Source organism: Onthophagus taurus, unplaced genomic scaffold, assembly GCF_036711975.1.
Source record: "Onthophagus taurus isolate NC unplaced genomic scaffold, IU_Otau_3.0 ScKx7SY_15, whole genome shotgun sequence".
In the NCBI taxonomy this organism is placed as follows: domain Eukaryota; kingdom Metazoa; phylum Arthropoda; class Insecta; order Coleoptera; family Scarabaeidae; genus Onthophagus; species Onthophagus taurus.
In genome coordinates, this window is record NW_027248940.1 from 2,411,426 (window position 1) to 2,555,604 (window position 144,179).

Below are 144,179 nucleotides of genomic sequence, written 5' to 3' on the forward strand. Positions count from 1 at the left end.
AATTGTTCTCTTTAAAATGATGTATGATAAAGTATTTCGAAATGATAAAGTTTATTAGAAAAGAATTTTTTAAAATTATGTTGTACAAAAATTTTGGATTAACGATATTAATTTAATGTAAAGTTTAAAAAATCACTTCCGGTTTATTCTTAGGAATAGAGAAATGATTTATATCTTAAATTATAGCTTAAAATGTCTTCTTTACGATGATGTATCTTGAGGTATATGTTAATGATGGAAATAAGGAGGAAAAATGATCTATAAGTAATTATAAATTTTAACATATATTGATTAAAGTCAATTTTTAAAAAATCGCTTCTTCTGTATTTTTGGGAGTTAAGAGATGAGTTATATCGCAAATGAAAGCTTAAATTATTCTCTTTAAACTGATGTACGATAAAATATTTCGAAATGTTAAAGTTTGTTAGAAAAGAATTTTTAGAAATCATGTTGTAAACAAATTTTGGATTCATTTAATGTAAAGTTTAAAAAATCACTTCCGGTTTATTCTTAGGAATGAGGAAATGGTTAATATCTTAAATTATAGCTTAATATGTCTTCTTTAAGATGATGTATCTTGAGGTATATGTTAATGATGGAAATAAGGAGGAAACATGATCTATAAGAAATTATAAATTTTAACAAATATTAATTCAAGTCAATTTTTAAAAAATCGTTTGTTCTGTATTTTTGGGAGTTAAGGGATGAGTTATATCACAAATGAAAGCTTAAATTGTTCTCTTTAAAATGATGTATGATAAAGTATTTCGAAATGATAAAGTTTATTAGAAAAGAATTTTTTAAAATTATGTTGTACAAAAATTTTGGATTAACGATATTAATTTAATGTAAAGTTTAAAAAATCACTTCCGGTTTATTCTTAGGAATAGAGAAATGATTTATATCTTAAATTATAGCTTAAAATGTCTTCTTTAAGATGATGTATCATGAGGTATATGTTAATGATGGAAATAAGGAGGAAAAATGATCTATAAGAAATTATAAATTTTAATAAATATTGATTAAAGTCAATTTTAAAAAAATCGCTTCTCCTGCATTTTCGGGATTTAAGAGATGAGTTATATCACAAATGAAAGCTTAAATTGTTCTCTTTAAAATGATGTATGATAAAGTATTTCGAAATGATAAAGTTTATTAGAAAAGATTTTTTTTTAAATTATGTTGTACAAACATTTTGGATTAACGATATTAATTTAATGTAAAGTTTAAAAAATCACTTCCGGTTTATTCTTAGGAATAGAGAAATGATTTATATCTTAAATTATAGCTTAAAATGTCTTCTTTAAGATGATGTATCATGAGGTATATGTTAATGATGGAAATAAGGAGGAAAAATGATCTATAAGAAATTATAAATTTTAATAAATATTAATTAAAGTCAATTTTTAAAAAATCGCTTCTCCTGCATTTTCGGGATTTAAGAGATGAGTTATATCACAAATGAAAGCTTAAATTGTTCTCTTTAAAATGATGTATGATAAAGTATTTCGAAATGATAAAGTTTATTAGAAAAGAATTTTTTTTAAATTATGTTGTACAAACATTTTGGATTAACGATATTAATTTAATGTAAAGTTTAAAAAATCACTTCCGGTTTATTCTTAGGAATAGAGAAATGATTTATATCTTAAATTATAGCTTAAAATATCTTCTTTAAGATGATGTATCATGAGGTATATGTTAATGATGGAAATAAGGAGGAAAAATGATCTATAAGAAATTATAAATTTTAATAAATATTAATTAAAGTCAATTTTTAAAAAATCGCTTCTCCTGCATTTTCGGGATTTAAGAGATGAGTTATATCACAAATGAAAGCTTAAATTGTTCTCTTTAAAATGATGTATGATAAAGTATTTCGAAATGATAAAGTTTATTAGAAAAGAATTTTTAAAAATTATGTTGTACAAAAATTTTGGATTAACGATATTAATTTAATGTAAAGTTTAAAAAATCATGTCCGGTTTATTCTTAGGAATAGAGAAATGATTTATATCTTAAATTATAGCTTAAAATGTCTTCTTTAAGATGATGTATCATGAGGTATATGTTAATGATGGAAATAAGGAGGAAAAATGATCTATAAGAAATTATAAATTTTAATAAATATTGATTAAAGTCAATTTTAAAAAAATCGCTTCTCCTGCATTTTCGGGATTTCAGAGATGAGTTATATCACAAATGAAAGCTTAATTTGTTCTCTTTAAAATGATGTATGATAAAGTATGTCGAAATGATAAAGTTTATTAGAAAAGACTTTTTAAAAATTATGTTGTACAAAAATTTTGGATTAACGATATTAATTTAATGTAAAGTTTAAAAAATCATGTCCGGTTTATTCTTAGGACTAGAGAAATGATTTATATCTTAAATTATAGCTTAAAATGTCTTCTTTAAGATGATGTATCATGAGGTATATGTTAATGATGGAAATAAGGAGGAAAAATGATCTATAAGAAATTATAAATTTTAATAAATATTGATTAAAGTCAATTTTAAAAAAATCGCTTCTCCTGCATTTTCGGGATTTAAGAGATGAGTTATATCACAAATGAAAGCTTAAATTGTTCTCTTTAAAATGATGTATGATAAAGTATGTCGAAATGATAAAGTTTATTAGAAAAGACTTTTTAAAAATTATGTTGTACAAAAATTTTGGATTAACGATATTAATTTAATGTAAAGTTTAAAAAATCATGTCCGGTTTATTCTTAGGAATAGAGAAATGATTTATATCTTAAATTATAGCTTAAAATGTCTTCTTTAAGATGATGTATCACGAGGTATATGTTAATGATGGAAATAAGGAGGAAAAATGGTCTATAAGAAATTATAAATTTTAATAAATATTCATTAAAGTCCATTTTTAAAAAATCGCTTCTCCTATATTTTTCCGAGTTAAGAGATGAGTTATATTGCAAATAAAAACTTACATTTTTCTCTTTAAAATGATGTATGATATGATATTTGGAAATGATAAAATTTTTTGGAAAAGAATTTTTGAAAATCATGTAAAAAAATGATATAATTGAATGTAATGCTTAAAAAATCACTTCCGGTTTATTTTTAGGAATGAAGAAATGAGTTATATCTTAAATTATAACTTAAAATGTCTTCCTTAAGATGACGTATCATGAAGTATATGTTAATGATGGAAATAAGGAGAAAAAATGATCTATAAGAAATTATAAATTTTAATAAATATTGATTAAAGTCAATTTAAAAAATCGCTTCTCCTGTATTTTCGGGAGTTAAGAGATGAGTTATATCGCAAATGAAAGCTTAAATTGTTCTCTTTAAAATGATGTATGATAAAATATTTCAAAATGACAAAGTTTGTTGGAAAAGTAATTTTAAAAATCATGTTATAAAAAAATGATGGATTAACGATATTAATTTAATATAAAGTTTAAAAAATCACTTCCGGTTTATTTTTGGGAATGAAGAAATGATTAATGTCTCAAATTATTGCTTACAATGTCTTCTTTAAGACGACGTATCATGGGGTGTATGTTAATGATGGAAATAAGGAGGAAAAATGATCTATAAAAAAAAATCGCTTCTCCTGTATTTTTGAGAGTTAAGAGATGAGTTATATCGTAAATGAAAGATTAAATTATTCCCTGTAAAATGATTTATAATAAGATATTTCGAAATGTTAATGATTATTAGAAGAGAATTTTTAAAATTGCCCATTATAGTACCCATTATAGTGCCATTATACAGGTACTTTAGAAGGGTAGGTTGAAAGTACAAATAGGGTCAAAATCTGCCCTATTATGAGTTAAACATATTCCCCAAATTTCATTTGCCTAGCGTTTCCTTAGGGGAGCCGTAGTCACCCATGGTTCATATATCAAAGTACAGTTTGTTGCAGTCATTCAGATACATCCTGTATATGGAATATAGTATGCAGGGTGAATAGAAAGTCTGGAACACCTGAAATATTTTCAAAACGAGTTTCTTTTTGAAAGAATCTTTTCAGGTGTCAAAGACTATAATAAATTTGTCGTCTTTTCCTATGTTTAAATTTTTTTTACAGTGGCGTACATTTTCGGGGTCAAAGGGGGCAACATTTTTTCAAATGGCAACCCCAATTTTTTATTCGATAATCTGAAAGAACACATTTGTTTGAGTATCTTAGACCAAATTTTGAATTAGGTTGCATAAGAAAAATTTTTTTTATTAATATACAGGCTGATTCAAAAACCGCTGACAGACTTCTAGGGCAGGTAATACAACAAAAAATAAGATGAAAAGTCTTGATATACATGGGGTCGCAAACGCTTCCTTAACGAGATACAGCGGCTCAAAGTTTCTTTAAAATTAAACATTATCTGCAATAAAAAGCTTTTTTTTTTAATATTTTCAACGTCACTGCTAATTTTGTCAAATGGGCAGTATTTTCGTGTAAAGTGATCAATTGTCTATCAATTGGTTTGTTACAAAACTTTGATTAAAGGAACAGTTTTTGATTGAATTAACAAATTTTCTACAAACGAGTTTTTTCTTCACTATGTAACTAGGACCACCATTTAATAAACTAGCGATACAAAATCATGCAAACTTACGTTTGCAAACGTATCTATCAATTGTTTCCATAGCATACTACCTGAACAGTTTGCAAATTAAAAGAATAAATGGCTATAATTTATTTATTAATAAAAATATCCATGTTAAGTGGTATATCATTAGAATCGTTGAGAAAAGGCCTTTTTTATAAAGTCATGGCCAACTATGGTTTCCATTAGAAAAATTACAAGTTTGTGTCATAACTCAAAAATTATTGCTTAAATAAAAAAATCAGTTAGACTGCTTTATTAAAGATGTAATACCCTACACATTTTTCCCTTACACATTTTTCATGAAATCAATAATAGCGTTTTTTTTTTAGATATCTAGTTGGCCATGCATTTCATCCAAAAAATAAAAAGTTCATTCATGAAACTGCAATTCTTTCCCTATTTAATCGTTTCTCTATCTCCGCTAGTTTTCGAGATCTCCAATGTTTTTATTTATACAGGGTGTTGCAAAAATATGAAGCATTCCATTTAAAAAAAATGAGATATAGCTATTTCAAGTTTCTGGTATTGAGTACAATATTACGAACACGCTGTAGAAGTTTACCAGATTTGTATAGGGACATGAAGTTACTGTAACTATGCATTAATAATCTACAAAAGATTTACTTTGTAGGGTCTTAAATAAATTGGGTATGCTTTCCTTTATAGACACGTGCAGACGGAGATTTTTTCACAATATGTTGAATATTTCAAAAACGGTAAAATTTTGGTATAGGTAATGCTTAACAAAAAGTATGTCGAATTTTAAGCGTAATTCAAAAATGTAATAAAATATGGGGTGTTCCATTTAAATTTACGAAGTTGTACCTTGTACTTTGTTTTTGCAACACCCTCTATAAACAAAAATATTTTTAGGTTATGCACCTTCGAGTACCAAACAACTTTATATATAAACATTTTCTTCTAGCGACACCCTGTAAGGAGTTATCGTCCGATATCGCACTAATTGGACACCTGTATATGACAAACTTTAAAATAAATTAATAATTATTTGAAATATTCACAATTATCTATCTTCCATTCTCTTGTATACTCAATTTTGAGAACAACTGTATATTATGGAGTTGGATAACCTTAAACAGTATATTTACTCAACTGAGACCACGATGAGCCATCACGCCCCCTATTTTTGGGATAAGTTATATCGCAAATTAAAGCTTAAATTATTCTCTTTAAAATGATGTATGATAAAATATTTCGCAATGTTAAAATTTGTTAGAAAAGAATTTTTAGAAATCATGTTGTAAACAAATTTTGGATTAATTTAATGTAAAGTTTAAAAAGTCACTTCCGGTTTATTCTTAGAAATGAGGAAATGATTAATATCTTAAATAATAGTTTAAAATGTCTTCTTTAAGACGATGTATTATGGAGTATATATTATGTTAATGATGGAAATAAGGAGGAAAAATGATCTATAACAAATTGTAAATTTTGATAAATATTGATAAAAGTCAATTTTTAAAAAATCGCTTCTCCTGTATTTTTGGGAGTTAAGTGATGAGTTATATCGCAAATGAAAGCTTAAATTATTCTCTTTAAAGTGATGTATGATAAAATATTTCGAAATGTTAAAGTTTGTTAGAAAAGAATTTTTAGAAATCATGTTGTAAACAAATTTTGAATTAAATTAATGTAAAGTTTAAAAAATCACTTCCGGTTTATTTTTAGGAATAAAGAAATAAGTTATATCTCAAATTATAGCTTAAAGTGTCTTCTTTAAAATGATGTATTATGAGGTATATGTTAATGATAGAAATAAGGAGGGAAAATGATCTATACGGAATTATAAATTTTGATAAATATTGATTAACGTCAATTTTTAAAAAATCGCTTCTCCTGTATTTTTGGGAGTTAAGTGATGGGTTATATCGCAAATGAAAGCTTAAATTATTCTCTTTAAAGTGATGTATGATAAAATATTTCGAAATGTTAAAGTTTGTTAGAAAAGAATTTTTAGAAATCATGTTGTAAACAAATTTTGGATTCATTTAATGTAAAGTTTAAAAAATCACTTCCGGTTTATTTTTAGGAATAAAGAAATAAGTTATATCTCAAATTATAGCTTAAAATGTCTTCTTTAAAATGATGTATTATGAGGTATATGTTAATGATAGAAATAAGGAGGGGAAATGATCTATACGGAATTATAAATTTTGATAAATATTGATTAAAGTCAATTTTTAAAAAATCGCTTCTCCTGTATTTTTGGTAGTTAAGAGATGAGTTATATCGCAAATGAAAGCTTAAATTATTCTCTTTAAAGTGATGTATGATAAAATATTTCGAAATGTTAATGACTGTTAGAAAAAAATTTTTAAATATCATCTTGTAAAAAAATGTTGAATTAACGATATTAATTTAATGTAAAGTTTAAAAAGTCACTTCCGGTTTATTCTTAGAAATGAGGAAATGATTAATATCTTAAATAATAGTTTAAAATGTCTTCTTTAAGACGTTGTATTATGGAGTACATGTTAATGATGGAAATAAGGAGGAAAAATGATCTATAAGAAATTGTAAATTTTGATAAATATTGATAAAAGTCAATTTTTAAAAAATCGCTTCTCCTGTATTTTTGGGAGTTAAGTGATGAGTTATATCGCAAATGAAAGCTTAAATTATTCTCTTTAAAGTGATGTATGATAAAATATTTCGAAATGTTAAAGTTTGTTAGAAAAGAATTTTTAGAAATCATGTTGTAAACAAATTTTGAATTAATTTAATGTAAAGTTTAAAAAATCACTTCCGGTTTATTTTTAGGAATAAAGAAATAAGTTGTATCTCAAATTATAGCTTAAAGTGTCTTCTTTAAAATGATGTATTATGAGGTATATGTTAATGATAGAAATAAGGAGGGAAAATGATCTATACGGAATTATAAATTTTGATAAATATTGATTAAAGTCAATTTTTAAAAAATCGCTTCTCCTGTATTTTTGGGAGTTAAGTGATGAGTTATATCGCAAATGAACGCTTAAATTATTCTCTTTAAAGTGATGTATGATAAAATATTTCGAAATGTTAAAGTTTGTTAGAAAAGAATTTTTAGAAATCTTGTTGTAAACAAATTTTGGATTAATTTAATGTAAAGTTTAAAAAATCACTTCAGGTTTATTCTTAGGAATAGAGAAATGATTTATATTTTAAATTATAGCTTAAAATGTCTTCTTTAAGATGATGTATCATGAGGTATATGTTAATGATGGAAATAAGGAGGAAAAATGATCTATAAGAAATTATAAATTTTAATAAATATTGATTAAAGTCAATTTTAAAAAAATCGCTTCTCCTGCATTTTCGGGACTTAAGAGATGAGTTATATCACAAATGAAAGCTTAAATTGTTCTCTTTAAAATGATGTATGATAAAGTATTTCGAAATGATAAAGTTTATTAGAAAAGAATTTTTTAAAATTATGTTGTACAAAAATTTTGGATTAACGATATTAATTTAATGTAAAGTTTAAAAAATCACTTCCGGTTTATTCTTAGGAATAGAGAAATGATTTATATCTTAAATTATAGCTTAAAATGTCTTCTTTAAAATGATGTATTATGAGGTATGTGTTAATGATAGAAATAAGGAGGGAAAATGATCTATACGGAATTATAAATTTTGATAAATTTTGCTTAAAGTCAATTTTTTAAAAATCGCTTCTCCTGTATTTTTAGGAGTTAAGTGATGAGTTATATCGCAAATGAAAGCTTAAATTGCTCTCTTTACAATGATGTATGATAAAGTATTTCGAAATGATAAAGTTTATTAGAAAAGAATTTTTAAAAATTATGTTGTACAAAAATTTTGGATTAACGATATTAATTTAATATAAAGTTTAAAAAATCACTTCCCGTTTATTCTTAGGAATGAGGAAATGATTAATATCTTAAATTATAGCTTAATATGTCTTCTTTAAGATGATGTATCTTGAGGTATATGTTAATGATGGAAATAAGGAGGAAAAATGATTTATAAGAAATTATAAATTTTAATAAATATTGATTAAAGTCAATTTTAAAAAAATCGGTTCTCCTGCATTTTCGGGAGTTAAGAGATGAGTTATATCGCAAATGCAAGCTTAAATTGTTCTCTTTAAAATGATGTATGATAGAGTATTTCGAAATGATAAAGTTTATTAGAAAAGAATTTTTTAAAATTATGTTGTACAAAAATTTTGGATTAACGATATTAATTTAATGTAAAGTTTAAAAAATCACTTCCGGTTTATTCTTAGGAATAGAGATATGATTTATATCTTAAATTATAGCTTAAAATGTCTTCTTTAAGATAATGTATTATGAGATATATGTTAATGATAGAAATAAGGAGGGAAAATGATCTATACGAAATTATAAATTTTGATAAATATTGATTAAAGTCAATTTTTTTAAAATCGCTTCTCCTGTATTTTTAGGAGTTAAGTGATGAGTTATATCGCAAATGAAAGCTTAAATTGTTCTCTTTACAATGATGTATGATAAAGTATTTCGAAATGATAAAGTTTATTAGAAAAGAATTTTTTAAAATTATGTTGTACAAAAATTTTGGATTAACGATATTAATTTAATGTAAAGTTTAAAAAATCACTTCCCGTTTATTTTTAGGAATAGAGAAATGATTTATATCTTAAATTATAGCTTAAAATGTCTTCTTTAAGATGATGTATCATGAGGTATATGTTAATGATGGAAATAAGGAGGAAAAATGATTTATAAGAAATTATAAATTTTAATAAATATTGATTAAAGTCAATTTTAAAAAAATCGCTTCTCCTGCATTTTCGGGAGTTAAGAGATGAGTTATATCGCAAATGCAAGCTTAAATTGTTCTCTTTAAAATGATGTATGATAGAGTATTTCGAAATGATAAAGTTTATTAGAAAAGAATTTTTTAAAATTATGTTGTACAAAAATTTTGGATTAACGATATTAATTTAATGTAAAGTTTAAAAAATCACTTCCGGTTTATTCTTAGGAATAGAGATATGATTTATATCTTAAATTATAGCTTAAAATGTCTTCTTTAAGATAATGTATTATGAGATATATGTTAATGATAGAAATAAGGAGGGAAAATGATCTATACGAAATTATAAATTTTGATAAATATTGATTAAAGTCAATTTTTTTAAAATCGCTTCTCCTGTATTTTTAGGAGTTAAGTGATGAGTTATATCGCAAATGAAAGCTTAAATTGTTCTCTTTACAATGATGTATGATAAAGTATTTCGAAATGATAAAGTTTATTAGAAAAGAATTTTTTAAAATTATGTTGTACAAAAATTTTGGATTAACGATATTAATTTAATGTAAAGTTTAAAAAATCACTTCCCGTTTATTTTTAGGAATAGAGAAATGATTTATATCTTAAATTATAGCTTAAAATGTCTTCTTTACGATGATGTATCTTGAGGTATATGTTAATGATGGAAATAAGGAGGAAAAATGATCTACACGGAATTATAAATTTTGATAAATATTGATTAAAGACAATTTTTAAAAAATCGCTTCTCCTGTATTTTTGGGAGTTAAGTGATGAGTTATATCGCAAATGAAAGCTTAAATTGTTCTCTTTACAATGATGTATGATAAAGTATTTCGAAATGATAAAGTTTATTAGAAAAGAATTTTTTAAAATTATGTTGTACAAAAATTTTGGATTAACGATATTAATTTAATGTAAAGTTTAAAAAATCACTTCCGGTTTATTTTTAGGAATAAAGAAATATGTTATATCTCAAATTATAGCTTAAAATGTCTTCTTTAAAATGATGTATTATGAGGTATATGTTAATGATAGAAATAAGGAGGAAAAATGATCTATACGAAATTATAAATTTTGATAAATATTGATTAAAGTCAATTTTTAAAAAATCGCTTCTCCTGTATTTTTGGGAGTTAAGTGATGAGTTATATCGCAAATTAAAGCTTAAATTATTCTCTTTAAAATGATGTATGATAAAATATTTCGCAATGTTAAATTTTGTTGTAAAAGAATTTTTAAAAATCACATTACAAAACATCGTATCCTTATCTAACCGTTCATAACTCACTTTTAAAAACTTTCAAAACGGTATCACGTGAAAAATGTAAATTCCCCTCCCAAGTTCACCTAACCCGTTTTAAATTTACCCCCCATAAAAGGGAACAAACATTTATTTTTCCTTTAATTCTAATTTTTTCTTCTTTCTTTCGCCCACCTTTTCCCCCTTTTTCTTTCTTTTTTTCTTTCCCATTTTTCATCGGGGAAAATTCTAAAAGTAAACGTGGCAAAAAAGCTCCGCAAAAAGCGCAGTCAGCTTTTTTAAAGTAAACCACTCGAAACCCACGTAGTAGGTACGTTTGGTGTTTTAAAGCAAGAAAAATGTTAACCTTTTACAAAAAAAAAATAAAAAATTGGAATATAGGGGGTAAAAAATTGGTTGGGTTCGTTTTTGGTTCTTCTTTTATGGTTCGTCTTTTGCGTCGTCAACGTTGCGACGTCGACATCGGCGTCGACATCCTCGTCGGTTTTAGTTCTGCGCGAGCTGCCGGGTTGAACGGGCGCCTCTGGGGGTGTTGTTGTTGTTGTTGGTTTCGCGTAGTCTATAAAGACACTAAGACCACGTGGTTAGGTACCAAGGATGTTATCAACTTAAAAATTAATCAAAAATCATGGAAGGATTTAACTTAATCTCAGTGACTCTTCTTTTAACCCTACTTAACTCGGAGGATTGCTTTGGAATTTTAACCAAAGGTATCTTTATTAATTATTATATGGGTAAATAAACAATTATTGAAATTAGGGATTTTGTGATTTTGGTTTGTATATGTCAGATTGTTGGTTTTGCGAAGGGAATGGGGAGAGTACTAATTAATCTCCACTGTTTACCTGTCGTGCTAAACAAATCCCATTAAATGTTCGATTAAAACATCCCCTTTCGGGGACCGTTTTCAACTTTTTAAAAAACGTACTTTGTAGCGTGACCAAATAATTCCAAATCAACGATTTAAATCTAATTTCACCTCCCCAAGTAGCACGCAGCGTTTAGCATGTACACTAAACGTTATTAGCTTCTTAACGTTCCTTAAACACGCGATGCTGTCTCTTCATTCCATTTCATCATAACAAGCTCACGAAGGGCAAAAATACACGTTGATATTAAATAAATAAAAGGAAAATCTGATAAATGGAAATGGGAAAAGTGAATAGAAAGCTTTATCTGTATAGAAAGTTGTTTAAAAAAGTTTTTATTTTTATGTGGGTACAATTTTTTTTTTGATTAGATTAAAGTTTTGTATTCGAAAAGTTTTTATTTTTGTGTAGGAAAATCGTCGGCGTTTAACTCCGATATCACCATCCAGCCACGTTTCGTTTCGAGAGGGAACACCTTCAAGGTGGTAACCGGAGATATGGTTACTTTGCCGTGTGAGGTACAAAATTTAGGTATGTTTATTTAAGTTATAATTTAAGATATAAATCATTTCTTCAATATTAAGAATAAACCTCAAATGATTTTTTAAACTTTACCTCAAATAAACATCATTAATATAACCTCCTTTTTACAACGTAATCTTTAAAAATTCTTTTCTAACCTACATTATCATTTCGAAATATTTAATCATACGTCATTGTAAAGAAGACATTTTAGCCTAAAATTTAAGATATGACTCATTTCTTCATTCCTAAAAATAAACCGGAAGTGATTTTTTAAACTTTACATTAAATTAATATCGTTAATCCAAAATTTTTGTACAACATAATTTTTATAAATTCTTTTCTAATAAACTTTATCATTTCGAAATACTTTATCATACATCATTTTAAAGAGAACAATTTAAGCTTTCATTTGTGATATAACTCATCTCTTAACTCCCAAAAATACAGGAGAAGCGATTTTTTAAAAATTGACTTTTAACAATATTTATCAAAATTTACAATTTCTTATAGATCATTTTTCCTCCTTATTTCTATCATTAACATATACCTCATGATACATCATCTTAAAGAAGACATTTTAAGCTATAATTTAAGATATAAATCATTTCTCTATTCCTAAGAATAAACCGGAAGTGATTTTTTAAACTTTACATTAAATTAATATCGTTAATCCAAAATTTGTGTACAACATAATTTTTAAAAATTCTTTTCTAATAAACTTTATCATTTCGAAATACTTTATCATACATCATTTTAAAGAGAACAATTTAAGCTTTCATTTGTGATATAACTCATCTCTTAACTCCCAAAAATACAGGAGAAGCGATTTTTTTAAAATTGACTTTAATCAATATTTATTAAAATTTATAATTTCTTATAGATCATTTTTCCTCCTTATTTCCATCATTAACATATACCTCATGATACATCATCTTAAAGAAGACATTTTAAGCTATAATTTAAGATATAAATCATTTCTCTATTCCTAAGAATAAACCGGAAGTGATTTTTTAAACTTTACATTAAATTAATATCGTTAATCAAAAATTTTTGTACAACATAATTTTAAAAAATTCTTTTCTAATAAACTTTATCATTTCGAAATACTTTATCATACATCATTTTAAAGAGAACAATTTAAGCTTTCATTTGTGATATAACTCATCTCTTAACTCCCAAAAATACAGGAGAAGCGATTTTTTTAAAATTGACTTTAATCAATATTTATTAAAATTTATAATTTCTTATAGATCATTTTTCCTCCTTATTTCCATCATTAACATATACCTCATGATACATCATCTTAAAGAAGACATTTTAAGCTATAATTTAAGATATAAATCATTTCTCCATTCCTAAGTATAAACCGGAAGTGATTTTTTAAACTTTACATTAAATTAATATCGTTAATCCAAAATTTTTGTACAACATAATTTTTAAAAATTCTTTTCTAATAAACTTTATCATTTCGAAATACTTTACCATACATCATTTTAAAGAGAACAATTTAAGCTTTCATCTGTGATATAACTCATCTCTTAACTCCCAAAAATGCAGGAGAAGCGATTTTTTAAAAATTGACTTTAATCAATATTTATTAAAATTTATAATTTCTTATAGATCATTTTTCGTCCTTATTTCCATCATTAACATATACCTCATGATACATCATCTTAAAGAAGACATTTTAAGCTATAATTTAAGATATAAATCATTTCTCTATTCCTAAGAATAAACCGGAAGTGATTTTTTAAACTTTATATTAAATTAATATCGTTAATCCAAAATTTTTGTACAACATAATTTTAAAACATTCTTTTCTAATAAACTTTATCATTTCGAAATACTTTATCATACATCATTTTAAAGAGAACAATTTAAGCTTTCATTTGCGATATAACTCATCTCTTAACTCCTGAAAATGCAGGAGAAGCGATTTTTTTAAAATTGACTTTAATCAATATTTATTAAAATTTATAATTTCTTATAGATCATTTTTCCTCCTTATTTCCATCATTAATATATACCTCATGATACATCATCTTAAAGAAGACATTTTAAGCTATAATTTAAGATATAAATCATTTCTCTATTCCTAAGAATAAACCGGAAGTGATTTTTTAAACTTTATATTAAATTAATATCGTTAATCCAAAATTTTTGTACAACATAATTTTAAAAAATTCTTTTCTAATAAACTTTATCATTTCGAAATACTTTATCATACATCATTTTAAAGAGAACAATTTAAGCTTTCATTTGCGATATAACTCATCTCTTAACTCCCAATATTACAGGAGAAGCGATTTTTTAAAAATTGACTTTAATCAATATTTATCAAAATTTATAATTTCGTATAGATCATTTTCCCTCCTTATTTCTATCATTAACATATACCTCATAATACATCATCTTAAAGAAGACATTTTAAGCTATAATTTGAGATATAACTTATTTCTTTATTCCTAAAAATAAACCGGAAGTGATTTTTTAAACTTTACATTAAATTAATCCAAAATTTGTTTACAACATGATTTCTAAAAATTCTTTTCTAACAAGCTTTATCATTTCGAAATACTTTATCATACATCATTTTAAAGAGAACAATTTAAGCTTTCATTTGCGATATAACTCATCTCTTAACTCCCGCAAATGCAGGAGAAGCGATTTTTTAAAAATTGAATTTAATCAATATTTGTTAAAATTTATAATTACTTATAGATCATTTTTCCTCCTTATTTCCATCATTAACATATACCTCATGATACATCATCTTAAAGAAGACATTTTAAGCTATAATTTAAGATATAAATCATTTCTCTATTCCTAAGAATAAACCGGAAGTGATTTTTTAAACTTTACATTAAATTAATATCGTTAATCCAAAATTTTTGTACAACATAATTTTAAAAAATTCTTTTCTAATAAACATTATCATTTCGAAATACTTTATCATACATCATTTTAAAAAGAATAATTTAAGCTTTCATTTGACATATAACTCATCTCTTAACTCTCAAATATACAGAAGAAACGATTTTTTAAAAATTGAATTTAATCAATATTTGTTAAAATTTATAATTACTTATAGATCATTTTTCCTCCTTATTTCTATCATTAACATATACCTCATGATACATCATCTTAAAGAAAACATTTTAAGCTATAATTTAAGATATAAATCATTTCTCTATTCCTAAAAATAAACCGGAAGTGATTTTTTAAACTTTACATTAAATGAATCCAAAATTTGTTTACAACAAGATTTCTAAAAATTCTTTTCTAACAAACTTTAACATTTCGGAATATTTTATCATACATCATTTTAAAGACAACAATTTAAGCTTTCATTTGTGATATAACTCATCTCTTAACTCCCGAAAATGCAGGAGAAGCGATTTTTTTAAAATTGACTTTAATCAATATTTATTAAAATTTATAATTTCTTATAGATCATTTTTCCTCCTTATTTCCATCATTAACATATACCTCATGATACATCATCTTAAAGAAGACATTTTAAGCTATAATTTAAGATATAAATTATTTCTCTATTCCTAAAAATAAACCGGAAGTGATTTTTTAAACTTTACATTAAATTAATATCGTTAATCCAAAATTTTTGTACAACATAATTTTTAAAAATTCTTTTCTAACAAACTTTATCATTTCGAAATAGTTTATCATACATCATTTTAAAGAGAACAATTTAAGCTTTCATTTGTGATATAACTCATCTCTTAACTCCCAAAAATACAGGAGAAGCGATTTTTTAAAAATTGACTTTAATCAATATTTATTAAAATTTATAATTTCTTATAGATCATTTTTCTTCCTTATTTCCATCATTAACATATACCCCAAGATACGTCGTCTTAAAGAAGACATTTTAAGCTATAATTTAAGATATAAATCATTTCTCTATTCCTAAAAATAAACCGGAAGTGATTTTTTAAACTTTACATTAAATTAATATCGTTAATCCAAAATTTTTGTACAACATAATTTTTATAAATTCTTTTCTAATAAACTTTATCATTTCGAAATACTTTATCATACATCATTTTGAAGAGAACAATTTAAGCCTTCATTTGCGATATAACTCATCACTTAACTCCTAAAAATACAGGAGAAGCGATTTTTTTAAAATTGACTTTAATCAATATTATTAAAATTTATAATTTCTTATAGATCATTTTTCCTCCTTATTTCCATCATTAACATATACCTCATGATACATCATCTTAAAGAAGACATTTTAAGCTATAATTTAAGATATAAATCATTTCTCTATTCCTAAGAATAAACCGGAAGTGATTTTTTAAACTTTACATTAAATTAATATCATTAATCCAAAATTTTTGTACAACATAATTTTAAAAAATTCTTTTCTAATAAACTTTATCATTTCGAAATACTTTATCATACATCATTTTGAAGAGAACAATTTAAGCTTTCATTTGTGATATAACTCATCTCTTAACTCCCGCAAATGCAGGAGAAGCGATTTTTTTAAAATTGACTTTAATCAATATTTATTAAAATTTATAATTTCTTATAGATCATTTTTCCTCCTTATTTCCATCATTAACGTATACCTCATGATACATCATCTTAAAAAAGACATTTTAAGCTATAATTTAAGATATTAATCATTTCTGTATTCCTAAGAATAAACCGGAAGTGATTTTTTAAACTTTACATTAAATTAATATCGTTAATCCAAAATTTTTGTACAACATAATTTTTAAAAATTCTTTTCTAATAAACTTTATCATTTCGAAATACTTTATCATACATCAGTTTAAAGAAAACAATTTAAGGTTTCATTTGCGATATAACTCATCACTTAACTCCCAAAAATACAGGAGAAGCGATTTTTTTAAAATTGACTTTTATCAATATTTATCAAAATTTATAATTTCTTATAGATCATTTTTCCTCCCTAATTCCATCATTAACATATACCTCATGATACATCATCTTAAAGAAGACATTTTAAGCTACAATTTAAGATATAAATCATTTCTCTTTTCCTAAGAATAAACCGGAAGTGATTTTTTAAACTTTACATTAAATTAATATCGTTAATCCAAAATTTTTGTACAACCTAATTTTAAAAAATTCTTTTCTAATAAACTTCATCATTTCGAAATACTTTATCATACATCATTTTAAAGAGAACAATTTAAGCTGTCATTTGCGATATAATTCATCTCTTAACTCCCGAAAATGCAGGAGAAGCGATTTTTTAAAAATTGACTTTAATCAATATTTATTAATATTTATAATTCCGTATAGATCATTTTCCCTCCTTATTTCTATCATTAACATATACCTCATGATACATCATCTCAAAGAAGACATTTTAAGCTATAATTTAAGATATAAATTATTTCTCTATTCCTAAGAATAAACCGGAAGTGATTTTTTAAACTTTACATTAAATTAATATCGTTAATCCAAAATTTTTGTACAACATAATTTTTAAAAATTCTTTTCTAATAAACTTTATCATTTCGAAATACTTTATCATACATAATTTTAAAGAGAACAATTTAAGCTTTCATTTGTGATATAACTCATCTCTTAACTCCCGAAAATGCAGGAGAAGCGATTTTTTAAAAATTGACTTTAATCAATATTTATCAAAATTTATAATTTCGTATAGATCATTTTCCCTCCTTATTTCTATCATTAACATATACCTCATAATACATCATCTTAAAGAAGACATTTTAAGCTATAATTTGAGATATAACTTATTTCTTTATTCCTAAAAATAAACCGGAAGTGATTTTTTAAACTTTACATTAAATTAATCCAAAATTTGTTTACAACATGATTTCTAAAAATTCTTTTCTAACAAGCTTTATCATTTCGAAATATCTTATCATACACCATTTTAAAAAGAATAATTTAAGCTTTCATTTGAGATATAACTCATCTCTTAACTCCCAAAAATACAGAAGAAACGATTTAAAAAAAATTGAATTTAATCAATATTTGTTAAAATTTATAACTACTTATAGATCATTTTTCCTCCTTATTTCCATCATTAACATATACCTCATGATACATCATCTTAAAGAAGACATTTTAACCTATAATTTAAGATATAAATCATTTCTCTATTCCTAAGAATAAACGGGAAGTGATTTTTTAAACTTTACATTAAATTAATATTGTTAATACAAAATTTTTGTACAACATAATTTTTAAAAATTCTTTTCTAATAAGCTTTATCATTTCGAAATACTTTACCATACATCATTTTAAAGAGAACAATTTAAGCTTTCATTTGTGATATAACCCATCACTTAACTCCCAAAAATACAGGAGAAGCGATTTTTTAAAAATTGACTTTAATCAATATTTATCAAAATTTATAATTCCGTATAGATCATTTTCCCTCCTTATTTCTATCATTAACATATACCTCATAATACATCATCTTAAAGAAGACATTTTAAGCTATAATTTGAGATATAACTTATTTCTTTATTCCTAAAAATAAACCGGAAGTGATTTTTTAAACTTTACATTAAATTAATCCAAAATTTGATTACAACATGTCTAAAAATTCTTTTCTAACAAACTTTATCATTTCGAAATATCTTATCATATATCATTTTAAAGAGAATTATTTAAGCTTTCATTTGAGATATAACTCATCTCTTAACTCCCAAAAATACAGAAGAAACGATTTTTTTAAAATTGACTTTAATCAATATTAAATTTGTTGAAATTTATAATTACTTATAGATCATTTTTCCTCCTTATTTCCATCATTAACATATACTTCAAGATACATCATCTCAAAGAAGACATATTAAGCTATAATTTAAAATACTAATCATTTCCTCATTCCTAAGAATAAACCGGAAGTGATTCTTTAACCTTTATATTTAATTAATCTAAAATTTCTTTGATTGATTTTTAAAAATTCTTTTCTAACAAACTTTATCATTTCGAAATATCTTATCATACATCAATTTAAAGAGAACAATTTAAGCTTTCATTTGCGATACAACTCATCTCTTAACTCCCAAACATACAGGAGAAGAGATTTTTTTGAAAATTGATTTCAATCAATGTTTATTAAAATTTACAATTTCTCTTAGATCATTTTTATTCCTTGTTTCCATCATTAACATATACCCCTTCATACGTCATCTTAACACTTTGTGTCCCAAGAAGTCAAAAATTTTGAAACTTTGTGAAAGAATTAAAACGCTATCAAAATACACTCATTGTCAGTAAAGACCTTTGGAATCAATTTTAGCAAAATATGCAATCCCCCATTCCAGGGGGATAATGGTACTTGAGAGTACCGTCAAGCATTAAAATATATTTTAGTGATGTTGCAGTATACAAAAGCTTTTATTGCTAATATAAAAATAATACATTTTTTATTACGTTAGAAAATAAGTAACACTTGTTTTAGCTAAATCACATTATGACATTCAGAAAACAGTTCTTTCTTTCATTACAACATAAATAAATATTGCGCGCAGTACATTTTGAGTGGGGTCTAGCTTTGGCAGAACAATTTTCACAATTTCCTCTTTATTTTGAACTTGCGCTACGACATTTTCGTGAACGTAGTAAATTTGAATATTTATTTATCATACTTGTATCTACAGAACGACGAAAATCTGATAGAATATTGAGAAAAAAACATATTGAGCAAAAACTAACATTTTCGCATAATCTAAGTGTCAAAAAAGATGCTAATTTAAAAATTCCTGGAAGCCGTATTTATTGAAATTAAGGAATGAGACTAGTTCTAAATTAAAGCTCAAAACTTTCTCTTTAAAATGATGTATAATAGTTGTTGGGTTGGATTGGAAAAATATTGAGAAAAAAAATGTTGAAATAAAACTTACATTTTCGTCTAACCTAAAAGTGTCAAAAAAGATGCTAATTTAAAAACTTCTGGAAGCCGTGTTTATTGAAATTAAGGAATGAGACTTGTTCTAAATTAAAGCTCAAAACTTTCTCTTCAAAATGATGTATAATAATTGATGGGTTGGATTGGAAAAATATTGAGAAAAAAAATGTTGAAATAAAACTTACAATTTCGTATAACCTAAAAGTGTCAAAAAAGATGCTAATTTAAAAATTCCTGGAAGCCGTATTTATTGAAATTAAGGAATGAAACTTGCTCTAAATTAAAGCTCAAAACTTTCTCTTTAAAATGATGTATAATAATTGATGGGTTGGATTGGAAAAATATTGAGAAAAAAAATGTTGAAATAAAACTTACAATTTCGTATAACCTAAAAGTGTCAAAAAAGATGCTAATTTAAAAATTCCTGGAAGCCGTATTTATTGAAATTAAGGAATGAGCCTTGTTCTAAATTAAAGCTCCAAACTTTCTCTTTAAAATGATGTATAATAATTGATGGGTTGGATTGGAAAAATATTGAGAAAAAAAATGTTAAAATAAAACTTACATTTTCGTATAATCTAAAAGTGTCAAAAAAGATGCTAATTTAAAAACTTCTGGAAGCCGTATTTATTGAAATTAAGGAATGAGACTTGTTCTAAGTTAAAGCTCAAAGCTTTCTCTTTAAAATGATGTATAATAATTGTAGAGTTGGATTGGAAAAATATTGAGAAAAAAAATATTGAAATAAAACTTACATTTTCGTATAACCTAAAAGTGTCAAAAAAGATGCTAATTTAAAACTTCCTGGAAGCCGTATTTATTGAAATTAAGGAATGAGACTTGTTCTAAATTAAAGCTCAAAACTTTCTCTTTAAAATGATGTATAATAGTTGTTGGGTTGGATTGGAAAAATATTGAGAAAAAAAATGTTGAAATAAAACTTACATTTTCGTCTAACCTAAAAGTGTCAAAAAAGATGCTAATTTAAAAACTTCTGGAAGCCGTGTTTATTGAAATTAAGGAATGAGACTTGTTCTAAATTAAAGCTCAAAACTTTCTCTTCAAAATGATGTATAATAATTGATGGGTTGGATTGGAAAAATATTGAGAAAAAAAATGTTGAAATAAAACTTACAATTTCGTATAACCTAAAAGTGTCAAAAAAGATGCTAATTTAAAAATTCCTGGAAGCCGTATTTATTGAAATTAAGGAATGAAACTTGCTCTAAATTAAAGCTCAAAACTTTCTCTTTAAAATGATGTATAATAATTGATGGGTTGGATTGGAAAAATATTGAGAAAAAAAATGTTGAAATAAAACTTACAATTTCGTATAACCTAAAAGTGTCAAAAAAGATGCTAATTTAAAACTTCCTGGAAGCCGTATTTATTGAAATTAAGGAATGAGACTTGTTCTAAATTAAAGCTCAAAACTTTCTCTTTAAAATGATGTATAATAGTTGTTGGGTTGGATTGGAAAAATATTGAGAAAAAAAATGTTGAAATAAAACTTACATTTTCGTCTAACCTAAAAGTGTCAAAAAAGATGCTAATTTAAAAACTTCTGGAAGCCGTGTTTATTGAAATTAAGGAATGAGACTTGTTCTAAATTAAAGCTCAAAACTTTCTCTTCAAAATGATGTATAATAATTGATGGGTTGGATTGGAAAAATATTGAGAAAAAAAATGTTGAAATAAAACTTACAATTTCGTATAACCTAAAAGTGTCAAAAAAGATGCTAATTTAAAAATTCCTGGAAGCCGTATTTATTGAAATTAAGGAATGAAACTTGCTCTAAATTAAAGCTCAAAACTTTCTCTTTAAAATGATGTATAATAATTGATGGGTTAGATTGGAAAAATATTGAGAAAAAAAATGTTGAAATAAAACTTACAATTTCGTATAACCTAAAAGTGTCAAAAAAGATGCTAATTTAAAAATTCCTGGAAGCCGTATTTATTGAAATTAAGGAATGAGCCTTGTTCTAAATTAAAGCTCCAAACTTTCTCTTTAAAATGATGTATAATAATTGATGGATTGGATTGGAAAAATATTGAGAAAAAAAATGTTAAAATAAAACTTACATTTTCGTATAATCTAAAAGTGTTAAAAAAGATGCTAATTTAAAAATTCCTGGATGCCGTATTTATTGAAATTAAGGAATGAGACTTATTCTAAATTAAAGCTCAAAGCTTTCTCTTTAAAATGATGTATAATAATTGATGGGTTGGATTGGAAAAATATTGAGAAAAAAAATGTTGAAATAAAACTTACATTTTCGTCTAACCTAAAAGTGTCAAAAAAGATGCTAATTTAAAAACTTCTGGAAGCCGTTTTTATTGAAATTAAGGAATGAGACTTGTTCTAAATTAAAGCTCAAAACTTTCTCTTCAAAATGATGTATAATAATTGATGGGTTGGATTGGAAAAATATTGAGAAAAAAAATGTTGAAATAAAACATACATTTTCGTATAACCTAAAAGTGTCAAAAAAGATGGTAATTTAAAAATTCCTGGAAGCCGAATTTATTGCAATTAAGGAATGAAACTTATTTTAAATTAAAGCTCAAAGCTTTCTCTTTAAAATGATGTATAATAATTGTTAGGTTGGATTGGAAAAATATTGAAAAAAAAAGTGTTGAAACAAAACTTATATTTTCGAATAACCTAAAAGTGTCAAAAAAGATGCTAATTTAAAAATTCCTGGAAGCCGTATTTATTGAAATTAAGGAATGAAACTTATCCTAAATTAAAGCTCAAAGATTTTTCTTTAAAATTATGTATAATAATTGATGGGTTGGATTGGAAAAATATTGAGAAAGAAATTGTTGAAATAAAACTTACATTTTCGTATAACCTAAGTGTCAAAAAAGATGCTAATTTAAAAATTCCTCGAAGCCGTATTTATTGAAATTAAGGAATGAAACTTGTTCTAAATTAAAGCTCAAAACTTTCTCTTTAAAATGATGTATAATAATTGATGGGTTGGATTGCAAAAATATTGAGAAAAAAAAATGTTGAAACAAAATTTACATTTTCGTATAACCTAAAAGTGTCAAAAAAGTTGCTAATTTAAAAATTCTTAGAAGCCGTATTTATTGAAATTAAGGAATGAGACTTGTTCTAAATTAAAGTTCAAAACTCTCTCTTTAAAATGATGTATAATAATTGATGGGTTGGATTGGAAAAATATTGAGAAAGAAATTGTTGAAATAAAACTTACATTTTCGTATAACCTAAAAGTGTCAAAAAAGATGCTAATTTAAAAATTCCTCGAAGCCGTATTTATTGAAATTAAGGAATGAAACTTGTTCTAAATTAAAGCTCAAAACTTTCTCTTTAAAATGATGTGTAATAATTGATGGATTGAATTGGAAAAATATTGAGAAAAAAAATGTTGAAACAAAACTTACATTTTCGTATAACCTAAAAGTGTCAAAAAAGATGCTAATTTAAAAACTTCTGGAAGCCGTATTTATTGAAATTAAGGAATGAGACTTGATCTAAATTAAAGCTCAAAGCTTTCTCTTTAAAATGATGTATAATAATTGTAGGGTTGGATTGGAAAAATATTGAGAAAAAAAATGTTGAAATAAAACTTACATTTTCGTATAACCTAAAAGTGTCAAAAAAGATGCTAATTTAAAAATTCCTGGAAGCCGTATTTATTGAAATTAAGGAATGAAACTTATCCTAAATTAAAGCTCAAAGATTTTTCTTTAAAATTATGTATAATAATTGATGGGTTGGATTGGAAAAATATTGAGAAAGAAATTGTTGAAATAAAACTTACATTTTCGTATAACCTAAAAGTGTCAAAAAAGATGCTAATTTAAAAATTCCTCGAAGCCGTATTTATTGAAATTAAGGAATGAAACTTGTTCTAAATTAAAGCTCAAAACTTTCTCTTTAAAATGATGTATAATAATTGATGGGTTGGATTGCAAAAATATTGAGAAAAAAAAATGTTGAAACAAAATTTACATTTTCGTATAACCTAAAAGTGTCAAAAAAGTTGCTAATTTAAAAATTCTTAGAAGCCGTATTTATTGAAATTAAGGAATGAGACTTGTTCTAAATTAAAGTTCAAAACTCTCTCTTTAAAATGATGTATAATAATTGATGGGTTGGATTGGAAAAATATTGAGAAAGAAATTGTTGAAATAAAACTTACATTTTCGTATAACCTAAAAGTGTCAAAAAAGATGCTAATTTAAAAATTCCTCGAAGCCGTATTTATTGAAATTAAGGAATGAAACTTGTTCTAAATTAAAGCTCAAAACTTTCTCTTTAAAATGGTGTGTAATAATTGATGGATTGAATTGGAAAAATATTGAGAAAAAAAATGTTGAAACAAAACTTACATTTTCGTATAACCTAAAAGTGTCAAAAAAGATGCTAATTTAAAAACTTCTGGAAGCCGTATTTATTGAAATTAAGGAATGAGACTTGTTCTAAATTAAAGTTCAAAACTCTCTCTTTAAAATGATGTATAATAATTGATGGGTTGGATTGGAAAAATATTGAGAAAGAAATTGTTGAAATAAAACTTACATTTTCGTATAACCTAAAAGTGTCAAAAAAGATGCTAATTTAAAAACTTCTGGAAGCCGTATTTATTGAAATTAAGGAATGAGACTTGTTCTAAATTAAAGTTCAAAACTCTCTCTTTAAAATGATGTATAATAATTGATGGGTTGGATTGGAAAAATATTGAGAAAGAAATTGTTGAAATAAAACTTACATTTTCGTATAACCTAAAAGTGTCAAAAAAGATGCTAATTTAAAAATTCCTCGAAGCCGTATTTATTGAAATTAAGGAATGAAACTTGTTCTAAATTAAAGCTCAAAACTTTCTCTTTAAAATGATGTGTAATAATTGATGGATTGAATTGGAAAAATATTGAGAAAAAAAATGTTGAAACAAAACTTACATTTTCGTATAACCTAAAAGTGTCAAAAAAGATGCTAATTTAAAAACTTCTGGAAGCCGTATTTATTGAAATTAAGGAATGAGACTTGATCTAAATTAAAGCTCAAAGCTTTCTCTTTAAAATGATGTATAATAATTGTAGGGTTGGATTGGAAAAATATTGAGAAAAAAAATGTTGAAATAAAACTTACATTTTCGTATAACCTAAAAGTGTCAAAAAAGATGCTAATTTAAAAATTCCTGGAAGCCGTATTTATTGAAATTAAGGAATGAAACTTGTTCTAAATTAAAGCTCAAAACTTTCTCTTTAAAATGGTGTGTAATAATTGATGGATTGAATTGGAAAAATATTGAGAAAAAAAATGTTGAAACAAAACTTACATTTTCGTATAACCTAAAAGTGTCAAAAAAGATGCTAATTTAAAAACTTCTGGAAGCCGTATTTATTGAAATTAAGGAATGAGACTTGATCTAAATTAAAGCTCAAAGCTTTCTCTTTAAAATGATGTATAATAATTGTAGGGTTGGATTGGAAAAATATTGAGAAAAAAAATGTTGAAATAAAACTTACATTTTCGTATAACCTAAAAGTGTCAAAAAAGATGCTAATTTAAAAATTCCTGGAAGCCGTATTTATTGAAATTAAGGAATGAAACTTATCCTAAATTAAAGCTCAAAGATTTTTCTTTAAAATTATGTATAATAATTGATGGGTTGGATTGGAAAAATATTGAGAAAGAAATTGTTGAAATAAAACTTACATTTTCGTATAACCTAAAAGTGTCAAAAAAGATGCTAATTTAAAAATTCCTCGAAGCCGTATTTATTGAAATTAAGGAATGAAACTTGTTCTAAATTAAAGCTCAAAACTTTCTCTTTAAAATGATGTATAATAATTGATGGGTTGGATTGCAAAAATATTGAGAAAAAAAAATGTTGAAACAAAATTTACATTTTCGTATAACCTAAAAGTGTCAAAAAAGTTGCTAATTTAAAAATTCTTAGAAGCCGTATTTATTGAAATTAAGGAATGAGACTTGTTCTAAATTAAAGTTCAAAACTCTCTCTTTAAAATGATGTATAATAATTGATGGGTTGGATTGGAAAAATATTGAGAAAGAAATTGTTGAAATAAAACTTACATTTTCGTATAACCTAAAAGTGTCAAAAAAGATGCTAATTTAAAAATTCCTCGAAGCCGTATTTATTGAAATTAAGGAATGAAACTTGTTCTAAATTAAAGCTCAAAACTTTCTCTTTAAAATGGTGTGTAATAATTGATGGATTGAATTGGAAAAATATTGAGAAAAAAAATGTTGAAACAAAACTTACATTTTCGTATAACCTAAAAGTGTCAAAAAAGATGCTAATTTAAAAACTTCTGGAAGCCGTATTTATTGAAATTAAGGAATGAGACTTGATCTAAATTAAAGCTCAAAGCTTTCTCTTTAAAATGATGTATAATAATTGTAGGGTTGGATTGGAAAAATATTGAGAAAAAAAATGTTGAAATAAAACTTACATTTTCGTATAACCTAAAAGTGTCAAAAAAGATGCTAATTTAAAAATTCCTGGAAGCCGTATTTATTGAAATTAAATAATGAGATTTATTCTAAATTAAAGCTCAAAGCTTTCTCTTTAAAATAATGTATAATAATGGACGGGTTGGATTAGAGAAATATTGAGAAAAAAAATGTTGAAATAAAACTTACAATTTCGTATAACCTAAAAGTGTCAAAAAAGATGCTAATTTAAAAATTCCTGGAAGCCGTATTTATTGAAATTAAGGAATGAGCCTTGCTCTGAATTAAAGCTCCAAACTTTCTCTTTAAAATGATGTATAATAATTGATGGGTTGGATTGGAAAAATATTGAGAAAAAAAATGTTAAAATAAAACTTACATTTTCGTATAATCTAAAAGTGTCAAAAAAGATGCTAATTTAAAAACTTCTGGAAGCCGTATTTATTGAAATTAAGGAATGAGACTTGTTCTAAATTAAAGCTCAAAACTTTCTCTTTAAAATGATGTATAATTGGTGGGTTGGATTGGAAAAATATTGAGAAAAAAAATGTTGAAATAAAACTTACATTTTCATATAACCTAAAAGTGTCAAAAAAGATGCTAATTTAAAAATTCCTCGAAGCCGTATTTATTGAAATTAAATAATGAGATTTATTCTAAATTAAAGCTCAAAGCTTTCTCTTTAAAATAATGTATAATAATTGACGGGTTGGATTAGAGAAATATTGAGAAAAAAAATGTTGAAATAAAACTTACAATTTCGTATAACCTAAAAGTGTCAAAAAAGATGCTAATTTAAAAATTCCTGGAAGCCGTATTTATTGAAATTAAGGAATGAGCCTTGCTCTAAATTAAAGCTCCAAACTTTCTCTTTAAAATGATGTATAATAATTGATGGGTTGGATTGGAAAAATATTGAGAAAAAAAATGTTAAAATAAAACTTACATTTTCGTATAATCTAAAAGTGTCAAAAAAGATGCTAATTTAAAAACTTCTGGAAGCCGTATTTATTGAAATTAATGAATGAGACTTATTCTAAATTAAAGCTCAAAGCTTTCTCTTTAAAATGATGTATAATAATTGTCGGGTTGGATTGGGAAAATATTCGGAAAAAAAATGTTGAAACAAAACTTACATTTCCATATAACCTAAAAGTGTCAAAAAAGATGCTAATTTAAAAATTCCTGGAAGCCGTATTTATTGAAATTATAGAATGAGACTTATTTTAAATTAAAGCTCAAAGCTTTCTCTTTAAAATGATGTATAATAGTTGTTGGGTTGGATTGGAAAGATATTGAAAAAAAAATGTTGAAACAAAATATACATTTTCGTATAACCTAAAAGTGTCAAAAAAGATACAAGTTTAAAAATTCCTGGAAGCCGTATTTATTGAAATTAAGGAATGAGACTTATTTTAAATTAAAGCTCAAAACTTTCTCTTTAAAATGATGTATAATAATTGATGGATTGGATTGGAAAAATATTGAGAAAAAAAATGTTGAAACAAAACTTACATTTTCGTATAACCTAAAAGTGTCAAAAAAGATGCTAATTTAAAAATTCCTCGAAGCCGTATTTATTGAAATTAAGGAATGAAACTTGTTCTAAATTAAAGCTCAAAACTTTCTCTTTAAAATGATGTATAATAATTGATGGGTTGGATTGGAAAAATATTGAGAAAAAAAATGTTGAAACAAAACTTACATTTTCGTATAACCTAAAAGTGTCAAAAAAGTTGCTAATTTAAAAATTCTTAGAAGCTATATTTATTGAAATTAAGGAATGAGACTTGTTCTAAATTAAAGTTCAAAACTCTCTCTTTAAAATGGTGTATAATAATTGATGGGTTGGATTGGAAAAATATTGAGAAAGAAATTGTTGAAATAAAACTTACATTTTCGTATAACCTAAAAGTGTCAAAAAAGATGTTAATTTAAAAATTCCTGGAAGCCGTATTTATTGAAATTAATGAATGAGACTTATTTTAAATTAAAGCTCAAAGCTTTCTCTTTAAAATGATGTATAATAATTTCTTATACATCATTTTTTTTCCTTATTTCCATAATTAACATATACTTCTTGATACATCATCTTAAAGAATACATTTTAAGCTATAATTTAAGATAAATCATTCCTAAGAATAAAACGGAAGTGGTTTTTTAAATGATTTTTTGTCCAAAATCCATTCGGTTTTTTTAAAATTTTTTTGTGGGGTTTCCCCCACTTGATTCTTTCTCTGCACGAGAACAACGTGGAAAACCCGGGGCACGAAGAGACGTCTCCGCGGTCAGAGAAGCGCGGTCCCGCCCCAATTCCCGTTTCAATTTGTATGCAAATTTCGGGCTTAAAACAGGGACGGACTTCGCTCCACCCCGTTCCGCTCCAAAAAAAAAAATAAATAAAAGTAACAAAAACTACTAAAATCAACCGACCACCCCCTTTGTAATGCTACTTCCTCGTACCGCATTCGCGTTTTAAATATAAAATTCGTTTTATTATTTATTATTAATCCAACAAGACTTTAAATCATACTTTTAGGATTTTGTGTTAAAAAACAATAATTTATTATCGGGCGAAACGAATAAAAATAAAAGCGGATTAGTGTAAAAAGGCTCTCGGGGGGTGTTATCGTAGAAAAAATGAAAGCAGCATAACAAACGATCGTGTACCGGTGTTTAAACAAATTGGTCGTGATTTATTCGCGCACTGAACATGCAGAGGCGAGCGGCTGCCCCGGCATTAAACTTCGGGACAGCAATTTATGACATCAAACAATGCGCCCCTTTCCCCAACCAACCCCCCTCATCCGATAAATATCACCCGGGCCTCGTCAAAATCCTAACAACTATTAGAACCGGCTATATATATTGTAATGTTTTTCCAAATGGACCGCAAATAGTCCCTCTTCTTTTGAAAAGAATTATTTTAATGAAAACAACATTACTAAATTTTATAATAATTTGTTTTTTATTAAATTGAAAAAAAATTGAAATATTTAAACAGAATTGTCGAATTATCTCAGGGTTAAAGGCAGGTTCTGGTAACACTGTCAAGACAAACATGTGCACAACTTAAGGTGCAATCAAATTGAGATGTTGTCGACAAAATTAACAAAATTTACTGATTATATAAACAAATATTCTAAATTAGTTAATTCGAAGTAATATTTATCAACTCGGATATGTTATGGTCTTAAACAACTCGTCAAATATTAAATTAATTAGCAAATTGTAATCGTAATCTCAAAATTTATATTGAACTTATCAAGAACTTCTCGTATTGAAGGTAAGAAGAGTTTTTTTCTTTAAAAAATGTATCAACAAAAACAATAAATTATAAAAAAAAATAACTTAGCCAATTTGTTTCTATGGGAACTTTGGAGGTCAAACTCAGAATAATATTTTCTTCGTAACAGGATTCAGGATTGGGAACCAATTTTTCTCTTCACTAGTGATGATGGTTTCTACCAGAAACAAAAAATTTTGACATTTTGGACATTTTCACATTCTAATTAGAATATGGTTATAGCTGAGTTAAACCTGGTTCTGGATAATGTCTTTTTGGTTCATTATAAACAATTTATTCCCCAAATACTTTTCTCCATCACCTTTACTTTATGAGTTATGAGCGAGTTTAATTACAAAAACCACCAATTTTGAGGTTTTAGACATTTTCACTTTCCAACTAGAATACGGTTATAGCTGAGTTAAACCTGGTTCTGGATAATGTCTTTTTGGTTCATTATAAACAATTTATTCCCCAAATACTTTTCTCCATCACCTTTACTTTATGAGTTATGAGCGAGATTAGTTACAAAAACCACCAATTTTGATATTTTGGACATTTTCACATTCCAACTAGAATACGGTTGTAGCTGAGTTAAACCTGGTTCTAGATAATGTCATTTTGGTTCATTATAAACAATTTATTCCCCAAATACTTTTCTCCATCACCTTTACTTTATGAGTTATGAGCGAGATTAGTTACAAAAACCACCAATTTTGATATTTTGGACATTTTCACATTCCAACTAGAATACGGTTATTGCTGAGTTAAACCTGGCTCTGGATAATGTCTTTTTGGTTCATTATAAACAATTTATTCCCCAAATACTTTTCTCCATCACCTTTACTTTATGGGTTATAGTCGAGTTTAAGTACAAAAACCACCAATTTTGACATTTTGGACATTTTCACATTCCAACTAGAATACGGTTATAGCTGAGTTAAACCTGGTTCTGGATAATGTCTTTTTGGTTCATTATAAACAATTTATTTCCCAAATACTTTCCTCCATCACCTTTACTTTATGAGTTATGAGCGAATTTAAGTACAAAAACCACCAATTTTGACATTTTGAACATTTTCACATTCCAACTAGAATACGGTTACAGCTGAGTTAAACCTGGTTCTGGATAATGTCTTTTTGGTTCATTATAAACAATTTATTCCCCAAATACTTTTCTCCATCACCTTTACTTTATGGGTTATAGTCGAGTTTAAGTACAAAAACCACCAATTTTGACATTTTGGACATTTTCACATTCCAACTAGAATACGGTTATAGCTGAGTTAAACCTGGTTCTGGATAATGTCTTTTTGGTTCATTATAAACAATTTATTCCCCAAATACTTTCCTCCATCACCTTTACTTTATGAGTTATGAGCGAATTTAAGTACAAAAACCACCAATTTTGACATTTTGAACATTTTCACATTCCAACTAGAATACGGTTACAGCTGAGTTAAACCTGGTTCTGGATAATGTCTTTTTGGTTCATTATAAACAATTTATTCCCCAAATACTTTTCTCCATCACCTTTACTTTATGAGTTATGAGCGAGTTTAATTACAAAAACCACCAATTTTGACATTTTGGACATTTTCACATTCCAACTAGAATACGGTTATAGCTGAGTTAAACCTGGTTCTGGATAATGTCTCTTTGGTTCATTATAAACAATTTATTCCCCAAATACTTTTCTCCATCACCTTTACTTTATAAGTTATGAGCGAGTTTAATTACAAAAACCACCAATTTTGACATTTTGGACATTTTCACATTCCAACTAGAATACGGTTATAGCCGAGTTACACCTGGTTCTGGATAATGTCTTTTTGGTTCATTATAAACAATTTATTCCCCAAATACTTTTCTCCATCACCTTTACTTTATGAGTTATGAGCGAGTTTAATTACAAAAACCACCAATTTTGACATTTTGGACATTTTCACATTCCAACTAGAATACGGTTATAGCTGAGTTAAACCTGGTTCTGGATAATGTCTCTTTGGTTCATTATAAACAGTTTATTCCCCAAATACTTTTCTCCATCACCTTTACTTTATGAGTTATGAGCGAGTTTAATTACAAAAACCACCAATTTTGACATTTTGGACATTTTCACATTCCAACTAGAATACGGTTATAGCTGAGTTAAACCTGGTTCTGGATAATGTCTCTTTGGTTCATTATAAACAATTTATTCCCCAAATACTTTTCTCCATCACCTTTACTTTATGAGTTATGAGCGAGTTTAATTACAAAAACCACCAATTTTGACATTTTGGACATTTTCACATTCCAACTAGAATACGGTTATAGCTGAGTTAAACCTGGTTCTGGATAATGTCTCTTTGGTTCATTATAAACAATTTATTCCCCAAATACTTTTCTCCATCACCTTTACTTTATGAGATATGAGCGAGTTTAATTACAAAAACCACCAATTTTGACATTTTGGACATTTTCACATTCCAACTAGAATACGGTTATAGCTGAGTTAAACCTGGTTCTGGATAATGTCTCTTTGGTTCATTATAAACAGTTTATTCCCCAAATACTTTTCTCCATCACCTTTACTTTATGAGTTATGAGCGAGTTTAATTACAAAAACCACCAATTTTGACATTTTGGACATTTTCACATTCCAACTAGAATACGGTTATAGCTGAGTTAAACCTGGTTCTGGATAATGTCTCTTTGGTTCATTATAAACAGTTTATTCCCCAAATACTTTTCTCCATCACCTTTACTTTATGAGTTATGAGCGAGTTTAATTACAAAAACCACCAATTTTGACATTTTGGATATTTTCACATTCCAACTAGAATACGGTTATAGCTGAGTTAAACCTGGTTCTGGATAATGTCTCTTTGGTTCATTATAAACAATTTATTCCCCAAATACTTTTCTCCATCACCTTTACTTTATGAGTTATGAGCGAGTTTAATTACAAAAACCACCAATTTTGACATTTTGGACATTTTCACATTCCAACTAGAATACGGTTATAGCTGAGTTAAACCTGGTTCTGGATAATGTCTCTTTGGTTCATTATAAACAATTTATTCCCCAAATACTTTTCTCCATCACCTTTACTTTATGAGTTATGAGCGATATTAGTTACAAAAACCACCAATTTTGACATTTTGGACATTTTCACATTCCAACTAGAATACGGTTATAGCTGAGTTAAACCTGGTTCTGGATAATGTCTTTTTGGTTCATTATAAACAATTTATTCCCCAAATACTTTTCTCCATCACCTTTACTTTAGGAGTTATGAGCGAGTTTAATTACAAAAACCACCAATTTTGACATTTTGGAAATTTTCACATTCTAATTAGAATACGATTATAGCTGAGTTAAACCTGGTTCTGGATAATGTCTTTTTGGTTCATTATAAACAATTTATTCCCCAAATACTTTTCTCCATCACCTTTACTTTATGAGTTATGAGCGAGTTTAATTACAAAAACCACCAATTTTGAGATTTTAGACATTTTCACTTTCCAACTAGAATACGGTTATAGCTGAGTTAAACCTGGTTCTGGATAATGTCTTTTTGGTTCATTATAAACAATTTATTCCCCAAATACTTTTCTCCATCACCTTTACTTTATGAGTTATGAGCGAGTTTAATTACAAAAACCACCAATTTTGACATTTTGGACATTTTCACATTCCAACTAGAATACGGTTATAGCCGAGTTACACCTGGTTCTGGATAATGTCTTTTTGGTTCATTATAAACAATTTATTCCCCAAATACTTTTCTCCATCACCTTTACTTTATGAGTTATGAGCGAGTTTAATTACAAAAACCACCAATTTTGACATTTTGGACATTTTCACATTCCAACTAGAATACGGTTATAGCTGAGTTAAACCTGGTTCTGGATAATGTCTCTTTGGTTCATTATAAACAGTTTATTCCCCAAATACTTTTCTCCATCACCTTTACTTTATGAGTTATGAGCGAGTTTAATTACAAAAACCACCAATTTTGACATTTTGGACATTTTCACATTCCAACTAGAATACGGTTATAGCTGAGTTAAACCTGGTTCTGGATAATGTCTCTTTGGTTCATTATAAACAATTTATTCCCCAAATACTTTTCTCCATCACCTTTACTTTATGAGTTATGAGCGAGTTTAATTACAAAAACCACCAATTTTGACATTTTGGACATTTTCACATTCCAACTAGAATACGGTTATAGCTGAGTTAAACCTGGTTCTGGATAATGTCTCTTTGGTTCATTATAAACAATTTATTCCCCAAATACTTTTCTCCATCACCTTTACTTTATGAGATATGAGCGAGTTTAATTACAAAAACCACCAATTTTGACATTTTGGACATTTTCACATTCCAACTAGAATACGGTTATAGCTGAGTTAAACCTGGTTCTGGATAATGTCTCTTTGGTTCATTATAAACAGTTTATTCCCCAAATACTTTTCTCCATCACCTTTACTTTATGAGTTATGAGCGAGTTTAATTACAAAAACCACCAATTTTGACATTTTGGACATTTTCACATTCCAACTAGAATACGGTTATAGCTGAGTTAAACCTGGTTCTGGATAATGTCTCTTTGGTTCATTATAAACAGTTTATTCCCCAAATACTTTTCTCCATCACCTTTACTTTATGAGTTATGAGCGAGTTTAATTACAAAAACCACCAATTTTGACATTTTGGATATTTTCACATTCCAACTAGAATACGGTTATAGCTGAGTTAAACCTGGTTCTGGATAATGTCTCTTTGGTTCATTATAAACAATTTATTCCCCAAATACTTTTCTCCATCACCTTTACTTTATGAGTTATGAGCGAGTTTAATTACAAAAACCACCAATTTTGACATTTTGGACATTTTCACATTCCAACTAGAATACGGTTATAGCTGAGTTAAACCTGGTTCTGGATAATGTCTCTTTGGTTCATTATAAACAATTTATTCCCCAAATACTTTTCTCCATCACCTTTACTTTATGAGTTATGAGCGATATTAGTTACAAAAACCACCAATTTTGACATTTTGGACATTTTCACATTCCAACTAGAATACGGTTATAGCTGAGTTAAACCTGGTTCTGGATAATGTCTTTTTGGTTCATTATAAACAATTTATTCCCCAAATACTTTTCTCCATCACCTTTACTTTAGGAGTTATGAGCGAGTTTAATTACAAAAACCACCAATTTTGACATTTTGGAAATTTTCACATTCTAATTAGAATACGATTATAGCTGAGTTAAACCTGGTTCTGGATAATGTCTTTTTGGTTCATTATAAACAATTTATTCCCCAAATACTTTTCTCCATCACCTTTACTTTATGAGATATGAGCGAGTTTAATTACAAAAACCACCAATTTTGACATTTTGGACATTTTCACATTCCAACTAGAATACGGTTATAGCTGAGTTAAACCTGGTTCTGGATAATGTCTCTTTGGTTCATTATAAACAATTTATTCCCCAAATACTTTTCTCCATCACCTTTACTTTATGAGATATGAGCGAGTTTAATTACAAAAACCACCAATTTTGACATTTTGGACATTTTCACATTCCAACTAGAATACGGTTATAGCTGAGTTAAACCTGGTTCTGGATAATGTCTCTTTGGTTCATTATAAACAGTTTATTCCCCAAATACTTTTCTCCATCACCTTTACTTTATGAGTTATGAGCGAGTTTAATTACAAAAACCACCAATTTTGACATTTTGGACATTTTCACATTCCAACTAGAATACGGTTATAGCTGAGTTAAACCTGGTTCTGGATAATGTCTCTTTGGTTCATTATAAACAGTTTATTCCCCAAATACTTTTCTCCATCACCTTTACTTTATGAGTTATGAGCGAGTTTAATTACAAAAACCACCAATTTTGACATTTTGGATATTTTCACATTCCAACTAGAATACGGTTATAGCTGAGTTAAACCTGGTTCTGGATAATGTCTCTTTGGTTCATTATAAACAATTTATTCCCCAAATACTTTTCTCCATCACCTTTACTTTATGAGTTATGAGCGAGTTTAATTACAAAAACCACCAATTTTGACATTTTGGACATTTTCACATTCCAACTAGAATACGGTTATAGCTGAGTTAAACCTGGTTCTGGATAATGTCTCTTTGGTTCATTATAAACAATTTATTCCCCAAATACTTTTCTCCATCACCTTTACTTTATGAGTTATGAGCGATATTAGTTACAAAAACCACCAATTTTGACATTTTGGACATTTTCACATTCCAACTAGAATACGGTTATAGCTGAGTTAAACCTGGTTCTGGATAATGTCTTTTTGGTTCATTATAAACAATTTATTCCCCAAATACTTTTCTCCATCACCTTTACTTTAGGAGTTATGAGCGAGTTTAATTACAAAAACCACCAATTTTGACATTTTGGAAATTTTCACATTCTAATTAGAATACGATTATAGCTGAGTTAAACCTGGTTCTGGATAATGTCTTTTTGGTTCATTATAAACAATTTATTCCCCAAATACTTTTCTCCATCACCTTTACTTTATGAGTTATGAGCGAGTTTAATTACAAAAACCACCAATTTTGAGATTTTAGACATTTTCACTTTCCAACTAGAATACGGTTATAGCTGAGTTAAACCTGGTTCTGGATAATGTCTTTTTGGTTCATTATAAACAATTTATTCCCCAAATACTTTTCTCCATCACCTTTACTTTATGAGTTATGAGCGAGTTTAATTACAAAAACCACCAATTTTGACATTTTGGACATTTTCACATTTCAACTAGAATACGGTTATAGCTGAGTTAAACCTGGTTCTGGATAATGTCTTTCTGTTTCATTATAAACAATTTATTCCCAAAATACTTTTCTCCATCACCTTTACTTTATGAGTTATGAGCGAGATTAGTTACAAAAACCACCAATTTTGACATTTTGGACATTTTCACATTTCAACTAGAATACGGTTATAGCTGAGTTAAACCTGGTTCTGGATAATGTCTTTTTGGTTCATTATAAACAATTTATTCCCCAAATACTTTTCTCCATCGCCTTTACTTTATGAGTTATGAGCGAGTTTAATTACAAAAACCACCAATTTTGACATTTTGGACATTTTCACATTTCAACTAGAATACGGTTATAGCTGAGTTAAACCTGGTTCTGGATAATGTCTTTCTGTTTCATTATAAACAATTTATTCCCAAAATACTTTTCTCCATCACCTTTACTTTATGAGTTATGAGCGAGATTAGTTACAAAAACCACCAATTTTGACATTTTGGACATTTTCACATTTCAACTAGAATACGGTTATAGCTGAGTTAAACCTGGTTCTGGATAATGTCTTTTTGGTTCATTATAAACAATTTATTCCCCAAATACTTTTCTCCATCGAATTTACTTTATGAGTTATGAGCAAGTTTAATTACAAAAACCACCAATTTTGACATTTTGGATATTTTCACAATCCATCTAGAATACGGTTATAGCTGAGTTAAACCTGGTTCTGGATAATGTCTTTTTGGTTCATTATAAACAATTTATTCTCCAAATACTTTTCTCCATCGCCTTTACTTTATGAGTTATGAGCGAGTTTAGTTACAAAAACCGCCAATTTTGACATTTTGGATATTTTCACATTCCAACTAGAATACGGTTATAGCTGAGTTAAACCTGGTTCTGGATAATGTCTTTTTGGTTCATTATAAACAATTTATTCCCCAAATACTTTTCTCCATCGCCTTTACTTTATGAGTTATGAGCGAGTTTAATTACAAAAACCACCAATTTTGACATTTTGGACATTTTCACATTCCAACTAGAATACGGTTATAGCTGAGTTAAACCTGGTTCTGGATAATGTCTTTTTGGTTCATTATAAACAATTTATTCCCCAAATACTTTTCTCCATCGCCTTTACTTTATGAGTTATGAGCGAGTTTAATTACAAAAACCACCAATTTTGACATTTTGGATATTTTCACAATCCATCTAGAATACGGTTATAGCTGAGTTAAACCTGGTTCTGGATAATGTCTTTTTGGTTCATTATAAACAATTTATTCTCCAAATACTTTTCTCCATCGCCTTTACTTTATGAGTTATGAGCGAGTTTAGTTACAAAAACCGCCAATTTTGACATTTTGGATATTTTCACATTCCAACTAGAATACGGTTATAGCTGAGTTAAACCTGGTTCTGGATAATGTCTTTTTGGTTCATTATAAACAATTTATTCCCCAAATACTTTTCTCCATCGCCTTTACTTTATGAGTTATGAGCGAGTTTAATTACAAAAACCACCAATTTTGACATTTTGGATATTTTCACAATCCATCTAGAATACGGTTATAGCTGAGTTAAACCTGGTTCTGGATAATGTCTTTTTGGTTCATTATAAACAATTTATTCTCCAAATACTTTTCTCCATCGCCTTTACTTTATGAGTTATGAGCGAGTTTAGTTACAAAAACCGTCAATTTTGACATTTTGGATATTTTCACATTCCAACTAGAATACGGTTATAGCTGAGTTAAACCTGGTTCTGGATAATGTCTTTTTGGTTCATTATAAACAATTTATTCCCCAAATACTTTTCTCCATCGCCTTTACTTTATGAGTTATGAGCGAGTTTAATTACAAAAACCACCAATTTTGACATTTTGGATATTTTCACAATCCATCTAGAATACGGTTATAGCTGAGTTAAACCTGGTTCTGGATAATGTCTTTTTGGTTCATTATAAACAATTTATTCTCCAAATACTTTTCTCCATCGCCTTTACTTTATGAGTTATGAGCGAGTTTAGTTACAAAAACCGCCAATTTTGACATTTTGGATATTTTCACATTCCAACTAGAATACGGTTATAACTGAGTTAAACCTGGTTCTGGATAATGTCTTTTTGGTTCATTATAAACAATTTATTCCCCAAATACTTTTCTCCATCACCTTTACTTTATGAGTTATGAGCGAGTTTAATTATAAAAACCACCAATTTTGACATTTTGGACATTTTCACATTCCAACTAGAATACGGTTATAGCTGAGTTAAACCTGGTTCTGGATAATGTCTTTTTGGTTCATTATAAACTATTTATTCCCCAAATACTTTTCTCCATCACCTTTACTTTATGAGTTATGAGCGAGTTTAATTACAAAAACCACCAATTTTGACATTTTGGACATTTTCACATTCTAATTAGAATACGGTTATAACTGAGTTAAACCTGGTTCTGGATAATGTCTTTTTGGTTCATTATAAACAATTTATTCCCCAAATACTTTTCTCCATCACCTTTACTTTATGAGTTATGAGCGAGATTAGTTACAAAAATCACCAATTTTGACATTTTGGACATTTTCACATTCCAACTAGAATACGGTTATAGCTGAGTTAAACCTGGTTCTGGATAATGTCTTTTTGGTTCATTATAAACAATTTATTCCCCAAATACTTTTCTCCACCACCTTTACTTTATGAATTATGAGCGAGTTTAATTACAAAAACCACCAATTTTGACATTTTGGACATTTTCACATTCCAACTAGAATACGGTTATAGCTAAGTTAAACCTGGTTCTAGATAATGTCTTTTTGGTTCATTATAAACAATTTATTCCCCAAACACTTTTCTCCATCACCTCTACTTTATGAGTTATGAGCGAGTTTAACTACAAAAACCATCAATTTTGGCATTTTCGATTTAACTTAACGATTTTTATCAAATCGTTAAGTTAGCTTAATCGGGAGTTAACCCAGCGTTAGGACACAAATAATAATAAGGCTGCGTTGTACTTATCTACATCTATGTAATATACAGAGTACCCCAAATGGAGGCTTCAATTCAGCTCCGGATTTGCATATAGATGGTAGATCAATCGTTTTGTTGGGGTTTGTGAAACCCGGAGGGATGGGGGGGAAAGCACCACATCCGGACAGCAAATTAACCACTCCCGGGAGAGAGAAATTTCAATTCAACCTGAATAAACCACAAATAAAAAAATATATATATTTATTTATATACATAGATAATATATATAGAACCTATATATATATTATCAAACATTTTTGTAATTAATTAATCAATTTATTTCCTTTTCGTTTTAAATTTACTTTCAAAATCTCTCTTTATTTTTTTTATTTATAGAGTACGATTTTAAATCGAGTTGGGGAGCGGAAGAGGGGTGTTTTGCGGGTCCAACGATATCGAATTGCGGTAGCCCCGCGGGGATTCCCGTAATTAATTCTCCCTTGACCGGGCGGTCCGTGAAGTGAGGCGCGGCGGCGGTGGGGATCGGGACCGCAACAATTCGGCCCCCGAGGCTGGCCGCCGCGCGCCAATTTACGACGTAATTTATTCGACCGACGCACAACTGCTCCCCCTACTGGACATATGGGGCTCCCTCTGCCGGTTCTCTTTGCGTATGCTTGTCGCTTAAACGCGCGATGAGAAGGGGCTCCTCGCGTCAGATTCGGCCGGTTCATTAGAATTGAATGGGAGAATTCAGAGGAAAGCAGGTTTCGATCTAATTTCGCGGTCGGGTTGGTAAATAGATCTCGTTTTCGTCTTACTTGGAAGGGTTGGTAATAAAAAAAAATTGGGAACTTTGCCTGATTTAAACCGTTAAAATCAAATACTTGTTAACCCTTATAATACTAAGGGGTTGCTGGAGACCCCAAGCGTGATTTTCATCCTTTGAGTCTTCTCTTTAATCAAGCCTCAACATTCATATTGTTCATGATTTGCTGCTGTCTTCTTAATTAGTTCAGCTACACTTTCCATATCCAGATCCTGATGGGGGTTGTTTCCTTTAACTTTAACATACCACAATAAAATTACCATTTCCATTTCCAATACAATTTATGATTTATAAAACTAAGCTCCTAGCATTTTCTTTTTTACGTGGCCAATCTAAAGCAGAGTCGCAATTGATACTTAGGTACTTGGTTGATGATGCATAAAGAACTTGGTCGTCATATACTTTGACTGTTTTTTTTTTTCTTTTATTTGTAAAATTATCTGCAATATATGATGACCCAATGTCATCCATTAACATAGCCGAGGTTGGTTGTGGCGTACCAACCTCTCTGCTTCAGATAGGTTGTCAAGAGCAGTTATCTTTGTAATAAATATTGGACGAATACCACATTGTTCAAATCAGAGCTTATGATATGTTTCATTATCGGATATAACTCCTGAAGAAGATTTTTCCAATAAATTTGGACGTCCGCTAACGTGATGTTTTTTAAAATGATGTGATATAGAAAATATCATATCGGCCGTGGTTTTAAGAATTATGATATGATATGTATGTCAAATTGAAGCTTCAAGATTGTAGTTTATGATGTGATATCAAAACTATAAAGTAATATTATTGAAATTTCCAGGAAAAAATGATTAAAGAAGAAATTGTCAAGTTTATAAATCAATACTAATAACAAATTTTCAAAATATCATATCGGCCGTTGTTTTAAGAATTATTATATGATATGTATATCAAATTGAAGCTTCAAGAGTCTAGTTTATAATATGATACAAAAACAATAATACAATATTATTGAAATTTCCAGGAAAAAATTATCGAGTAAAAATTGTCGAATTTATAAATCTAAATACGAATATGAAATTTTCAAAATATCATATCAGCCGTGTTTTTAAGAACTATGATATGATATGTATGTTAAATTGAAGCTCAAACATTCTAGTTTATGATGTGATATAAAAACTATAAGGTAATATTATTGAAATTTCCAGGAAAAAATTATTAAAGTAGAAATTGTCAAATTATAAATCAAATATAATACAAAAGATTCAAAATTTCATTTCGGCCGTGGTTTTAAGAATTATTATATGATATGTATGTCAAATTGAAGCTTCAAGATTCTAGTTTACGATATGATACAAAAACAATAATACAATATTATTGAAATTTCCAGATAACAATTCTTGAGTAAAAATTCTCAAATTTATAAATCAAACAAGATATTTTGAAAATATCATATCGGCCGTGTTTTTAAAAATTATGATATGATATGTATGTTAAATTGAAGCTTAAATACTTTAGTTTATCATGTGATATAAAAACTATAAAGTAATATTATTGAAATTTCCAAGAAAAAATTATTAAAAAAAAAATTGTCAAATTATACATCAAAAAAGAAACAAAATTTCCAAAAAATCATATTATCTTTGTTTTTAATAATAATGATATTTTGTGTATGTTAAATTCAAGCTTAAAAATTCTAGTTTATGGTATGATACAAAAACAATAATACAATATTATTGAATTTTCCAGGAAAAAATAATTGAGTAAAAATTGTCAAATTTATAAATCAAAAATAATACAGAATTTTCAAAATATCATATCGCCCGTGTTTTTAAGAATTATGATATGAGATGTATGTTAAATTGAAGCTCAAACATTGTAGTTTATGATGTGATATAAAAACTATAAGGTAATATTATTGAAATTTACAGGAAAAAGTGATTAAAGAAGAAATTGTCAAATTTATAAATCAAAAATACGAAATCTTCAAAATATCATATCGGACGTGTTTTTAAAAATTATGATATGATGTGTACGTTAAATTGAAGCTTAAACATTCTACTTTATGATGTGATATAAAAACTATAAAGTAATATTATTGAAATTTCCAAGAAAAAATTATTAAAAGAAAATTGTCAAATTATACATCAAAAAAGAGACAAAATTTTCAAAAAATCATATTATCTTTGTTTTTAATAATAGTGATATTATGTATATGTTAAATTCAAGCTTAAAAATTCTAGTTTATGATATGATACAAAAACAATAATACAATATTATTGAAATTTCCAGGAAAAAATAATTGAGTAAAAATTGTCAAATTTATAAATCAAAAATAATACAGTATTTTCAAAATATCATATCGCCCGTGTTTTTAAGAATTATGATATGAGATGTATGTTAAATTGAAGCTCAAACATTGTAGTTTATGATGTGATATAAAAACTATAAGGTAATATTATTGAAATTTACAGGAAAAAGTGATTAAAGAAGAAGTTGTCAAATCTATAAATCAAAAATAATACGAAATTTTCAAAATATCATATTGGTTGTGGGTTTAATAATTATTATATGATATGTATGTCAAATTAAAGCTTTAAGATTCTAGTTTATGATATGATACAAAAACAATAATACAATATTATTGAAAGTTCCAGGAAAAAATTATTGAGTAAAAATTCTCAAATTTATAAATCAAACATGATATATTTAAATATCATATCGGCCGTGTTTTTAAAAATTATGATATGATGTGTATGTTAAATTGAAGCTTAAAGATTCTAGTTTATGATATGATACAAAAATAATAATACAATATTATTGAAATTTCCAGGAAAAAATAATTGAGTAAAAAGTGACAAATTTATAAATCAAAAATAATACAGAATTTTCAAAATATCATATCGACCGTGTTTTTAAGAATTATGATATGATATGTACGTTAAATTGAAGCTCAAACATTCTAGTTTATGATGTGATATAAAAACTATAAGGTAATATTATTGAAATTTACAGGAAAAAGTGATTAAAGAAGAAGTTGTCAAATTTATAAATCAAAAATAATACGAAATTTTCAAAATATCATATGGGTCGTGGGTTTAAGAATTATTATATGATATGTATGTCAAATTGAAGCTTCAAGATTCTAATTTATGATATGATACAAAAACAATAATACAATATTATTGATATTTCCAGAAAAAAATTATTGAGTAGAAATTCTTAAATTTATAAATCAAAAATACGAAATTTTTAAAATATCATATCGGCCGTGTTTTTAAGAATTATGATATGATGTGTATGTTAAATTGCAGTCCAAACATTCTAGTTTATGATGTGATATAAAAACTATAAGGTAATATTATTGAAATTTCTAGGAAAAAATTATTGAAGAAGAAATTGTCAAATTACAAATAAAATCACTCAGATTTATATATTTTTATATTTATATCACGAAATGTTCAAGAATCATATTGGCCGTGTTGTTAAGAACAATGATATGATATGTATGTTAAATTGAAGCTTAAAGATTCTAGTTTATGATCTGATATAGAAAATATATGATAATATTATTGATATTTCCAGGAAAAAGTTTTATATCGGATTTATAAATGCAAAATAATACGAAATTTTCAAAATATGATATCGGCGGTGGTTTTAAGAATTATTATATGATATGTATGCCAAATTGAAGTTTCAAGGTTCTAATTTATGATATGATACAAAAACGATAATACAACATTATTGAAATTTCCAGGAAAAAATTATTAAGCAAAAATTGTCAAATTTATAAATCAAGAATAATATGAAATTTTCAAAATATCATATCGTACGTGTTTTTAAGAATTATGATATGATATGTATGTTAAATTAAAGCTTCAAGATTCTAGTTTATGATGTGATATAAAAATTGTAAAGTAATATTATTGAAATTTCCAGGAAAAAAATGATTAAAGAAGAAATTGTCAAATTTATAAATTAAAAATAATACGAAACTTTCAAAAAATCACATCGGCCGCGGTTTTAAGAAATATGATATGATATGGATGTCAAATTGAAGCTTCAATATTCTAGTTTATGATATGATACAAAAACAATAATACAATATTATTGAAATTTCCAGGAAAAAATTATTGAATAAAACTTGTCAAATTTATGAATCAAAAATAATATGAAATATTGAAAATATCATATCGGCTGTGTTTTTGAGAATCATGATATGATATTTGTTTCAAATTGAAGCTTAATAATTCTAGTTTATTATGTGATATAAAATGTATGTGATAATATTATTGAAATTTCTAGGAAAAAATGACTACAGAAAAAATTATCAAATTATAAATCAAATATAATACAAAATTTTCAAAAAATCATATCGGCCGTGTTTTTAAAAATGATGATATGATGTATATGTCAAATTGAAGCTTAAAGATTCTAGTTTATGATGTAATATAAAAACAACAAGATAATATTATTGAAATTTCTAGGAAAAAATTATTAATAAAACAATTGTCAAATTATAAATCAAAAAAGAAACGAAATTTTCAAAAAATCATTCCATCTTTGTTTTTAATGATAGTGATATCACATGTATGTGATAAATTCAAGCTTAAAGATTCTAGTTTATGATATGATATAAAAACTATAATATAATATTATTGATATTTCCCGGTAAAAATTATCAAATAAGAATTTCGTAATAATCATCTCTTGAATTGAGCAGTTTTAAAAGTACTTTAAAATATTCCCGCACGGGTTTAAAAGTTGAAGTATATCTTTTGTTCCCCCCCGCTTTGTATCTTTCTCTTTCGATCGTAACCCTTTCCCCCCGTCTTTCTCGCGCTCTTTTACTATACCCTTCTTTCCTTCCGCATTAGATACGCTCGGTACATTTTGTATTAAGTGCTCTTTCTCTGTATTAGCGGAATTTCGAGGGTGGGTCCGGCTCTGTCTCCCCAGCTTCAATTGTTCGCTTAATTGCCGACCGGGTAATGAGCCGAGGTAGTTTTAATGAAACGGTTTCCGATATAGGGGGTTCAAAAGGGACCGACATCCCCCCAAAATCATCCAGTTCCGTTATTCGTATAAATTAATATTACAAAGAAATCGATTCCAATTGTTAAAATAAAAAATAGAAATTTCTAATTGAGATTTCTATTTAAGTAGAGTGATGGGGGGATGTGGGGTTAGGTTGGTAAGTAACCGTTAGCGTCGTTCGGATCGGCGTTTGCCAATTAGAGAACCCATTCCTGAAAGTCAACAACCGTCCCGGTAGTCACCGTGGATTCAGAATCGAACGGAACTCGCCCGCAACTTCTTGTTTCAGCAAACGAAACTGTTTTAACCCGGGTTCAAATTAGAAATGGGTTTCAAAACGAACAATACAAGTTCGCGAAAACGCATCTTTTTGACACATCATTATTATTATTAAGATTTTGCTTTTGCACCAAACTAAAGATAATAACGTCCTCCATTGTGTTATATATCATAATTGATTAGGTTATAAAGCAAAAAATTGAGATTTCTTCTTATTTAAGTTAATCTCAAAGTATCAAAAATGAACAAGTTGCTTTAAAGCTATTTTTCAAAAAAATTTGATTATTAATTACAATATTTTTATGAATCACCATAAAATAGGTGATTTTAGCTACAATTTGCGATATTAATCACCAATTTATTTCAACAAATACAGATTGTACGATTTCTCAAACAATTTATTACCATCAAAATCATTGATAATCTCAAAAAATCATATCAACTTTATTTTTAAGGATTAAGGTGTTATTTTTGCACAAAACTAAAGATGAAAACATCCTCATTGTGTTATATATTATAATTGATTAGGTTATAAAGCCAAAAATTGAGATATCTTCTTATTTAAGTTAACCTCAAAGCATCAAAAATGAACGAGTTGCTTTAAAGCTATTTCTCAAAAAAATTTGGTTATTAACTACAATATTTTTATGAATCACCATAAAATAGGCGATTTTAGCTTTAATTTGCGATGTTAATCACCAATTTATTCCAACAAATACAAATTGTACGATTTCTCAAACATTTTATTACCATCAAAATCATTGATAACCTCAAAGAATCATTTCAACTTTACTTTTAAGACTTAAGGTGTTATTCTTGCACCAAACTAAAGATAAAAACGTCCTCTATTGTGTTATATATCATAATTGATTGGGTTATAAAGCAAAAAATTGAGATATCCTCTTATTTATGTTATTCTCAAAGCATCAAAAATGAACAAGTTACTTTAAAGCTATTTCTCAAAAAAATTTGGTTATTAACTACAATATTTTTATGAATCACCATAAAATAGGCGATTTTAGCTTTAATTTGCGATGTTAATCACCAATTTATTCCAACAAATACAAATTGTACGATTTCTCAAACATTTTATTACCATCAAAATCATTGATAACCTCAAAGAATCATTTCAACTTTACTTTTAAGACTTAAGGTGTTATTCTTGCACCAAACTAAAGATAAAAACGTCCTCTATTGTGTTATATATCATAATTGATTGGGTTATAAAGCAAAAAATTGAGATATCCTCTTATTTATGTTATTCTCAAAGCATCAAAAATGAACAAGTTACTTTAAATCTCTTTCTCAAAAAAATTTGATTATTAATTACAATATTTTTATGAATCACCATAAAATATTCGATTTTAGCTTCAATTTGTAATATTAATCACCAATTTATTCCAACAAATACAGATTGTACGATTTTTTAAACATTTCATGACCATCAAAATCATTGATAATCTCAAAAAATCATTTCAACTTTATTTTTAGGAATTAAGGTGTTATTTTTGCACCAAACTAAAGATAAAAACGTCCTCTATTGTGCTATATACCATAATTGATTAAGTTATAAAGCAAAAAGTTGAGATTTCTTCTTATTTAAGTTAACCTCAAAGCATCAAAAATGAACAAGTTACTTTAAAGCAGTTTCTCAACAAAATTTGATTATTAACTACAATATTTTTATGAATCACCATAAAATATTCGATTTTAGCATCAATTTGTAATATTAATCACCAATTTATTCCAACAAATACAGATTGTACGATTTTTTAAACATTTCATGACCATCAAAATCATTGATAATCTCAAAGAATCATTTCAACTTTATTTTTAAGGATTAAAGTGTTATTTTTGCACCAAACTAAAGATGAAAACGTCCTCTATTGTGTTATAAATCATAATTGATTAGGTTATAAAGCAAGAAATTGAGATTTCTTCTTATTTAAGTTAACCTTAACGCATCAAAAATGAACAAGTTGCTTTAAAGCTATTTTTCAAAAAAAATTGATTATTAACTACAATATTTTTATGAATCACCATAAAATAGGCGATTTTAGCTTCAATTTGCGATATTAATCACCAATTTATTCCAACAAATACAGATTGTACGATTTCTCAAACATTTTATTACCATCAAAATCATTGATAATTTCAAAAAATCATGTCAACTTAATTTTTAGGGATTAAGGTGTTATTTTTGCACCAAACTAAAGATAAAAACGTCCTTTATTGTACTATATATCATAATTGATTAGGTTATAAAGCAAAAAATTGAGATTTCTTCTTATTTAAGTTAACCTTAAAGCATCAAAAATGAACAAGTTGCTTTAAAGCTATTTTTCAAAAAAATTTGATTATTAACTACAATATTTTTATGAATCACCATAAAATAGATGATTTTAGCTTCAATTTGCGATATTAATCACCAATTTATTCCAACAAATACAGATTATACGACTTCTCAAACATTTTATTACCATCAAAATCATTGAAAATTTCAAAAAATCATGTCAACTTTATTTTTAGGGATTAAGGTGTTATTTTTGCACCAAACTAAAGATAAAAACGTCCTCTATTGTGCTATATATCATAATTGATTAGGTTATAAAGCAAAAAATTGAGATTTCTTCTTATTTAAGTTAACCTTAAAGCATCAAAAATGAACAAGTTGCTTTAAAGCTATTTTTCAAAAAAATTTGATTATTAACTACAATATTTTTATGAATCACCATAAAATAGATGATTTTAGCTTCAATTTGCGATATTAATCACCAATTTATTCCAACAAATACAGATTATACGACTTCTCAAACATTTTATTACCATCAAAATCATTGAAAATTTCAAAAAATCATGTCAACTTTATTTTTAGGGATTAAGGTGTTATTTTTGCACCAAACTAAAGATAAAAACGTCCTCTATTGTGCTATATATCATAATTGATTAGGTTATAAAGCAAAAAATTGAGATTTCTTCTTATTTAAGTTAACCTTAAAGCATCAAAAATGAACAAGTTGCTTTAAAGCTATTTTTCAAAAAAATTTGATCATTAACTCCAATATTTTTATGAATCACCATAAAATAGGCGATTTTAGCTTCAATTTGCGATATTAATCATCAATTAATTCCAACAAATACAAATTGTACGATTTCTCAAACATTTTATTACCATCAAAATCATTGATAATTTCAAAAAATCATGTCAACTTTATTTTTAGGGATTAAGATGTTATTTTTGTACCAAACTAAAGATGAAAATGTCCTCTATTGTGTTATGTATCATAATTGATTAAGTTATAAAGCAAAAATTGAGATTTCTTCTTATTAAGTTAACCTTAAAGCATCAAAAATGAACAAGTTGCTTTAAAGCTACTTTTCAAAAAAATTTGATTATTAACTACAATATTTTTATGAATCACCATAAAATAGGCGATTTTAGCTTTAATTTGCGATATTAATCACCAATTAATTCCAACAAATACAGATTGTACGATTTCTCAAACATTTTAATTACCATCAAAATCATTGATAATCTCAAAAAGTCATTTCAACTTTATTTTTAAGGATTAAAGTATTATTTTTGCACCAAACTAAAGATGAAAACGTCCTCTATTGTGTTATAAATCATAATGATTAGGTTATAAAGCAAAAAATTGAGATTTCTTCTTATTTAACTTAACCTCAAAGCATCAAAAACGAACGAGTTGCTTTAAAGCTATTTTTCTAAAAAATTTGATTATTAACTACAATATTTTTATGAATCACCATAAAATAGGCTATTTTAGCTTCAATTTGCGATATTAATCACCAATTAATTCCAACAAATACAGATTGTACGATTTCTCAAACATTTTAATTACCATCAAAATCATTGATAATCTCAAAAAATCAGGTCAACTTTATTTTTAGGGATTAAGGTGTTATTTTTGCACCAAACTAAAGATGAAAACGTCTTCTATTGTGTTATATGTTATAACTGATTAGGTTATAGAGCAAAAAATTTAGATTTCTTCTTATTTAAGTTAACCTCAAAGCATCAAAAACGAACAAGTTACTTTAAAGCTATTTCTCAAAAAAATTTGGTTATTAACTACAATATTTTTGTGAATTACCATAAAATAGGCAATTTTAGCTTCAATTTGCGATATTAATCATCAATTAATTCCAACAAATACACATTGTACGATTTTTTAAACATTTCATAACCATCAAAATCATTGATATTCTCAAAAAATCGTGTCATCTTTATTTTTAGGGATTAAGGCGTTATTTTTACACCAAACTAAAGATGAAAACGTCCTCTATTGTGCTCTATATCATAATTGATTAGGTTATGAAGCAAAAAATTGAGATTTCTTCTTATTTAAGTTAACCTCAAAGCATCAAAAATGAACGAGTTGCTTTAAAGCTATTTCTCAAAAAAATTTGATTATTAACTACAATATTTTTATGAATCACCATAAAATAGGCGATTTTAGCTTCAATTTGCGATATTAATCACCAATTTATTCCAACAAATACAGATTGTACGATTTCTCAAACATTTTATTACCATCAAAATCATTGATAATCTCAAAAAATCATGTCAACTTTATTTTTAGGGATTAAGGTGTTATTTTTGCACCAAACTAAAGATAAAAACGTCCTCTATTGTGCTATATATCATAATTGATTAGGTTATAAAGCAAAAAATTGAGATTTCTTCTTATTTAAGTTAACCTTAAAGCATCAAAAATGAACAAGTTACTTTAAAGCTATTTTTCAAAAAAATTTGATTATTAACTAATATATTTTTATGAGTCACCATAAAATATTCGATTTTAGCTTCAATTTGCGATATTAATCACCAATTTATTCCAGCAAATACAGATTGTACGATATCTTAAACATTTTATTATCATCAAAATCATTGATAACCTCAAAAAATCATTTCAACTTTATTTTTAAGGATTAAGGTGTTATTTTTGCACCAAACTAAAGGTAAAAACGACCTCTATTGTGCTACATATCACTATTGATTAAGTTATAAAGCAAAAAAATGAGATTTCTTCTTATTTAAGTTAACCTCAAAGCATCAAGAATGAACAAGTTGCTTTAAAGCTATTTTTTTTAAAAAATTTGATTATTAATTACAATATTTTTATGAATCACCATAAAATAGGCGATTTTAGCTTCAATTTGCGATATTAATCACCAATTTATTCCAACAAACCCAGATTGTACAATTTCTTAAACATTTCATTATTAGGGCACGGAACTTTTGTAACAAAACGATACGATTTCCCCCCTCCACTTGTTCTCAGTGCCTACTTTTCTGGGGTTATTTCTTAGGACGCCACTGAGAAGAAGTGGAAGGGGGAAATCGTTTTGTTACAAAAGTTTCGTGCCCTACACATTAATTTCTGAGTTGTCACTATATCACTATACATATCTGCGTATTAATAATTGAAAAAGTGCACACAATGGGGAGCGGATGCTTTTATACGAATGTATAGTGCTACAGGGTGTTGGAAAATGAGAATTGGGTGGTTTGTGGATTGGGGGGCTGAGTTGGGTTGGGGGTGGTATCCAATTTTAATTAAATTTAATGAAAAGCGAACGGAGGCGAACCGATAGAACGAGCCCCCGGACTATACGCGTCCGGAACGTGTCGCGTCGCGTTGCCGTCGGGCTAATTAATTTCTGGTTGTTGATTTATAAAAGCGAGGCATCGTGCGCGTGATTGAAAACGACGACGACGACGACGACGACTCGACACCACCAGGATGACAACAATGGCATTAACGCTACGAAAAATTGTGCTTAACGAGTTATTAAATTAAAGTATGTGGCACACAACGTGTTGTAGATGCTTAAAAAATCGTCCATCTCGTAATTAGAGGAATTTTTTGTTTGTTTTACCAGCAAAAATTGGCAACAATCTTTACAGCCAACTAAAATCACCTAGAAGGAAGCATAGATGATCTGCTCCCAGCTATATAGCTACACTATGGAGAGAAGTAAAGGTGGTCGTTTGAACGCCTATCACCTTTAGGTATGAAAAAGATGAAAAAAGACCAATTAGCCTAACTTCATTTCTCCTCAAAGGGATGGAAAAGGTAATGGATCAATACGTTAGGAATGGAACACAACTTTTTTCTCTTACTTTTAGTTTTCGAGATATAATTTACAATGACGTTCAAAACATCAAAATCGGGTGTTTTAGATTATAGTCAAATAGGTTCGAAATAGTCAATGTTGAAACAGAAACGATTATGGAAAATGTTTTTGGAAATATTACAGAATATTTTCTAATAACAAAACTCTTTTCCCCTACTTTTAGTTTTCGAGATATAATCTACAATGACGTTCAAAACATCAAAATCAGGTTTTTTGGATTATAATCAAATAGCTTCGAAATAGTGAATGTTGGAACAAAAACGATTATGGAAAATGTTTTTGAAGATATTATAGAATATTTTCTAATAACAAAACTTTTTTCCCCTACTTTTAGTTTTCGAGATATAATCTACAATGACGTTCAAAATGTCAAAATCGGGTGTTTTAGATTATAATCAAATAGGTTCAAAACAGTCAATGTTGGAACAAAAACGATTATGGAAAATGTTTTTCTAGATATTATAGAATATTTTCTAATAACAAAACTTTTTTCCCCTACTTTTAGTTTTCGAGATATAATCGACAATGACGTTAAACATCACAATCGGGGTTTTTAGATTATAATCAAATAGCTTCGAAATAGTGAATGTTGGAACAAAAACGATTATGGAAAATGTTTTTGGAGATATTACAGAATATTTTCTAATAACAAAAGTTTTTTCCCCTATTTTTAGTTTTCGAGATATAATCTACAATGTCGTTCAAAACATCACAATCGGGTGTTTTAGATTATAGTCAAATAGGTTCGAAATAATCAATATTGGAATAAAAACGATTATGGAAAATGTTTTTGGAGATATTATAGAATATTTTCTAATAACAAAACTTTTTTCCCCTGCTTATAGTTGTCGAGATATAATCTACACTGATGTTCAAAAAGTCAAAATCGGGTTTCTTAGATTATAATCAAATAGGTTCGAAATAGTAAATGTTGGAACAAAAACCATTATGGAAAATGTTTTTGGAGATATTATAGAATATTTTCTAATAATAAAACTTTTTTCCCCTACTTTTAGTTTTCGAGATATAATCTACAATGACGTTAAACATCAAAATCTGGTTTTTTAGATTATAATCAAATAGGTTCGAAATAGTGAATGTTGGAACAAAAACGATTATGGAAAATGTTTTTGGAGATATTACAGAACATTTTCTAATAATAAAACTATTTTCCCCTACCTTTAGTTTTTGAGATATAACCTACACTGATGTTCAAAAAGTCTAAATCAGGTTTTTTAGATTATAATCAAATAGGTTCGAAATAGTCAATGTTGGAACAGAAACGATTATGGAAAATGTTTTCGGGAATATTGCAGAACATTTTCTAATAACAAAACTTTTTTCCGCTACTTTTAATTTTCGAGATATAATCTACAATGACGTTCAAAACATCAAAATCGGGTGTTTTAGATTATAGTCAAATAGGTTTGAAATAGTCAATGTTGGAACAGAAACGATTACGGGAAATGTTTTCGGGAATATTACAGAACATTTTCTAATAATAAAACTATTTTCCCCTACCTTTAGTTTTTGAGATATAACCTACACTGATGTTCAAAAAGTCAAAATAGGGTTTTTTAAATTATACATAATCAAATAGGTTCGAAATAGTCAATGTTGGAACAGAAACGATTATGGAAAATGTTTTTGGGGATATTACAAAACATTTTCTAATAACAAAACTATTTTCCCCTACCTTTAGTTTTTGAGATATAACCTACACTGTTGTTCAAAAAGTGGGTTTTTAGATTATAATCAAATAGGTTCGCAATAGTCAATGTTGGAACAAAAACGATTATAGAAAATGTTTTTGGAGATATTATAGAATATTTTCTAATAACAAAACTTTTTTCCCCTACTTTTAGTTTTCGAGATATAATCTACAATGACGTTCAAAATATCAAAATCGAGTATTTTAGATTAGGTATAATCAAATAGGTTCGAAATAATCAATGTTGAAACAAAAACGATTATGGAAAATGTTTTTGGAGATATTACAGAACATTTTCTAATAATAAAACTATTTTCCCCTACCTTTAGTTTTTGAGATATAACCTACACTGATGTTCAAAAAGTCAAAATCGGGTTTTTTATATTATAATCAAATAGGTTCGAAATAGTCAATGTTGGAACAAAAACGATTATGGAAAATGTTTTTGGAGATATTATAGAATATTTTCTAATACCAAAACTTTTTCCCTTACTTTTAGTTTTCGAGATATAACTTACAATGACGTTTAAAACATCAAAATCGGATGTTGTAGATTATAGTCAAATAGGTTCGAAATAGTCAACGTTGGAACAGAAACAATTATGGAAAATGTTTTCGGGAATATTACAGAACATTTTCTAATAATAAAACTATTTTCCCCTACCATTAGTTTTTGAGATATAACCTACACTGATGTTCAAAAAGTCAAAATAGGGTTTTTAAGATTATAATCAAATAGTTTCGAAACAGTCAATGTTGGAACAAAAACGATTATGGAAAATGTTTTTGGAGATATTATAGAACATTTTCTAATACCAAAACTTTTTTCCCTTACTTTTAGTTTTCGAGATATAATTTACAATGGCGTTTAAAACATCAAAATCGGGTGTTTTAGATTATAGTCAAATAGGTTCGAAATAGTCAATGTTGGAACAGAAACGATTATGGAAAATGTTTTCGGAGATATTACAGAACATTTTCTAATAATAAAAGTATTTTCCCCTACCTTTAGTTTTTAAGATATAACCTACACTGATGCTCAAAAAGTCAAAATCGGGTTTTTTATATTATAATCAAATAGGTTCGAAATGGTCAATGTTGGAACAGAAACGATTATGGAAAATGGCTTCGGGGCTATTACAGAACATTTTCTAATAATAAAACTATTTTCCCCTACCTTTAGTTTTTGAGAGCTATCCTACACTGATGTTCAAAAAGTCAAAATCCGGTTTTTTAGATTATAATCAAATAGATTCGAAACAGTGAATGTTGGAACAAAAACGATTATGGAAAATGTTTTTGGAGATATTATAGAATATTTTCTAATAACAAAACTTTTTTCCCCTACATTTAGTTTTCGAGATATAATCTACAATGACGTTTAAAACATTAAAATCGGGTGTTTTAGATTATTGTCAAATAGGTTCCATATAGTCAATGTTGGAACAGAAACGATTATGGAAAATGTTTTCGGGCATATTATAGAATATTTTTTAACCACAAAACTATTTTCCCCTACCTTTAGGTTTTGAGATATAACCTAAGCACAATGATGTTCAAAACATCAAAATCAGGTTTTTTAGATTATAGTCAAATAGATTCAAAATAGTCAATGCTGGAACAGAGACAAGTATGGAAAATGTTTTTGGGAAGATTACAGAATATTTTGTAATAACAAAACATTTTTCCCCTACTTTTAGTTTTCGAGATATAACCAACACTGTTGTTCAAAAAGTCAAAATCGGGTTTTTTAGATTATAATCAAACAGGTTCGAAATAGTCAATGTTGGAACAAAAACGATTATGGAAAATATTTTCGAGGATATTACAGGACATTTTTTATTAACAAAACTTTTTTCCCCTACTTTTAGTTTTTGAGATATAATCTACAATGACGTTCAAAACATCAAAATCGGGTGTTAAATCGAAGGTTTATAATAAATTAAAGCTTAAACCTTCCTCTTTAATAATTTTTTCCTGGAAATTTCAATAATGTTATCTAGTAGTTTTTATATCACATCATAAACTAGAATGTTTAAGCTTCAATTTGACATACATATCATATAAAAATTCTTAAAACTTTTTATATTATTTTTGATTTATAAATTTGACAACATCTTCATTAATAACTTTTTCCTGGAAATATCAATAATATTATGGTATAGTTTTTATATCATATCATAACTAGAATCTTTAATCTTCAATTGGGCATACATATCATATCAAGATTCTTAAAAACACCGCCGATATGATTTTTTTTAATTATTTAAGATTTATAAATTTGACTATTTCTTCTTTAATATTTTTTTCCTGGAAATATCAATAATATTATCCTATAATTTTTATATCATATCATAAACTAGAATCTTTAATCTTCAATTTAACATACATATCATATCATTATCCTTAAAAACACGGCCGATATTTTTTTTTTTAATTTATTAATTATTTTTGATTTATAAATTTGGCAATTTCTTCTTTAATAACTGTTTCCTGGAAATTTCAATAATATTATCTTATAGTTTGTATATCATATCATAAACTAGAATCTCTAAGCTTTAATTTAACATACATATCATATCATTATTCTTAAAAACACAGACATTGAAAATTTCGTTTTATTTTTGAATTCATAATTTGATCAATTCTTCTTTAATAACATTTTCATGAAAATATCAATAATATTATCATACAGTTTTTATATCGTATCTTAAGCTAGAATCTTTAATCTTCAATTTATCATACATATCATATCATTATCATTAAAAAGACGACCGATATGATTTTTCTTAAATTTTTTAATTATTTTAAATTTATAAATTTGATTTTATTGTTTAACGTTAATCACATTAAGTAGATTTGAATGTTAACTTTTACAACACAATTTTGACGCAGTAAGTAATATTTTAACTTCATTTTATTGTAACTTCGATTTAGAAATAAAAAAATTTATTTTATATTTAATTGTTTAATAACTTAAAGCATCGTTTGTAGCGTCTCTGATGATGATAATATATCGAAACATGTTAGACTAAGAATTTAAAATAATAAAAAAAACCAGTAAAAGTACAGATTACCATTTTCTATTTACTAATTCAACAACTGGTCAAAAAATGCATCTAATTGAACCTTACCATCAAATTATAAATTTGACTATTTCTGTTTTAATATTTTTTTCCAGGAAATTTCAATAATATTATCATATAGTTTTTATATCACATCATAAACTAGAATCATTAAGCTTTAATTTAACATACATATCATATTATTATTCTTAAAAACACAGACAATATGATATTTGGAAAATTTCGTTTTATTTTTGAATTCATAATTTGACCAGTTCTTCTTTAATAACTTTTTCCTGAAAATATCAATAATATTATCGCATAATTTTTATATCGTGTCTTAAGCTAGAATCTTTAATCTTCAATTTAACATACATATCACATCATTATCATTAAAAACAAGGCCGATATGATTTTTTAAAATTTAATTATTTTAAATTTATAAATTTAACTATTTCTTTTTAATAATTTTTTCCTGGAAATTTCAATAATGTTATCTAATAGTTTTTATATCACATCATAAACTAGAACCTTTAAGCTTCACTTTAATATACATATCATATCATTATCATTAAAAACATGGCCGATATGATTTTTTAAAATTTTATAATTATTTTAAATTTATAAATTTGCCTATTTCTTTTTTAATAATTTTTTCCTGAAAATTTCAATAATGTTATCTAATAGTTTTTATATCACCTCATACACTAGAACTTTTAAGCTTCAATTTAACATACACATCATATCATTATCATTAAAAACACGGCCGATATGATTTTTTTTTAATTTATTAATTATTTTAGATTTATACATTTGACTATTTCTTCTTAAATAGCTTGTTCCTGGAAATTTCAATAGTATTATCTTATGGTTTTTATATCACGTCATAAACTAGAATCTCTAAGTTTTAATTTAACATACATATCGTATCATTATTCTTAAAAACACAGACAATACGATTTTTTGAAAATTTCATTATATTTTTGAATTCATAATTTGATAATTTCTTCTTTAATAACTTTCTCCTGAAAATATCAATAATATTATCATATAATTTTTATATCGTATTTTAAGCTAGAATCTTTAATCTTCAATTTAACGTACATATCATATCATTATCATTAAAAACAAGGCCGATATGATTTTTTTAAATTTCTTAATTATTTTAAATTTATAAATTTAACTATTTCTTCTTAATAATTTTTTCCTGGAAATTTCAATAATGTTATCTAATAGTTTTTATATCATATCATAAACTAGAACCTTTAAGCTTCATTTTAACATACATATCATATCATTATCATTAAAAACATGGCTGATATGATTTTTTTAAATTTTTTAATTATTTTAAATTTATAAATTTGCCTATTTCTTCTTTAATTTTTTCCTGAAAATTTCAATAATGTTATCTAATAGTTTTTATATCACCTCATAAACTAGAACCTTTAAACTTCAATTTAACATACATATCATATCATTATCATTAAAAACACGGCCGATATGATTTTTTTTTAATTTATTAATTATTTTAGATTTATAAATTTGACTATTTCTTCTTTAATAATTTTTTCCTGGAAATATCAATAATATTATCTTATTGTTTTTATATCACTTCATAAACTAGAATCTTTAAGCTTTAATTTGACATACATATCATATCATGATTCTGAAAAACATGATCGATATAATTTTTTGAAAATTACATATTATTTTTGATTTATAAATTTGGCAATTTCTTCTTTAATAACTCTTTCCTGGAAATTTCAATAATATTATCTTATAGTTCTTTTATCACATCATAAACTAGAATCTCCAAGCTTTAATTTCACATACATTTCATATCATTATTCTTAAAAACTCAGACAATGTGATTTTTTGAAAATTTCGTTTTATTTATAATTGGACAACTTCATCTTAAATAGTTTGGTCCTGGAAATTTCAATAATATTATCTTATGGTTTTTATATCACATCATAAACTAGAATCTCTAAGTTTTAATTTAACATACATTTCATATCATTATTCTTAAAAACACAGAAAATATGATTTTTTGAAAATATCGTTTTATTGTTGAATTCATAATTTAACTATTTCTTCTTTAATAACTTTTTCCTGAAAATATCAATAATATTATCATATAATTTTTATATCGTATCTTAAACTAGAACCTTGAAGCTTCAATTTAACATACATATCATAACGTTATCATTAAAAACACGGCCGATATGATTTTTTTAACGTTTTTAATTGTTTTACATTTATAAATTTGACTATTTCTTCTTTAATAATAATTGTTTCCTGGAAATTTCAATAATATTATCTTATTGTTTTTCTATCACATCATAGACTAGTATCTTTAAGCTTCAATTTGACATACATATCATATCATGATTCTTAAAAACACGACCGATATGATTTTTTGAAAATTTCATAATACTTTTCATTTATAAATTTTGAAATTTCTTCTATAATAACCTTTTCCTGGAAATTTCAATAATATTATCATATAGTTTTTATATCACATCATAAACTAGAATCTCTAAGCTTTAATTTAACATGCATTTCATATCATTATTCTTAAAAACACAGAAAATATGATTTTTTGAAAATATCGTTTTATTGTTGAATTTATAATTTGACTATTTGTTCTTTAATAACTTTTTCCTGAAAATATCAATAATATTATCAGATAATTTTTATATCGTATCTAAAGCTAGAATTTTTAATCTTCAATTTAACATACATATCATATCGCTATCATTAAAAACACGGCCGATATGATTTTTTTAACGTTTTTAATTGTTATAAATTTATAAATTTGACTATTTCTTCTTTAATAATTTTTTCCTGGAAATTTTAATAATATTATCTTATTGTTTTTATATCACTTCATAAACTAGAATCTTTACGCTTCAATTTGACATACATATCATATCATGATTCTTAAAAACACGACCGATATGATTTTGTCAAAATTTCATATTATTGTTGATTTATAAATTTGGCAATTTTTTCTTTAATAACTTTTTCCTGGAAATTTCAGTAATATTATCATATAGTTTTTATATCACATCATAAACTGGAATCTCTATGCTTTAATTTAACACACATATCATATCATTATCCTTAAAAACACAGACAATGTGATTTTTTGAAAATTTCGTTTTATTTTTTATTTATAATTGGACAGCTTCTTCTTAAGTAGCTTGTTCCTGGAAATTTAAATAATATTATCTTATGGTTTTTATATCACATCATAAACTAGAATCTCTAAGCTTTAATTTAACATGCATTTCATATCATTATTCTTAAAAACACAGAAAATATGATTTTTTGAAAATATCGTTTTATTGTTGAATTTATAATTTGACTATTTGTTCTTTAATAACTTTTTCCTGAAAATATCAATAATATTATCATATAATTTTTATATCGTGTCTTAAGTTAGAATCTTTAATCTTCAATTTAACATACATATCATATCGCTATCATTAAAAACACGGCCGATATGATTTTTTTAACGTTTTTAATTGTTTTAAATTTATAAATTTGACTATTTCTTCTTTAATAATTTTTTCTTGGAAATTTTAATAATATTATCTTATTGTTTTTATATCACTTCATAAACTAGAATCTTTACGCTTCAATTTGACATACATATCATATCATGATTCTTAAAAACATGTCCGATATAATTTTTTGAAAATTACATATTATTTTTGATTTATAAATTTGGCAATTTCTTCTTTAATAGCTTTTTCCTGGAAATTTCAATAATATTATTATATAGTTTTTATATCACATCATAAACTCGAATCTCTACGCTTTAATTTAACACACATATCATATCATTATTGTTAAAAACACAGACAATGTGATTTCCTGAAAATTTCGTTTTATATTCTATTTATAATTGGACAATTTCTTTTTAAATAGCTTTTTCCTGGAAATTTCAATAATATTATCTTATATTTCTGTTAACACATCATAAACTAGAATCTCTAAACTTTAATTTAACATACATTTCATATCATTATTCTTAAAAATTTATTAAATTTATTATTCTTAAAAATATTATTTTTTGAGAATTTCGTTTTATATTTGAATTCATAATTTGACTATTTTTTCTTTAATAACTTTTTCCTGAAAATATCAATAATATTATCATATAATTTTTATATCGTATCTTAAACTAGAATCTTTGAGCTTCAATTTAACATACATATCATATCATTATCATTAAAAACATGTCCGATATAATTTTTTGAAAATTACATATTATTTTTGATTTATAAATTTGGCAATTTCTTCTTTAATAACTTTTTCCTGGAAATTTCAATAATATTATCATATAGTTTTTATATCACATCATAAACTGGAATCTCTAAGCTTTAATTTAACACACATATCATATCATTATTGTTAAAAACACAGACAATGTGATTTCCTGAAAATTTCGTTTTATATTTTATTTATAATTGGACAATTTCTTTTTAAATAGCTTTTTCCTGGAAATTTCAATAATATTATCTTATATTTCTGTTAACACATCATAAACTAGAATCTCTAAGCTTTAATTTAACATACATTTCATATCATTATTCTTAAAAATTTATTAAGTTTATTATTCTTAAAAATATTATTTTTTGAGAATTTCGTTTTATATTTGAATTCATAATTTGACTATTTTTTCTTTAATAACTTTTTCCTGAAAATATCAATAATATTATCATATAATTTTTATATCGTATCTTAAACTAGAATCTTTGAGCTTCAATTTAACATACATATCATATCATTATCATTAAAAACACGTCCGATATGATTTTTTTTAAATTTATTAATTATTTTAGATTTATAAATCGTTTTTTTCTTCGAAATATCAATAATATTATCTTATTGTTTTTATATCATATCATAGACTAGTATCTTGAAGCTTCAATTTGACACACTTATCATATCATGATTCTTAAAAACATGACCGATATGATTTTTTGAAAATTTCATATTATTTTTGATTTGTAAATTTGATAATTTCTTCTTTAATAACTTTTTCTTGGAAATTTTAATAATATTATCTTATTGTTTTTATATCACTTCATAAACTAGAATCTTTACGCTTCAATTTGACATACATATCATATCATGATTCTTAAAAACATGTCCGATATAATTTTTTGAAAATTACATATTATTTTTGATTTATAAATTTGGCAATTTCTTCTTTAATAGCTTTTTCCTGGAAATTTCAATAATATTATTATATAGTTTTTATATCACATCATAAACTCGAATCTCTACGCTTTAATTTAACACACATATCATATCATTATTGTTAAAAACACAGACAATGTGATTTCCTGAAAATTTCGTTTTATATTCTATTTATAATTGGACAATTTCTTTTTAAATAGCTTTTTCCTGGAAATTTCAATAATATTATCTTATATTTCTGTTAACACATCATAAACTAGAATCTCTAAACTTTAATTTAACATACATTTCATATCATTATTCTTAAAAATTTATTAAATTTATTATTCTTAAAAATATTATTTTTTGAGAATTTCGTTTTATATTTGAATTCATAATTTGACTATTTTTTCTTTAATAACTTTTTCCTGAAAATATCAATAATATTATCATATAATTTTTATATCGTATCTTAAACTAGAATCTTTGAGCTTCAATTTAACATACATATCATATCATTATCATTAAAAACATGTCCGATATAATTTTTTGAAAATTACATATTATTTTTGATTTATAAATTTGGCAATTTCTTCTTTAATAACTTTTTCCTGGAAATTTCAATAATATTATCATATAGTTTTTATATCACATCATAAACTGGAATCTCTAAGCTTTAATTTAACACACATATCATATCATTATTGTTAAAAACACAGACAATGTGATTTCCTGAAAATTTCGTTTTATATTTTATTTATAATTGGACAATTTCTTTTTAAATAGCTTTTTCCTGGAAATTTCAATAATATTATCTTATATTTCTGTTAACACATCATAAACTAGAATCTCTAAGCTTTAATTTAACATACATTTCATATCATTATTCTTAAAAATTTATTAAGTTTATTATTCTTAAAAATATTATTTTTTGAGAATTTCGTTTTATATTTGAATTCATAATTTGACTATTTTTTCTTTAATAACTTTTTCCTGAAAATATCAATAATATTATCATATAATTTTTATATCGTATCTTAAACTAGAATCTTTGAGCTTCAATTTAACATACATATCATATCATTATCATTAAAAACACGTCCGATATGATTTTTTTTAAATTTATTAATTATTTTAGATTTATAAATCGTTTTTTTCTTCGAAATATCAATAATATTATCTTATTGTTTTTATATCATATCATAGACTAGTATCTTGAAGCTTCAATTTGACACACTTATCATATCATGATTCTTAAAAACATGACCGATATGATTTTTTGAAAATTTCATATTATTTTTGATTTGTAAATTTGATAATTTCTTCTTTAATAACTTTTTCTTGGAAATTTTAATAATATTATCATATAGTTTTTATATCACATCATAAACTAGAATCTCTAAGCTTTAATTTAACATACATTTCATATCATTATTCTTAAAAACACAGAAAATATGATTTTTTGAAAATATCGTTTTATTGTTGAATTTATAATTTGACTATTTGTTCTTTAATAACTTTTTCCTGAAAATATCAATAATATTATCATATAATTTTTATATCGTATCTTAAGCTAGAATCTTTAATCTTCAATTTAACATACATATCACATCGCTATCATTAAAAACACGGCCGATATGATTTTTTTAACGTTTAATTGTTTTAAATTTATAAATTTGACTATTTCTTCTTTAATAATTTTTTCCTGGAAATTTTAATAATATTATCTTATGGTTTTTATATCACATCATAAACTAGAATCTCTGAGCTTTAACTTAACATACATTTTATATCATTATTCTTGAAAACACAGAAAATATGATTTTTTGAAAATATCGTTTTATTGTTGAATTCATAACTTTTTCCTAAAAATATCAATAATATTGTCATATAGTTTATATATCACATCATTTACATATCACTATTAATTTAACATACATATCATATCATTATCATTAAAAACATGGCCGATGTGACTTTTTAAATTTTTTAATTATGTTAAATTTATAAATTTGAATATTTCTTTTTTAATAATTTTTTTTCTTGGAAATTTTAATAGTATTATCTAACAGTTTTTATATCACACCATAAACTAGAATCTTTAAGCTTCAATTTGACACACATATCATATCATGATTCTTAAAAACTCAGTCGATATGATTATAAGGGAAGAAAATGTAGTTTAAATTATTTAAAAAATCGGTACATAACCGTTTCGGAAACGTTCCCCTTATTAAGTACTTCTTCTTAATCCTTCTCTTCACCGCTGCTTTCCTATTTACCCAAGTGCAAAACCGCCCCCGATTCGTTTCATCCCCTCCGCGCCCGTAGCAATACACGCAAACCCCTTAACACTTGAACCGCTCTCTTCGACGCCGGATCGTGTCTTTTGGACCGTTTTTACCGCCCCCTCGGGGGCCCTTTCGCAATAATTATCTTTTTGTAGTATTCTCACAACGTCATGCTTAACTTGAACAATTTTCAACCCCCAATTCACATCCCTTTACCACCATCACCATCAGATTTTTTTTTCCAATTCTAAATCTAAAAAATTGTATCTTCCTCATTTATAGGAATTAAGAAACAAATAACGTTTATATAATACATAATTTTTATTTTCATCCCCTATTTTAACATCACCCCTTCGCATCAACATAATTGCAAAAAAATTGTCCAGCTGGCTTCTTCTCTGGACGAGTTTAGATATTCAAATTCGTAATCCCATGGTAAACACACAGGGACGAAGAAGAACCCGTTCGTTAGTTACCCCCTTTCACACCGCCTAGCCAAGTTTTATTTATTTTAATTTTTGTCCGGAGGCCCGGTTTAAAGGGGCTCCGCCTAACCTATTTAGCAACATTAGTCGCGGCCGGATTTTTTTTAAAACGCGCTCCCGTTCATTTAAAATCAAGGGATGGGGGCGGCCACCGTTGGACTCTGGGGGATGCTCGTTTGCATACGGCCGGGGATTTAACACCCTTCATGGTCCCAACACCCCGCGGGGTTGGTTTTTTTTTTTTTTTTGAAATGATTCTCGCGTGGTTTTTAAAACCGCGATAAAACGCGTTTCAAACACAAGTAGTTACCATATAATATATACAGGGTGATTCAAATTCGACCCCCACCATTGGGATCTCAGAAACCATAAGAGATACAGAAATGGTTAAATCTTAGAGCTCATCATTTTTCAACAAAGTTTTTGGATCTAGCCGTTTTAGTTTTTAAAATATGGCCGAAAAACAAAAAAATTACTTTTTCGTAAAAAGAAAAAGTAATGAAAAATGTTATGACACAACTAGATATTTTCCCCGACGTTTTGCTGTCGTGAAACTATCATCAGGATTATTGTTTCTTATGAACGCCATATTTGATTTTCACACCAAAAAATAGGATAATTAATTCTGATTTCAATGATATTTATATCACATATGAGGCTGTAACTTGTGCGCTAAGTGTTTCCATAGAAACCAACAAACAATACTTATGTTATGAAAAATACTTCCAAAGTGACGTTATTCTTTGTCATTAGAATTGAAATAGTGGACTAATACTGATTTAAGATGGCCTTTACAAATTTTATTTTTTGTTTCTCGGCCATATTTTAAAAACTAAAACGGCTAGATCCAAAAACTTAGTTGAAAAATGATAAGCTCTAAGATACGCAACTTTGCCCCCATTTAACCATTTCTTTTTCTCTTATGGTTTGTGCGATCCCATTGGTGGGGTCGAATTTGAATTACCCTGTATATATAAGTCAGTGTTTGTCAAAAGGTGTGCCGCGGCACATTAGTGTGCCGTGAATATCTTAAAGTGTGCCGCGAAATTTTGAAAGTCTTTTAAATTTATTAATTTAAATTAAATTTCTACTGTGCGCCGTACTCTCGTAAAGCCATCTATTGACTAAAGAGGAAGTTTCCGAAAAACCATCGGTAAAGCGTATTAGGTTATTCCCCGAAAATACTGTATATCCTCTCTAGGTTAGGTCCTCTAGGACTGTAAAACGTTTTGGGCTTTTCTTTATGTTATTCAATTGTTATTGTGTTTTCGTGCTATTTATTGAATAATTAGGATTTCTCAGGAAAAATAAGGTAAGATTATTTATTTACTTAATTGTTTATATTAATAACATAAATGCGATCTTAACGAAATTTACATGTTTTATAACTTAGAACTGTTATAGAGTTTGCAGATTTTTGACAAATAATGTAATTATCCAATTTACTTAAAAAATTAATATAGTCTAGGTTTCCTTTATTTATACATTTTATTGTAAAAAAATATATATATTTTATCACGAAAACAGATGAGGGGTATCGGATTTATATCGGAATCTTGTATGTACTAATAGTCAATAAGCAAAAATTTATAATAAAATTTTAAAATTAATGAAATAATAATGATTAGAATTAATAAATTTTAACATATTCTTTTTAGCTTATCAAAAATGGATTTAAGAAAATTTTTAACTGTTAATAGTGCATCCACTACAGCTGCTGACGAGGCTAATTTTAGTAGTAGTTCCAGCATGGATGAACCTCCGGCAAAAAAGGCGAAAATTAATTCAAGAAAGTATAGTGAAGATTACCTTAATTATGGTTTTACATGGACAGGAAGCGTAGATACCCCATTGCCTTTATGTGTTGTTTGTGGGAATATAAAAACAAACGGAGCAATGGTTCCTAGCAAACTAAAACGGCATTTGGAAAAAGTTCACCCAAGTTTGGTGTCCAAATGCAAAAATTATTTTGAACGATTAATAACTAATAGTGCCAAACAATCCCAAAAATTCGAAAAAGCAGTAAGGGTGTCAGATAAAGCACAAATTGCATCTTACGAGGTAGCCCAACTTATTGCGCAGAAGATGAAACCTCATTCAATTGGGGAAAAGTTAATTGGCCGTGCTTGTCGAATAATGGTGAAATGTATGTTAGGGAAAGAAGCAGAAACTGAAATAAACAAAATCCCTCTCTCCAACGACACCATTAGTCGACGAATTGCTGATATGTCGGAAAATATAGTTCACCAAAAACTTAACAATAAAATATTTGCCCTACAAATAGATGAATCAACAGACATTAGCGGAAAAGCACAATTAATGGGATTTGTACGCTTAATTAACGGGGATTCAATTATAAATCAATTTTTATTTTGTCAAGAATTGTCGGGGAGGACAACGGGTAAAGAAATATTTGATTTTTTCAAAAATTCCAATCTCTCCTGGAACTTTTGTACAGGAATTTGTACAGACGGTGCTCCTGCAATGGTCGGTAATGAGAAAGGGTTCTGGACGTACGCGAAACAAAAATCGAGAAGCTTTAGTAGCCAAAACTCTTCCTACGGAACTAATATCTGTTTTGGAAGATGTGATAAAAATAGTCAATTATATTAAAAGCAGACCATTAAAATCACGGTTATTCAAAGAATTATGTGACAGCATGGAAGCTAATTACAATTGCTTATTATTGCATAGTGAAGTTCGATGGCTTTCTAGAGGACGAGTTTTAGCTCGTGTGTATGAGTTAAGAGAAGAGCTTTGTGTATTCTTTAAAGAAGAAACGACTATGGGAGAAAAGGAGAAAAGAAGAATTTTGAAAACACAACAATTTTATGACTGTTTGAGCAATGAATTGTGGTGTGTTACCTAGAACATATCTTTTCACATCTTAACCATTTAAATTCAAGTTTGCAAGGACGACACGAAAATATTTTAACATCAACGGACAAATTAACTGCATTTAGTAATAAGTTATGTTTATGGTCAAAAAAAGTCGGCGAGAACAATTTAAAGATGTTTGCCAAAATTCCTGACGCTAAGAGAAATTTACTGGCACCTTTGGTGAAAAGTCATTTAGACACTCTTCAGCAAGCAGTTGCCAAATATTTTCCATCCATCCATATAGAAAAACATGACTGGATTCGAAACCCTTTTACTGGTAATACGTCAGACAGCAATCTTTGTCTTGAAGAGGAGGAAGAACTAATCTCCCTCTCTTCTGACCGAACATTAAAATTAAAATATTCAGAACTTCCACTCGATACATTTTGGATATCAATTCATGATGAATATCCAAAATTATTTAAAAGAGCAATAAGTATTTTGCTCCAGTTTTCAACATCCTATGCGAATTAGGATTTTCAACATTAACAACCATAAAAAATAATAAACGATCACAATTGAAAAATGTTGAGGACGAATTGAGAGTTGCTCTCTCAACAATAAAACCAAATATATAGAAGAGATAACAAAACATCGTCAATCACATATTTCTCACTAAAATACATGTTTATTACAGGTTTCTTTATTTTGTATTTATACTATTAATTATTACTCATTTTTTATTTTATTATAGGAAATGTTTCTGTATTGTTCTTATATTCATATTATAATAAATCTTTCTTTTAAATTCTTTTCTATTTATTTATTTATAGTTAAAAGTAATTTTTTTAAAGTTGGTGTGCCCTCAATAAAAATTTTTTTCGAAAATGTGCCGCGAGAGAAAAAACTTTGAGAAACACTGATATAAGTGATGGAAAGGATAGTGATTTTGCGAAAAGCCATTTGAAATTAATAAGAAAGCTGATAAGATATGTCAACTTATTTGGATCCAAGATACAAAATGAACTTTCTTGATGCTGATTTAACTAACAAAACAACTCTAAAACGAGGATACTTTAATTAATAATTGGCGATATTTCCACAAAGAAAATTGCAACATCGAAAATTGTGTCAAAATTCAAATATTGTTTTCTCAAAAAAAAACTAAAAGTTATTTGTCAAAACGTCTTGGTTCATTGGAAAGAGGACGCTTTTATTAACACTTTGGGAAATTTTCATACTCATATTCCAAGAACTGGATTTTATACGAATTTTTAAAACTTAATCGGCGAAAATTGCAAAATTCGAAAAAATTGTCGATCATTTCAAAAATTTATTTCTCAATATCTGAAAGTGATTTTTCAAAACGGCTTTTTGCATTAAAAAGAGGATACTTTAATTAATAATTGGTGATATTTCCACAAGGATCCTTCAAGAAATTAATTTTATAGCGAATTTTGAAAGTTATCGATGAAAATTGCAACATCGAAAATTTTGTCAAAACTTCAAATATCGTTTTCTCAAAAACGAAAAGTTATTTTTCAAAACGTGTTTGTTCATTGGAAAGAGGACACTTTTATTAACATTTTGGGAAATTTTCATACTCATATTCCAAGAAATGGATTTTATACGACTTTTTAAAACTGGTAAAAATTGCAAAATTTTAAAAAATTGTCGATCATTTCAAAAATTTATTTCTCAATATCTGAAAGTAATTTTTCAAAACGGCTTTTTGCATTAAAAAGAGGATACTTTAATTAATAATTGGTGATATTTCTACAAGGATCCTTCAAGAAATTAATTTTATAGCGAATTTTGAAAGTTATCGATAAAAATTGCAACATCGAAAATTTTATCAACACTTCAAATATAGTTTTCTCAAAAACTAAAAGTTATTTTTCAAAACAGGTTAGTTCATTGGAAAGAGGACACTTTTATTAACATTTTGGAAAATTTTCAAACTCATATTCCAAGAAATCGATTTTATACGAATTTTTAAAACTGGTAAAAATTGCAAAATTTTAAAAAATTGTCGAACATTTCAAAAATTTATTTCTCAAGAACTAAAAGTGATTTTTCAAAATGGCTTGTTGCATTAAAAAGAGGATACTATACTTAATAATTGGTGATATTTCCACAAGGATCCTTCAAGAAATTAATTTTATAGCGAATTTTGAAAGTTATCGATGAAAATTGCAACATCGAAAATTTTATCAAACCTTCAAATATTGTTTTCTCAAAAACGAAAAGTTATTTTTCAAAACGGGTTGGTTCATTAGAAAGAGGACACTTTTATTAACATTTTGGGAAATTTTTAAACTCATATTCCAAGAAATCGATTTTATACGAATTATTACAATTTAATCGGCGAAAATTGCAAAATTCAAAACATTGTTTGAAAATGATCGATGAAAATTGCAACATCGAAAATTTTATCAAAACTTCAAATATTGTTTTTTCAAAAACTAAAGGTTATTTTTCAAAACAGGTTGATTCATTGTAAAGAGGACATTTCTATTAATACTTTGGGAAATATTCAAACTCATATTCCAAGAAATGGATTTTATACGAATTTTTAAAACATAATGGGTGAAAATTGCTAAATTCGAAGAAATTCTCGATCATTTCAAAAATTTATTTCTCAATATCTGAAAGTAATTTTTCAAAACGGCTTTTTGCATTAAAAAGAGGATACTTTAATTAATAATTGGCGATATTTCCACAAGGATCCTTCAAGAAATTAATTTTATAGCGAATTTTGAAAGTTATCGATAAAAATTGCAACATCGAAAATTTTATCAACACTTCAAATATAGTTTTCTCAAAAACTAAAAGTTATTTTTCAAAACGGGTTAGTTCATTGGAAAGAGGACACTTTTATTAACATTTTGGGAAATTTTCAAACTCATATTCCAAGAAATCGATTTTATACGAATTTTTAAAACTGGTAAAAATTGCAAAATTTTAAAAAATTGTCGATCATTTCAAAAATTTATTTCTCAAGAACTAAAAGTGATTTTTCAAAATGGCTTGTTGCATTAAAAAGAGGATACTATACTTAATAATTGGTGATATTTCCACAAGGATCCTTCAAGAAATTAATTTTAGAGCGAATTTTGAATGTTATCGATGAATATTGAAACATCGAAAATTTTATCAAACCTTCAAATATTGTTTTCTCAAAAACTAAAAGTTATTTTTTAAAATGTGTTGGTTCATTAGAAAAAGGACACTTTTATTAACATTTTGGGAAATTTTCATACTCATATTCCAAAAACTGGATTTTATACGAATTTTTAAAAGTTAAACGGCGAAAATTGCAAAATTCGAAAATATTGTCGATCATTTCAACAATTTATTTCTCAAGAACTAAAAGTGATTTTTCAAAATGGCTTGTTGCATTAAAAAGAGGATACTATACTTAATAATTGGTGATATTTCCACAAGGATCCTTCAAGAAATTAATTTTATAGCGAATTTTGAAAGTTAATGATGAAAATTGCATCATCGAAAATTGTGTCAAAAGTTATTTTTCAAAACGGGTTGGTTCATTGGAAAGAGGACACTTTTATTAACACTTTGGGAAATTTTCATACTTACATTGCAAGAACTGGATTTTATACGAATTTTTAAAACTTAATCGGCGAAAATTGCTAAATTCGAAAAAATTCTCGATCATTTCAAAAATTTATTTCTCAAGAACTGAAAGTGATTTTTCAAAACGGCTTTTTGTATTAAAAAGAGGATACTTTAATTAATAATTGGTGGTATTTCCACAAGGATCCTTCAACAAATTAATTTGATAGCGAATTTTGAAAGTTATCGATAAAAATTGCAACATCGAAAATTTTATCAAAACTTCAAATATTGTTTTCTCAAAAACTAAAAGTTATTTTTCAAAACGGGTTGGTTCATTGGAAAGAGGACACTTCTATTAACACTTTGGGAAATTTTCATACTCAAATTCCAAAAACTGGATTTTATACGAATTTTTAAAACATAATCGACGAAAATTGCAAAATTCAAAAAAATTGTTGATCATTTCAAAAGTTTATTTCTCAAGAACTGAAAGGGATTTTTCAAAACAGCTTGTTGCATTAAAAAGACGATACTTTAATTAATAACTGGTGATATTTCCACAAGGATCCTTCAACAAATTAATTTTATAGCGAATTTTGAAAATTATCGATTAAAAATGCAATATCGAAAATTTTGTCAAAACTTCACATATTGTTTTCTCAAAAACGAAAAGTTATTTGTCAAAACGGGTTGGTTCATTGGAAAGAGGGCACTTTTATTAACATTTTAGGAAATTTTCATATTCACATTCCAAGAAATCGATTTTATACGAATTATTACAATTTAATCAGCGAAAATTGCAAAATTCGAAAAAATTGTCTATTATGTCAAAAATTTATTTCTCAAGAACTAAGAGTGATTTTTCAAAACGGCTTATTGCAATAAACAGAGGATACTTTAATTAATAAATGTTGATATTTCCACAAGGATCGTTCAAGAAATTAATTTTATAACGTATTTTGAAAGTTATCGATGAAAATTGCAACATCAAAAATTTTTTCAAAACTTCAAATATTGTTTTCTCAAAAACGAAAAGTTATTTTTCAAAACGTGTTGATTCATTGGAAAGAGGACACTTTTATTAACATTTTGGGAAATTTTCATACTCACATTCCAAGAAATGGATTTTGTACGAATTTTTAAAACTTTAACGGCGAAAATTGCAAAATTCGAAAAAATTTTCGATCATTTCAAAAATTTATTTCTCAAAAAGTAAAAGTGATTTTTCAAAACGGCTTATTGCAATAAACAGAGGATACTTTAATTAATAAATGTTGATATTTCCACAAGGATCCTTCAAGAAATTAATTTTATAGCAAATTTTGAAAATTATCGATGAAAATTGCAACATCGAAAATTTTATCAAAACTTCAAAAATTGTTTTCTCAAAAACGAAAAGTTATTTTTTAAAACGTGATGGTTCATTAGAAAGAGGACACTTTTATTAACACCTTGGAAAATTTTCAAACTCATATTCCAAGAAATGGATTTTATACGAATTTTTAAAACTGGTAAAAATTGCAAAATTTGAAAAAATTGTCGATCATTTCAAAAATTTATTTCTCAAGAACTAAAAGTGATTTTTCAAAACCGCTTTTTGCATTAAAAAGAGGATACTTTAATTAATAATTTGTGATATTTCCACAAGGATTCTTCAAGAAATTAATTTTATAGCGAATTTTGAAAGTTGTCGATGAAAATTGCAAAATCGAAAATTTTATCGAAATTTCAAATATTGTTTTCTCAAAAACTAAAAGTTATTTGTTAAAACGGGTTGTTTTATTAGAAAGAGGACACTATTTAATACTTTGGGAAATTTTCATACTCATATTCCAAGAAATGGATTTTATACGAATTTTTAAAACTGGTAAAAATTGCAAAATTTGAAAAAATTGTCGATCATTTCAAAAATTTATTTCTCAAGAACTAAAAGTGATTTTTCAAAACGGCTTGTTGCATTAAAAAGAGGATACTTTAATTGATAATTGGTGATATTTCCACAAGGATCCTTGAAGATATTTATTTGATACCGAATTTTGAAAATTATACATGAAAATTGCAACATCGAAAATTTTATCAAAACTTCAAATTGTATTGTTTTCTCAAAAACTAAAAGTTATTTTTCAAAATGGGTTGGTTCATTGGAAAGAGGACACTTTTATTAACATTTTGGGAAATTTTCATACTAATATTCCAAAAACTGGATTTTATACGAATTTTTTAAACATAATCGACGAAAATTGCAAAATTCAAAAAAATTGTTGATCATTTCAAAAGTTTATTTCTCAAGAACTGAAAGGGATTTTTCAAAACGGCTTGTTGCATTAAAAAGACAATACTTTAGTTAATAATTGGTGATATTTGCACAAGGATACTTCAAGAAATTAATTTTATAGCGAATTTTGAAAATTATCGATGAAAATTGCAACATCGAAAATTTTATCAAAACTTCAAATATTGTTTTCTCAAAAACGAAAAGTTATTTTTTAAAACATGTTGGTTCATTAGAAAGAGGACACTTTTATTAACACTTTGTGAAATTTTCAAACTCATATTCCAAGAAATGGATTTTATACGAATTTTTAAAACTGGTAAAAATTGCTAAATTCGAAAAAATTGTCGATCATTTCCAAAATTTATTTCTCAAGAACTGAAAGTGATTTTTCAAAACGGCTTGTTGCATTAAAAAGATAATACTTTAGTTAATAATTGGTGATATTTCCACAAGGATCCTTCAAGAAATTAATTTTATAGCGAATTTTGAAAATTATCGATGAAAATTGCGGCATCGAAAATTTTATCAAAACTTCAAATATTGGTTTCTCAAATACTAAAAGTTATTTTTCAAAGCGAGCTGGTTCATTGGAAAGAAGATGCTTTTATTAACACTTTGGGAAATTTTCATACTCATTTTCCAAGAACTGGATTTTATACGAATTTTTAAAACCTAATCGGCGAAAATTGCAAAATTCAAAAAACTTGTCGATCATTTCAAAAATTTATTTCTCAAGAACTGAAAGTGATTTTTCAAAACGGCTTTTTGCATTAAAAAGAGGATACTTTAATTAATAATCGAAAGTGATGACAGCGACAGTTCTGTTAGTAATGAATGTGATGATGAATTACAAGCGAAGAGAAGGAAACTAGACGAAACTGCAAAAAGAGATTTTATATCCGGCCAAAGCCGGATATTTGGTAACTATCCGACATCCGGCCGGATTTAACAAAATGGCTGGATACTTGCCGGATATCCGTTCCACTACTAATATATACAGGGTGTTTCATTTAAAATGACATATGCATATATCTCGAAAACCAAAACTCGAATCGAAAAAAGTTTCAAGTAAACTTTTTTTGGTGAAAAGGGGGGCACAGGGTACACATGAGCAGATTTTTTATCAGGGTTGCCTAAAGGCCCTTCTAACGTCATTTTCATTTTTTCAAATCGCACATATACTTTTTTCTTTCAACGTCTTGAACAACTTGACAAACTAAGTATTTTTGCTTAAAAATTTTCTTTATGAATTAACACATTGTATATATATATATATATATACAAGTATGCAACCAATATCACAGTAGTGGTATTGCAATACGAACACTGTGATATTGGTTGCATACTTGCAATGATGACGTCGGGTACTATAATTAATTAACACACTGTATATATATTAATTTGATATAGATTAATCTTTTTAAGAGCACTTCCAATTTAAAAGAGCAACAAGAGACGGTAGTTTTCTATCGATTATTTAGTTACTGCCATCATACTCAGCACGGCGATCCAATATCTTGCAATTAATAGGTTTCAGAGCCACTCATATAAAATAAACCTTTAATAAACCTTTAATTGCTGCACCGGGAAATAGATTGGGTCGAGATGCGATCTGTGTCAAATCGAGTTTCTGCCTTTGACTGACGTAATCTCACATTTTTAATGATAACCTTGAATTAAGGAAAATAATTGCAACGATTGGTTTACGAGAATGTAGGAAATGTAACGTGGAATTAAAAATAAATAAAATTGATTGAAAATATGGAAAAATCGAGCGAAATTTCTATAAAGAGCGCTTCGTAAATGTTAAAATAATGACATACTTATAAATGTTATTGTGGAACTAAATAATAATAAACAATTTAATTTTCCCTTTTGATTCATTTTATGAATTTTCATTTAAATTTTAATATCTCTTAATTGACATATTTTAACAATTTCTATGTTAAATTAAATCTGAAATGTTTTAGATTTTAACCTCGCTACGTTGGTAACAATTATTCTTGGGTTATAGTTATAAACACTTCATAGAACTGATTTATCATAAATTATTAATTATTCATAACGTTTTTCTCAATCAGTTTTAGTACTTTCCATATAGTTCATTCTATTAAGAAAAATCGTCCAATTTTGATATTTTGTGATTTATGCTATATCATTAGAGACTGGTGATAGATAAATATAAAATAATTATGGATTGTGATTTATTGATGCGTTAGGAACATTTTTTATTCATAACGTTTTCCTCCATCAGTATTAGTACTTAAGTTGTAGTTCATTTTGTTAAGAACAGTCGTCAAATTTTGACATTTTGTGATTTATGCTATATCATTAGAAACTGGTGATAGATAAATATAAAATAATTATGGATTGTGATTTATTGATGCGTTAGGAACATTTTTTATTCATAACGTTTTCCTCCATCAGTATTAGTACTTAAGTTGTAGTTCATTTTGTTAAGAACAGTCGTCAAATTTTGACATTTTGTGATTTATGCTATATCATTAGAAACTCGTGATAGATAAATATAAAATAATTATGTATTGTGGTTTATTGATGCGTTAGGAACATTTTTTATTCATAACGTTTTCCTCCATCAGTATTAGTACTTAGGTTGTAGTTGATTTTATTAAGAACAGTCGTTAAATTTAGACATTTTGTGATTTATGCTATATCATTAGAAACTGGTGATAGATAAATATAAAATAATTATGGATTGTGATTTATTGATGCGTTAGGAACATTTTTTATTCATAACGTTTTCCTCCATCAGTATTAGTACTTAAGTTGTAGTTCATTTTGTTAAGAACAGTCGTCAAATTTTGACATTTTGTGATTTATGCTATATCATTAGAAACTGGTGATAGATAAATATAAAATAATTATGGATTGTGATTTATTGATGCGTTAGGAACATTTTTTATTCATAACGTTTTCCTCCATCAGTATTAGTACTTAAGTTGTAGTTCATTTTGTTAAGAACAGTCGTCAAATTTAGACATTTTGTGATTTATGCTATATCATTAGAAACTGGTGATAGATAAATATAAAATAATTATGGATTGTGATTTATTGATGCATTAGGAACATTTTTTATTCATAACGTTTTCCTCCATCAGTATTAGTACTTAAGTTGTAGTTCATTTTGTTAAGAACAGTCGTCAAATTTTGACATTTTGTGATTTATGCTATATCATTAGAAACTGGTGATAGATAAATATAAAATAATTATGGATTGTGATTTATTGATGCATTAGGAACATTTTTTATTCATAACGTTTTCCTCCATCAGTATTAGTACTTAAGTTGTAGTTCATTTTGTTAAGAACAGTCGTCAAATTTTGACATTTTGTGATTTATGCTATATCATTAGAAACTGGTGATAGATAAATATAAAATAATTATGGATTGTGATTTATTGATGCGTTAGGAACATTTTTTATTCATAACGTTTTCCTCCATCAGTATTAGTACTTAAGTTGTAGTTCATTTTGTTAAGAACAGTCGTCAAATTTTGACATTTTGTGATTTATGCTATATCATTAGAAACTGGTGATAGATAAATATAAAATAATTATGGATTGTGATTTATTGATGCGTTAGGAACATTTTTTATTCATAACGTTTTCCTCCATCAGTATTAGTACTTAAGTTGTAGTTCATTTTGTTAAGAACAGTCGTCAAATTTTGACATTTTGTGATTTATGCTATATCATTAGAAACTCGTGATAGATAAATATAAAATAATTATGTATTGTGGTTTATTGATGCGTTAGGAACATTTTTTATTCATAACGTTTTCCTCCATCAGTATTAGTACTTAGGTTGTAGTTGATTTTATTAAGAACAGTCGTTAAATTTAGACATTTTGTGATTTATGCTATATCATTAGAAACTGGTGATAGATAAATATAAAATAATTATGGATTGTGATTTATTGATGCGTTAGGAACATTTTTTATTCATAACGTTTTCCTCCATCAGTATTAGTACTTAAGTTGTAGTTCATTTTGTTAAGAACAGTCGTCAAATTTTGACATTTTGTGATTTATGCTATATCATTAGAAACTGGTGATAGATAAATATAAAATAATTATGGATTGTGATTTATTGATGCGTTAGGAACATTTTTTATTCATAACGTTTTCCTCCATCAGTATTAGTACTTAAGTTGTAGTTCATTTTGTTAAGAACAGTCGTCAAATTTAGACATTTTGTGATTTATGCTATATCATTAGAAACTGGTGATAGATAAATATAAAATAATTATGGATTGTGATTTATTGATGCATTAGGAACATTTTTTATTCATAACGTTTTCCTCCATCAGTATTAGTACTTAAGTTGTAGTTCATTTTGTTAAGAACAGTCGTCAAATTTTGACATTTTGTGATTTATGCTATATCATTAGAAACTGGTGATAGATAAATATAAAATAATTATGGATTGTGATTTATTGATGCATTAGGAACATTTTTTATTCATAACGTTTTCCTCCATCAGTATTAGTACTTAAGTTGTAGTTCATTTTGTTAAGAACAGTCGTCAAATTTTGACATTTTGTGATTTATGCTATATCATTAGAAACTGGTGATAGATAAATATAAAATAATTATGGATTGTGATTTATTGATGCGTTAGGAACATTTTTTATTCATAACGTTTTCCTCCATCAGTATTAGTACTTAAGTTGTAGTTCATTTTGTTAAGAACAGTCGTCAAATTTTGACATTTTGTGATTTATGCTATATCATTAGAAACTGGTGATAGATAAATATAAAATAATTATGGATTGTGATTTATTGATGCATTAGGAACATTTTTTATTCATAACGTTTTCCTCCATCAGTATTAGTACTTAAGTTGTAGTTCATTTTGTTAAGAACAGTCGTCAAATTTAGACATTTTGTGATTTATGCTATATCATTAGAAACTGGTGATAGATAAATATAAAATAATTATGGATTGTGATTTATTGATGCGTTAGGAACATTTTTTATTCATAACGTTTTCCTCCATCAGTATTAGTACTTAAGTTGTAGTTCATTTTGTTAAGAACAGTCGTCAAATTTAGACATTTTGTGATTTATGCTATATCATTAGAAACTGGTGATAGATAAATATAAAATAATCATGGATTGTGATTTATTGATGCGTTAGGAACATTTTTTATTCATAACGTTTTCCTCCATCAGTATTAGTACTTAAGTTGTAGTTCATTTTGTTAAGAACAGTCGTCAAATTTTGACATTTTGTGATTTATGCTATATCATTAGAAACTCGTGATAGATAAATATAAAATAATTATGGATTATGATTTATTGATGCATTAGGAATATTTTTTATTCATAACGTTTTCCTCCATCAGTATTAGTACTTAAGTTGTAGTTCATTTTGTTAAGAACAGTCGTAAAATTTTGACATTTTGTGATTTATGGTATATCATTAGAAACTGGTGATAGATATAGATAAAATAATTATGGATTGTGATTTATTGATGCGTTAGGAACATTTTTTATTCATAACGTTTTCCTCCATCTGTATTAGTACTTAAGTTGTAGTTCATTTTGTTAAGAACAGTCGTCAAATTTTGACATTTTGTGATTTATGCTATATCATTAGAAACTCGTGATAGATAAATATAAAATAATTATGGATTGTGGTTTATTGATGCGTTAGGAACATTTTTTATTCCCAACATTTTTCTCCATTAGTATTAGTACTAAAGTTGTACTTAGTTGATTTTATTAAGAACAGTGGTAAAATTTTGACATTTTGTGATTTATGCTATATCATTAGAAACTGGTGATAGATAAATGTAAAATAATCATGGATTGTGATTTATTGATGCGTTAGGAATATTTTTTATTCATAACGTTTTCCTGCATCAGTATTAGTACTTAAGTTGTAGTTCATTTTGTTAAGAACAGTCGTAAAATTTTGACATTTTGTGATTTATGCTATATCATTAGAAACTGGTGATAGATAAATGTAAAATAATCATGGATTGTGATTTATTGATGCTTTAGGAACATTTTTTATTCATAACGTTTTCCTCCATCAGTATTAGTACTTAAGTTGTAGTTCATTTTGTTAAGAACAGTCGTCAAATTTTGACATTTTGTGATTTATGCTATATCATTAGAAACTCGTGATAGATAAATATAAAATAATTATGGATTGTGGTTTATTGATGCGTTAGGAACATTTTTTATTCCCAACATTTTTCTCAATTAGTATTAGTACTAAAGTTGTACGTAGTTGATTTTATTAAGAACAATCGTAAAATGTTGACATTTTGTGATTTATGCTATATCATTAGAAACTGGTGATAGATAAATATAAAATAATCATGGATTGTGATTTATTGATGCGTTAGGAACATTTTTTATTCATATCGTTTTCCTCCATCAGTATTAGTACTTAAGTTGTAGTTCATTTTGTTAAAAACAGTCGTCAAATTTTGACATTTTGTGATTTATGCTATATCATTAGAAACTCGTGATAGATAAATATAAAATAATTATGGATTATGATTTATTGATGCGTTAGGAACATTTTTTATTCATAACGCTTTCCTCCATCAGTATTAGTACTTCAGTTGTAGTTGATTTTATTAAGAACAGGCGTCAAATTTTGACATTTTATGAGTTATGCTATATCATTAAAAACTGGTGATAGATAAATACAAAATAATTGTGGATTGTGATTTATTGATGCGTTAGGAACATTTTTTATACACAAAGTTTTCCTCCATCAGTTTTAGCTTATTAAGAAATAATACCACATTATGATTTCTTCATGCATTAGGAATATTTTTTATTCATAACGTCTTTTTCCATCAATTTTATAAAATTCGAAATACATGCAACAAAATCGTTTATGAATTATGTCTTTGTGATGTATTACCAACAATTTTTATTAATATCATTCCTATCTAAAACATTATTTTTGAGTTAAAACCAACTTTATATTAAATGTGGCAAATTTGAAATGATTTCGATTTTAACCCCGCTACGTTGGTAACAATTATTTTTGGGTTATAAACCCTTAATAGAAATAATATATCACATAATTACAAACAATTTTTATCTACAAAATTCTTTCCTACCACTTCTAATTTGCAAACTAAAACAAGAATTGTTATCCAAAAACGTCAATTTAGATATTTGATGGTTTTATCGTTTATAACAAAAAATTCGAAATACGTGGAACAAATTGTTTATGGATTATGTCTTTGCGATATATAACGAACAATTTTTATTAATATCATCGCATCCCCAACTTTTAATTCGTGAATTACAACCTATTTTGCTATAAAACGTGTAATATTTGAAATGATTTCGATTTTAACCTTGTAACGTTGGTAATAATTATTTTTGGGTTATAAAACCTGAATAGAAATGATTTATCATCTTAATTTAAACAATTTTCATGAATAACATTTTTTTCTACCACTTCTACTTTACAATTTACAATAAGAATCGTTATCCAAAATCGACAATTTAGATATTTGATGATTTTATGGGTTATTACTAAAATTTCGAAATATTTGGAACGAAATCGTTTATGGATTATGCTTTTATGATGCATTACGAACAATTTTTATTAATATCATTCACATCAACAACTTTCAATTTTCCAATTAGAACCCACTTTGTTATTAAATGTGTCAAATCTGAAACACTTTCGATTTTAACCCCGTTAAATTGGTAATAATTATTTTTGGGGTATAAATCCTTAATAGAAATGATTTATCATCTTAATTTAAACAATTTTCAACCACAACATTTTTTCTACCACTTTTACTTTGCAATTTACAATAAGAATCGTTATCCAAAATCGTTAATTCAGCTATATGATGATTTATGGGTTATTATTAAAATTTCGAAATATTTGGAACGAAATCGTTTATGGATTATGTCTTTGCGATGTATTACGAACAATTTTTATTAATATAATTCGCATCCACAACTTTTAATTTTTGAGTTACAATCTATTTTGTTATAAAACGTGTAATATTTGAAATGATTTCGATTTTAACTTTGTAACGTTGGTAATAATTATTTTTGGGTTATAAAACCTGCTTAGAAATGATATATCATCTTAATTTAAACAATTTTCATCAACATCACTTTTTCCTACCACTTCTACTTTGCAATTTACAATAAGAATCGTTATCCAAAATTGTCAATTTAGCTATTTGATGATTTATGGCTTATTACTAATATTTCGAAATATTTGGAACGAAATCGTTTATGGATTATGTCTTTGCGATGTATTACGAACAAGTTTTATTAATATAATTCGCATCCACAACTTTTAATTTTTAAGTTACAACCTATTTTGTTATTAAATGTGTCAAATTTGAAACAATTTCGATTTTAACCCCGTTATGTTGGTAATAATTATATCCATGTTATAAGTCCTTAATTTATCATCTTAATTTAAACAATTTTCATCCACAAAATTTTTTCCTACCACTTCTACTTTGCATTTTACAATAAGAATCGTTATCCAAAATCGTCAATTTAACTATTTGATGATTACTAAAATTTCGAAATATTTGGAACGAAATTGTTTATGGATTATGCTTTTACGATGCATTACGAACAATTTTTGTTAATATCATTCGCATCTACAACTTTTAATTTTTGATTTACAACCTATTTTGTTATTAAATGTGTCAAATTTGAAACAATTTCGATTTTAACCCCGTTTTGTTGGTAATAATTATTTTCATGTTATAAGTCCTGTTGTGGACTGTATATAGTTGAATGAAAAGCTTCTATTTTTGTTTTAATTTATTTTGTTTAACTCAAATATAATGCTTGGAAGCGTCCGTCATCGCTGCTTGTAACGGACTGATCCCTTTTCGCGGGTAACAACTCGACACGTGTGTCCCTTCGATCGCTCACTAACGACATCTATGAACGAGAGTCGCAACATAACTCCCGCCTTGAAAGAGTTATCTTTCAAAAGATAAAAAAAACAACACATAAAAAAACTTAAGAAAATATAATATATAAAGTCAGTTACTGTCCTTCTATTGGTAAAACACAAACTCGATGTAGATACACTTCTAGACACAGCTCCACCTGAAGTATGGATCTTCACCACACGAATCTTTCCGTCTGGACCAGGATGGAGTTCTTCTATTCTTCCTGTTTTCCACTGCATTGGGGGGAGGTTGTCATCTTTAAGCAGAACCATACTTCCAATTTTGACAAGATCTTCTCGGTAGAATCTCCACTTCGTCCTTTGTTGTAGAGTATGCAAATACTTCAATGACCTTTTCCAAAATGATTGGTGTAATTTTTGGAGTTGTTTGTAATTTGCTAATCGGTTACCAGGAATTTCTGAAACATCTACTTCAGGAACTGCCGATAAGGCCGTGCCAATCAAAAAATGTCCTGGAGTCAATAATTCTAAATCTTGAGGGTCAGAGGATAAAGGAAGTAAAGGTCTTGAGTTTAGGATTGACTCAATTTGGATTAAAACTGTGGAAAAGGTCTCATAGGTTAGTCTTTCATCACCAATTGTTCTTATTAAATGATACTTAACCCGTCTAACCGTAGCTTCCCAAATCTCACCAAAGTGAGGGCTTCTTGCGGGAATGAAGTGCCAAATGACCCCTTTGTCACGAAAATAATTTGAAATATCAGGATCCTTAGCTAGATCTTCTAAATTAGCATACATTAAATTCTTTGCTTCAATCAAGTTTAAATCTTTCAACTCAGTGTGATTATTAACTTTGTGACTATTAGAATTAAATTTTCGCAATTCGAACTTGCCCCGACTCAAAATACCTGAAATTTCCTGTTTCAATTGCAATACCTTTTGCTCAGTATTTGCACCCGTCAATAGATCATCCATATAAAAATCATGATCAATAGATCTAGTAGCGGATTTCTTTGCGGACGCTTCAAACACTAACACTCTCAACTTAGTAGTCGTGCTAGACATTTTAAGAACACAATGGTGTGGTACGTAATTTACTACTTCATTCGATGCATCCGATTTTCCCAATTCATCCGCTCCAACTTCAGACATGTGACCCAATGACTCGTAATCAGACATACATTTAACGTACTCTTTCTTCAATTCTGATTTTTTTGCGAATTTGGTTTCCAATGAGATTAAACGTCGCTTTGCAATATCACAGGATTCACCTAAAATTTGAGGATTGTCCTTCAATGGCAACGAAACCTGAAAACGACCATCCTTCTCTCTTTGATAAGTGTTACGAAAGTGAGTCTCAACCTCCAAGTCTTCAGGAGATAAATGGTTAATCTTCGGTGATTCCTCGATTTCCCAACATCTTTCTAAAGATTTCAATAATGGAGTATTCTCATTAATGGTTTTACGAGTGATCAGAAAACAAGAGTTACAATTCAACGAAAATGGGATATTCCCTGCTATTATCCAACCCAGTTTTGTTTTTTGAAGTATGGGTCCTTCATTTCCATTCAATTTGATTTGTCCTATTGACAGTAGTTCAAAGAAAACTGAAGCACCTAGCAAAATATCTACGCTGTTGGGTTTATGAAAATCAGGATCAGCGAGTTGTAATTTTTCAGGAATTTGTAATCGCTCCTTATCAATTTTTTGTTGTGGTAACTCATCCGTAATTTTATCAATTATTAAAAATGACAATTTTTTGTTAAAATGCTTGTTTAATGAATAAATATCTGTCTGTGTTCTAGTAGTTGCATTAAAGTTCGATTGATTAACTCCGTTAATGGATGCTAAAACCTTAGTTTTTTGTAAATTCAATTTAGATGCAAGTTCAGTGGTAATAAAATTTGATTGTGAACAGGAGTCTACTAAAGCCCGACATCTGATTAAATTTCCCATTGCATTTTTTACCCATAATAGAGCTGTAGGCAATAAAACATATTCATTGTTATTGTTCATCGTATGTGCAGATACCACACTTGTCGTTGGAGGATTAGAAGAACGTGCAGTAGAAAAGTTACCTTTTTCAAAATGCAACAAGGTATTATGAGCATTGTCACATTTCTTACAATTACCTAGTTTACAGTTTCCGTGTATATGACCGGGTTTAAGGCAATTGATGCAAAGTTTAAAATTCTTGACCTTTTCGAGGCGTTGTTTCGGCGTCAAATCCAAAAATGTTTTACATTGGTACAATGCGTGGCTTTCGTCGCATAACCTACATTTCGGTTTATTTATAACGAGACAAGATACTGTGTTGGATTTGTTATCTTTTCTTTCTACTGATTCAAGAATCATGCACTGCGAAGACAAAAAGTCAAACAACTGTTTGAGGTCTGGTATTGCATTGGTTTTAATAGAACTTTCCCATGCTCGCTTAGTTTTTGTATCGATTTTATTTGAAATTAAGTGAATTAGTAAGGTGTCCCAATATTCCGTTGGTTGACCTAAAGTTTTTAACGATCTGATTTGTTTTTGAAAATGGTCAATTAATTTTCGCAAGTGTACGTGAGATTCGCGCTGAACTGGTGAATACTCGTATAATTCTCTAATATGTGCTTGTACGATAATCCGTTTGTTTTCAAATCGGTTTTTTAACAGCTCTATAGCTACGGTATAATTATTATCGGATGCCTCCAAAGAGTCTATAACGTAAGACGCTTCACCTTTTAGACACGATCTGAGATAATAAAACTTTTGTGTTTTGTTCAAATCATCGTTTTCATGGATTAATGCATTAAACGCATCGATAAACGGTAGCCATTTTTCATAATGACCGTTAAATTCTGGAAGGGTGATTTTTGGTAATTTGATATTTAATTTATTGCTGGTTGAATTATCATTGCTACTAATTGGGGTAGAAATTCTAGGGGTATCCAATTGTGGGTTAAAACTATTAAGAATCTTACGAGCTTCTGTTAATAATTCGTAAAATCTATCTTCAAATACCTCTCTATCGCTTTCTTGCGTTGAATCAAGTGATTCGATTTTGAATTGAATGGATTCGTATTCGGGTAACAAATTAACAACGTTATCCAACCTAACCTTTAATTCGTCTGGTTTTCGGTTTGCTTGGTTGATTAAAAATGTTTCGAATCTCGTTATTTTAGATTTTATAAGAGTTCGTTTTTTGAGTAAATCTTCCATTGTGATGAAAGACTGATAAGGAAAGAAAGAAAAAGGACTGACCTTGACCGGCTCGAAAGCTGCGGCTATGGCGCCTAATGTTCGTTAAATGATGATGTAATAACCAATTTCTTCGGAAAACTGCTCCGGTATCCGGTTCGTAGGACCAAAATGTTGTGGACTGTATATAGTTGAATGAAAAGCTTCTATTTTTGTTTTAATTTATTTTGTTTAACTCAAATATAATGCTTGGAAGCGTCCGTCATCGCTGCTTGTAACGGACTGATCCCTTTTCGCGGGTAACAACTCGACACGTGTGTCCCTTCGATCGCTCACTAACGACATCTATGAACGAGAGTCGCAACAAGTCCTTAATTTATCATCTTAATTTAAACAATTTTCATCCACAACATTTTTTCTTACCACTTCTACTTTGCAATTTACAATAAGAATCGTTATCCAAAATCGTCAATTTAGCTATTTGATGATTTATGGGTTATTATTAAAAATTCGAAATATTTGGAACGAAATCGTTTATGGATTATGCTTTTACGATGCATTACGAACAATTTTTATTAATATCATTGGCATCCACAACTTTTAATTTTTGAGTTACATCCTATTTTGTTATAAAACGTGTCAAATTTGAAACAATTTCGATTTTAACTCCGTTAAGTTGGTATTAATAATTCTTGGGGTATAAAACCTTAATAGAAATGATTTATCATCTTAATTTAAACAATTTTCATCCACAACATTTTTTTTTACCACTTCTACTTTACATTTTACAATAAGAATCGTTATCCAAAATCGTCAATTTAGCTATTTGATGATTTATGGGTTATTACAAAAATTTCGAAATATTTGGAACGAAATCGTTTATGGATTCTGCTTTTACGATGCATTACGAACAATTTTTATTAATATCATTCGCAACCACAACTTTTAATTTTTGAGTTACAACCTATTTTGTTATTAAATGTGTCAAATTTGAAACAATTTCGATTTTAACCCCGTTATGTTGGTAATAATTATTTTCATGTTATAAGTCCTTAATTTATCATCTTAATTTAAACAATTTTCATCCACAACATTTTTTTTTACCACTTCTACTTTACATTTTACAATAAGAATCGTTATCCAAAATCGTCAATTTAACTATTTGATGATTACTAAAATTTCGAAATATTTGGAACGAAATTGTTTATGGATTATGCTTTTACGATGCATTACGAACAATTTTTGTTAATATCATTCGCATCTACAACTTTTAATTTTTGATTTACAACCTATTTTGTTATTAAATGTGTCAAATTTGAAACAATTTCAATTTTAACCCCGTTTTGTTGGTAATAATTATTTTCATGTTATAAGTCCTTAATTTATCATCTTAATTTAAACAATTTTCATCCACAACATTTTTTCTTACCACTTCTACTTTGCAATTTACAATAAGAATCGTTATCCAAAATCGTCAATTTAGCTATATGCTGATTTATGGGTTATTACTAAAATTTCGAAATATTTGGAACGAAATTGTTTATAGATTATGCTTTTACGATGCATTACGAATAATTTTTATTAATATCATTCGCATCAATAACTTTTAATTTTTAAGTTACAACCTATTTTGTTGTTAAATGTGTCAAATTTGAAACAATTTCGATTTTAACCCCATTATGTTGGTAATAATTATTTTCATGTTATAAGTCCTTAATTTATCATCTTAATTTAAACAATTTTCATCCACAACATTTTTTCTTACCACTTCTACTTTGCATTTTACAACAAGAATCGTTATCCAAAATCGTCAATTTAGCTATTTGATGATTTATGGGTTATTACTAAAATTTCGAAATATTAGGAACGAAATTGTTTATGGATTATGTTTTCACGATGCATTACGAACAATTTTTATTAATATCATTCGCATCCACAACTTTTAATTTTTAAGTTACAATCTATTTTGTTATTAAATGTGTCAAATTTGAAACAATTTCGATTTTAACCCCGTTATGTTGGTAATAATTATTTTCATGTAATAAGTCCTTAGTTTATCATCTTAATTTAAACAATTTTCATCCACAACTTTTTTTCCTACCACTTCTACTTTGCAATTTACAATAAAAATCGTTATTCAAAATCGTTAATTTAGCTATTTGATTTTTTATGGGTTATTACTAAAATTTCAAAATATTTGGAACAAAATCGTTAATGGATTATGCTTTTACGATGCATTACGAACAATTTTTATTAATATCATTCGCATCCACAACTTTTAGTTTTTGAGTTACAACCTATTTTGTTATTAAATGTGTCAAATTTGAAACAATTTCGATTTTAACCCCGTTATGTTGGTACTAATTATTTTCATGTTATAAGTTCTTAATTTATCATCTTAATTTAAACAATTTTCATCCACAACATTTTTTCCTACCACTTCTATTTTGCATTTTACAATAAGAATCGTTATCCAAAATCGTCAATTTAACTATTTGATGATTTATGGGTTATTACTAAAATTTCGAAATATTTGGAGTGAAATTGTTTATGGATTATGCTTTTACGATGCATTACGAAGATTTTTTATTAATATCATTCGGCTCCACAACTTTTTATTTTTGAGGTAGAACCCACTATGTTATTAAATGTCAATAAACTTAATTAAGTATGTTTACTTATTCATAACTTATTATAACAACTTTTTCCCCTAACATTCCGAGTTTTTCACTCATATTAAAAATCATGTTTTAGAGCAAAAACATCGTTTTAGTTGGAACGAAATCGTTTATGGATTTATTTTTATTGATTAACTTTTAATTTTTGAGTTAAATGTTAATTTGATGTTGGATGTCTCAAATTGGAAATGATTGGGATTACGATTTTGTTGGGTTGGCCGCACTGATTGATATTTTAATCAGTCGTTACGTCAAAATCGAAACGTCACAGTTTGACGTTTAATTAGACTAAAACACATTTATATTTCGTTGCAGTACTTTAACGCACACGCAAGTTATTTTGTTGTTTGTTCTAGTTTCCCCATTTCGGGACGTAGGCTGAGAAGTAGGATGGAGCGCTCTGTGTTGTGTTTGGGGGGAAGCGTGAGGGAAGAGCATGGTAAAAAAAAGCGCTGCGGCGCTCCGCCAATTTTCCCGGATGGAAATTGGCACCCGCGGGCGAACGGGAAATGTTCAATCGCGCGATTTTTTCTGCGTCGATTTCCGCCCCGGCTCAAACCGTCCCCCCATCCCACCTACAACGTCGATTTAAAAAAAACCCTCGATGCCAACTCGCCCCCATCCCAAATTTCCCAACCGATCCTTCTCGATTAAAAAAAATGAAACCTACAACCACTTCAAGCTTCAACCCCCCAACGCAAAAAGAATTTTTTTTACCCCGATTAATTGCTAACTAAAAAGTGAGACTTAGTCATCCGTGAAATCCCCCCATCTTTGTTTCTTTCTTTTGCAATCGTTGATCTAAATATGTTTTATTTGTAGAGGTAGAAAAAAGATAATTTGGGGGGACAGAGATAGTAACAAAAATTTGCAACCGACAAAAATCAATACTCTGTTAAAAGTGGACAAAAAATTTTTGCCGACGCGATTTTCCATTTTTTCGGCAATTGTTTCCCCGCACTGAAACAATTGCCGGTTCGGCGTAATTGGTCGACGGCGCCACCCTTTTTAATTTTTTTTTTGTTTAGTTGGTTGGCGTTATTTGTTACTCGCTCCGTTTTCGTCCGTTTTATTACCTTTTTGGGGGGGATCGTAAACTATAAACATTCATGTCCCCCCAACTTTATTTCCCCCCTATTCTCTGCCATTTCGAAAACATTTCGACCGTATAAGTGTTCAAAAGCGAATTTACAACCGCCCAAGAACCCTGGATATAGATGGCGTTTTAACGCATCCTCTCTTTTTAAAAGTAGGTGCTCAACGCGGCGACGACGACATCTTTTTTATTCGCCTTTTAACGGATTAGAAAACTTTACGTCTTTGAATAAATATATAAAAATAAAGCGTTGTTTAAATCAGGGAAGAAAACGAAGTAATAAAAAATGATTGAAAAGACCGGACAACGATGGAAATATGGAAAGAGGGTTTTGAAGGGTGCGGGATAAGAAGGGTGAGTGAAAGTCCGTTTGGGGGTGGTGAAATTTTCCAATCGCGCAAAGCGAATTGAAATCGGAAAAATTCGCTGACTTTCCGTCGAGGGGCGAAGGGGAACCGCGCTCTCTCGTCGGAAAACGCTTGTCTCTGCACGAGCCAAATCAAGAGCCGCCACTCGGCACCACGTCGATCGATATTTCAAAAAGGGATTGTGTCTTTAAAAACACCGACCTTCGGGTTTTTTGCTCCACCATCTTTCCAATATTAAAATAGACTCCAAAATATATTAGTAGTAATCGCAAAAGAAATCATCAAAACTCTAAATTTAAGTTTTTGTTGTAACTTGCAAAAAAGAAGTGGTAGGAAAAAATGTTGTGGATGAAAATTGTTTAAATTAAGATGATAAATTAAGGACTTATAACATGAAAATAATTATTACCAACATAACGGGGTTAAAATCGAAATTGTTTCAAATTTGACACATTTAGTCCCACTTTTACCACCTCTTGATAAATTTAACCGATAGATAATTACCATGGTTACAGCGGTTCTAAGCGCTCTCATTGGCTAAGAGCGCCAATTTATCTATCGGATAAATTTATCAAGAGGTGGTAAAAGTGGGCCTTAATAACAAAATAGGTTGTAACTCAAATATTAAAAGTTGTGGATGCGAATGATATTAATAAAAATTATTCGTAATGCATCGTAAAAGCATAATCCATAAGCGATTTCGCTCCAATTATTTCGAAATTTTAGTAATAACCCATAAATCGTCATATAGCTAAATTGACAAGTTTGGATAACGATTCTTATTGTAAAATGCAAAGTAGAAGTGGTAAGAAAAAATGTTGTAGATGAAAATTGTTTAAATTAAAATGATAAATTAAGGACTTATATCATGAAAATAATTATTACCAACATAACGGGGTTAAAATCGAAATTGTTTCAAATTTGACACATTTAATAACAAAATAGGTTGTAACTTAAAAATTAAAAGTTATTGATGCGAATGATATTAATAAAAATTGTTCATAATGCATCGTAAAAGCATAATCCATAAACGATATCGTTCCAAGTATTTCGAAATTTTAGTAATAACCCATAAATCATCAAATAGCTAAATTGACGATTTTGGATAACGATTCTTATTGTAAATTGCAAAGTAGAAGTGGTAAGAAAAAATGTTGTAGATGAAAATTGTTTAAATTAAAATGATAAATTAAGGACTTATATCATGAAAATAATTATTACCAACATAACGGGGTTAAAATCGAAATTGTTTCAAATTTAACACATTTAATAACAAAATAGGTTGTAACTTAAAAATTAAAAGTTATTGATGCGAATGATATTAATAAAAATTGTTCGTAATGCATCGTAAAAGCATAATCCATAAACAATTTCGTTCCAAATATTTCGAAATTTTAATAATAACCCATAAATCATCAAATAGCTAAATTGACGATTTTGGATTACGATTCTTGTTGTAAATTGTAAAGTAGAAGTGGTAGGAAAAAATGTTGTGGATGAAAATTGTTTAAATTAAGATGATAAATTAAGGACATATAACATGAAAATAATTATTACCAACAAAACGGGGTTAAAATCGAAATTGTTTCAAATTTGACACATTTAACAACAAAATAGGTTGTAACTTAAAAATTAAAAGTTATTGATGCAAATGATATTAATAAAAATTGTTCGTAATGCATCATAAAAGCATAATCCATAAACGATTTCGTTCCAAATATTTCGAAATTTTAGTAGTAACCCATAAATCATCAAATAGCTAAATTGACGATTTTGGATAACAATTCTTATTGTAAAATGCAAAGTAGAAGTTGTAAGAAAAAATGTTGTGGATGAAAATTGTTTAAATTAAGATGATAAATTAAGGACTTATAATATGAAAATAATTATTGCCAACATAACGGGGTTTAAATCGAAATTGTTTCAAATTTGACACATTTAATAACAAAATAGGTTGTAAATCAAAAATTAAAAGGTGTAGATGCGAATGATATTAATAAAAATTATTCGTAATGCATCGTAAAAGCATAATCCATAAGCGATTTCGCTCCAAATATTTCGAAATTTTAGTAATAACCTATAAATCATCAAATAGCTAAATTGACGATTTTGGATTACGATTCTTGTTGTAAATTGTAAAGTAGAAGTGGTAGGAAAAAATGTTTTGGATGAAAATTGTTTAAATTAAGATTTAAACATTTCTATTAAGGATTTATAACCTAAAAATAATTATTACCAACTTAACGGGGTTAAAATCGAAATTGCTTCAAATTTGAAACGTTTTATAATAAAATAGGTTGTAACTCAAAAATTAAAAGTTGTAGATGCGAATGGCATTAATAAAAATCATTCGTAATACATCGCAAAGACATAATCCATAAACAATTTTGTTCCAAATATTTCGAAATTTTAGTAATAACCCATAAAATCATCAAATAGCTAAATTGACTATTTTGGATAACGATTCTTATAGTAAATTGCAAAGTAGACGTGGTAGCAAAAAATGTTGTAGATGAAAATTGTTTAAATTAAGATGATAAATCATTTCTATTAAGGATTTATAACTCAAAAATAATTATTACCAACTTAACAGGGTTAAAATCTAAATTGTGTAAAATTTGACACATTTAATAACAAAATAGGTTGTAAATCAAAAATTAAAAGTTGTAGATGCGAATGATATTAACAAAAATTGTTCTTAATGCATCGTAAAAGCATAATCCATAAACGATTTCGTTCCAGATATTGCGAAATTTTAGTAATAACCCATAAACCATCAAATAGCTAAATTGACGATTTTTGATTACGTTTCTTATTGTAAATTGCAAAGTAGAAGTGATAGGAAAAAATGTTGTGTATGAAAATTGTTTAAATTAAGATGATAAATCATTTCTATTAAGAATTTATAACCCAAAAATAATTATTACCAACTTAACGGTGTTAAAATCGAAATCGTTTCTAATTTGACACGTTTTATAACAAAATAGGTTGTAACTCAAAAATTAAAAGTTGTTGATCCGAATGATGTTAACAAAAATTGTTCGTAATGCATCGTAAAAGCATAATCCATAAACGATTTCGTTCCTAATATTTCGAAATTTTAGTAATAACCCATAAACCATCAAATAGATAAATTGACGATTTTGGATAACGATTCTTATTATAAAATGCAAAGTAAAAGTGGCAGAAAAAAATGTTGTGGATGAAAATTGTTTAAATTAAGATGATAAATCATTTCTACTAAAGATTTATAACCCAAAAATAATTATTACCAACATAACGTAGTTAAAATAGAAGGTATCCTCTTTTTAATGCAAGAAGCCGTTTTGAAGAATCACTTTCAGTTCTTGAGAAATAAATTTTTGAAATGGTCGAAAATTTTTTCGAATTTTAAAAATTCATATAAAATCGATTTCTTGGAATATGAGTGTGAAAATTTCTCAAAGTGTTGATAAAAGTGTCTTCTTTCCAATGAACCAACCCGTTTTGAAAGATAGCTTTTAGTGTTTGAGAAAACAATATTTGAAGTTTCGATTGTTGTAATTTTCAGCGATAACTTTCAAAATTCACTATAAAATTAACTTCTTGAAGGATCCTTGTGGAAACATCACCAATTATTAATTAAAGTATCATCTTTTTAATTCAACAAGCCGTTTTGAAAAATCACTTTCAGTTCTTGAGAAATAAATTTTTGAAATGATCAAAAATTTTTTCGAATTTTTGAAATTTTCGCCGATTAAGTTTTAAAAATTCGTATAAAATCCAGTTCTTGGAATATGAGTATGAAAATTTTCCAAAGTGTTAATAAAAGTGTCCTCTTTCCAATGAACCAACCAGTTTTGAAAAATAACTTTTAGTTTTTGAGAAAACAATATTTGCAGTTTTGATAAAATTTTCTATGTTGCAATAATTTTCAAAATTCGCTATAAAATTAATTTCTTGAAGGATCCTTGTGGAAATATGACCAATTATTAATTAAAGTATGCTCTTTTTAATGCAAAAAGCCGTTTTGAAAAATCACTTTCAGTTCTTGAGAAATTTGCAATTTTCGCCGATTAAGTTTTAAAAATTCGTATAAAATCTAGTTCTTGGAATATGAGTTTAAAAATTTCCCAAAGTGTTAATAAAAGTGTTCTCTTTCCAATGAATAAACACAATTTGAAAAATAAGTTTTAGTTTTTAAGAAAAGAATATTTGGAGCTTTGATAAAATTTTCTATGTTGCAATAATTTTCAAAATTCGCTATAAAATTAATTTCTTGAAGGATCCTTGTGGAAATATGACCAATTATTAATTAAAGTATGCTCTTTTTAATGCAAAAAGCCGTTTTGAAAAATCACTTTCAGTTCTTGAGAAATTTGCAATTTTCGCCGATTAAGTTTTAAAAATTCGTATAAAATCTAGTTCTTGGAATATGAGTTTAAAAATTTCCCAAAGTGTTAATAAAAGTGTTCTCTTTCCAATGAATAAACACAATTTGAAAAATAAGTTTTAGTTTTTAAGAAAAGAATATTTGCAGTTTTGATAAAATTTTCTATGTTGCAATAATTTTCAAAATTCGCTATAAAATTAATTTCTTGAAGGATCCTTGTGGAAATATGACCAATTATTAATTAAAGTATGCTCTTTTTAATGCAAAAAGCCGTTTTGAAAAATCACTTTCAGTTCTTGAGAAATTTGCAATTTTCGCCGATTAAGTTTTAAAAATTCGTATAAAATCTAGTTCTTGGAATATGAGTTTAAAAATTTCCCAAAGTGTTAATAAAAGTGTTCTCTTTCCAATGAATAAACACAATTTGAAAAATAAGTTTTAGTTTTTAAGAAAAGAATATTTGGAGCTTTGATAAAATTTTCTATGTTGCAATAATTTTCAAAATTCGCTATAAAATTAATGTATTGAAGGATCCTTTTGGAAACATCACCAATTATTAATTAAAGTATCCTCTTTTTAATACAACAAGCCGTTTTGAAAAATCACTTTCAGTTCTTGAGAAATAAATTTTTGAAATGATCAAAAATTTTTTCGAATTTTGCAATTTTCACCGGTTAAGTTTTAAAAATTCGTATAAAATCCATTTCTTGGAATATGAGTTTGAAAATATCCCAAAGTGTTAATAAAAGTGTCCTCTTTTCAATGAACCAACACGATTTGAAAAATAACTTTTAGTTTTTGAGAAAACAATATTTGAATTTTTGATAAAATTTTAGATGTTGCAATTTTCAAAATTCGCTATAAAATTAATTTCCTGAAGGATCCTTGTAGAAATATCACCAATCATCTTTTTAATGCAAAAAGCCGTTTTGAAAAATCACTTATACTTCTTGAGAAATACATTTTTGAAATAATTGACAAGTTTTTCGAATTTTGCAATTTTCATTGGAAGTATTTCGAATTTTTTGCTATAATTGACGTTTTTGACGCTTTTAAGATATATTTTTTTTCTTAATTACAGCTATAAAAATGAATGTCTTTTCCAGGTAAAATAATTTGTAGAAATGAGACCAATTAAAAACCGGATGCTCGAGTAACCGGACGCGGGGGAGCCTTTTTTTGTGTCGTAGTGTTTTCTGCGGTCGAAGTAAAACTTCCGGGTTAGAGAAACTTCTCGAGTACCCCTCTTCGGTCCGGTTTTCGGTGTTCTCCGGCTTAGAGCTCAGTGGCGGCGGATGCAAATCGCCCCCCGGTTTAGCTGGTGGCGGATGAGAGAGGGGGAACCGTGGAAAAGGGGTGGGATGGGGAACCTCCTCCGGAATAGCAGTTCAATTCTGCTAATTGCTCGGCTACAGCCCGCGGGCCGAAGATGGGGGGAAACGCCACCAGTTTCGGGATCGATGTTATACAACCGCAGACCGCAATCTCGAAGGGAAACGAAAGGGGATGTCACTGCGTTACAAAACAAAAAAACAACGAGAAAAAAAATGAATCAACAAATGACGAACGGCAAACCGGTTTTTGCACACGGCATTGTCGCGTTAGTCATAAATCACTGTTGGTGGGGGGTGTGGTGGGGGATGGGGTGGGGGGTTCAATCAATCATACCAAAAACTGTGTAACGGGGGTGGTTTTGGACGTTTTAAGGGTGGTTTCGTGGATAAAGGATTTTGGTTGAACGCAACAATTTGTACGAAACGCGATGGTCGTAAATCTCTCAAAAATTTTAAAAGAGACTTTAGGCAGAATGCTAATTTGTGGGGATCATTTCTCCACCCTCCCCAGGGACGGGGGGTGCGGAGGGATCTCATCTCGTTCCCTAAGCCATCCGAAATTGTAATTGCTCCCCGCTAATTTACATATAAATTGTAAACAGAGGCGGCCGCGCGCGGATCCGAGATAGCAGCGGCATAATTTTGTGCGCCCCCCTCAAACACCAGTGGCGGCGCGTTACCGGGTCAGAGGTCAGCGATTCCATAGCGGGAAGGGGTGAAAGGTTAACCCAAATTTATCATCCATCTGCACTCATACACTATGTATGGGGGTTATTTCATAGATGTCAAAATGCATTTTTATCCATTATGGAGAAAAAAATCGATCGTTCTCACCCTACACAACATCAAAACGAGACCCCAATCAAAATCTGATCTTTATCGCGCAACGCCTCAAAGCGAGACCGATTATCCACGACAAACAGCAATTAGGAGCTGTGGGCCCCTTTCTATCCTATCTTGATCTCCCGCCTCATCGTGTCCCTAAGAACACTTTCAGGTTTATACACCCCCTAAATAATACACTTTGAATTTTTTTGTTAACTACTAAGACTTTGATGGGAAATATCTCTCGAACGAAGGGAGATAACAAAAAATTTTATTCTTATTAATCGATTTAGAAATGATTTTTCCACTTAATGAAATCACTTAAACTATTATAAAGGTATTAAAATTCAATTTTTAAAAAATTAACTTTCCTCTTTCACCTCTAAGTTCGTTGGGGTTATCTTTATATAAACTTTAAAATCATTTTCTGATAGAAAATTTAATTTAAAATCGAAAATAAAGAATGAGTTTTTATCGTATTTATCGCAGTTTTTGAGATATCTCCTTTTAAATCTACCAATTTGGCTATTTTAGTAAAAATTAATGCTTTTATGGGGAATATCTCAAAAACGAAGAGAGATATCAAAAAATTTTATTCTTATTAATCGATTTAAAAACTGTTTTTCGACTTAACAAAATCATCGGATTTATTATTTCGGCGATTATTATTGAGCAAGATACGTAAAAACATAAAAATCCGATTTTTTTTAATAAATTTTTTTCATTTGTCTCTAAATTCGTTGTGGTTATTTTCGCACAATCTTTAAAATCATTTTCTGGTTGAAAATTAAATTTAAAATCGAAAATAAAGAATGAGCTTTTATCGTATTTATCGTAGTTTTTGAGATATCTCATTTTAAACTCATCAATTTAACTTTTTTAGTAGAAATTATAAAATTAACACTTTTATTGCGAATAACTCAAAAACGAAAGGAGATATCAAGAAATTTTACTCTTATTAATCGATTTAGAAACTGTTTTTCGACCTAATAAAATCATCGAATTTATTATTTCAACGATTATTATTAAACAAGATACGTATAAACATAAAAATTCGATTTTTTTAAATTAATTTTTTTCCTTTATCTCTAAATTCGTTGTGGTTATTTTCACACAATCTTTAAAATAATTTTCTGGTAGAAAATTAAATTTAAAATCGAAAATAAAGAATGGGTTTTTATCGTATTTATCGTAGTTTTTGAGATATCTCCTTTTAAACTCATCAATTTAACTTTTTTAGTAAAAATTATAAAATTAACACTTTTATTGCGAATAACTCAAAAACGAAAGGAGGTATCAAAAAATTTTAATCTTATTAATCGATTTAAAAACTGTTTTTCGACCTAATAAAATCATCGGATTTATTATATCGGCAAATATTATTAAGCAAGATACGTAAAAACATAAAAATTCGATATTTTTTCCTTTGTCTCTAAATTCGTTGTGGTTATTTTCACACAATCTTTAAAATAATTTTCTGGTAGAAAATTAAATTTAAAATCGAAAATAAAGAATGAGTTTTTATCGTATTTATCGTAGTTTTTGAGATATCTCCTTTTAAACTCATCAATTTAACTTTTTTAGTAAAAATTATAAAATTAACACTTTTATTGCGAATAACTCAAAAACGAAAGGAGGTATCAAAAAATTTTAATCTTATTAATCGATTTAAAAACTGTTTTTCGACCTAATAAAATCATCGGATTTATTATATCGGCAAATATTATTAAGCAAGATACGTAAAAACATAAAAATTCGATATTTTTTCCTTTGTCTCTAAATTCGTTGTGGTTATTTTCACACAATCTTTAAAATAATTTTCTGGTAGAAAATTAAATTTAAAATCGAAAATAAAGAATGAGTTTTTATCGTATTTATCGTAGTTTTTGAGATATCTCCTTTTAAACTCATCAATTTAACTTTTTTAGTAAAAATTATAAAATTAACACTTTTATTGCGAATAACTCAAAAACGAAAGGAGGTATCAAAAAATTTTAATCTTATTAATCGATTTAAAAACTGTTTTTCGACCTAATAAAATCATCGGATTTATTATATCGGCAAATATTATTAAGCAAGATACGTAAAAACATAAAAATTCGATATTTTTTCCTTTGTCTCTAAATTCGTTGTGGTTATTTTCACACAATCTTTAAAATAATTTTCTGGTAGAAAATTAAATTTAAAATCGAAAATAAAGAATGAGTTTTTATCGTATTTATCGTAGTTTTTGAGATATCTCCTTTTAAACTCATCAATTTAACTTTTTTAGTAAAAATTATAAAATTAACACTTTTATTGCGAATAACTCAAAAACGAAAGGAGGTATCAAAAAATTTTAATCTTATTAATCGATTTAAAAACTGTTTTTCGACCTAATAAAATCATCGGATTTATTATATCGGCAAATATTATTAAGCAAGATACGTAAAAACATAAAAATTCGATATTTTTTCCTTTGTCTCTAAATTCGTTGTGGTTATTTTCACACAATCTTTAAAATAATTTTCTGGTAGAAAATTAAATTTAAAATCGAAAATAAAGAATGAGTTTTTATCGTATTTATCGTAGTTTTTGAGATATCTCCTTTTAAACTCATCAATTTAACTTTTTTAGTAAAAATTATAAAATTAACACTTTTATTGCGAATAACTCAAAAACGAAAGGAGGTATCAAAAAATTTTAATCTTATTAATCGATTTAAAAACTGTTTTTCGACCTAATAAAATCATCGGATTTATTATATCGGCAAATATTATTAAGCAAGATACGTAAAAACATAAAAATTCGATATTTTTTCCTTTGTCTCTAAATTCGTTGTGGTTATTTTCACACAATCTTTAAAATAATTTTCTGGTAGAAAATTAAATTTAAAATCGAAAATAAAGAATGAGTTTTTATCGTATTTATCGTAGTTTTTGAGATATCTCCTTTTAAACTGATCAATTTAACTTTTTTAGTAGAAATTATAAAATTAACACTTTTATTGCGAATAACTTAAAAACGAAAGGAAATATCAAAAAATTTTACTCTTATTAATCGATTTAAAAACTGTTTTTCGACTTAATGAAATCATCGGATTTATTGTTTCGGCGATTATTATTAAACAAGATACGTATAAACATAAAAATTCGATTTTTTTAAATTAATTTTTTTCCTTTGTCTCTAAATTCGTTGTGGTTATTTTCACACAATCTTTAAAATCATTTTCTGGTCGAAAGTTAAATTTAAAATCGAAAATAAAGAATGAGTTTTTATCGTATTTATCGTAGTTTTTGAGATATCTCCTTTTAAACTCATCAATTTAACTTTTTTTGTAGAAATTATAAAATTAACACTTTTATTGCGAATAACTCAAAAACGAAAGGAGATATCAAAAAATTCTATTCTTATTAATCGATTTAAAAACTGTTTTTCGACTTAATGAAATCATCGGATTTATTATTTCGGCGATTATTATTAAACAAGATACGTATAAACATAAAAATTCGATTTTTTTTAATTAATTTTTTTCCTTTGTCTCTAAATTCGTGGTGGTTATTTTCACACAATCTTTAAAATCATTTTCTGGTTGAAAATTAAATTTAAAATCGAAAATAAAGAATGAGTTTTTATCGTATTTATCGTAGTTTTTGAGATATCTCCTTTTAAACTCATCAATTTAACTTTTTTAGTAGAAATCATAAGATTAACACTTTTATTGCGAATAACTCAAAAACGTAAGGAGATATCAAAAAATTTTATTCTTATTAATCGATTTAAAAACTGTTTTTCGACTTAATAAAATCATCGGATTTATTATATCGGCGAATATTATTAAGCAAGATACGTAAAAACATAAAAATTCGATATTTTTTCCTTTGTCTCTAAATTCGTTGTGGTTATTTTCACACAATCTTTAAAATCATTTTCTGGCAAAAAATTAAATTTAAAAATTGATTCTTATCTCGAGAACGAAGCGAAAAATCAAAAAAATGTATTCTTCAATTTCGATTTAGAATCGATTTTGTTACTCGATTCCGTCATCCGTTTTGTTACAACCCCAAATTTATTCTTTTTAAATTTATATGTTGCAGGGAACTTTGTGATAGTGTGGCGGAAAGGGGCATCTCTTTTAAGCGCTGGCCAGCAGATGATTTCGCGCGACACCCGCTTCTCTTTAACCGGCTACAACTTGCAAATTAGGGAGATAAAACACCTGGACCAGGGCGACTATACGTGTCAAATAGGCGACGGCTCTTCCGGGGATTTAATCCACACCATTGAAATACTCAGTAAGTGCGATATCCCAGTCTTCTTTTGTGCCTATTTCACACACATTTCATTGCCGTAATAATATATTACGTGATATCGATGTCAGTTTTACCTCTATTTAGTAAAACGTAATACATGCAGATTGGCTATATCTATCCGTCTTTGTCTTTGCGGTCTTCGTCGTTGGAACCGTCGTAACCGTCGTAACCGTCGTCATCGCATCGTACCATACTCGGACGATTTCAATTTATGCAAATTGCGTATTTTGCATTTTAAAGTGGCAATCAACCGTTAACGGCCCCTCTAAATATTCATGGTTTTCACCACCCACCGCAGTGCCTTTTTTGTTTGTACATTTACTCCAAATTTTATTTTTTAGTGCCACCCAGCGTCCAAATCATCCCCCAAACAGGTCAAGTTACCACGAGAAAAGGCGGCCCGGTTAGTTTTGAGTGCCGCGCTTCGGGCAATCCAACCCCCGTGGTGCAATGGTCCAAAAAGGAGGGGTTGTTACCATCGGGGATGCAAGTTCAAACCGGGTATTTGCTGTCTCTCGTCGATGTCCAACGCCAACACGCCGGAACTTACCAGTGCATTGCTTCGAATGGAATCGGACAACCCGCAACGGGGGATGTTAAGTTACACGTTTTATGTAAGTGTTTTAATTTTAATCTTTGTAATAATTACAATATAACCTTATTTGTGTTTAGACCCACCTGAAGTGACAGTTTTGAGATCGTGGGTTAATTCTGGGGAAGGTTTAGAGGCGAAATTAGATTGCTTAGTTCACGCGGATCCCCCAGCTGAGGTGAGTTAACCTTCTTTATTTTAGACAGGAATAAAAAATAAAATGGCAATACCGTTGTGTCTTAAATAAAATAAAAAAGATTGTATTGTGTTCAAATATAAGTAACTAAAAAACGTTACAATTAATATAATAAATCGGAAAGTACAAGAATTGAAACATGAATTAGTAACAATACTAATTGATGTAACAATATTGCAAATTCGACTCTGAGAAGCTCTGGAAAAAGAAGGGAATGATCCAGAAACGTTCGTGTTTTCCGGTGATTGTGATATTAGTTTCGCAACAAATTCAAGAAAATGTCAGCAACTTGGAACATACACTACAAAAGAAACTGCAAGAAAATTCTAGAGAGTTGGCACAAAAGCTTCAATAAAATTCCAGCAAATTGGATCGGAAACTTCTAAAGAATTCTGAAAGATTAAAACAAGAAATTACTTGATCAAAAATTATCAGAAGTAGACAACAAATTAGAACTGTTCCAGAAACAGATAATAATAATAATTAAGTTTATTGCTACCAAATCAGCAATACATTCCACAAACAATTAAATTTTTAGCAATACTACAATTACATATATCACATTACAATACAATACATTTTATTTCCTATCCTACCCCTCCCTATCTCCTCCCCGCATCTCCCTACGCTGCCTTGTCGCCACCACCTCCCTCATCCATTCTCTTCCCTCTGCCCCCTCCCCCAGCACCTGCTTCCAGCCGATCACCTCCTCTCTTAGCTCGTCACACTCCCTCAGTAGGTGCTCCAACGACTCCCACTCCCCCCCACATAGCCTACAACCCCTCTCCTCATCTCTCATCCAATACCTATTCGCTCTCTCCTCATTGCCGCATCTGAATCTTGCCACCATCCTCTTCCCCTCCTCATCCCCCTCCACCGACAGGTACTTCGGCAATCCCTCCGTTATTATTTCCTCGTACTTAGGGTTGTACCTGCTCTCCCTTATCTGCCCCCTTCTTTCTTGCCTCTGTACATCTCTATCCCTGCTCTCCAGCTCTCTCCACATCTCAATCCCTTCCCTCCTTCTATCATCTACCGCTTTCACTGAGTACCCCACCCTTCTGAAATATTCCTCCCTCCCTCGTTGCCCGTAACCCCCTTTCCCTGCCTTAATCTCTTTCCAGCACTCCCCCAAAATTTTACATTGAGACCTCCCTTCAACCCTCTCCTCAAAACGTACCGCCCTTTTACCCGCCTCCACTCTTAACTTATCAACCTTCACCTCTTCTCTGACTATGTACTCCGGCGTCTCTTTTGCCAACCCCAAAACCCATCTCCAATACCTGGCCTGTACGCCTTCCAACAGCCCTTGCTCTTTCCACCCAAAGCTCCGCCCCGTACATCATAACACTTCTAATCAAGCACTCGAATATCATCTTCCTTTTTTCCATATCCCTTCCAAATAATCTCTCTCCCCACCCCCAGACCTGCCCCATCACCTTATTCGCCTTCTTTGCCATTGCCCTCACATGCGCGCCTTCCTTGTTGTCCTCTCTAAATCTGTACCCCAAATATGTGTACTCCCTCACCTCCTCTATCTCCTTCCCTTCCCACCTCCAGTCTTCGCTCTTCCTTCTACCCCCTTTACAGAACTTCATAACCTTTGTCTTTCCTACATTCACCTCCAGAGCCTTCCCCCTAAAATAACTCTCCAAACTCCGCATCATCGCCTTCATCTCCTTCGCCTCTCTCGCCACTACCACCAAATCGTCCGCGTAAGCCAGTGAATGCACCTTCCTCTTCCCTACAACCACACCTCCCATCTGCCCACCGGTCAATCTGTCTTCCATGTCTGCGGTATACAAGGCAAACAGAGCGGGACTGAGTGGACATCCCTGCCTCAAACCCCTCGTTGTCCAGAACCTATCCGTTAACTCGTCCCCCACCTTTACCCTAGCTATCGTCTCTGCGTATATCTCCCTCACTCTGTTTATTGTCCCACCAGTAATCCCTCTCCTCCTCATCTCCTCCCATAACTTCCCTCTATTCACCTTATCAAACGCTGCCTTTAGATCTATGAATAGGGCGTAAAGCTTCCCTCCCTTCCCTTCCAGCTCTTTATCCACCAAGTGCTTCAATATGTACACGTTATCTATCGCGCCCCTTCCCTTTCTAAATCCTGCCTGTCCGTCCGGTAAGATCTTTTACTCTTCCATCTCTTCCTCCAACCTCTGCAGCAGCACCTTCGCATATATCTTGTACGCCGAGTCCATTAAGCTAATTCCCCTATAACTTTCCACTACTCCCTTCACTCCCTTCTTGTACAAGGGGCTTATTATCGCCGTCCTCCATCCAATCGGAAACCCTTCCCCTTCCCAAACTTTGTTCAGCGCTTCCAACAACTTTCCCCTCACTTCTCCCGTTGCCTCCAGCCATGCCTCATTCTGGACACCGTCCTCCCCTGGAGCCTTCCCCCTCTTAGTCCCCCCAACGCCGCCTCCATTTGTTCCCCGGCCATCTCCTCTCCTCTCCGTCCCCCTGTATCTACCTCCTCTACCCGCCTCTCCTCTTCCCCCTCCACCAGACCCTTGAAGTAATCTCTCCACTCCGTAATTTGTATTTCACTGGTTATTTCCTCTCGTACTTTCCTTATTTTGTTTATATATTTCCAAACTTCACCCTCTTGTCTCACCCCTTTGATCTCTTCCGCCTCCCTATCCCTCAATTCTTTCTTTTTTCTTTTGCATATCTCTTTATATCCCCTCAATGCTTCCCTATATTCTTCCGCCCCCACCAACCCTCTCCGCCACTGTCTCAACTTCCTTCTCGCCTCTCTCTTCGCCCCCATGCACTCACCATCCCACCATTCGTTCATGCCTAGCTTTGCACTGCCCCCTCGTACGTACTCTTTCTTCAATATCGCTTCCCCCACCACCCGCACCAGCTCGTCCACCCCCCTAGACATCTCCACTCTCCGTCGCCACCCCTCTAACTTTTCCCTAAAGTGTTCTATCCCTCTTTCCGACCAGTCAGCCCTTATACTTTTTCTTTCCCGATTCAAACTCCCTCTCCCCCACGCGCCCCTTAGTACCAATTCCAGCGGTTGGTGATCCGATTCTACTGATTCTCCCACCCTGAAGCTTTCCACCCTATCCCACATCTCTTGGTCCACCACCACGTAATCAATTACCGACGCCCCCCTTGCCCCTGTATATGTGTACTCCCCTTCTTCTCCCTCCTCCTTATTGCCGTTCAGTATCTCCCATCCGTTCTTCTCCACCCACTGCAGCAATTCTCTTCCTTCCCCATTCTGCACCTTATCCTTCGACCCTCGACTCCTCTCCTCTCCCCATGTCCCCAGCCTTCCTCCCCCTTCCCCCACTCTCGCGTTGAAGTCTCCTCCCATTATTATATACCCCTCCTTCCCTTCAGATAGATGGGATGGAAAAGGAAATGGTAACACTGGAAGCGACACTACTCTTCTCACATAAATAAAATTTTTGTTGCTGCTTTACTTTTTTTCACCTTTGGAACTAACTGTAGCCATCCTTCATTCATTAGGTTCTTGTTTGTTGTTAACGTAGATAACATTCCTGATAATTCTTGTTTTACTAATCTTGAATCTTTACTTTGTTCGATAATTCCTTGTATTTCTTGATATCTTTCATTCAAATTGTTTACTTCAATGCCAATAGGTTGTGTAACTCGTGTTGTATGATTAAGTTCCATCTTCCCACTTTATTTACTGCTTTTCCCAAGTAGAGTGGAAAAAGTGGATCTTCTAATTTTGTCATAATTACTTTTCCAATTGCGATGCAATAAAGGATTTGTTTTAGATATCTTTTATAGTACGTTTGAACTCCTCTTTTCGTTACTACTTCCACTGTATCGTTATCGTTAACTTTTATTATTTTATATGGTCCGAAGAAAGGTTTGGCAATCTTACTACTCTTTCTAATGTTTCTAACGTAAACCATTTCTCCGATCTTCCATTCCGTTTCTTTAGTCCTTTCTGATTGTTTTTGCTGGGTCTTTCGCTTTTTTTCCTCATCTTTATCTCTTATTCGTTGATATAAGATTTTCAAACGATCTTTGTGCTTCTGGATGATATTTTGGTAAGTAGTTTCGTCATAAAACATGTCCATAGGATCTCTTGCTTTCGTATGTCCTAATAATGCTTTCATTGGTGTTAAACCTGTTGGTGTGGATATGGTGTTGTTATATGCTATTATAGCACTACTTATTTGCTCTTTCATAGTAGCAGTATTATCATCTTCTAAACATCTTAGATGCTCCACCAATGTTGAGTGAAATCGCTCTACATTACCTTGTTATTCGGGATTCTTCGCTGTTGTTACATGCAAATTTATTTTATGAATTTTTGCGAGTTCCTTCACAAGTTCGTTGTCGAATCCCATAGTATCCAAAATACGTTAGCAGGGCATCCACGATTTCTGTCGGATTTTTACTTTTTATTGGTTATCGCTTGACCTAGTCGTGAGAATGAATCGACAGTGGTTAGATACTTTCCTTGATTAGTTTTTCTATTGGTGCTTCCGGTGTGTACGTTATCGGCAATGGTGGTACTTCAGGACCTCTGTTATATTTACTTCTGTTACATACTTCGCAATTCTTTATGAATTTGGTAATTGTGCTTCTCATTTTCTGCCACCAATAGTTCTTTTGCAGATGTTGTAACGTTTCTTCAATTCCTCGATGACTTAGTACGCCGTCTAGAATAGCTAATTAATAAAAGGAAAAAAGAAATTAATAACCGTTGCAATAAGTACGGTGACAAGGTGTCCAAACCATAAAGCGGATCGATAATAAGGGGCAGACATCAACCTGTATCCAACATGCCCTGAAAGAAATCGTACATGTCGCATCTTTACAACATCGAGTTAACAGCGCTGTTTTGGACGGCATGGTTAATGGAAAGCATTACCGGCTCCTATTGGATATAGGTGCGGCGAAGACCATCGTAAAACCAAGTATCATACAGAAGTCAGCAAAGGTTAGGAGACTCCATACTGCAACAGGATAACCTTCATCCACGGTGAAGTGGACATTAACATCGTTATCGGTAGTACATTAATAAAACAATCAGCACTGATAGCAGACATCGAAGACGAAATAATACTTAGAATGGACGTCATGAATTCTGAAAACATGCGTGAGATGAGGTAGTCCTGCAAAAGAAAGGAGTTGAAACTATTCGTGTGATTTTAGCCACAGATACCTTCTTACCAAAACGAAGCGAAGTAATTCTGGATGGCAGTTTGGACGGCACGCCTAGTGAATGAAGAATCAGGATGTTCGAGCCTAGACCAAATGAGACCCTGATACGTACTGCACAGACGGTTCCTGTTATTCTTGTGTTGGGATATTGCACATCTATCTCCTCCTTTGTTTCGAACATCGATGCGCTCAAAGAATCTACCCCGAAATATCCAGCGAAGCTACTCGATTTGGTATCGGTCGCATCCGTTGGAAAGAAGATGCAAGATTGAGCAGCCTGATTGAAAAATATCATTACATCTTTAACATGGGAAAGAAGGGTGTTGTCCAGCATAAAATCGACACTGCAACATCACAGCCGATTCGTCAGAGAGCAAGAAGATTGCCGTTTGCAAAGAAAGAAGAAGCCTATAGAATTGTTCAGAATATGAGAAAAAAAGGAATAATTGAACCATCCAGCAGCCCATGGGTGTCACTTGTAATTTTAGTTAAAAAGAAAGATGGCTAGACGCGATTCTGTGTGGATTATCGGACCTCTTCCAAGAATTGATGACACGTTAGATACTTTGGCCGGATCGAAAATCTTTTCGACATTGGATCTGAAGAGTGATTACTGGCAGGTGGAAATGGCACCAGAAGATCGAGAGAAAACCGCTTTTACTGTGGGAACTGGACTGTAGCAATTCAATGTGATGCCGTTTGGACTTTGCAATGCTCCAGCTACATTTGAGCGATTGATGGAAACTGTTCTGAGGGGTTTGTCCTGGAAGACTTGTTTAGTATACCTCGACGACATTATTGTTCTCGGAAAATCCGTCGAGGATCATTTTAAGAATCTAGAGGAAGTATTCTAGCGTTTACGAAGGGCAGAGTTGAAGCTGAATCCAAAGAAGTGTCACCTCTTTCAAAAGGAATTCCAGTACCTGGGGCATATTATCTCTAGTCAAGGAGTCGCGGTGGATAAAGATAAAGTGAACACCGTCCAAGAATGGCCAGTACCCAGCAACAAGCAGGAGTTACGAAGTTTTCTCAGCCTATGTACCTACTACAGGAGATATGTACTAGGTTTTGCCAACATCGCCAAGCTTCTGACGAAACTGACAGAAGCAGATTGCCGGTATCAGTGGGGTAAAGACTGCCAAGAAGCATTCGAACACCATAAAGGTACACTAACCATCGCCCCAATATTGAGCTACCCATTGCCAGATGGGAAGTTTATACTAAACACGGATGCGGTCTTGTCCCAGATCCAAGATGGTCAAAAAAACGTGATAGGATACTTCAGCAAGACTCTATCGAAACCTGAACGCAACTATTGTGTAATACGGAGAGAACTCTTGGCGGTTATAATCCGGTTATATTAACCAGCCTAAGGAGTTACCAAAGGCTAGGATACAGCTCAGAGGTGTGTCTCTGACGCCAGCCGTAGTAGGTCATTCTTCCCCGAACACTCTTAATCTGAGGTCCTTGAGGGCAGAACAGTCACATAAGATGTGATAAACCGTCTCGTCGTCTTGTTCACAAGCACGACACAGAGGGTTGTCAACACACTTTATATTATAAAAGTGTTTATTTACCTTACAGTGACTTCTAACAAGTCCCGTAATAACCCATAAGGCGCTCTTACCCAACTTTACAAATTTCTGTGCTGCGTCAGCTGAAGGATAAAATAATAACTGCTTAGCTAACTGGCATCCTTTAAGTCTATCCCATCGGTCAAGGAACTTTTTGCGGCTTAGGTTTTTGATTAACTCAATAGAAAATTAACTATAGAAGGGACAACTGTCGGCAAAGGGGAACAGGGCAGCCTTTTTTGCCAGCCTATCGGCGTGCTTATTCCCCGAGTGCACTGCAGTGTGACACTGTTTAGTGTTGCCGCCTCTTCAAGCGCCAAATGATAATCCATAACAGATTATCTACTGTCGGCAAAGATTTTAAAGGTCTTACCTCTGTAATTGCAGATGACAATGTAGTCAGCAGCAAATTTTATAGCGACTAATTCCACCTGCTTGACGGTTATGCCTTCTCCAAGTGATATGAAGAGATGGAGCTGTAAGTCGTTAGAAAATACTCCCGCTCCTGCACCAGTCCGTCCGCACGAACCATCAGTGTAGATTTTAAGGGTGTTATTTTCATTTACTCCTGTGGAACAACAATGGGTGAAGTATTTCCTTGAAAATGTGAATTTAACCGGTATATAGTCCGTGCAGCATTCCAATAGAGGTGTTCCTCCAAAGTGCTGCAATTCCTTCGGTTTCCTCTCCCTTGATAAGTCCTACTTTCCGTAGTCGCAACGTAGTAATCAGCGCCACCTCCTGAATATATAAATGTAGAGGTAGCAAGTTTAACATATTTTCCATGGCAGCAGTGGGGGTCGTCCTCACGGCACCTATAACATACATACACGCAAGTCTCTGTATTCTATTTAGTGCGGTAATGGCGGTAACCTGTAAAGTTTTAGACCACCATACTACTGCACCATAAGTGAGCATAGGTCGTATCACAGCCGTGTAGATCCAGAGGGCAGATTTGGGTGACAAACCCCATGTCTACCATTTCTCGACTATATGTATTGTATTGTGTCAAATAACACCCCCACATGTTTTCCCCTGGCAAGGATGGTTAGATCATCGACATATCCAACGGTAACGAATTTACCCTCTTTGGGGCGTTTAATAAGGCTGTCTGGAACGAGGTTCCATAGAAGTGGTGAAAGAACATCTCCTTGAGGACATCCTCGCGTTACAGCCTTTTTAAGGGTGGCGTTGTCAGCCCTTAGCTTAACGATTCTTTTTCTTAGGGAGCTATCTATCCATCCACAGAGGGTAGGAGGAACGTTATGCTCAGCCAAAGCCTCGTTAATACCAACGAAGGTCCTCCCAACAAAACTGGTCACACTGTGAAGAGCTGTCAGTGTGGACTTGCCTTGGGTATACGCATGTTGGTTAGAATCTAAGGGTCTATGAACAAGACGAGGAAAGGCTGATTGGTCTAAAAGACATCGGAAGGAAGTAGTTTTGCTTACCCGGTTTAGGTATGAAGTTCACCAAAACCTCACGCCAACAACTGGCAATGTAGCGAAACGCCAGGCATTCCTCAAAGATGTTCCTTAGGTGAGGTATCAATTCTTCCAATCCCCACTGCAGCAGGGCGGGTACGATACCATCAGCTCCAGTAGCTTTGAAAGTTGACAAGCTGTTTATTGCCCACCTCATTTTATCATGCGTGCAAATCTTCTCAACTAACAGCCAGTCTTCTGCAGTCGGTGTGTGGTTGGTGTCTCCATGAGCTACTATAGAATCTACCGAACCTGAAAAATGCACAATCATTAGAAGGTGTAAGCTTTGTAGAAGGTTATCAGTATAGCAACCGTCATCCTTCAATAAACCTATTCGCCCGACGAACACTTTTTTTAAACTCTGATAGTTTGCCTTTATAGCAGTTCCATTCAAAATCTAATCTCGAGCTTTTGTCTTTATTACTCCCTCTTAAGGTCGCTGAGCTCAGTGCACCATCACAGATTCTGCACGTCCTGAATCAGCTTCCGGACGGAGTGGACAAGCCTTTTTATACACAATTGTCAGGGAATCTGTCAAGACCAATGATTGTTCCTCAACATCCCTACTCAAATTGGGCAGGATTAACCTTATATCGCTGAAACACCCTGATAATACCGACTTGAACTTGTTCACGTCAGTGTTCCTGGGGTTTTGCTTCAGGTTTTTCCCGATCTTTTTTATACTTAGATCAAAAGTGATTCACCTGTGGTCTGACATTGAAACCAAGTCAGAGACTTACTCCTGCTGTTGTCCTCGGTACAGCCCCAGAATACGGAGTGCGCATTGGAATCGCAGCCTATAACGAGATTCCAGTTACCTGATCTAACGTCCTCTGCCAGACTCACCAACTCCTCAGAAGAGGAGCCAACGTGATATCCGTATCGCTACGATTGACGGTACAACGAACTCTAACAGTCGTTATGTCCCCTCCTGTATGCTGTGGCAGCAAACAGGTCTGGACGTGTCTAGGCACGTAAATGGCTGTTCTTATTTTATCACTACCAAGGCAGCTGAAAATAGAGTCTTTAAGTCCACTGAATCCTCGACCCTCGGATTTGAAAATCCAAGATTCTTGGATCAGTGCTATCGCGTTAGTCATCATATCTAGGTGACGACAGAGGGTGGCAGTTGCAGCCCTGCTGTGATGAACCACCCTCAATTTCACCTTTGCAAAGATCCATTACTTTGGTGGAATGGTAACTGTAGCCGAAGCTATTTTGCGAGGATGTATTCGTCCAGCACCTCTGACGAAGCTGGGGTCTTCGGGTCGGCATCTAGGTTGACGAGAGTCGCCTCGTCTACCTCTTCGGGTGGAAGCACCTCTGTTTCCATCCCCTCTGTCAGCTCCTCCTCCACAGTCACAATGTTGTCCTTCTCAGGATCCTTCAATCTGCTCACGCGGGCCCCTACCGTATTGAAGAGGAAGCAGATTTTCTCCCCATTCTGTTTCATTAGCACCGAAGACCACGAGGCGGCCTTGAGCCTCCCTCCTGTCCTCGTACCGGAAGAAGCACCAATTAGCTATGTCCAGATGTCGATTCTGTCCCGCTAAAATGCGAAGTACGTTCTCCTTCTCGGATGTAACTGCTTCGCAGTGCGGGATCCAAATTTGGATCCTTCATAAAGAGGGTAGATCAGCCTCCCTAACCACGCTAAGTGTTATGCAATCTATAGGCGCAAGCAACGGTACTGTCGCCTTCAGCCACGCCAACGAAGCATCATCATTGCAGGCGATTTTTAAAATCTGTCTTACATCCTGCCTCTTCCTCTTTGATTCCCTCAAAGAGGATTCTTTGGAAGTGGCGAATCTCTGCCGCTTGGGTTGCTCCTTAGCCTATCCCTGGGTGCGAGCGTCAACCTTCCCGCTATGTTACGATTGGTGAGCCTTGCTCCCCGTCGGTGGCTTGTACAGGGCCCGACTGGACCCTGTAGCGGAGTTTCGGGCAGAAGCTATTTTTCGCCTTCCTTCTCCTTTTGGCTTGTGTTGTTGTTTGACACCCTATGCTTGTGTCGCCGATGGTGGACTTCAGTGAAGCCCTGCCCATCAGACGATCCTGCCCATCAGAAGGCAGGACCGGAGACCAACTTGGGGTGAGATTACTAAATACTCACCGGCTGTGAAGACATACTGGGCGCAATGGAATTCTTTCGTCCTGAACGACGACTTGAAGATGCAGATGGTGGCGACGTGAGGTATCAGATTGTTATTTGTCGTTGCAGAATTCCGGAAGTTCTAACTGAAATTCATAATGGAGTCACCGGAGGTCACCTGGGCATAACTAAGACTCTTAACAAGTTAAGAGAGAGGTTTTATTGGGCGAATTGCAAGGATGACGTTAAAGATTGGTGCAGGAAGTGTGTGGCAAGATTATGCGGCCAAAAGAAAATGGGCACAAAAAAGCACCAATGTGACAATATACGGAGGCAATAAATACTTCAAATGCAAATGGATGCAAGCTTATGCCTTTCCAAACCAGGAGGCCGCAATGATAGCGGATGCCTTCGTTGAGGACTGGATCTGCAGATTCGGTGTACCTCTGGAGTTACACTCCGACCAAGGTCGAAATTTCGAGTCGGCGCTCTTTCAAAATGTCTGTAGGATGTATGTAGTTTCACGTGGGTGTCAGTTACTTCACAGCACTTAGGCCCCAGCGGCCCTTTGTACATCCCCACAATTTACTGTTCATTCAAGGTTCAGAAAACCAGCCTAATCTTTTCATGAACGTTAATATACAACAGAAAGTATGTTCCTTATATTCGAAATTTGGAGCCATGGTACTCCGAAAATGGATTTCCTTAAGTACGCGAGGTAGGGACAGTCACAAACAATATGATTTACCGTCTCGTCTTCCATTTCACACCATCTACAGAGAGGTGTATTCGCCAGCTTCATGTAAAACATGTGCTTACGTAACCTGCAGTGTCCGGTCAGGAAATGGGTGAGAAGCCTCAAGTCACTTTTTGATTTTCCCACAAACTGAGTAGATGTCTTCCGGTCAGGGTAGAGCAGAGTTTTCTTAGCGTATCCTTTAGAGTATCCCATCTGTCGCAAAAAGCTCGGTAGGAGATGGAATTTATCAGTTTTAATGCTGTATTAACAGCTAGTGCTACAAACGGTTCAGGGGAGATCGGTGACTTGTTAGGTGCCCGTTTCGCCAGCATAGCCTGTCTGCTATCAGTACAGATTACAACGTTTCTGCCAACTTTTTTGGAGTCGATAATCGCATCGGCTGCTATGTTTATAGCAGTTAATTCGGCTTGAGCAGTCGTGCAATACTATAGCTGAAGATGGTGCCAGAAAATTCCCGCTCCGGAACCTCCAGTCTTCTTTGATCCATCAGAGTAGATGGTCAGCGTTTTGCCCGAGCTTGAGTTGCTCTGGGGTATCGTTTCACTGCCAAAGTGTGGATTGCCTAAGGAAATAGGTGTAATGTAGTCTGTGCGAGCTTTAAGGAGGGGTTGTTTACTAACAGCCTCACTCCAGAGCTTGCTCCGTACTATTCCCATTTTAACAACCTGCTTTTCATTTACTGATCACAGTCGAAGTAATGCCACCACGGCCACCTCCTTGATAAAAATATCTATGGGCAGCACGTTCAGCATAGTCTCCATTGCAATCGTAGGTGTAGATCTCATAGCGCCTGCAATTGATGCAGCAATATGGGTGTTTTAGTGCTGAGCACCAAACTATTGCTCCCTGAGCTACCATGGGTCTTATCACAGAACTGTAGATCCACATTATAACTTTCGGATTAAATTTTTCGGCACTGGGTCAGTACAATCGTTGCTTTTTTGGTTTTGCAACTAATGTGTGATGTCCAAGTTAGTTTTTTGTCCAAGATAACACCCAGATATTTCAGCTCTGGAGCAAAGGTTAATGGATTATTGCAGAAATACCCAATTTCTGCAATAATCCATTAAGTGTCCCAGTTTCTTCTATTTAGTGAAGAGAACAGTCTCTGTCTTTTTAGGATTGACAGAAAGGGTATGTTCTTCATACCATCGTTCAACAAGTTTAAGTGCCTGCACGAATAAGATCAACAACTATTAAGCACCAGAGAAGCGGTGAGAGTACCCCACCTTCTGAGCAACCCTTAACCACAGCTCTCTGTACTATGTGTCTTTTCGCCTTAGCCTGAACAACTTTGCTTGCTAGCATTGTTTTTATCAAGCCCGCGATGACTAATCGGCACTTTTCGAGATTCCAGGCTAATGCTACTAAAGGTGGTTCTGTCAAACGCTCCCTCTATGTCAAAGAAAGTTCCCAGAATGGACTCTTTCGAATCAAGTGCTTGTTCGATGCGCCCCACTACCATGTGTAGGGCGCTATCCACAGATTTACCTATGATATAAGCATGTTGGTACAAAGGAAACGCTTTAAGTACATTCTCTCTAATGTATTGGTAACATAGTCTTTCAAGCATCTTTAAAAGAAATAATGAGAGACTAATTGGTCGAAAGGCTTTAGGATCCGCTGGGTCCTTTTTTCCATTCTTTGGTAAAAAGGTTACTGTAACCTTCCTCCAGCTGATGGGAACGTAATTAAAGGCTAAGCAGGCTTTAAAAACTCTCATCAAGTGTATTTTCATATCCTCTAGACTCCATTGAAGAAGAGCAGGAAATGTACCGTCGGGTTCGGGTGTTTTGAAGGGTTCAAAACTGCCGACGGCCCACTCTACCAACTCATTCCGTACAACCCGGTTAGCTATCTGCCAGTCATGGGTGCTAGGAGAGTTGTTAAATTTGGTGTAGAAGCATTGAAAAATCTTGCAAAGAACCTGGAAAATGAACATCCATTAATAAATGCAACGATTCTTCTGGATCCTTGGCAAAACTGCAATCAGACTTTTTTAGAATGTCATAACTGTGTTTTGGCCGCGAGATAGTATTTTGTTTAAGCGTGACGCCTCAGCACCTGTTCACAAAAACCTCTCCAGGCTTGTCGTTTCTTTTGTCGTACTAAACGTTTGAATTCTGACTGGTGTGTTTTGAACAAGGTCCAGTCAGAATTCAGTCTAGTTTATTTTGCTTTATTAAAAGCTTTTCTGCAAGTGACCCTCAGTGAATGTAGATCAGGAGTCCACCAAGGTGTGATCCTTCCTGTCTCCTCCACAATTCTCTCAGGACATGCACTGTGGAAGGCCCGAGTTAGTGTGTCATTGGGGGGGGCGAATGGCCCCGTGGTAAGCTCTCGGGCTACCACGCCGGCGTCCTGGGTTCGATTCCCAGTGAATACACGCCGAGTCGCCTCCCCGTCCTTCGGAGGGGACGTTAAGCCGTCGGTCCCGGCAACCAGTCTGACATCTCTGGTTGTCGTCAGATACATGTGTAGTTGGAGGTTGTGAACGTAAAAACGGGTTGAAAGCGCGTCTGCGCTCTTTGAGCGGTACTCAGCCATGCACCCAAGTTTCTGGGCGTTGGAGTACCAGCCCGGCTTGGGGGTCGTCTTCAAATTGCTGGGCGTTGGAGTACCAGCCCGGCTGAAGGCGAGGCGAGAAGCGGTATCAGCCTGATCGGATGCCATCTTCGAACATCTTTCACTCCTCCAAATAGACCTACACATGGCCGAAGTAAACCGTGAGGATGTACAAAGGGACCGTGGGGGCCTAAGTGCTTTGGTTATACCACCTGTGGTTTAACCAACCTCACATGAAACTACATACTACATAGTGTGTCATTGAGTAATACTCCAAGTCATCGGTATTTCCAGGAAGGGCATCTGGAAAATCTCGCAATTGCTCATTTAGACAGCTTGCAAAAATGCTCAAGTCAGTCCGCTTTGGATCCCGGACCCTCTTTCTCAAGAGCATAATTGGTCCTAAATCAAAAGTGATCTATGGTCAGACATAGACGCCTCCTGGCAGACACACCAGTTGCTAATCTTTTGTCAAATCAATAATCGTCTGACACCCAGCATTGACGAACGTGAGTTCACAGCCTTGGTTGATTATTTCCAAGTCATTACTCGTAATAAATTCAAGCAAGGTCTTACCTCTAAAGTTTCCTTCGTCACATCCCCAGGCAAGAGATTGAGCGTTGGAGTCGCAGCCTACAATGAGTAGCCATTTATTTACCTTACTGACGTTGACTAATGTTGTCAAGGCTGCAGTAGGAGCCATCTCTTCTATAGGCAGGTAGACAGATGATAGAGGAGATACGCGGAGATATGTCTAGGAACGTAATGTCTGTAGGATTCTAAACATCAAAAAGACAAGAACGACAGCACTCCACCCACAGTCTGACGGAATGGTAGAGCGGATGAACAGGACCATTAATCGACATCTAGCCAAGGTCGTGCTACGAAGGCATTACATTTAGAGTTGGTGACTGATTTGATATCTGGCACATTTCTGAATGCATTTAAAAGATTTCTGGGTAGACGAGGTTTGTGTCGATGCTTATATTCCGATAATGCTACTAATTTTAAAGTGGCTAAGAATTTAATGTATGCTAATTTATAAGATTTAGCTAAGGATCCTGATATTTCAAATTATTTTCGTGACATAGGGATCATTTGGCACTTCATTCAAGCAAGAAGCCCTCACTTTGGTGATATTTGGGAAGCTGCCGTTAAATTGATGATGAGATCAATCGTAAACTCAAGACCTTTACTTCCTTTATCCTCTGACCCTCAAGATTTGGAATTATTGACTCCAGGACATTTTTTGATTGACACGGCTTTATTGGCAGTTCCTGAAGTAGATGTTTCAAAAATTCCTTCTAACGTATTAACAAATTACAAACAACTCCAAAAATTACACCAATCATTTTGGAAAAGGTGGAGTATTTGCATACTCTGCAACAAACGACGAAGTGGAGATTCGACCGAGAAGATCTTGTCAAGGTTGGAAGTATGGTTCTGCTCAAAGATGACAACCTCCCTCCAATGCAGTGGAGAACAGGAAGAATAGAAGAACTCCATCCTGGTCTAGACGGAAAGGTTCGTGTGATGAAGATCCATACTTTAGGTGGATCTGTGTCTAGAAGTGTACTGACTTGTGACTGACATCAGTGGACCTTTTGTAAAAAAGATTGTATTGTGTTCAGATATAAATAAATATAAATAATTAAAAAACGTTACATTATTAAAAAATGATCTTATTAAAGGTGAGTTGGTACCAAGACTCCTTCATTTTGCAACCAACAGACAGAAGAACGATGTCGCAAAACGGCCCAACTCATTCCCTTCTAATCAAGAACATCCAACTCTCCGATTTCGGCAATTACAGCTGCTTAGTTGCAAATTCAATCGGGAGGGAAAAGAAATACATCGAATTGAGCGGGAAACCCGGCCCCCCTCAAATAACAAGCCCAGGGTACTCAAATCCATTCGAATACAACCTCACGTGGAGTGTCCAAAGCGTTTTCCCCATATTGGAGGTTCGAATATTGTATAGAAGAATCCTTGTAAGTTTCTAATCCACATAATTATTTGTTGTAATTAATTTTTTGCTCCAGATAAACTCCTCGTATCACCACCCAGGGCAATGGCACGATTTGTTGGTGAAACCGCGCCAAATCTACCACATTTCAACGAGCGAAAGGCACCAATCCTATTCGATAAAAAGTTTATCCCCGGATTCGGTTTACGAATGTTTGGTCCAAGCGAAAAATCAACACGGTTTCGGGGAGCTCTCCGATTTACACCAATGGTTTTCATCGCAAAAAGGGCGCCCCTTGGTTCACTTGACGTCAAAACAAAGTTGGATTCATGATGGGAAAAGAGCCCGATTCGATTGCCTTATATTGATAGTGGTGTGGAATTATTACTTCTAAATCGATCGGTTCAAATTGTTTAATTTTTAAGGTTTATTGTAAAGATTAATAAAAAAATAACGAGCTTTCATTATTTATTAATTTAATCCTAAAAATGTGGGTTAATAAAAAAATTTTTGATATAAATTGGGTTTTATTGAGATTTAAACGATTTTATCTCCCGAACGAAAAGAGATTTTTAAATTTTTTTAGATTCAGTGAAAAGAGAGCACTTTAATCTATTTAGTGCCGAAATTTTATTGCGGTATCTTAAGAATTAGATTTATTATGATTTTTTTTAATTTATCGAAGAAAATTTTTTTCTAAATATCATAAATTCTCTATTTATGTCTCAAATTAAAGCTGAAGATGTCTTCTTTCGAAACTAGTATAGAGTTTAAAAATTTTATATAAAAAAGTTTTGAGAAAAAAATTAATTACTTTTATTAGATAACTTAATTCAATTAAAAATGAGTTAATTTTCAAAAAATCATAACTTCTTTATTTATGGAAGTGAAGAAGCGATTTATGTCTCAAATTAAAGCTGAAGATGTCTTCTTTCGAAACTAGTGCAGAGTTTAAAATTTTTATATAAAAAAGTTTTGAGAAAAAAATTAATTACTTTTATTGTATAACTTAATTCGATTAAAAATGAGTTAATTTTCAATAAATCATAACTTCTTTATTTATGGAAGTGAAGAAGCGATTTATGTCTCAAACTAAAGCTGAAGATGTCTTCTTTCGAAAGTAGTATAGAGTTTAAAAATTTTGTATAAAAAAGTTTTGAGAAAAAAATTAATTACTTTTATTAGATAACTTAATTCGATTAAAAATGAGTTAATTTTTATAAAATCATAACTTCTTTATTTATGAAAGTGAAGAAGCGATTTATGTTTCAAATGAAAGCTGAAGATGTCTTCTTTCGAAACTAGTATAAAGTTTAAAAATTTTATATAAAAAAGTTTTGAGAGAAAAATTAATTACTTTTATTAGATAATTTCATTCGATTAAAAATGAGTTACTTTTTATAATATCATAACTTCTTTATTTATGATAGTGAAGAAGTGATTTATGTCACTAATTAAAGCTGAAGATGTCTTCTTTCGAAACTAGTGTAGAGTTTAAAAATTTTATATAAAAAAGTTTTGAGAGAAAAATTAATTACTTTTATTAGATAATTTAATTCGATTAAAAATGAGTTAATTTTCAATAAATCATAACTTCTTTATTTATGGAAGTGAAGAAGCGATTTATGTCTCAAATTAAAGCTGAAGATGTCTTCTTTCGAAACTAGTACAGAGTTTAAAATTTTTATATAAAAAAGTTTTGAGAAAAAAATTAATTACTTTTATTGTATAACTTAATTCGATTAAAAATGAGTTAATATTCAATAAATCATAACTTCTTTATTTATGGAAGTGAAGAAGCGATTTATGTCTCAAATTAAAGCTGAAGATGTCTTCTTTCGAAACTAGTACAGAGTTTAAAATTTTTATATAAAAAAGTTTTGAGAAAAAAATTAATTACTTTTATTGTATAACTTAATTCGATTAAAAATGAGTTAATTTTCAATAAATCATAACTTCTTTATTTATGGAAGTGAAGAAGCGATTTATGTCTCAAATTAAAGCTGAAGATGTCTTCTTTCGAAACTAGTACAGAGTTTAAAATTTTTATATAAAAAAGTTTTGAGAAAAAAATTAATTACTTTTATTGTATAACTTAATTCGATTAAAAATGAGTTAATTTTCAATAAATCATAACTTCTTTATTTATGGAAGTGATGAAGCGATTTATGTCTCAAATTAAAGCTGAAGATGTCTTCTTTCGAAACTAGTACAGAGTTTAAAATTTTTATATAAAAAAGTTTTGAGAAAAAAATTAATTACTTTTATTGTATAACTTAATTCGTTTAAAAATGAGTTAATTTTCAAAAAATCATAACTTCTTTATTTATGAAAGTGAAGAAGCGATTTATGTCTCAAATTAAAGCTGAAGATGTCTTCTTTCGAAACCAGTATAGAGTGTAAAAATTTTATATAAAAAAGTTTTGAGAAAAAAATTAATAACTTTTATTAGATAACGTAATTCGATTAAAGATGAGTTAATTATCAAAAAATCATAACTTCGTTATTTATGAAAGAGAAAAAGCGATTTATGTCTCAAATTAAAGCTGAAGATGTCTTCTTTCGAAACTTGAATAGAGTTTAAAATTTTTATATAAAAATGTTTTGAGAAAACAATTAATTACTTTTATTAGATAACTTAATTCGATTAAAATGAGTTAATTTTCAAAAAATCATAACTTGTTTATTTATGAAAGTGAAGAAGAGATTTATGTCTCAAATTAAAGCTGAAGATGTCTTCTTTCGAAACTTGAACAGAGTTTAAAATTTTTATATAAAAAAGTTTTGAGAAAAAAATTAATTACTTTTATTAGATAACTTAATTAGATTAAAATGAGTTAATTTTCAAAAAATTATAACGTCTTTATTTATGAAAGTGAAGAAGAGATTTATGTCTCAAATTAAAGCTGAAGATGTCTTCTTTCGAAACTTGTACAGAGTTTAAAAATTTTATATAAAAAAGTTTTGAGAAAAAAATGAATTACCTTTACTAAATAACTTAATTCGATTAAAAATGAGTTAATTTTCAAAAAATCATAACTTCTTTATTTATGGAAGTGAAGAAACGATTTATGTCTCAAATTAAAGCTGAAGATGTCTTCTTTCGAAACTAGTATAGAGTTTAAAAATTTTATATAAAAAGTTTTGAGAAAAAAATTAATTACCTTTATTAGATAACTTAATTAGATTAAAATGAGTTAATTTTCAAAAAATCATAACTTCTTTATTTATGAAAGTAAAAAAGAGATTTATGTCTCAAATTAAAGCTGAACATGTCTTCTTTCGAAACTTGTATAGAGTTTAAAATTTTTATGTAAAAAAGTTTTGAGAAAAAAATTAATTACCTTTATTAGATAACTTAATTAGATTAAAATGAGTTAATTTTCAAAAAATCATAACTTCTGTATTTATAAAAGTGAAGGAGCGATTTATGTCTCAAATTAAAGCTGAAGATGTCTTCTTTCGAAACTAGTATAGAGTTTAAAATTTTTGTATTAAAAAGTTTTGAGAAAAAGATTAATTACTTTTATTGTATAACTTAATTCGATTAAAGATGAGTTAATTTTCAAAAAATCATAACTTCTTTATTTATAAAAGTGAAGAAGCGATTTATGTCTCAAATTAAAGCTGAAGATGTCTTCTTTCGAAACTAGTATAGAGTTTAAAATTTTTATATAAAAAAGTTTTGAGAAAAAAATTAATTACTTTTGTTAGATAACTTAATTCGATTAAAAATGAGTTAATTTTTATAATATTATAACTTCTTTATTTATGATAGTGAAGAAGTGATTTATGTTTCAAATGAAAGCTGAAGATGTCTTCTTTCGAAACTAGTACAGAGTTTAAAATTTTTATATAAAAAAGTTTTGAGAAAAAAATTAATTACTTTTATTGTATAACTTAATTCGATTAAAAATGAGTTAATTTTCAATAAATCATAACTTCTTTATTTATGGAAGTGAAGAAGCGATTTATGTCTCAAATTAAAGCTGAAGATGTTTTCTTTCGAAACTAGTACAGAGTTTAAAATTTTTATATAAAAAAGTTTTGAGAAAAAAATTAATTACTTTTATTGTATAACTTAATTCGATTAAAAATGAGTTAATTTTCAATAAATCATAACATCTTTATTCATGGAAGTGAAGAAGCGATTTATGTCTCAAATTAAAGCTGAAGATGTCTTCTTTCGAAACTAGTACATAGTTTAAAATTTTTATATAAAATAGTTTTGAGAAAAAAATTAATTACTTTTATTAGATAACTTAATTCGATTAAAAATGAGTTAATTTTTATAAAATCATAACTTCTTTAGTTATGAAAATTAAGAAGCGATTTATGTTTCAAATGAAAGCTGAAGATGTCTTCTTTCGAAACTAGTATAAAGTTTAAATATTTTATATAAACAAGTTTTTAGGAAAAAATTAATAACTTTTTTGCGGTTCGTTAAATTATTATTGGGAAGAAAATCGGAGTTAGTAAAAGTAATAAATTTTGTTATTTAGAATAATTTATTAAAATGTTGAAGTTTAATTTTAAATTTAACAATTATAGTGTCCATTATAGTTTAAGTATTGCCATATTTAAATCTCAATTATTACTTATATGTGTTTGAGTTGTGAATAAATTTTAAAAGTTTTTTATCTTTGTAAGTTGTACCAACCAATTATAAAATGCGTAAACTTTCTTGTATTCCTTAAACACAATCGTTCGTTTTATAATTTTTAAGTTACCTAAGTTTATAAATAATTTACTTTAAGCGCTGCTTCCAGAGATATTTCCCCAAAAAATGGTACTTCGACCATAAGTGGCTTCTGACACATGGTAAGAAAAGTTAATACATCTTTTCTCGTTAACACATCGGCTTCATACCAATTCATATCATAAACTGCAACCGACGCACTCTCTGCCTATCATTAAGACAAAACACATTAATTTATTACTCAAAAAATCGATTAATGATTAGATTGACTTGCTCATACCGCTGTGATAAATTTTTGACCGATCGTATAGCAAAGATATGACCAGAAGAAACACCATGCAGCTATGGAAATGTTTTTCAAGTCCATTGTCTAAAAGTATAGAATTTATTAATTGAGATAAACGATGCGATAAATTAATATTCAACCAAAAGAAACGCGGCGGTTGAAACGGCCAAACACAGCAAAAGAGAAATTTTTGCTGGCACGAGTAAGCCAGCAATAAAATTTTTAACAACTTGAAATAATCTGGAAATAAATAATTTATCATAAATATCCGTAAAAAAATAATTTGCAGTACTTAAATATTTCTTGATGTTGTAAGATGAGAGGATGCAACTTTTTAAAGTTTTCCGTTTTATTTCTGGTGAATTTTATTGTATTAATTGAGTCATTAAGATGCTTGATTCGTATAATTATTAATTCCAATGAATATCAATACAATAACAATATGTTTAATAAAACATTCAGCGTAATATCCATGGTGTATATTTGAAATATCATCAGCAATATCATCACCCACTGATTCAAACCAAAAGGAAAGTAATATTCAAAGATAAAGCAATACTTTGTGTTCTTAAAAGTTGCACAGTTATCCCCCAAAAGCATAACGTACGTCATATAATACACGAAAAAAAATGATACACAACGAATACTTTTTAACGCAAATTTCATATTCTCTTCAATAAATCCAAATCGTTTCGGAACACCATATCTATTAAAATCACTTAATTTTTCAATCATTTCGAACAAACGATCTCGTTTATGTAACAGTTGGAAATTAAGAGATTCAAGGAAATAGCCCATCGATACATACTCAATATGAAACAAAACTGTTCTAATGCTTGTCTTATAATCTGAAAGGTAAAAAGAAAGTAACCATAATAAATTCGTAATAATTTTCAACAACTTTAAACACTAACCTTTAAGTTCTAATAGAAACGGATAAGTTGCCCAAATAAAATTAATACTTATCAAAATAATTGGGGTAAAACCTCGAAGTCCTTGCGATGTGGGCCAACACCGTAATTTCCGAAAACATTGTTCTAAAAGATAAAAACCGGGTGTTTTTGCCATTTTGAATCCAACCGATGCGATTGAATTGAATCGAAGAAATGTGAGTGGAATAACAAATAAAACATTAGTATTAATAATTGAATCATGAAAATTCATTTATAATAATATCTTTAATTTTTAATGCGCTAATTATATGGAAAGAATAACCTTTTTAACCTTCTTTATTTTTCAATAGATTTTTTCTCAAAACTTTTTTATATAAAATTTTTAAACTCTAAACAGTTTTCGAAAGAAGACATCTTCAGCTTTAATTTGAGACATAAATCGTTTCTTCATTTTCATAAATAAAGATGATTTAATTTTTTGAAAATTAACTAATCTTTTATCGAACTAAATCATCTAATAAAAGTAATTAATTTTTTTCTCAAAACTTTTTATATAAAATTTTTATACTCCATACAAATTTCGAAAGAAGACATCTTCAGCTTTAATTTGAGACATAAATCGTTTCTTTAGTTTCATAAATAAAGAAGTTATGATTTTTTGACAATTAAGTAATTTTTAATCGAATTAAGTTATCTAATAAAAGTAATTAATTTTTTTCTCAAAACTATTTTATATAAAATTTTTAAACTCTATACAAGTTTCGAAAGAAGACATCTTCAGCTTTAATTTGAGACATAAATCGTTTCTTCACTTTCATAAATAAAGAAGTTATGATTTTTTGAAAATTAAGTAATTTTTAATCGAATTAAGTTATCTAATAAAAGTAATTAAGGCTTTTCTCAAAACTTTTTTATATAAAATTTTTTTACTCTTTACAAGTTTCGAAAGAAGACATCTTCAGCTTTAATTTGAGGCATAAATCGTTTCTTCGCTTTAACAAATAAAGAAGTTATGATTTTTTGAAAATTAACTCATTTTTAATCGAATTAAGTTATCTAATAAAAGTAATTAATTTTTTTCTCAAAACTTTTTTATATAAAATTTTTAAACTCTAAACAGTTTTCGAAAGAAGACATCTTCAGCTTTAATTTGAGACATAAATCGCTTCTTCACTTTAATAAATAAAGAAGTTATGATTTTTGAAAATTAATTCATTTTTAATCGAATTAAGTTATCTAATAAAAGTAATTAAGGGTTTTCTCAAAACTTTGTTGTATAAAATTTTAAATACTATACAAGTTTCGAAAGAAGACATCTTCAGCTTCAATTTGAGACATAAATCGTTTCTTCACTTTCATAAATAAAAAAGTTATGATTTTTTGAAATTGAACTTATTTTTAATCGAATTAAGTTATCTAATAAAAGTAATTTAGGTTTTCCGCAAAACTTTTTTATAAAAAATTTTTTTACTCTTTACAAGTTTGGAAAGAAGACATCTTCAGCTTTAATTTGAGACATAAATTGTTTCTTCACTTTCATAAATAAAGAAGTTATGATTTTTTGAAATTTAACTTATTTTTAATCGAATTCAGTTATCTAATAAAAGTAATTTAGGTTTTCCGCAAAACTTTTTTATAAAAAATTTTTTTACTCTTTACAAGTTTTGAAAGAAGACATCTTCAGCTTTAATTTGAGACATAAATTGTTTCTTCACTTTCATAAATAAAGAAGTTATGATTTTTTGAAATTTAACTTATTTTTAATCGAATTAAGTTATCTAATAAAAGTAATTTAGGTTTTTCTCAAAACTTTTTTATAAAAAATTTTTTTACTCTTTACAAGTTTGGAAAGAAGACATCTTCAGCTTTAATTTGAGACATAAATTGTTTCTTCACTTTCATAAATAAAGAAGTTATGATTTTTTGAAATTCAACTTATTTTTAATCGAATTAAGTTATCTAATAAAAGTAATTTAGGTTTTCCGCAAAACTTTTTTATAAAAAATTTTTTTACTCTTTACAAGTTTGGAAAGAAGACATCTTCAGCTTTAATTTGAGACATAAATTGTTTCTTCACTTTCATAAATAAAGAAGTTATGATTTTTTGAAATTCAACTTATTTTTAATCGAATTAAGTTATCTAATAAAAGTAATTTAGGTTTTCCGCAAAACTTTTTTATAAAAAATTTTTTTACTCTTTACAAGTTTGGAAAGAAGACATCTTCAGCTTTAATTTGAGACATAAATTGTTTCTTCACTTTCATAAATAAAGAAGTTATGATTTTTTGAAATTTAACTTATTTTTAATCGAATTAAGTTATCTAATAAAAGTAATTTAGGTTTTTCTCAAAACTTTTTTATAAAAAATTTTTTTACTCTTTACAAGTTTGGAAAGAAGACATCTTCAGCTTTAATTTGAGACATAAATTGTTTCTTCACTTTCATAAATAAAGAAGTTATGATTTTTTGAAATTCAACTTATTTTTAATCGAATTAAGTTATCTAATAAAAGTAATTTAGGTTTTCCGCAAAACTTTTTTATAAAAAATTTTTTTACTCTTTACAAGTTTGGAAAGAAGACATCTTCAGCTTTAATTTGAGACATAAATTGTTTCTTCACTTTCATAAATAAAGTTATGATTTTTTGAAATTTAACTTATTTTTAATCGAATTAAGTTATCTAATAAAAGTAATTTAGGTTTTCCGCAAAACTTTTTTATAAAAAATTTTTTTACTCTTTACAAGTTTTGAAAGAAGACATCTTCAGCTTTAATTTGAGACATAAATTGTTTCTTCACTTTCATAAATAAAGAAGTTATGATTTTTTGAAATTTAACTTATTTTTAATCGAATTAAGTTATCTAATAAAAGTAATTTAGGTTTTCCGCAAAACTTTTTTATAAAAAATTTTTTTACTCTTTACAAGTTTTGAAAGAAGACATCTTCAGCTTTAATTTGAGACATAAATTGTTTCTTCACTTTCATAAATAAAGAAGTTATGATTTTTTGAAATTTAACTTATTTTTAATCGAATTAAGTTATCTAATAAAAGTAATTTAGGTTTTTCTCAAAACTTTTTTATAAAAAATTTTTTTACTCTTTACAAGTTTGGAAAGAAGACATCTTCAGCTTTAATTTGAGACATAAATTGTTTCTTCACTTTCATAAATAAAGAAGTTATGATTTTTTGAAATTTAACTTATTTTTAATCGAATTAAGTTATCTAATAAAAGTAACTTAGGTTTTTCTCAAAACTTTTTTATAAAAAATTTTTTTACTCTTTACAAGTTTGGAAAGAAGACATCTTTAGTTTTAATTTGAGACATAAATCGTTTCTTCACTTTCATAAATAAAGAAGTTATGATTTTTTGAAAATTAACTCATTTTTAATTGAATTAAGTTATCTAATAAAAGTAATTAATCTTTTTCTCAAAACTATTTTATACAAAATTTTTAAACTCTATACTAGTTTCGAAAGAAGACATCTTCAGCTTTAATTTGAGACATTTATCGTTTCTTCACTTTCATAAATAAAGAAGTTATGGTTTTTTGAAAATTAACTATTTTTCAATCGAATTAAATTATTTAATAAAAGTAATTAATTTTTTTCTCAAAACTTTTTTATATAAAATTTTTAAATATACCTGTTTCGAAAGAAGACATCTTCAGCTTTAATTTAAGACATAAATCGATACTTCATTATCATAAGTACAGAAGTTATGATTTCTTGAAAATGACCTATTTTTTAATTAAATTTAGCTATTCAATAAAATTAATTAATTTTTTTCTCAAATTTTTTTTATATAAAATTTTTAAATGCTACACAGATTTCGAAACTAGACATCTTCAGCTTTAATTTGAGACATAAATCGATTCCCCACTTCCATAAATAAAGAAGTTGTGACTTTTTGAACTTAACATTTGATTCTGCATTTTTTATATATTAACTTAAATTAAGTTAAGAGGAATAAAGAAACAAGTTAAACATCAAATTGAAACTAAACCTCAAATTTTTAACCCTCCACAAAGTTATTTTTCAAGTTTCATAACCAAAATCTAACCGCATTTCTTAACTTTACGTTTGTGTTCAAATTACAACAAAAAAATTAAACTATAAAAAGGTAATTTCTTAAGAAAAATAAAACGTTTTGTGATATATCTTTTAGTTATAGAGATAAACATCTTTAAAGTTGTTAAACTAAAAAATGTTGCCACTTAAAGTTAACAATTTTTTCTTAGAATGTTAGAAAAATAATAACAATTCTATTTTTTCACAACTGTTTTCTTTTTAATCCAAAAATGCATTTGAAAATACCTTATAATTTTTGAGATAACATTATTTTTAATTGATCTGTCTTTTTAGGTAGGATTTTTTTAAAAAAATTGTATAAAATTGCTAATTTAATGAACTCTTATGAAATACTCAAAATACATACAAAAAAATGTAATCTTCCTGATGAAAGTAACCGTTCTTTAAAATCTCATTTAGTTTTTGAGGTAGAACTTTTTGAATTTAATGAAAACAATTTTTAATCGTTGTTAGATTAAGTAATTAACATCATTACATTTATTACATTCTTTCTCAAAACTTTTTCATATAAAATTTCTAAATATTGTACAGGTGTCGAAAGGAGACATCTTCAGCTTTAATTTAAGACATAAATCGATTCTCCACTTCCATAAACAAAGAAGTTATAAATTTTTGAAAACTAACAATTTTTTAATCGTTTTTATGTGTTATCTAATAAACATCATTGTAATTTTTTTATATAACTTTTTTACGTGTTACACATATTTCGAAAGAACAGATTCTAAGCTTTAATTTAAAACATAAATCATTTCTTTATTTTCATAAATACCGAAGTTATAATTTTTTGAAAATCATCTATTTCTCAATCTTTTTAGATAAAGTAATTAACAGCACTACATTTATTACATTTTTTCTCAAAACTTTTTTATACAAAATTTTTAAACGTTATATATGTCTCGAAAGTAGACATCTTCAGCTTTAATTTGAGACATAAATCGTTTCTTCAATTTCATAAATAAAGAAGTTATGATTTTTTGAAAATTAACTCATTTTTAATCAAATTAAATTATCTAATAAAAGTAATTAATTTTTTTCTTAAAACCTTTTTATGTAAAATTTTTAAGCTCTATACAAGTTTCGAAAGAAGACATCTTCAACTTTAATTTGAGCCATCAATCGCTTCTTCACTTTCATAAATAAAGAAGTTATGAATTTTTGAAAATTAAATCATTTTTTATCAAATTAAATTATCTAATAAAAGTAATCTTGTTTTTCTCAAAACTTTTTTATATAAAATTTTTAAATTCTATACAAATTTCGAAAGACGACATCTTCAGCTTTAATTTGAGACATAAATCGCTTCTTCACTTTCATAATTAACGAAGTTATGATTTTTGAAAATTAACTAATTTTTAATCGAATTAAGTTATACAATAAAAGTAATTAAGGTTTTTCTCAAAACTCTTTTATATACAATTTTTTTACTCTTTACAAGTTTCGAAAGAGGACATCTTCAGCTTTAATTTGAGACATAAATCTCTTCTTCACTTTCATAAATAAAGAAGATATGATTTTTTGAAAATTAACTCATTTTTAATCGAATTAAGTTATCTAATAAAAGTAATTAAGGTTTTTCTCAAAACTTTTTTATATAAAATTTTTAAACTCTATACAAGTTTCGAAAGAAGACATCTTCAGCTTTAATTTGAGACATAAATCGTTTCTTCACTTCTATAAATAAAGAAGTTATGATTTTTTGAAAATTAATTTATTTTTAATCGAATTAAGTTATCTAATAAAAGTAATTAATGTTTTTCTCAAAACTATTTAATATAAAATTTTTAAACTCTATACAAGTTTCGAAAAAAGACATCTTCAGCTATAATTTGAGACATAAATCGTTTCTCCAATTTCATAAATAAAGATGATACAATTTTTTGAAAATTAACTCATTTTTAATCGAATTAAGTTAGCTAATAAACTCTACTAAACTTCTCAAAACTATTTTATATAAAATTTTTAAACTCTATACAAGTTTCGACAGAAGACATCTTCAGCTTTAATTTGAGACATAAATCGTTTCTTCAATTTCATAAATAAATATGATACAATTTTTTGAAAATGAACTCATTTTTAATCGAATTAAGTTATCTTATAAAAGTAATTAATTTTTTTCTTAAAACTTTTTTATATAAAATTTTTAAACTCTATGCAAGTTTCGAAAGAAGATATCTTCAGCTTTAACTTGAGACATAAATCGCTTCTTCGCTTTAACAAATAAAGAAGTTATGATTTTTTGAAAATTAACTTATTTTTAATCGGATTAAATTATCTAATAAGAGTAATTAATTTTTTTCTCAAAAACTTTTTATATAAAATTTTTAAATTCTATGGTAGTTTCGAAAGAAGACATCTTCAGCTTTAATTTGAGACATAAATCGTTTCTTCACTTTCATAAATAAAGCAGTTATGATTTTTTGAAAATTAAGTAATTTTTAATCGAATTAAGTTATCTAATATAAGTAATTAATTTTTTTCTCAAAACTTTTTTATATAAAATATTTAAACTCTATACAAGTTTCGAAAGAAGACATCTTCAGCTTTAATTTCAGATATAAATCGCTTCTTCGCTTTATTAAATAAAGAAGTTATGATTTTTTGAAAATTAACTCATTTTTAATCGAATTAAGTTATCTAATAAAAGTAATTAAGGTTTTTCTCAAAACTCTTTTATATAAAATTTTTTTACTCCTTACAAGTTTCGAAAGAAGACATCTTCAGCTTTAATTTGAGACATAAATCGCTTCTTCACTTTCATAAATAAAGAAGTTATAACTTTTTGGAATTTAACGCATTTTTAATCGAATTAAGTTATCTAATAAAAGTAATTAAGGGTTTTCTCAAAATTTTGTTGTATAAAATTTTAAATACTATACACGTTTTGAAAGAAGACATCTTCAGCTTTAATTTGAGACATAAATCGTTTCTTCACTATCATAAATAAAGAAGTTATGATTTTTTGAAAATTAGCTCATTTTTAATCAAATTAAATTATCTAATAAAAGTTATAAATTTTTTTTCTCAAAACTTTTTTATATAAAATTTTTAAACTCTATGCAAGTTTCGAAAGAAGACATCTTCAGCTTTAATTTGAGACATAAATCGCTTCTTCGCTTTAATAAATAAAGAAGTTATAACATTTTGAAATTTAACTTATTTTTAATCGAATTAAGTTATCTAATAAAAGTAATTAAGGTTTTTCTCAAAACTTTTTTATATAAAATTTTTAAACTCTATACAAGTTTTGAAAGAAGACATCTTCAGCTTTAAATTGAGACATAAATCGCTTCCTCAATCTCATAAATAAAGAAGTTATGATTTTTTGAAAATATAAATTCAAATTGAAATAAATTGAATAATTGAACATTTTTTCAAGAAATCCATCAATTTGAAGTTATGGTCATTTATAAATAAAAGAAACACCTTTATGATGATAAAATTCATTTTTAAAAATCAGTTTTAGTTCTTGAATTGGAATTTTTTTAATTTAAGCGAAATTTTCTTGCTTACAAAAGCTAATAACGTTGATACATTAAAATCAAAAAATGGTTGGGCTGTTATTGTTGTGACATTTTCTTTACATATAAAGGTGATAATCCATTTTAAGGCTTTAAAATTTAGTTTTGAACATCTCATTTAGTTTTGGAGATAAGATTACAAATTGAAACAACGAATTATAAACCATTTTAAAGAGGACAGCCTAAGCTTTATTTTAGTATCAAAATCAATTTATAATTTGCACGATTTTTTGAATTTTATCATTTTTAAATTCTACGAATTAAATAAGTTGTGTACTCTTTTAAATTGACCAGATTTGCAGCCAACCGGATCGCTTTAGTGTCGTTGTTTTCGGTGTAATCGGGGTGTCTATCATCTTGAGCTTCAAAGAAACTTGAAAGAAAAAACGTGATTGAAACGATTTTATTGAGTGTGATAAAATTGATTTTACCTTATCTCAACGTCACCTTCCTGCAAAATTGAAGTGGTACTTGCATAATAGTTGTCGTGAAAATCAGTCCTTACATCATTATAAAATACGACACGTTTAATCTTTTTTTTAACCATTTCTTTCGCGCAATATGCGGTGGGGTAAGTGGTGGCATAAACGGTAGAACCTTTATAATCGACGTTGGAATCATTGAGGGCTGTCTCAATCCCCAACTCAACTAAAATTAATACCCTAAAATCATCTAATTATAGCATTATAAGTTACTTACTGGTCAAGTAACGAACCGCGTAATCATTATTGTTTTGGACGAGTGTTTTATGAAGATTAGGAAGTAAAATTGAGTTATGCCCCATTGCAATAACTTTACCATTTGGATCAACAACACAAACTCCTACCTTAAAATTTTCAACGCTCCTCATTCCATTTACCAAGGCTATACGCATATATAGATTATCTAATTCTATGTTATTCATCGTTATAGAGCACATTGATAAATGGTAATCACATAATGAGCTGCGAAAATATCCGCTAGATATCTTATTGTTATCTTGGTTTATAGCTTAAGTAATTTACTTATCTAAATGCGTAAAATTGACTTTAAATGTTTTTGATGGAATCGATTTCAAATTGAAAAAACTTGTTCCGAAACGTGTATAGAGTTTAAAAATTTTATATAAAAAAGTTTTGAGAAAAATGTTAATAACTTTTATTAGATAACTTAATTCGATTAAAAATGGATTCATTTTCAAAAAATCATAACTTCTTTATTTATGAAAGTGAAGAAGCGATTTATGTCTCAAATTATAGCTGAAGATGCCTTCTTTCGAAACATGTATAGAGCTTAAAAATTTTATATAAAAAAGTTTTGAGAAAAATATTAATAATTTCTCTTAGGTAATGCAATTCCATTGAAAAAAGATTAATTTTCAAAAAATCATAACTTCTTTATTTTTGAAAATAAAGAAGCGATTTATGACTCAGATTGAAGCGGAAGATGTCCTCTTTCTAAATCTGTATTGCATTGAAAAATTGTATACAAAAAAAATTTGGGAAAAACATTAATTACTTTTATAAGACAATTTAATTCCATTGAGAAACAGTTAATTTTCAAAAAATCATAACTTCTTTATTTTTGAAAATAAAGTAGTGATTTATATCTCAAATTAAAGCTGAAGATGTCCTCTTTCGAAGTCTGTATAGCATTTAAAAAATTTATATAAAAGAATTTTGAGAAAAACATTAATTACTTTTATAAGACAATTTAATTCCATTGAAAAATAGTTAATTTTCAAAAAACCATAATTTCTTTATTTTTGAAAATGAAGTAGTGATTTATTTTTCAAATTAAAGCTGAAGATGTCCTCTTTCGAAATCTGTATTGCATTGAAAAATTGTATACAAAAAAAATTTGGGAAAAACATTAATTACTTTTATAAGACAATTTAATTCCATTGAGAAACAGTTAATTTTCAAAAAATCATAACTTCTTTATTTTTGAAAATAAAGTAGTGATTTATATCTCAAATTAAAGCTGAAGATGTCCTCTTTCGAAGTCTGTATAGCATTTAAAAAATTTATATAAAAGAATTTTGAGAAAAACATTAATTACTTTTATAAGACAATTTAATTCCATTGAAAAATAGTTAATTTTCAAAAAACCATAATTTCTTTATTTTCGAAAATAAAGTAGTTATTTATGTTTCAAATTAAAGCTGAAGATGTCCTCTTTCGAAATCTGTGTTGCATTTAAAAATTTTATATAAAAACTTTTTAAGAGAAATTAATTACTTTTATTAGATATTTTAATTCGACTAAAAAATAGTTAATTTTAAAAAAATCATAACTTCTTTATTTTTGAAAATAAAGTAGTGAGTTATATCTCAAATTAAAGCTAAAGATGTCCTCTTTCGAAATCTGTATAGCATTTAAAGAGTTTATATAAAAAAATTTCGAGAAATACATTATTTACTTTTATAAAACAATTTAATTCTATTGAGAAACAGTTAATTGTCAAAAAACCATGATTTCTTTATTTTTGAAAATAAAGTAGTGATTTATGTTTCAAACTAAAGCTGAAGATGTCTTCTTTCAAAACTTGTATAGAGTTTAAAAATTTCATATAAGTGAATTCTAAGAAAATCATTAATTACTTTTATAAGACAATTTAATTCCATTGAAAAATAGTTAATTTTCAAAAAATCATAACTTCTTTATTCTTGAAAATAAAGTAGTGGTTTATGTTTCAAATTAAAGCTGAAGATGTCCTCTTTCAAAATCTGTATAGTATTTAAAAAGTTTATATAAGAGAATTTTGAGAAAAACATTAATTACTTTTATAAGACAATTTAATTCCATTGAAAAATAGTTAATTTTCAAAAAACCTTAATTTCTTTATTTTCGAAAATAAAGTAGTTATTTATGTTTCAAATTAAAGCTGAAGATGTCCTCTTTCGAAATCCGTATAGCATTTAAAAAGTTTATATAAGAGAATTTTGAGAAAAACATTAATTTCTTTTATAAGACAATTTAATTCCATTGAAAAATAGTTAATTTTCAAAAAACCATAACATCTTTATTTTTAAAAATAAAGTAATGATTTATGTCTCAAATTAAAGCTGAAGATGTCCTCTTTCGCAATCTGTATAGTATTTAAGAAATTTATATAAAAGAATTTTGAGAAAAACATTAATTACTTTTATAAGACAATTTAATTCCATTGAAAAATAGTTTATTTTCAAAAAACCATAACTTCTTTATTTTCGAAAATAAAGTAGTTATTTATGATTCAAATTAAAGCTGAAGATGTCCTCTTTCGAAATCTGTATAGCATTTAAGAAATTTATATAAAAGAATTTTGAGAAAAACATTAATTACTTTTATAAGACAATTTAATTCCATTGAGAAACAGTTAATTTTCAAAAAATCATAACTTCTTTATTTTTGAAAATAAAGTAGTGATTTATATCTCAAATTAAAGCTGAAGATGTTCTCTTTCGAAGTCTGTATAGCATTTAAAAAATTTATATAAAAGAATTTTGAGAAAAACATTAATTACTTTTATAAGACAATTTGATTCCATTGAAAAATAGTTAATTTTCAAAAAACCATAACTTCTTTATTTTTGAAAATAAAGTAGTGATTTATGTTTCAAATTAAAGCTGAAGATGTCCTTTTTCGAAATCTGTGTAGCATTTAACAATTTTATATAAAAAAAAAATGAGAAAAAATTAATTACTTTTATAAAACAATTTAATTCCATTGAGAAACATTTAATTTTCAAAAAACCATAACTTCTTTATTTTTGAAAATAAAGTAGTGATTTATGTCTCAAATTAAAGCTGAAGATGTCCTCTTTCGAAATCTGTATAGCATTTAAGAAATTTATATAAAAGAATTTTGAGAAAAACATTAATTACTTTTATAAGACAATTTGATTCCATTGAAAAATAGTTAATTTTCAAAAAACCATAACTTCTTTATTTTTGAAAATAAAGTAGTGATTTATGTTTCAAATTAAAGCTGAAGATGTCCTTTTTCGAAATCTGTGTAGCATTTAACAATTTTATATAAAAAAAAAATGAGAAAAAATTAATTACTTTTATAAAACAATTTAATTCCATTGAGAAACATTTAATTTTCAAAAAACCATAACTTCTTTATTTTTGAAAATAAAGTAGTGATTTATGTCTCAAATTAAAGCTGAAGATGTCCTCTTTCGAAATCTGTGTTGCATTTAAAAATTTTATATAAAAACTTTTTAAGAGAAATTAATTACTTTTATTAGATATTTTAATTCGACTAAAAAATAGTTAATTTTAAAAAAATCATAACTTCTTTATTTTTGAAAATAAAGTAGTGAGTTATATCTCAAATTAAAGCTAAAGATGTCCTCTTTCGAAATCTGTATAGCATTTAAAGAGTTTATATAAAAAAATTTCGAGAAATACATTATTTACTTTTATAAAACAATTTAATTCTATTGAGAAACAGTTAATTGTCAAAAAACCATGATTTCTTTATTTTTGAAAATAAAGTAGTGATTTATGTTTCAAACTAAAGCTGAAGATGTCTTCTTTCAAAACTTGTATAGAGTTTAAAAATTTCATATAAGTGAATTCTAAGAAAATCATTAATTACTTTTATAAGACAATTTAATTCCATTGAAAAATAGTTAATTTTCAAAAAATCATAACTTCTTTATTCTTGAAAATAAAGTAGTGGTTTATGTTTCAAATTAAAGCTGAAGATGTCCTCTTTCAAAATCTGTATAGTATTTAAAAAGTTTATATAAGAGAATTTTGAGAAAAACATTAATTACTTTTATAAGACAATTTAATTCCATTGAAAAATAGTTAATTTTCAAAAAACCATAACATCTTTATTTTTAAAAATAAAGTAATGATTTATGTCTCAAATTAAAGCTGAAGATGTCCTCTTTCGCAATCTGTATAGTATTTAAGAAATTTATATAAAAGAATTTTGAGAAAAACATTAATTACTTTTATGAGACAATTTAATTCCATTGAAAAATAGTTAATTTTAAAAAAATCATAACTTCTTTATTTTTGAAAATAAAGTAGTGATTTATATCTCAAATTAAAGCTGAAGATGTCCTCTTTCGAAATCTGTATAGCATTTAAAAAGTTTATATAAGAGAATTTTGAGAAAAACATTAATTACTTTTATAAGACAATTTAATTCCATTGAAAAATAGTTAATTTTCAAAAAACCATAACTTCTTTATTTTTGAAAATAAAGTAGTGATTTATGTTTCAAATTAAAGCTGAAGATGTTCTCTTTCGAAATCTGTATAGCATTTAAGAAGTTTATACAAGAGAATTTTGAGAAAAACATTAATTACTTTTATAAGACAATTTAATTCCATTGAAAAATAGTTAATTTTAAAAAAATCATAACTTCTTTATTTCTGAAAATAAAGTAGTGATTTATATCTCAAATTAAAGCTGAAGATGTTCTCTTTCGAAATCTGTATAGCATTTAAAAAGTTTATATAAGAGAATTTTGAGAAAAACATTAATTACTTTTATAAGACAATTTAATTCCATTGAAAAATAGTTAATTTTAAAAAAATCATAACTTCTTTATTTTTGAAAATAAAGTAATGATTTATGTTTCAAATTAAAGCTGAAGATGTCCTCTTTCGAAATCTGTGTAGCATTTTACAATTTTATATAAAACAGTTTTGAGAAAAAAATTAATTACTTTTATTAGATACCTTATTTCGATTAAAAATGAGTTAATTTTCAAAAAATCATAACTTCTTTATTTATGAAAGTGAAGAAGCGATTTATGTGTCAAATTAAAGCTGAAGATGTCTTCTTTCGAAACTAGTATAAAGTTTAAAAATGTTATATAAAAAAATTTTGAGAAAAAATTAATTACTTTAATTAGATAACTTAATACGATTAAAAATGAGTTAATTTTCAAAAAACCATAACTTCTTTATTTATGAAAGTGAAGAAGCGATTTATGTGTCAAATTAAAGCTGAAGATGTCTTCTTTCGAAACTAGTATAGAGTTTAAAAATTTTATATAAAAAAGTTTTGAGAAAAACATTAATAACTTTTATTAGATAGCTTCATTCGATTAAAAATGAGTTAATTTTCAAAAAATCATAACTTCTTTATTTATGAAAGTGAAGAAACGATTTATGACTCAAATTAAAACTGAAGATGTCTTTCGATACGTGTATTTAAAAATTGTATATAAAAATGTTTTGAGAAAAAAATCCATTGAAAAATAAGGAAGGTTAAAAAGGCTATTCTTTCCTTATAACTCGTCTTGCTTTTAATCCACATTAAAAATTAAAAATACCCTTGTTATAAATCAATTTTCATGGTTCAATTTTAATACTAATGTTACTTCTTTCTTTTTCCACTTATATTTCTTCGATTCAATTCAATCGCATCGGTTGCATTCAAAATGACGAAAACGCTCAGTTATTTTCTTTTTGAACAGTGTTTTCGGAAATTGCGGTGTTGGCCCACATCGCAAGGACTTCGAGGTTTTACCCCAATTATTTTGATAAGTATTAATTTTATTTGGGCAACTTATCCGTTTCTATTAGAACTTAAAGGTTAGTGTTTAAAGTTGTTGAAGAAAATTACGAATTTATTATGGTTACTTTCTTTTTACCTTTCAGATTATAAGACGAGCATTAGAACAGTTTTGTTTCATATTGAGTATGTATCGATGGGCTATTTCCTTGAATCTCTTAATTTCCAACTGTTACATAAACGAGATCGTTTGTTCGAAATGATTGAAAAATTAAGTGATTTTAATAGATATGGTGTTCCGAAACGATTTGGATTTATTGAAGAGAATATGAAATTTGCGTTAAAAAGTATTCGTTGTGTATCATTTTTTTTCGTGTATTATATGACGTACGTTATGCTTTTGGGGGATAACTGTGCAACTTTTAAGAACACAAAGTATTGCTTTATCTTTGAATATTACTTTCCTTTTGATTTGAATCAGTGGGTGATGATATTGCTGATGATATTTCAAATATACACCATGGATATTACGCTGAACGTTTTATTAAACATATTGTTATTGTATTGGTATTCATTGGAATTAATAATTATACGAATCGAGCATCTTAATGACTCAATTAATACAATAAAATTCACCAGAAATAAAACGGAAAACTTTAAAAAGTTGCATCCTCTCATCTTACAACATCAAGAAATATTTAAGTACTGCAAATTAATTTTTTTACGGATATTTATGATAAATCGTTTATTTCCAGATTATTTGAAGTTGTTAAAAATTTTATTGCTGGCTTACTCGTGCCAGCAAAAATTTCTCTTTTGCTGTGTTTGGCCGTTTCAACCGCCGCGTTTGTTTTGGTTGAATATTAATTTATCGCATCGTTTATCACAATTAATAAAATCTATACTTTTAGACGATGGACTTGAAAAACATTTCCATAGCTGCATGGTGTTTCTTCTGGTCATATCTTTGCTATGCGATCGGGCAAAGATTTATCACAGCGGTATGAGCAACTCAATCTAATCATTAATCGATCTTTTGAGTAATAAATTAATGTGTTTTGTCTTAATGATAGGCAGAGAGTGTGTCGGTTGCAGTTCATGATATGAATTGGTATGAAGCGGATGTGTTAACGAGAAAAGATGTATTAACTTTTCTTACCATGTGTCAGAAGCCACTTATGGTCGAAGTACCATTTTTTGGGGAAATATCTCTAGAAGCAGCGCTTAAAGTAAATTATTTATAAACTTAGGTAACTTAAAAATTATAAAACGACCGATTGTGTTTAAGGAATACAAGAAAGTTTACGCATTTTATAATTGGTTGGTACAACTTACAAAGATAAAAAACTTTTAAAATTTATTCACAACTCAAACACATATAGTAATAATTGAGATTTAAATATGGCAATATTAAAATTATAATGGACACTATAATTGTTAAATTTAAAATTAAACTTCAACATTTTAATAAATTATTCTAAATAACAAAATTTATTACTTTTACTAACTTCGATTTTCTTCCCAATAATAATTTAACGAACTGCAAAAACGTTATTAATTTTTTTCTCAAAACTTTTTTATATAAAATGTTTAAACTTTATACCAGTTTCGAAAGAAGACATCTTCAGCTTTAATTTGACACATAAATCGCTTCTTCACTTTCATAAATAAAGAAGTTATGATTTTTTGAAAATTAACTCATTTTTAATCGAATTAAATTATCTAATAAAAGTAATCAATTTTTCTCTCAAAACTTTTTTATATAAAATTTTTAAACTCTACACTAGGTTCGAAAGAAGACATCTTCAGCTTTAATTTGAGACATAAATCGCTTCTTCACTTTTATAAATAAAGAAGTTATGATTTTTTGAAAATGAATCCATTTTTAATCGAATTAAGTTATCTAATAAAAGTAATTAATTTTTTTCTCAAAACTTTTTATATAAAATTTTTAAACTCTATACTAATTTCGAAAGAAGTCATCTTCAGCTTTAATTTGAAATATAAATCGCTTCTTCACTTCCATAAATAAGGAAGTTATGATTTTTTGAAAATGAATCGTTTTTTAATCGAATTAAGTTATTTAAAAAAAGTAATTCATTTTTTCTCAAAAGTTTTTTATATAAAAATTTTAAACTCTATACTAGTTTCGAAAGAAGACATCTTCAGCTTTAATTTGAGACATAAATGGCTTCTTCAGATTCATAAATAAAGAAGTTATGATTTTTTGAAAACGAATCCATTTTTAATCGAATTAAGTTATCTAGTAAAAGTAATTAATTTTTTTCTCAATAAAATTTTTAAACTCTATACTAGTTTCGAAAGAAGACATCTTCAGCTTTAATTTGAGACATAAATCACTTCTTCACTTCCATAAATAAAGAAGTTATGATTTTTTGAAAATGAATTCATTTTTAATCGAATTAAGTTATCTAAAAAAAGTAATTAATTTTTTGCTCAAAACTGTTTATATAAAATTTTTAAACTGTATACTAATTTCGAAAGAAGACATCTTCAGCTTTAATTTGAGATATAAATCGCTTTTTCACTTTCATAAATAAAGAAGTTATGATTTTTTGAAAATGACTCCATTTTTAATCGAATTAAGTTATCTAATAAAAGTAATTAATTTTTTTCACAAAACTTTTTATATAAAATTTTTAAAGTCTATATTAGTTTCGAAAGAAAACATCTTCAGCTTTAATTTGAGATATAAATCGCTTCTTCACTTTCATAAATAAAGAAGTTATGATTTTTTGAAAATGAATTCATTTTTAATCGAATTAAGTTATCTAAAAAAAGTAATTAATTTTTTGCTCAAAACTGTTTATATAAAATTTTTAAACTGTATACTAATTTCGAAAGAAGACATCTTCAGCTTTAATTTGAGATATAAATTGCTTTTTCACTTTCATAAATAAAGAAGTTATGATTTTTTGAAAATGACTCCATTTTTAATCGAATTAAGTTATCTAATAAAAGTAATTAATTTTTTTCACAAAACTTTTTATATAAAATTTTTAAAGTCTATATTAGTTTCGAAAGAAAACATCTTCAGCTTTAATTTGAGATATAAATCGCTTCTTCACTTTCATAAATAAAGAAGTTATGATTTTTTGAAAATGAATTCATTTTTAATCGAATTAAGTTATCTAAAAAAAGTAATTAATTTTTTGCTCAAAACTGTTTATATAAAATTTTTAAACTGTATACTAATTTCGAAAGAAGACATCTTCAGCTTTAATTTGAGATATAAATCGCTTTTTCACTTTCATAAATAAAGAAGTTATGATTTTTTGAAAATGACTCCATTTTTAATCGAATTAAGTTATCTAATAAAAGTAATTAATTTTTTTCACAAAACTTTTTATATAAAATTTTTAAAGTCTATATTAGTTTCGAAAGAAAACATCTTCAGCTTTAATTTGAGATATAAATCGCTTCTTCACTTTCATAAATAAAGAAGTTATGATTTTTTGAAAATTAACTCATTTTTAATCGAATTAAGTTATCTAATAAAAGTTATTAATGTTTTTCTCAAAACTTTTTATATAAAATTTTTAAACTCTATACTAGTTTCGAAAGAAGACAACTTCAGCTTTGATTTGCGACATAAATCGCTTCTTCACTTTCATAAATAAAGATGTTATGATTTTTTGAAAATGAATCCATTTTTAATCGAATTAAGTTATCTAATAAAAGTAATTAATTTTTTTCTCAAAACTTTTTGTATAAAATCTTTAAACTCTATACTAGTTTCGAAAGAAGACATCTTCAGCTTTAATTTGAGACATAAATCGCTTCTTCACTTTCATAAATAAAGAAGTTATGATTTTTTGAAAATTAACTCATTTTAATCTAATTAGGTTATCTAATAAAAGTAATTAATTTTTTTCTCAAAACTATTTTATACAAAATTTTTAAAGTCTATACTAGTTTCGAAAGAAGACATCTTCAGCTTTAATTTGAGACATAAATCGCTTCTTCACTTTTATAAATAAAGAAGTTATGATTTTTTGAAAATTAACTCATTTTTAATTGAATTAAGTTATCTAATAAAAGTAATCAATTTTTTTCTCAAAACTTTTTCATATATAAATTTTAGACTCTATACTAGTTTCGAAAGAAGACATCTTCAGCTTTAATTTGAGACATAAATGGCTTCTCCACTTTTATAAATAAAGAAATTATGATTTTTTGAAAATTAACTCATTTTTAATCGAATTAAATTATCTAATAAAAGTAATTAATTTTTTGCTCAAAACTTTTTATATAAAATTTTTAAACTGTATACTAATTTCGAAAGAAGACATCTTCAGCTTTAATTTGAGACATAAATCGCTTCTCCGCTTTCATAAATAAAGAAGTTATGATTTTTTGAAAATGAATCCATTTTTAATCGAATTAAGTTATCTAATAAAAGTAATTAATTTTTTTCTCAAAAGTTTTTTATATAAAAATTTTAAACTCTATACTAGTTTCGAAAGAAGACATCTTCAGCTTTAATTTGAGACATAAATCTCTTCTTCACTTTCATAAATAAAGAAGTTATGATTTTTTGAAAATTAACTAATTTTAATCTAATTAAGTTATCTAATAAAAGTAATTAATTTCTTTCTCAAAAATTTTTAATACAAAATTTTTAAAGTCTATACTAGTTTCGAAAGAAGACATCTTCAGCTTTAATTTGAGACATAAATCGCTTCTTCACTTCCATAAATAAAGAAGTTATGATTTTTTGAAAATGAATCCATTTTTAATCGAATTAAGTTATCTAATAAAAGTAATTAATTTTTTTCTCAAAACTTTTTATATAAAATTTTTAAACTCTATACTAGTTTCGAAAGAAGACATCTTCAGGTTTAATTTGAGGCATAAGTAGCTTCTTCACTTTCATAAATAAAGAAGTTATGTTTTTTTGAAAATGAATCCATTTTTAATCGAATTAAGTTATCTAATAAAAGTAATTAATTTTTTTCTCAAAAGTTTTTTATATAAAAATTTTAAACTCTATACTAGTTTCGAAAGAAGACATCTTCAGCTTTAATTTGAGACATAAATGGCTTCTCCACTTTTATAAATAAAGAAATTATGATTTTTTGAAAATTAACTCATTTTTAATCGAATTAAATTATCTAATAAAAGTAATTAATTTTTTGCTCAAAACTTTTTATATAAAATTTTTAAACTGTATACTAATTTCGAAAGAAGACATCTTCAGCTTTAATTTGAGACATAAATCGCTTCTCCGCTTTCATAAATAAAGAAGTTATGATTTTTTGAAAATGAATCCATTTTTAATCGAATTAAGTTATCTAATAAAAGTAATTAATTTTTTTCTCAAAAGTTTTTTATATAAAAATTTTAAACTCTATACTAGTTTCGAAAGAAGACATCTTCAGCTTTAATTTGAGACATAAATCTCTTCTTCACTTTCATAAATAAAGAAGTTATGATTTTTTGAAAATTAACTAATTTTAATCTAATTAAGTTATCTAATAAAAGTAATTAATTTCTTTCTCAAAAATTTTTAATACAAAATTTTTAAAGTCTATACTAGTTTCGAAAGAAGACATCTTCAGCTTTAATTTGAGACATAAATCGCTTCTTCACTTCCATAAATAAAGAAGTTATGATTTTTTGAAAATGAATCCATTTTTAATCGAATTAAGTTATCTAATAAAAGTAATTAATTTTTTTCTCAAAACTTTTTATATAAAATTTTTAAACTCTATACTAGTTTCGAAAGAAGACATCTTCAGGTTTAATTTGAGGCATAAGTCGCTTCTTCACTTTCATAAATAAAGAAGTTATGTTTTTTTGAAAATGAATCCATTTTTAATCGAATTAAGTTATCTAATAAAAGTAATTAATTTTTTTCTCAAAAGTTTTTTATATAAAAATTTTAAACTCTATACTAGTTTCGAAAGAAGACATCTTCAGCTTTAATTTGAGACATAAATGGCTTCTCCACTTTTATAAATAAAGAAATTATGATTTTTTGAAAATTAACTCATTTTTAATCGAATTAAATTATCTAATAAAAGTAATTAATTTTTTGCTCAAAACTTTTTATATAAAATTTTTAAACTGTATACTAATTTCGAAAGAAGACATCTTCAGCTTTAATTTGAGACATAAATCGCTTCTCCGCTTTCATAAATAAAGAAGTTATGATTTTTTGAAAATGAATCCATTTTTAATAGAATTAAGTTATCTAATAAAAGTAATTAATTTATTTCTCAAAACTGTTTATATAAAATTTTTAAACTCTATACAAGTTTCGAAAGAAGACATCTTCAGCTTTAATTTGAGACATAAATCGCTTCTTCACTTTCATAAATAAAGAAGTTATGATTTTTTGAAAATGAATCCATTTTTAATCAAATTAAGTTATCTAATAAAAGTAATTAATTTTTTTCTCAAAACTGTTTATATAAAATTTTTAAACTCTATACTAGTTTCGAAAGAAAACAACTTGAGCTTTAATTTGAGACATAAATCGCTTCTTCACTTTCATAAATAAAGAAGTTATGATTTTTTGAAAATGAATCCATTTTTAATCGAATTAAGTTATCTAATAAAAGTAATTAATTTTTTTCTCAAAACTGCTTATATAAAATTTTTAAACTCTATACTAGTTTCGAAAGAAGATAACTTCAGCTTTAATTTGAGACATAAATCGCTTCTTCACTTTCATAAATAAAGAAGCTATGATTTTTTGAAAATTAACTCATTTTTAATCGAATTAAATTATCTAATAAAAGTAATTAATTTTTTTCTCAAAACTTTTTTATATAAAATTTTTAAACTCTATAGAAGTTTCGAAAGAAGACATCGTCAGCTTTAATTTGAGACATAAATCGCTTCTTTACTTTCATAAATAAAGAAGTTATGATTTTTTGAAAATTAACTCATTTTTAATCGAATTAAATTACACAATAAAAGTAATTAATTTTTTTCTCAAAAATTTTATATCAAATTTTTAAACTGTATACTAGTTTCGAAAGAAGACATCTTCAGCTTTAATTTGAGATATAAATCGCTTTTTCACTATCATAAATAAAGAAGTTATGATTTTTTGAAAATTAACTCATTTTTAATCGAATTAAATTATCTAATAAAAGTAATTAATTTTTCTCTCAAAACTTTTTTATATAAAATTGTTATACTCTACACTAGTTTCGAAAGAAGACATCTTCAGCTTTAATTTGAGACATAAATGGCTTCTCCACTTTTATAAATAAAGAAGTTATGATTTTTTGAAAATTAACTCATTTTTAATCGAATTAAATTATCTAATAAAAGTAATGAATTTTTTGCTCAAAACTTTTTATATAAAATTTTTAAACTGTATACTAATTTCGAAAGAAGACATCTTCAGCTTTAATTTGAGACATAAATCGCTTCTCCGCTTTCATAAATAAAGAAATTATTTTTTGAAAATTAACTCATTTTTAATCGAATTAAATTATCTAATAAAAGTAATTAATTTTTCTCTCAAAACTTTTTTATATAAAATTTTTAAACTCTACACTAGTTTCGAAAGAAGATAACTTCAGCTTTAATTTGAGACATAAATCGCTTCTTCATTTCCATAAATGAAGAAGTTATGATTTTTTGAAAATTAACTCATTTTTAATCGAATTAAGTTATCTAATA

The 144,179-nt window shown here is 28.3% G+C and overlaps 2 protein-coding genes and 1 long non-coding RNA gene across 3 annotated transcripts; 2 read left to right on the top strand and 1 right to left on the bottom strand.

The window, feature by feature from the left end:
• The first annotated feature begins 11,122 nt into the window (after window positions 1-11,122).
• Window positions 11,123-117,103, top strand: LOC111422384 (lachesin-like). Its single transcript, XM_071200892.1, has 7 exons — window positions 11,123-11,339; window positions 11,910-12,029; window positions 99,961-100,158; window positions 100,518-100,790; window positions 100,849-100,946; window positions 116,309-116,608; window positions 116,660-117,103. Exons 1-7 carry the CDS (start codon window positions 11,258-11,260, stop codon window positions 116,975-116,977), a joined length of 1,389 nt encoding a protein of 462 aa, XP_071056993.1. The 5' UTR covers window positions 11,123-11,257; the 3' UTR covers window positions 116,978-117,103.
• Window positions 117,104-130,235: 13,132 nt separating this feature from the next.
• LOC111418313 (deoxycytidylate deaminase-like) lies at window positions 130,236-131,064 on the bottom strand. The gene is made up of 3 exons (XM_023050825.2): window positions 130,769-131,064; window positions 130,501-130,717; window positions 130,236-130,442 (listed from the first exon to the last, which is right to left on the bottom strand). Exons 1-3 carry the CDS (start codon window positions 130,986-130,988, stop codon window positions 130,316-130,318), a joined length of 564 nt encoding a protein of 187 aa, XP_022906593.2. The 5' UTR covers window positions 130,989-131,064; the 3' UTR covers window positions 130,236-130,315.
• Window positions 131,065-136,514: 5,450 nt separating this feature from the next.
• Window positions 136,515-137,936, top strand: LOC139432462 (uncharacterized). The gene is made up of 3 exons (XR_011642227.1): window positions 136,515-137,518; window positions 137,591-137,746; window positions 137,806-137,936. It is a non-coding gene; the product is annotated as an uncharacterized lncRNA (long non-coding RNA).
• Window positions 137,937-144,179: the final 6,243 nt, after the last annotated feature.

Excerpts from the sequence above, each read along its gene's own strand:
- LOC111418313 (XM_023050825.2), bottom strand. The coding sequence starts at position 130,988 with ATGTGCTCTATAACGATGAATAACATAGAATTAGATAATCTATATATG. Across the intron at positions 130,718-130,768 it reads CGCGGTTCGTTACTTGACCA|TTGAGTTGGGGATTGAGACA; the intron begins GTAAGTAACTTA and ends TATTAATTTTAG. Across the intron at positions 130,443-130,500 it reads GAAGGTGACGTTGAGATAAG|TTTCTTTGAAGCTCAAGATG; the intron begins GTAAAATCAATT and ends TTTTCTTTCAAG.
- LOC111422384 (XM_071200892.1), top strand. The coding sequence starts at position 11,258 with ATGGAAGGATTTAACTTAATCTCAGTGACTCTTCTTTTAACCCTACTT. Across the intron at positions 11,340-11,909 it reads CTTTGGAATTTTAACCAAAG|GAAAATCGTCGGCGTTTAAC; the intron begins GTATCTTTATTA and ends ATTTTTGTGTAG. Across the intron at positions 100,947-116,308 it reads ACGCGGATCCCCCAGCTGAG|GTGAGTTGGTACCAAGACTC; the intron begins GTGAGTTAACCT and ends ATCTTATTAAAG.